This window comes from Stenella coeruleoalba, assembly GCF_951394435.1.
Source record: "Stenella coeruleoalba genome assembly, chromosome: 19".
Lineage (NCBI taxonomy): Eukaryota > Metazoa > Chordata > Mammalia > Artiodactyla > Delphinidae > Stenella > Stenella coeruleoalba.
Window position 1 is genome coordinate 2,016,371 of NC_137165.1, and position 106,245 is coordinate 2,122,615.

The 106,245-nt window shown below is 56.7% G+C and overlaps 2 protein-coding genes, 1 long non-coding RNA gene and 1 pseudogene across 10 annotated transcripts; 2 read left to right on the plus strand and 2 right to left on the minus strand.

Moving 5' to 3' along the window:
- The first annotated feature begins 9,028 nt into the window (after positions 1 to 9,028).
- Positions 9,029 to 18,760, plus strand: LOC307177654. Its single transcript, XR_013825081.1, has 6 exons — positions 9,029 to 9,102; positions 10,827 to 10,925; positions 11,829 to 11,919; positions 12,255 to 12,371; positions 16,401 to 16,700; positions 18,296 to 18,760. It is a non-coding gene; the product is annotated as an uncharacterized lncRNA (long non-coding RNA).
- A 4,627-nt stretch (positions 18,761 to 23,387) lies between these two features.
- Positions 23,388 to 94,014, plus strand: EPN2 (epsin 2). Of its 3 annotated transcripts, none has more exons than XM_079903848.1 (9): positions 23,388 to 23,519; positions 56,168 to 56,931; positions 73,578 to 73,690; positions 75,095 to 75,187; positions 75,964 to 76,138; positions 86,332 to 86,505; positions 86,773 to 86,859; positions 88,845 to 89,057; positions 91,022 to 94,014. In XM_079903848.1, the coding sequence occupies exons 2-9, from the start codon at positions 56,337 to 56,339 to the stop codon at positions 91,318 to 91,320; spliced, it is 1,749 nt and encodes a 582-aa protein (XP_079759974.1). In that variant the 5' UTR covers positions 23,388 to 23,519; positions 56,168 to 56,336; the 3' UTR covers positions 91,321 to 94,014. The 3 variants fall into 3 exon arrangements, with proteins under 3 accessions (XP_079759974.1, XP_079759976.1, XP_079759975.1); XM_079903849.1 differs by lacking the exon at positions 23,388 to 23,519 and adding an exon at positions 43,700 to 43,835; XM_079903850.1 differs by lacking the exon at positions 56,168 to 56,931 and having other exon boundaries at positions 23,466 to 23,519.
- Positions 50,114 to 52,939, minus strand: LOC307177377 (peroxiredoxin-1-like; annotated as a pseudogene). Its single transcript has 2 exons — positions 52,769 to 52,939; positions 50,114 to 51,196 (listed from the first exon to the last, which is right to left on the minus strand). The product of its transcript is annotated as a peroxiredoxin-1-like (transcript).
- Positions 94,015 to 94,646: 632 nt separating the features above from the next.
- On the minus strand, positions 94,647 to 104,693 carry B9D1 (B9 domain containing 1). 5 transcript variants are annotated; one of them, XM_079903851.1, is made up of 7 exons: positions 104,578 to 104,693; positions 103,040 to 103,108; positions 101,556 to 101,667; positions 97,706 to 97,802; positions 96,864 to 96,926; positions 95,107 to 95,174; positions 94,647 to 94,895 (listed from the first exon to the last, which is right to left on the minus strand). In XM_079903851.1, the coding sequence occupies exons 1-7, from the start codon at positions 104,638 to 104,640 to the stop codon at positions 94,753 to 94,755; spliced, it is 615 nt and encodes a 204-aa protein (XP_079759977.1). In that variant the 5' UTR covers positions 104,641 to 104,693; the 3' UTR covers positions 94,647 to 94,752. The 5 variants fall into 5 exon arrangements, with proteins under 5 accessions (XP_079759977.1, XP_079759978.1, XP_079759979.1 ...); XM_079903852.1 differs by having other exon boundaries at positions 97,706 to 97,794; positions 104,578 to 104,687; XM_079903853.1 differs by having other exon boundaries at positions 97,706 to 97,794; positions 103,040 to 103,209; positions 104,578 to 104,642.
- Between the last annotated feature and the right edge of the window lie 1,552 nt (positions 104,694 to 106,245).

Sequence of the window (106,245 nt, forward strand, 5' to 3'; positions counted from 1 at the left end):
CACGCCCTCTCATTTGCCGATGTCCCCTCCACAGTTTCTAAGCTCCGATGCCTCCTGTGACTTCCCACTGCCTGCTGCATCGACCCCACACTCCTTGCCTGACAACCAGGGCCCTTCCAAGCCGCTACCCCCACCCCCTGTTCTCCAGACTCATCCTTTGTTACTCCCCTACTGTCTGAACAAACCCGGGCTCCAGCCACGGCCGAGGGACACCCCACATGTCCATTTCGTCCTCCAGCCTTTCCACATGCGAGGCCCTCTGCCTGGTGCTCTCTTCCCCTTTCACTTCCCAGGAGACTCCTATTCATCCATCAAAGCCCAGTTCAGAAGATGCCTCTTCTGATTTAAACACCGGGCACCTTCAGCGGGATGGCAATCCTAAGGTCAACAAGGACTGAAAATAATCTTGACCTTTGCTAAGGTTTGCTATGGGCAGTGGAATCAGTGTGGCAATTCTGGGACAGGTGTGTGAGTATCGTGGGAAACATCATAAACGACTAAATACAGCAAAGCTGTTTGGAACCAGGGTTCTCTCCAGGGAAGGAGGGAGACCTGTACCTGGAAGAGGAAGGCGAGGAAGAGCCCTGTGTTGTTGAACGGGAATTGGATGAATCAGCGTGAAGTCAGATTGGTTTTTTTCTGTAAAAAAAAAAAGAGTTTTTCTTCTTCATTTATATCAATAGGGTTACATCATGCTTTCAGATTTTAGTCACTGGATTATGCTCTGTTACTATTATTATTTAATCTTGATGCTTACATTGTCCCAGATTTGGCCAGTAGGACCCCCCTTTGAGATGTCCCCTTGTCCTTTTGACACATCCCCACCATTCTCTGAGCTCTTGCCATCTCTCTGACGGTAGGTTCATGCTCTTCCAGGACTTCTGCCCCAGCGCTGGAACCAGGCATCTCTGAGGGGTGGAAGATGGTATTTTTAGTGGAGGACGGTGTTTAGAACCCAGGATTCAGCTGGTGTTGGGTGTGCTCATCAGTACGGAGGTGTCACTGTTTCCAGGCCCTCTCCACAGACAGAGGCAGGAAAAAAATAAATAAAATAAAATTTTATATATATATATATAAGTACATATTCATTATATATATATATACACAAATTCATTTTATATATATATCACAAATTCATTATATATATATATACACCCAAATTTATTATATATATACACACAAGTTCATTATATATGTATAAACTCATTATATATATATGTGTTTGTATTTTTAGAAATATATTTCCTGTATACTCGGCCATAAACAGGAACGAAATTGGGTCATTTGTAGAGACATGGATGGACCTAGAGACTGTCATACAGAGTGAAGTCAGTCAGAAAGAGGAAAACAAATATCATATATTTACGCATATATGTGGAAAAATAGTTGGTACAGATGATCTTATCTACAAAGCAGAAATAGAGACACAGACGTAGAGAACAAACGTATGGATACCAAGGGGCAAAGGGGTGGGTGTGATGAACTGGGAGTTGGGATGGATGTATATATACTATTGATGTTATGTATAAAATAGATAACTAATGAGAACCTACTGTATAGCACAGGAAACACTACTCAATGCTCTAAATGAGAAGGAAATCCAAAAGAGAGGGGCTATATGTATACGTGTAGCTGACTCACTTTGCTGTACAGTAGAAAGTAACACAATATTGTAAAGCAACTATACTCCAATTAAAAAACAATACTAATAAATATATCTCCTATCTCCTAGCGGACAGAGTGAGTCCATATTTCCGTGTCTATCTCTATGTGTATCTATATAGCTATGGATAATAGTAGATTAGATCAGTAGATTAAACACCATGAACTCCAGCAGATATGAATCGGTGAGTGCAGGTGAGGGCTATGTGGATGTCATGCCGTTCTCACAGCTTTTCTTAGGGTTTGAAAGTTTTCCATGTACAAAGTTGGTAAGATAGATGTGACCCTACAGAGATCTCAAAATTAAAGGTTTAGTTAAAACAAACAAAAAGAAAGTTGAGGGAAAATAAGAGGAAGACTGCAGAAGCCGTCACCTTCCTGGAGCCCCCCGAAAGGCCGGGGGCGGGGGCGGTAGCAGCCCAGGCTCAGCCCAGGGCCCGTCCTCGCCTCTCCCCCAGCACCCCCTGCTCCGTCAGCCCAGACCCCAGGATGACAGGATGTTAGCAGGTGCTTCTTTCCGGCTCCGTTTCAGCTGAGGTTTCAAAGCCTCAGAATGGTGCAGTGAGAGTGGGGGGGATCCACCCCGCCCCAAATCTGAGGTGCCTGGAGGCAAGAGCGGGGAGGGCTCCCCTTCTGAAGCTGAGTGTGTGTCCTCTGGGGCCTGAGGGCCTGGGGACTGGCTTATTTTCTGTTTTCCAAAGTACTTATTCTGTGCCGAGTCAGGTACAAGAAGGTGAGTAGGGCTCCCTAGGGGCTCCGGCTAGTAGGTGGCAGCGCCGGAAGCCCTGTGCAACGTGGCCCAGAGCCGCTGCAGGGCGTCAGGAGAGCCGCGGGGCCAGGGTGGGCGGGAAGCAGCACATCTTGCTAGGAGGGCACGTGCGCCCAACCCCCAACACCACCCAGGACCCTGCAAGTGGGGCTTGACTGGGAGGACCCCTGGTGGGACCCGACTGAGGGTGGATGCTGGGGCCTGGAATGAGGGGGCGTGGGCAGAGCTGGCAGGGCATCGAGCCCCATCACGGGCTGCAGCTGGCTCTCCATGGAAGGCCCGTCAAAAGCCGCCCCCAGGAGGAGAAGTCATTGTCAGCCACTGGCCATGCTAGGCCATGGTGGAACCGGCCACATAAGCCTATCTCAGTCCTTAGGCCCAAAGGCCTGCAGGGCCAGCCCCCAGGGCCTGCGAGGTTCCCGCAGATGACAAAGGCGCTTCGCAGACGCGATTACACTGAGGATCTCGAGATGGGGAGGTGGGCCCGGGATACCCAGGTGGGCCCGAAATGGGATCTCCAGTGTCCCGTGAGAGGCAGGCAGAAGCAGCAGGTTCCGTGGCCGAAGCAGGATGCCCGGCTGCTGGCTGGGAGACGCCCGACGGGCCGAGGGCTGCGAGGAGTGCAGCTCAGGAGGCTGAAAAGGCAGGGAAGGGTCTCTGCCCGGGGGGGGGGGGGGGGGGACTCCAGGAGGAGCCAGCCCTGCCCACGCCTTCTCCTGGGCCCAGGGGTGCGGGGCCGGGGCTTCTGGCCTCCAGAAACATAGAGAATGATCTCATGTTGGGACGCCACTGAAGCTCGTGGTGACCCATCCCAGCAGCCGCAGCAAACATTCCCCCCTCCTTCACGCTGGTCCGGGGTGAGTCAGAAATGGAAGCTTGAGACCAGGCCATGAGCACAGAGAGCAGGAATTGACCGCCCCCTCCCATCGCAGGCCCAGAGCTGGGGGGGCGGCTCGGGGGACCGCAGTGCAGTGAAGTTGGGGCTCAGTAGTTATGAGATGGGACCAGACCCTCGGGTGCTCTAGGGAGGCTCGGTGGGAGCTTTTGTTATCAGACACTGACTGAAACACCCGAGGCACCTCCCTGGGCTCCATCCTGTTGGGGGGAGGGGTGGTTACCAGGAGAACGGAGAGAAAACCCGTTCACTGGAGAACTGCTGCTAAGCCTTTTCCCGCACCCAGCTCCAGCTTGGACTTGTGCGCGCACCCGTGCCAGGACCTCTGCTTGCAGAGACCAACGCTGACAGCACAAGCTCCGGAGGTCCACCGACTTGCTCCCCATGAAACTGGTGAAAAGTAGGAAAACAACGAAAAACATATTCAAAGTTTCTGGAAATGGCCCACAGGGTAAACAGAAATGAAGAAACATCTGTTCAAGAACAGGTAACGAAAATTTGATAAGAAAGGTGAGAGTCTGTGATATTTGAACCAAAACCACTGCCTCCCTTCAGTCTCCTCTCAGCTCTGTGAGTTAACTCTCCGCTCCAGACTGTCCTGCCCAGAACTTAGAGCTCTTCGCCCCAGACCCACAACAAAGGGCCCCTCCCCCAGACCCAGAACACAGGGCCCCTCCCCCAGCTCCCTGTAGGCCTTTCTTCCTGGAAGGAGCAGGGTGTCAGCATTTCTCATGCTACTCTTGGCCGAGGCTAAGACTGGGTGGGGGGGCAGGCGCCCCTCTCGTGGAACAGGGCTCCACCCTGAGTGCAGTGCGCTGGGCCTCCTGGCACCCTGACCACCCTGGTGGTCCCTCATGGCTCCTCGGGCTGCTGCCCCCCCCTCCCCTCTGACCTCAGGTCCTGAAGCAGGGGTGTTACTCAGAGAGCAGCCTGCCATTGTGCCCTGGGTTCTGCCTGGGGATAGAAACCGGCCATAAAACGATAGCTCTTACTCTCTTCCTGAAGGGACTGACCTCATTTGCAACAGAGAGCGAAGAAATTCAAGCCTAAAGGTCTCTCAAGGACAGTGTCGGTTCTGCGGGGAGGTAACGCATGGAGGGGAAGAGTCAAGGCACAGGTGAAACTGTAGGCAGGCTAGTTTTCAGGAGGCAATTGGGGAATGATCCCAGTAGCAGGAGCCTGTCTGGAGTTAGAACAAATAATGGATCACCCACTATTCCTTCAAAAAAGCCAGAATTTGACGGGGTTCGTTGGTAGAGCGATTTATGACCCAGGGTGTTTGGAAGTTGCTAAGAGGATAGATCTTAAAAGTCTTCATCACAAGAATAAAAAAAAAAAAGAAGTTTTTTAATTAAAGAGAGAACCCTCTTGTCAGCCCAGCAGCTCAGCCTGGCTAAACCAGAAATTCTCTGTTATCCAGTGGTCAGACCACACTTTCCCCAGGAGGTCTGAACCCCTTCCAAGTCTGTCCTTCCTGGGGTACCCTCCCTCAGCACTAGGGTATCATACGGGCTCCCCTTATGTGACTCTTTGATCATAGTTAATAATTCATTCTCCAGACTTCTGTTTAAACTGTGGTGTCCAGTCTCCTGATTGGACCCTGACTGCTACTCTCAGCAGATCCTGCACCATGTGGACCTTCTTGAAAAAACTACTCAGTAATGAAATCTGACCAACCTATGAGGAATTGAAATAAAGAACTCAGAAACAGAAAAGCCATGAGAAAAGGACTGAAGGTGAGTACTGAATCTCTTGTAACACAGAACGAGAACAAAATGGGGAGATTCAGGGCTGCAGAACAGAACGTGAGTATGTTATAAATGTTAACAGAGTGAAAGCAACAGAAGTTGCCAGGGTTCAGTGTGAAAAAAAAAAATCCAGTCACCTTATCTTTTGTTGCAGAGAGACACTCATATTTAAAATTTAAATATATGGTTAAAAAAAAAGCACTGCAATGCGTTAATGACTTTCATAAACTCTATCTTAACCATACAGGGATTCTTTTAAAGGAACTCACTTTTTTTCTCTTTCCTTTCTCCTCTCCTCCCCTCCCTCCCCCTTCTCATTTTATTTTCATTTTGGAACTCACATTTCTTATGGTTAAAAAAATTGATCGCAAATCCAGAATTTATTCAGTTTCACTGTTCTTCTTCATATTCTAAATTGCAATAAAATTAATTTTAAGGCTTTTATTTTAAGAGCAGCATAGGCTGATATCATAGGAGAAAATATAGATGATTGTATGGTTCCAATTATATGACATTACAGAAAAGGTATCAGAAGAAGGTCAGTTGTTGACAGGGGCTCAAGGAGGGAGGGATGAATATATGTAACACAGGGGTTTTGGGGGCAGTGAAGCTAATCCACATGTTATTATAATGGTGAATACATGTCATTAGACATTTGTCAAAATCCACAGAAAGTACAACACAAAAAGTGAACCCTAATGTAAACTATGAACTTTATTTAATAATTACATATCAATATCGGCTCATCAATTGCAACAGATGCACCACGCTATAATGCAAAATTTTAATAGGAAAATGGGGGAGGGGAGTGTGAGGGGATATATGAGAATTCCTGTATTTTCTGTTAAATTTTTCTATAAACCTAAAACCGCCACCCCCAATCTATCAATTAATTTACAACTACACACACAGGACTTCCCTGGCGGTCCAGTGGTTATGACTGTGCGCTTCCACTGCCTGGGGCACGGGCTGGATCCCTGGTGGGGGAACTTCCACATACGGTGGTGCGCCCCCCCCCAAAAAAAAACCACCATGGATCACGACCACCCCAGTCTTAATAGTCACATCTGTCCATCTATTCATTCATCCTGTAGAAGTGAGTGAAGCTGGGTAGGGAGAGTTCTATAACATACTCATGAAATATACAGTCCCACTTGTGATGATTTTCTACTGCTTATTTTCTTTGTACTTTCTAAATTGCTTGGGTTTCTTTCTGTTGAGTGTGTATTACTTTTATAAAAACAAGTCATTAGTTAAAGTAAAGAAAAAATTTTAATGAACTAATGTGACATTTCTTGCACCCCTGAGTCTGTGGGCAAATATTCATATATTTATATTTGTGTATGTGTGTTTGCAGTTTAAAAAATTTAAAAGACCACAAAGCTTTATACCAATATCCTTATGCTTATTGATGAGAAATAGGATTATAGGTAGCTTTCTTTAAGTGCAGTTTCTTCTTTTTTTCTTTCTTTTCTTTTTTCTGCATTGTTTAATCACGTCGTTTCTCTGCTCCCACGCTCTCCGTAACACACACCAGCTAAATAAAAATTCCTTAAATTATTCTAGCTCATTAAATGGCCTCCCCCAGCTCTTGCGGGAGGTCCGCAGTTCCGATCTGAGATGAAGTTGGGGGGAAAACGGGTTCAGAAACTATATGTTATAGTCACGGTATTTAACCTTTACAGGAACCCGTTTTACAGGGGGAGGGATTAAAGAGCAGCCTGGGTAGCGGAGGATCCGGGGATCGAACCACGGTCTCCGGTCGCCGCAGCTTCTCTGCCCGCATCCCTCGGTCGGCGGCCGCGTCTGCCCTCCCGCGGCGTCTCTCGGAACTGCAGGCCGCCTTCCTGTCTGAGAAGTGAGGCGGCGTCTGGGGTCCCACGGGGGCCGAGCCACCGGGGCGGGGCCAGGCCAGGGCCGGCGGCCTTTCCCTCAAGTCGTTCGCGCAACTCTCGGACTTGCACCCCACCTCCCTGAATTAATACTACTTAATAAAACTGAAAACGGTTCCACGAACAGATGACTTTTTTTTTGAAGACGTCTTTTAAAATGTCAGTAAATGTATTGAAAGGGGGAACTTGCACATCGATACTCTTAAGTGGAAAATTAGTGTTGCTTTACACATAATAACAAGGAAACTACGATAAAACCAAGACAGTTATGAAATACTGCTGGATACTGTTTCTCACAAACAGTATGAGGTGAGGGAGCCACAGGAAGACCTGGGGGAGGAGCATTCCGGGCAAAGGGAAGAGCAGGTGCAAAGGCCCTGCGGTGGGAGTGTGCCGGGGGTTTGAGGAGCAGCGAGGAGGCTGCTGGGTGAGGGGTGGGGGATGAAGCCAGGAGGCGACAGGCAGGGGGATGGGAGCACATTCACCGAGAAGCTGACAAGGCTTAACCTGCAGTCCCTCAGCTGCCCAGGTGTCCAAGGCCCTGGCAGGGACCTTGCAATGAGCTCACGCAGTCACAGCTTTTGTAAAACGTGCAAGTGCCTTTCCAGGAGCTCCATTAAAAAAGGCAATTTAAACATTTTGCAAGAAACCCAGGTTGGAGATGTAATATGTTTCCTTTGATAATATTTCATGAATTTCCTGTATTTAACTCATTTTATCCTCTTAGGAAACGTTTCTACGGAAGTAGCATATGCTTACGGGAAAGGGCCCACGTCAGAAACGAGGGGCTCGAGGAGTGTCCACAGAGGCCCAGCTCCCTGCCCGCCTCCTGCTTCTGCCAGCATGTCCCCGGGGTGACCACCCTCCTCAGTGCTCACAATGCAGATTCTGCTTTCCGAAGAGCCTGTACCAGACAAGCAAGCTATCTTCATCACAACTGGTTAAGACCACTCTCTGCCACTCTGACTCCCCCTTCCTCCCAGGTTCCCTCGTTTTGTATTTGTAAGGTTGTATTATTTTTCATAGAGAAGGCCTCCTATATTACAGGAGTTTCAGGCCCCACAAAACCTGGCCCTGCTCTGAGGGTGGTTCACAGACCACAGTAAGACTCCAAGCGAGCTGGGAGCCCAGACAGGGTCCTGAGAGGCGGAGGGATGAGGTCCGACTTAGGGGTGAGGATCAGACTGGGGACACAGGTGGAGGACAGGAGGCAGGTGAGGAGGGCACTGCATAGTCCAGGTGACCGGCATTGGGGGCGGGGAGGGGGCCAGGGTCAGGTTCCAGGTACCCTCTGCTGGTAGCCAATGGGATTCGCTGGTGGACCCAACGCAGGGAATGAGAGAGAGAGAGTTCTTGCCCTGAGCGATGGGCAGGACAGAGGTCTTAGAGATGGAGCAGCTGGTGGGTGGAAAGACGGGGAGCTTGTTTCCAGATGCGGGGGTGTTGGATGCATGAGCCTGGAGTCCAGGGTAGAGGCCAGGTCCGAGGATGATATTTTAGGAAATGTCAGGGCATAGCTGGTGCTTAGAGACTCTGGACTGAGGTCACCCCGGGGAGTTAGGGTAGACAGAGAAAAGGCCCAGGGTGCGCCAGGGGCGCCCCGACATGAACAGACCAGCAAGGGGAGGAGGAACCAGCCGAGGAGCCCGGAGAACTGCAGGCAGTGAGGGACGCGTGTGCTACACACTGCCGTCCACGACAGCCCGAGGCGGGGACACCACTGTCCTCCCCTCCCTCTGAGGCCGCCCCCGGCATGCCCCACCCGAAGCACCTCCTCGGCCACGCTCTGTCCCCCTCCTTTCTTTATAGCGCACCCTATGCGGCTTGACTGTCGTTAGGCCCTGTCTGCGTCCTGAGGCGGTGACTTTGCGCATCCTCGGATCTGCCGAATCCCAGGGCCCAGCTCAGCACCGGCACCCCGAGGTGCCGAGGCTGCGTCCCCGGCGGGCGGAGGGCACTGCGATCTGAGAGTCGCCGCCAGAGGGCGCCCGGAGCTGGAGGGCTGACCCCGCGGGAGAGGGCCCGAGCGTCCGCACCGGGGGGGGCGGGGAGATCCGGCCGGAGCGGGCTTCCCGGAACAGGAAGACCTTTACCAGCCTGAGGAGGGAAGCAGGATGAGGGCAGGCTTCCCAGGAGGTGACTTTTTAACTGTCCTGCAAAATGAGTGGGTGGCGGGCTGGAGCAGGGCCGGGGGTGCCGGTGGAGCCGGTGGAGGGGCGGGAAGGCCCGGGAGGCCCCCCCAGACTGGGGAAGCGCGCAAATGGCGGAGCGTGGCGATCTGGGCGGACGGCAGGAGTGGCCCCCGGAGCTGATGCGTGCTCAGGCCCCAAGGGGTGGAGGCACGGGGGTAGGCGCAGCGCTTAGCCTTTCCGGTGCTCGTGGACATGGGGACATGGGTGCTCCCACGGGGGCGTCCCCCTGCTGGCACCCCCCAGGCCCCAGCTCCCCCTCCCGGGGAAGGTCTGGACAATGGGGTCCACCTCCTGCCAGGGAGCGTCCCCAGGGCCTACACAGCGCCCTCTCCCCTGCTCCGCATGGAGGGGTGATGAGGGCAGAACCGTTGCTCAGTCACAGCCTGAGGTCAGAGCCTGGAGTCCGTGCAGGTCAGAGGTCAAGGGGCTGCCTGCACGGCTGGAAGGTCTGTGGTCACTGGGGGAGAAGCTGAGGTGACCTCATCCTGAGAGCCTGGAGAGATGGGGGAGGGGTGGCAGGGGGCCCGGCAGGGGGGCGCCTACAGTACCGGTACCGGTACCGGGCCTGCCTCACCGAGGCTGCCTCTCCCCAGGCCTGAGTCTGATCCCCTTAGAACGGGGTGTCGGGGGGTGGCCTGAAGCCCCTTCCAGGTCCTGGGTCCAAGGCCAGCAGGAAGGATTGGCTCCTTGGGTGACCCTCCCACTTTCTGCTGCAAGAGCTTCCAGGGACAGTGTTGTCAATGATAATAATAATAATAAGCTTTCTTTTTGATGTTTCTATATTCCAGGAACTTTCCTAAGTGATGAATATATTTATTAGATAAGTTATCCCCCAACAATGCCATGACTGAAGAGCAATTTTTGGTCCCCTTCTACAGATGAAAAAACTGAGACTCTGAGAGGGAAGTGACTTGTCCAAAGCCACGCAGCTGGGATGGAGCAGTCTGGCTCCAGAGCCTCTGGGTTCCTAAGGTCACTTGAGTGACCCAGCCCCATACCACGGATAAAGAGACCCTGAACCTCGCCTGCTCTGAGCACAGAGACAAATGTGGCCCCAGATGTCTCCCCCCAGGCAGAGTGACCTGGAGGGCCCCCTTCAGCATGGGCACTGCTCATCTGGATGTGGGCGGTCAGCCCTGGGTCAGGGGATGGTGCCCAGCTGCCTGGGTGCTGGCACTGGAAGGGCAGCTGTGGGTTAAAATCCTAACTGTACCACTCTCTGCTGTGTGATTCCAGGCAAGTCACCTAGCTGCTCTGTGCCTCAGTTTCCCCTTCTGTAGAATGGAGATGATCATAGCGCCTCCTTTAGAAGATTGCTGTGAGGATTAGATAAAGCAGTACACATAAAGCACCTGACTGCTGGTTTTCCATGGGCTCCCGTTGGGTGCCCCTGACTCTCCTGGTTCTGGAAACACTCACCTCACATTCAGCAGGGTGTGCAATAAACCTGGTCTCCCAGACGCAGAGACATCATAAACCAATGTTTCTGAATTCTCCCACTGGTCCTCTGGGTTTGGTATTATTTATCAGACCCCCTCTATGAAGGAAGAAACAGAGGCACTTGCTCTGCAGCCAGAAAAAGGAATGAAGAGGGTGGCTGTGTGTAGATAGGAAGTGATCTCTCTCTCTCTTTTTTTTTTTTTTTTGGCCCTGATGCTTGGCATGTAGGATCTTAGTTCCCCGACCAGGGATCAAACCTGTGCCCCCTGCAGTGGAAGCACAGGGTCTTAACCACTGGACCACCAGGGAAGTCCCAGGAAGTGATCTGTAAGTGATATTGTTAGATATTGTAAATTGGGGGGAAACCAAGCACAGAACAATGTGGAGTATATGCTCACATTTGAGTGAAAAAGGGGTTGGGGGATGGGAAATACAGGTAGATTTGCCTGTATGTGTATAAAATAGCTCTAAAGTTTTAAACAAGGTATTGATTATTTATCCCTAAGCAGAGGAACTGGGTGCCTGGGGTCTGTGGTGGAAAGGAAACTTCTTGCTGCACACCTACGAAATACCTAAAAGGATGTTTTTGTGTGTTATTTCCCTGAAATAAGGTCAGGGAGGGGAAAATGAATACATTAATTCAGGGGTGCAAATTCCAACACCAACAAGAGCTAGACAAGAAATATGAATACATGTGAGACATTAGGGAGTGGTGGAGACTGAGGTGAACAGTCGTATCCTACCTAAAGGGGCAGCCCTGCTCAACATCAGCAGATTGCTGCCCTGCAGAAGTGCAGGCAGACCCAGAGTTGTCAGAGCTTCCAATTTCCAAAGAGAAATGGAAATGGGGTGGCCACTGGATGAGGAAGACGGTCAGGGCGACTAGGAGAGCACGGCCTAGGGAGTGGCCGAGCTAGGGGGAGATGGAGGGAAAGTGTGGCAGCCACATCAGCTGACTGACCTATCTGCCATCCCCAACACCCCCTCCCCTGCTGCCTTCCACTTAAGAGACTGGAGAGGAGAAATGACTCACCTTCCCAGTCTCCCTTGCAGTTAGGAGTGGTCATGTGACACAGTTCTGGCTGATTAGATCTAAGGAGTCGGTGGGGTGGGGGGGGGTAGGGGTAGGTTCTGGAAAATTATTTCTCTTCATGATAAAAGGGACAAATGCTTTCAGTTCACCCTAAACTTAACCATTCCTCTTCCTTCCTGTCTTAAATGTGAATGCAGATGCAACACCAGGTGCACTAGCAGCCGTGTTGCAAACAAGAGGGAAAAGCCAAGAAATTGCAGAGTTATGAACCCTGACATCACTGGCCTGGTAAAGCAGTGCCAGCCATAGCTGATCTCCAAGCTCATTGGGATGGGGGAAAATGCACTCCTATTTGTCTGAGCCACTCTGATCTGTTTTCTATTTTTTGTAGTCAAACACATGCTTAACTTTATAGAAGATGTGTATTTGATAGAACTCAGAAGACATGGGAGAAGGAGAGGCTAGGCAGGAGTCTGTGGAGGGTAAAGGTCAAGGGGAGAGGCTTTTTGTTTGGAGGTGGGGGAGGCCTGATCATGTTTCTGTGGTAATAACTGGCATTTACTGAAAACACACTATGTGCCCTGCACAGCGATTTACACAGATCAACTTATTTCTCACTGCAGTCCTCGGAGCCAGGCCCGGCTATATCTCCACCATAGGGGAAGGAACAGCGGCTCAGAGAAGCAAAGCAGCTTGTCCAGCCGTACGGCTACAGAAGATGAAACAGGATTTGAACTCAGGTAGAAGCTGTCCGGCCCAGGATGGACTCTGACTCCTCCACCTGCCCCTCTTGGGGCCTCAGTCTCCGTGTGAAATGGGGCGCGCCGGGAGCCTGCCATTCTGTGGTCCCGGTGGGGGCGGAGATGTACCAGCGCGAGGAGCTGGCCTCTGCTGGCCCAGCAGGCCAGGGCTCAGCCACGCAACCACGAACCCTTCCACCTCCGTGTCTGGTCCCTCCCCGCTGGGGGGATGAAGGGGCTGGGGCTGACGCAGCCCTGACGGGGCGCGGGGCGGGGGGGGGGGCGGTGCCTGGAGGGCGCAGCCTGGGCCTCTGGGCTTCAGTTTCCTCTTGTCTGTGACGGGCACCGAACAACACGCCCGCAACATGCCTGCGGCTGCTTGGAAGGCTCGCAGTGACCTAAGCCTGGCTGGCGTGGAGGAAGGGTGTGGACCTCCCCGGCCACCCCCCTCTTGGGGCCCCAGGTCGGCCCCAGGCATTTCCGGGCAGCCTCAGGAAATACCAGCACACACACACACCCCCCCCCCCCCACGCCCTCCGCGAGGCTGACGCCACCACCGACCTCCCCGCCCCTCCCCCACCTCCTTCCGGCCGCGGGCCTTGCTCACTTCTCCACTCTGGGCAGTGCCTGGTCACCCGCGCCACCTCCTACACAGTCTGCGCCTCCTCCCTCCTCCCCCTCCAGCTCTCTCTTCGTCGCTTGGAGAAGGGGGGATGGGGGGCAGGCTGGGGTCCCGGTAACTGGGTGGCAACGCCTGACAGGCTAGGCAACTGTGATTTGGAAAAAATTTCGGGGGGATTCTGAAAACCTAGAAAAGTAATCACGGAAGCAATCAGGGAAGGCTGCCTGGAGAAGGTGACATTTAAGTCTGGTCCTGGGAGACCAAGCCATTGACCAAGGACAGGTGTTTCAGACAGTAATTCATTTATTTGATGAGCATTTATTGAGCACTTGCTGTATGCCAGTCCCTGTGCTAGGCCCTGAGGTCTGGCAGGAGGCAAGATAAGTTTGTGCTCTCATGGGCTTTGCAGTGGGGGAGTCAGAGGCTGCGAAGGGGTAAGCACTACCTCACAACCTGGGCTCAGAGCTACTGAGGGAGGGTAGGTGAGGGGAGGCGAAAGGCGCCGAGCTAGTCTGAGGAGGGTGGCCAGTGGGGGCTTACCCCCCCGCCCCGCCCCTCAAGGACATTGCATGACTGACGAGGAAACAACAAGTGCAAAGGCTGAAAGTCAAGAGGATGCAGGAGGCTCAGCTGCCGGACAGTGGACTAGGTCAGGAGGCCGCTGAGGATCAGGGCAGGGAATTGACTGGCCCGAGGTCACAAGTGCTGGAACGCAGGGACGTGAGCTCAACCGCAGGAGTGTCCGTAACTTTTTAAAGCGGGCCTGCAGCTGCACAGCCTCCGGAACAGCGGCCAGCCTCCCTTGGTAAGGCTGCCGGGCCACCTGGGGCAGGTGCTGATGGAGGGGACAGCTAACTGCTGGGAGGAGACGCTCCCTGAGAGAGGCAGCAGCGGAAGTCGCTGTGGGATGGTGGAGGCTGTGGTGGCTGTGATGTGGTTTCTCTGCAGCCCCTGTGGTAACAGCCTGGGCGCTGTGCCTGCCCTCCTGTGGTTTCTGCGCCCACACACAGCCCTCGCTGGGGCACCCTCTGTTTCCTGGAGCTCGGACTGGGGCTGGGAGCCGAGCCGGGACCCCTCTCAGTCCCGGGAGACCTCCCACTCTATCTCCTGGGTGGCTACGGCCTCCTTTATAGAAGAGGAAACTTGGGTTCAGAGAGGGATGGTGGCTGGTCCAGGACCACACAGCAAAGGGCTGTGTCAGGCACCCACAGCTGTGGGCTCCTCCCTTTCCCTGTCTCATTTCCCCATGCCCCTGAAGGTGATTCCTGGGGTCACATGCAAACGAACAGCTTCCATTTGAATCCTTGCTCTAGCTGGGCTTCTGGGGCGCCAAATGCAGACGTTTGGTCAGTGAGTCTTCAAACGTGATTGAACGTGAGCACAGTTCCCACGCACACAGGACAGGCTCTAAGTGCTATTTACAGCCCCCATTTGTGGAGGGAGTGGGTAAGGACACAGACTCTGGGTTCCAAGCCCCAGGCTGCCGCCTCTTAGCTGTGTCACTTTGCCTTCCTGTGCCTCAGTTTCCTCATTGGTGAAATGTGATCATGAGGGTGACTTCCAATTGGATCGGTGTGAAGATTAAAGGAGCTACCAGGGAAGTGCTTAGGAGAGGGGCCTGCCGTGGTGGTGTCCATGTGGGTGTCACACCTACTGTGTGCAGTGATTCTGCCCAGAGAAGGTGGCCTCCCAGACCTGCTCCATCCTTGCAGTCGCCCTGCCAGACAGTGCTTCACACCTCACTTCACAGATGGGAGACTCGCAGGGTGGGCTTGGAGGTCGCCCAGAGTCTCCCAGCTGGTGAGCGGTGGTGTCGGGACTGGAACCCAGGCCAGGCTGGCTCAGACAGCCCTGGAGTCCCCCCGTGGACAGGGCAGGCTGTGACTCAAGTCTGCAAGAACGTGGGCAGGCGTGTAGGATAAGCGGGCTTCGGGGTTGGAGGTGAGGAGGGGGCCCCATTTTAGCGGTCGGGGAAGCCCGCTGGGGAGACGGACTGAGGGGATGGAGCGCGGGGCGTCCGGGCGTGTGGGGAAGGGCATTCCTGGCAAAGCGAACAGTGAACAGTGAGGGGAGAGTGGGGCGGGGGCAGGGTGGGCAAGGCCTTCTAGCCGCGGTGGGGCGGGGCTGTGGATTTGATTCTAAGTGTGCTGCCAAGTCCTTGGAGGGCTTGGGAGGGGTGACGCTATTCGGTCTCCCCAGCAGCCCTGCCGGCAAGGCACGGCAGCCCCGCCCCCGAATTGCGCGGAGGAAGCTGAGGCTCTGAGGGTCCCTGCGTGCTGCCGTGGTCTGGGGCACAGAGCGGCGGCTGGACTCTGGCTCCCAAAACTGCTCTTTGTGTGGGGTGCCGGGTGCGGCTACAAGTGCCCCCCACCCCTGACCACAGTCGGATACCCCTGGGCTTGCGGAGTGCCTTCCCCCAGGGACGGCCTGTCTTCCATCGTTTACTCTCAACAAACATACTCGGACATTATGCTCCGTCTGAGCATAATTATGCCAGAACTGTGCAGGGGGAGGAGACACAGGTAAGAAAGGCCAGTCCCAGCTCCCCCTCTCCAAGAAGCTGCTGGAGCACAGGGTGCAGAACCTACACTGTCACCGTCCAGGAGGCAGGTGCCAGGATGCCTGTGGCATCCAGGAAGGCTCCCAGGGCAGGGTGACCACTGGATCCTAAAAGCCTATGGGCACTCAGCCAGGCTGACTTCTAGAAGGATCCCAAAAGGTGGAGAGGGGGCTCCAGGCAGAGGGAACAGCACACACGGATGCTCAGAGGCCAGCAAATGCAGGCCATCTGGGGAACCCCGGGTGATGGGTGGGGCTGCAGTGCAGGATCGGGGGAGCCGTGCCCACCGAGGAGCCTGGAGAGGGCAGCCCCTCCCGTCCCCTGGAGCTCAGTATCCTCGTCCACCCAGTGCAGAGCACAGGGAAGCAGAGAGACCAGCGATGGGGAGAGGCCTGGGAGGGCCCAGGCTGGTTAGCAGGTCCCAGCTGGCCACTTGTCCCTCCCGCCCTTGTCTGGGTGTGTGGGCGGCTCACAACCGGCGCTCAGATGAGGAGAACGAAGATGCAATTTTCTCATCTTTCCGTTCAGTACCTCTTAGGCACATTTGCAAAAATTGATAACAAAGTTGCTTTATGTACCCACCTTTTTTTTTTCTTATAAGAAATTAAAGAAAAAAGTGGAAGGAAGGAAAGAAGGGAGGGAGGGAGGAAAGGAGGGGAGGAAGAAAATAAGGAAGAGAAAGAAGCAGAAGGAAGAAAAGGAGTGGGAGAATTTTTTTTTTTTTGGCCTTTTTCTGGTCCAAGTGGCCCCTATATTTGCATTGTCTCACCCTTTGGAGTCACTGGCCTCCTGCCCTCTTTTTTGGGACCCCTCTGTCCTGGCCTTTTAACTGCTGTGTCTGTGTCAGCCTCTCCACAGCCTGGCAGCCCTGGCACAAGCCTGCTTCAGCCCCAGCCCCAGCTTCACTAGGAGCTCAGAAAAGGACAGTTGCATGAATGAGCAGAGGTGAGCCGTGTTCCCAGGTCTCTGGACAGACTGGTAGATCCGGACATGCCACTCCATCAGCCCTGGCCCAGGGCCCCTTCCTGAGCCAAGGCCAGCCCCTTGGCATTCTTCCAGCAATGCTGAGTCCTGAGCGGATGCGGACCCACTCTGCATGTGGCCCTGGACTGAATGCTTCCTCCATCATCTCAGGGCCGTGAAGCAGGTATGACTGGGCACCACATTGCATTGAGTTGTCCTGTGTTCTTAGTCTCCTCAAGTCTGTCTTCTTAGTCTTTCTTGTGTTTCACACAGTGGCAGTTTTGAAAAGTACTGGCCGGGTATTTGTAGAATGTGTGCATGCATTTTTTTAAGGATTATTTTAAAAGATGTTTATTAAATAAAAAAAATAATAATGAAGAAAGAGAGAGGAACAAAGAGAAAAAGATGTGAAAAGAAAGAGAAAGGAAGGAAGGAAGGAGAGAAGAAAGAGAGGGTGAGAATAGGTGAAAGAAGAAAAAGGAATGAAAGACTTTGAGGTTTCTGTCAAAAGAAAACTTTGTTTGAGGCAACAGTGGAGATGTCCTTTAAGAAAGCTAGGATGACGCCACCCTGACTCAACAGCTCTTTTTTCTGGGCTGGTCCGAACTGGTCTGAACAATTAAGAATTGTGTCTGTGAGGTGACAGAGAGGGCTCCTTGCAGCTCCAGCTTCTATGGTTCCTGGTGCCCACAATCTCAGAAGCAGAGAGGGCCGCTTTTCTGATGGTTTTAGCTAAAATCCTGGGGATGGCTCTTATTGGCTGGGCTTGGGTCACATGCCCAGCCCTGAACCAATGACTATGGCCATGGAGATGCGAATTCTCATTGGCCAGCCAGGGATACGCCTGCCCCTGACTGCTAATGGAGAAGGCTGCTCTCAGCAGCTGCAGAGTTAGCAGAAATACACGAGACCAGGCTCCTTCCAGCCATTCTCTCCTGACTCACTCCCTGCTGCTTTCTTCTGTGCATCCTGCGGTCCAGCTAAATCGCACCACTGGTCCATGATTCCTGCCGCTTGGTCCTTTGCTCAGCCTTGCCCCTCCCAGGGTTGCTCTCCTTGCTCTCCTCATGACCAGTAATTAGCCACCCTTAAAGTCCCAGCTCAAATGCTGCTGGCTGGGCAGATGTCTCTGAGTTATAGCTTTGGGTGATTATGTTTCAACTCTTGATCCAAGTTGAAAGCTTTATGAAGGTGGAGGGCATCCAACTCATCCGGAAATTTTCTGAGGAAGGAAAAACAGCACCTTTCTGAGGCCAGAGAAGAGCTATGGCCTTTTCAGGGCACTCAGCCAGTCTCTAGCAGAAAGATATCAGGCACATTTCCAAGTAAGGGGTGCTTTGTAGGAGATGCCAGTCCTTGACTCCCTTGGACCTGGGTGAAATCTCAGCGCTGCCGCTCCTCAGCTGGGCCAGCAGTTATTATTCCCCTCTCTGTGCCTCACTTTGCTCTTCTGTAAAATGGTGAGAACAAGAGTGCCTACCTATCTCACAGGGCAGTGGTGACTGTTTACTGAAATAATGCATGTAAGATGTTTCAGTCCGTGTAGATTCAAGAAAACAATTTAAAATGGTCTGTTGGGACTTCCCTGGTGGCACAGTGGTTAAGAACCCGCCTGCCGATGCAGGGGACGCGGGTTTGAGCCCCGGTCCGGGAAGATCCCACATGCCGCGGAACAGCTAAGCCTGTGTGCCACAACTACTGAGCCACAACTACTGTGCGCCACAACTACTGAGCCACAACTACTGTGCGCCACAACTACTGAACTACTGTGTTCTCTAGAGCCTGCGTGCCACAACTGCTGAAGCCCGCGCACCTAGACCCCGTGCTCTGCAACAAGAGAAGCCACCGCAATGAGAAGCCTGTGCACCGCAACCAAGAGTAGCCTCTGCTCACCGCAACTAGAGAAAGCCCACGCGCAGCAACTAAGACCCAACGCAGCACGCGCCCCCCCCCCCCAAAAATGGCCTGTCTTGGACTTCCCTGGCCGTCCAGTGGTTAAGACTCTGTGCTTCCAATGCAGGGGGTGCAGTTTTGATCCCTGGTTGGGGAGCTAGGATCCCACATACTGTGGGGCGTGGCAAAAAAAAAAAAAGCCTATCTTGTTTGCAGTGTTCATCACTATAGGGGAAAAAGCCTGAAAAGTAATGGCCAATAAAAACTACAAATGTTGGGTCATAGGTTGAAAACTATATATTAAGCTGTTGCTGTGTTTTATTGTTACACTTCATGCCCTTGGGAGGAAATCTGAGGCAGTTCATAGAAACTTGTTTTTGAGGCATGATGAGAGGTTTGGAAGAAAGGTGTTATGCAAATCTCAACAGAATTATCAGTAAATACTGCAAATATAAAAGCCTGGAGGGACTTCCCTGGTGGTCCAGTGGTTAAAACTCCGCGCTTCCAATGCAGGGGGCGCAGGTTCGATTCCTGGTCGGGGAACTAAGATCCCACATGCCACGTGTGGCATAGCCAAAAAAAAAAAAAAAAAAAACCTGGAGCTGTCAAAAAATTAAATGAAAACTCTTTGGAAATGGGGTTGATGACTGTTATTGTCAGGAATCTGGGTACCAAGTCAACTGGCTGAGGGCGAAAAGAGAATTCAGCTGAGTGGTGGTCGTGCTGTCCACCTCCCCAGTGTGTGTTCCCCTCCCATAACTGTCCCCCCAACTCCAGGGGGGAGCCCTGGTGGGCCTAAGCCAATCACCCTGATTCCTCATCGAACTCCCCACAGTTGGCTCAGGGATGGGCCCGTGATCCAAGTTCTTCCAATCAGAGCAAGGCTCAGGTACTAGTTTCCTGGTTTGGAGAGAGAGACAGTCTTATCCTGGCTACAGGTGTGAGGCATGGGTCTGCTACAGCCAATTTAGAGCCAATCAAGACACCAGCCCAGGAAAATCCTGACATGCTTGGGGGGTATATGTCAAAGAAATGGAGCCAGAACCTTGATCACCTGAAGCTCTAGCTCTGGAGAGTTTAGTTAAATGAGCCAATTAAAACCGATTATCATTTAAGCCAGTTTGAGCTGGGTTTTCTTTTGAAATAGTCGTAACTGATGTATTGGCTTATGTGCTAAAAAGTCCAGGGTTAAAACTTCAGGCATGGCTGGTTCCAGGTGTTCAAACAATGTCAGGAGAAATCTGTCTTTTCTCTCCTCCCTCATCCCTCTGTGTTGGCTTCATTCTCAGCCTGGCTCTCCCAGTGCGAAGCTGCCTGATGGGGATGGGGGCGATGGGGCGGGAGAACAACCTCCTCTTTTTCAATGGTTTCTGTGGAAGTCCAGGGCTTGAGTCTCACTGGCCCATCTTAAGTCATATGCCCATTGCTGAATCAATCACTATGACCAGGAGAGATGCACTGATTGGCTTGGCCTTGATAATGTACCTGGAGCTGGAGGGGAGAGGGGATCTCTTCCTTCAGTCTGCTCAAATTCCTCTCGTTTGGCTTTCGAATCAGGCCTGACGTTTCTAGCATTGCCACTTTTTAGCTGTGTGATTATGGGCAAATCGCTGAGTGTCTCTGAGCCTCAACTGTAAATTAAGGATAACGATGGTCTAAAACTCAGAGTTGTTACGAACAGGAAATGAAATAATCCATGCAGAGCGTTTGCACAGTGCTTGCTGCTTTGGTGTTATTATCATTATTGCTATTTCCTAGCTCCAGTACCTCTACTTCAGGAAGTCGGCCTTGATCGCTCCTTCTCTGCAAGAGAGAAGGAAGTTTCCTTTTCAGCTCTCACAGCCCTTTCTCTTATGATTTCCTATGTGACTTCAGCGTTTTAGTTTCAGTTTGTGTTCATGACTCCTCTGCTCTTTTAGACTTCCAGCGTCTGGAGGGACCAGGATAGCTTTATCTCTGTATCTTAATAAGAACCACTGCTAACACCCATCTACAGCTTCCAAAGCATTTCCTACTCTGCTTTTTCATTATGAACTTTAATGCAATCCCTCAAGGTGGGAGGGATTATTACTCTTCACAGATGGGGAACCTGAGGACTGGGGGGAGTGACAGGCCAAGGTCAGGCAACGAACTGGTGGACAGGAAGTTAGCTGTTGTGGGGCTCCCAGCATAGGCTCTTCCTGCTGGACAAGTGGTTTTGAATCTAGAGTTCAAACCTTGGTGGAAGATCCCTGAGACCCGCTGCATCTTCACTAGGAGAAGGTGCATGCTGTCTTCACAGCATGCCATCTCTCTCTGCCCATAGTGCCTCCCCCTTGAAGCCCTCCTTCCCCAACCCCAGAGACATCCCCGTCTGCACAGCCGTGTCTTTCCGCTTCTGAAACACACCACCCTGACCAGCCCCCATCACCGTGCCTCATCAGGCATCTGAAACCAATCTCCAAACCCTGGGAAGGGCAGATGAACGTGCCTGCTCCAGCCTGTGCCCTGGGACAGCTTTGGCCTTGGACAAAGCATATGGCTTATCCTGCATCCTCCTCTGCAAGACAACTTACATGCTGTGGATTCGGTAGAACCTGGGTTTGAATCCCAGCACTGCTGTGTCCTGCCTCTGTTTCCTCATCTGTAAAATGGGAATAGCGCTGCTGGCCTCAATGGCTCCTCATGGGGGGATGAATCGAGAGAGGGAAGTGCAAGAGGGTGAGGGAAGTGCAAGAGGGCGATAGGCTTCAAAGGGGGTGCAGGAAGGAGAAATGTCTTTGAGGAATGCAGGAATGTCCCCTCTGACCTTGCACGCCTGAGATGGTCTTCCGGCCTCAGGAGGCCCTCCCCTACTCCCCAGCCTGGCTCGATACCCTGAATTGCTCTCCAACTCACTTCCTGGGCTGTGGTTGGCTCATCATCTCTTTATCTGTATCCAGTTCTCTCGTTCCTAAACCCGCATCTTACGCAGACTTGCAAGCTGGGTGGGGAAGGGATTGGGCTCTGCCTGGGTGACCCAGCCCAGCATCTCTCCAAACCTCAGTTTCCTCCTGTAAAATGCGAACAGTAAGAAGACTCATCTTGGGTTGTGGTGAGGTTTGGGGTCAGGGCTGTTCCATGTGGCAGCATGGCTATTCAAATTCATCAATTAAAGTTAAATAAGATCTTAAAAAAGCAGCTCCTCGGGTGCACTGGCCACGTTTCAAGTGCTTACACGTGGATGGCGCAGCTGGACAACACTTCCATCATCCCAGGAAGTTCTAGCGGCAGCGCTGGTTTGCACAGTCTATGGAAAGCACTCAGGCCTGCACCAGGCACCCACTACATGTTGGCATAAGTTCATCTGGAGCTGCAAACTCTTTGAGGGCAGGGGCCGTGATTTCAGGGAAAGTTCTGCTCTCCTGCAGACCCAGGAAGGTCTAGCAGAGAGCTGGGGCTCACAAGGAGGGTTGGACTGGTAGAGGGGCTTCTCCGGGATGGGGGTGGACCAAGTTCAAAATGGGGAGCTCAGGTTCCTGCCTCAAGGCAGGCACGTAGGGCTTAATTCACTGTCCTGGTGGAGAAGGAGCACCGAGCATTGGGATGGGGCAGCAGACTGCAGGAAGGGGATTCTAGCCTTTAGAACTACCAGCGTTGGACTTTTCAAAGGAATAATGGCCATGGGTTTGCACATGTGTTAGTGTCTCTCTCTCGATCTCCCCTCTCCCCTCCCCTTTCCTCTCTCCTTCCCCCCATCTTCTCTCCCTGTTACTTGTTGCCAGAGAAGGGAAGTCTAGATCCCAGCTTGGAGAACAGAGGATGCCTTCCTGCATCTGGCTCCCTCACAGGAAGCAGGAACACGAGGCTTAGAGAAGTGCAGTGACTTGCCTTAGGTGTCTTTGTAAGTGAGGGCAGAGCGGGACTTCTGGAAACAGCCTCCCTGAAACAGGCCCTCCTTGGAACACAGGCCACAGGGATGGTGCTGTCTACCAACCTAGCAAGCCCTGATCTGTCCCCAGACCCTGCTGTGAGGGGGTCTCTGCTGACCCCACCCTGACTGGAGCAGGTTGGGCAGCTGTGAGGTCCTGGGCACCTCTCCAGCGTCTGCCCCTCCTCCAGCATGGTGCTCGGGACACAGGAGGTGTCTCGTGGGCACTGGTTGAACCAAAGGGAACAGGTGGATCCTGTGTGAGAGCCCAAGGCCCTGTGAAGGGGTGAGCCTGAATCAGGGGGTCTATAAGCCCCTCACGGGAGGATGGTGACCCTAGAGCCCCACCTTTTTAGTGCCACAACCCCTTTAGCAGTCTAGCAAAGCCTGTGCACCATCCTCAGAATAATTTTTGAGTGTGTTTTATTGAAGTAGAACACGTACGTTAAAGTGACACATTTAAAGTGTACATCAGTGAATTTTCACAAAGGGAACACACTTATCCCAGCACCCAGCGCCCCGGCAGCCCCCGCTCGTCCAGCTCCACCTCCTGGACCTGGTGATGTTTACAAGTGCACACTGCAAGGGGAAGCGTGTTTTAGCTCAGGCTGGGGGCTCTGTGCGTGTGTGGGGGGTGGAGAGGGTGTGTGGAGCTGTGAGATGTGCCTGAGGCATGGGGAGATTTGTGGGGTCTGAGTGAAGTTTGCCGTGTGCGAGGGTTCAGGTATGAATTTGCCAGGGTTTGTGTGGTGGTTTGGGGTCGTTGGGCCGCGTGTGTGGGGTTTCGGGGTTATTTGTAGAGTATTGGGGCGTAGGCTGTGGGGCGCGGTGGGAGGGCTGGGTAGTCTGCGTGGGGTCGTGGGTATCCGGGTGGAGGCCCTGGGGTCGGGGAACGAGGGGTCTGGGCTGGCTGGGCCGGGGTGGGATGCCAGCAGGCGCGGGGCGGGGCCAGAGGGCACCTGGCGGGGCCTTAAGTGGCCTGGGCTGGACGGAGGGGCGGGGCCTCGGGGACACGGGGCGGGGCCTGGACTGGCGGAGGGGCGGGGCCGGCGGGCGCGCGCACGCAGTCGGCGCGCCCCCTCCCGGCCGCCATGTTGGCTGGTGTGTGGGTGTCAAACGGAGCTGGAAGCGCCGGCGTCTCCGGTGGCTCCCCTCGCTCCCGCCTCCCCAACGCTACTGGCGGCCGCAGCCGCGCATCCGGGTCGGCCCGGAGGAGCGCAGGTGAGCTGGGGCCACGGGGCTCGGGGGCCGGAGCGGGCCCAGGTCGCGGACCCTGCCCCTTCACGGGCGGACGCCCCCAGAGCGCTGCCCCCCCAGCCGTCCGCCAGAGCATGCACCCCCGCAGTCCCAGCCGGGTCTCCACCTCAGGCGGGACCCCTTCTTACCCGCCCCACGAGGTGGAGAACGGCCCCCTCCCCATCTGGGTCCCTCGTTCCGCTGCAGAGACCCCCCCATTTCCCCTCGGGGAGCTTTTCCTTTCGTATCCTCGGAGCCTGGGGCTCCCCCTCCTCCCACCCGAGATCTGGGAGCCCCTCCAGGCCTCACCGTTTACCTTTAAGCCTAGAACAACCCCGCGCCTCCTCCCCGGGGCACTTTGCTCCCCTCCCCGGGCCAGGCGGCCCTTCCCTCCGGGAGTCGGGGGAGGGATCCCCCGTCCAGGATGCCGGCCGTCCCTCTCTGGGCTGCCGCGGGTCCCCTCCCTTCCCCAGGGACCTGGTTCTCCCTCCCCGCCCCCGCCCCACAGCCCAGCGGGATCGGGGGCGGCAGAGCCAGGCTCCAGCTGCCTTTTGTTCCGCGTGGGATGGCAGAGACCCCGCCCGGCGATTCTGCCGGCCTGGTCGGGTGGGTGACTGGGTACGCGGGGCCGCGTCTTCCAGGAGACCCTTCCTCTCTCTCCCCGTGGGGCGGCTCCCCAGCAGCCCAGCGCCTTGGGAGAGGCCGGCCCTTCCTAGAGGAGTCCGTGCCAACAGGTTTTTGTTTGCGATCGGAGTTGGTCCGGTGGCTTGGCGGGGGTGGGTGCAACTTGCTCCCCCAGAAACCCCGGTAGGGGCCTGTGGAAACCCATTCCTCCGCCCAGGGGCTCCGTCTGGGGCCCTTCACTGTTTTGCTGCCCTGCGGGCGCATCTGAGTCTGTGCTGCAAGGAGGATGGGGCTTAACCATCGTGAGGGTTCAGATGGGGGAAACTGAGGCCCAGAGAGATTGGCCCAAGGTCATGCAGCAATACAGTGTCAGTGCCAGAACTCGATGCTTGGGTTCCAGGGCACTCTCCAGGATGTTTCAGAATTTTTTTTAGAGAGATGTTGAGGGTTATCCCCTTCCACTTTTCAACGTTCACGTAAGAAAATGGACAGGAAAAGATGAGAAGTGTGAGTTCTTCCTTTCCACCTCAGGAAATGCCCTGTGAAAGAAGGGATTGGAACAGGAGGTTAAAATGATTGAAAAGGTGAATTTTAGTTTTTAACTGTCCATGCGCTCCCCCAGTTATGTAGGATAATGAAGATTTGGCAGAAAACTTGTGTCTCTTGTAGCTCTAGATATGGATGGTAGGTGCTGACCAATCATATACCCAGTCCCTCACAGCAGTGATTGAATTTGCACTGATAATTAAGTTTTCATCTGTATTTAAATGAACATCCAAAGGGCCTGCAGGTTTCTGAATGGCACTTGTTCCAGCAGTTATCTTTGGGACAGGTGATTGTGTCAGAGAAGTTGCCAAGATCTTCTCATATTTATCTGTATATATTTTTTAATATCTGTATTTTTATTTATTTATTTATTTATTTATTTTGTGGTACGCGGGCCTCTCACTGTTGTGGCCTCTCCCGCTGCAGAGCACAGGCTCCGGACGGATGCGCAGGCTCAGCGGCCATGGCTCACAGGCCTAGCCACTCCGCTGGCTGTGGGATCTTCCCGGACCGGGGCACGAACCCGTGTCCCCTGCATCGGCAGGTGGACTCTCAACCACTGCGCCACCAGGGAAGCCCAATATCTGTATTTTTATTTTATATTTTTAAAGCTTATTTGCTTCTTGAGGTTTTTTTTAAAAATTAATTAATTTATTTTTGGCTGCATTGGGTGTTCGTTGCTGCGCACGGGCTTTCTGTAGTTGCGGCGAGCGGGGGCTACTCTTCGTTGTGGCGCGCGGGCTTCTCATGGCGGTGGCTTCTCTTGTTGCAGAGCACGGGCTCTAGGTGCACGGGCTTCGGTAGTTGTGGCTCGTGAGCCCTAGAGCGCAGGCTCAGTAGTTGTGGCGCACGGGCTTAGCCGCTCCGTGGCATGTGGGATCTTCCCGGACCAGGGCTCAAACCCGTGTCCCCAGCATTGGCAGGCGGATTCTTAACCACTGCGCCACCAGGGAAGCCCCCATTGTCATACTCTTGTGGAGCGTGTTAAAGTTTTCAAAGCTTTCTGAGAGCTGTTCTCACTGTTCCCCAGAATCTTCCTGTTGGATTGGTGGGGTGTGGATGAATGTGGTTGTTGGCATTTTATGGCATGAGGACCTGTTGACCCTGAGCCTTGGAGAAATCAAAGGACTTGGATTTGGGGGAGTAAAGTCTGGGAGGATATGAGGAATTATCTAGTCCTACTCCCCCATTTGTCTGCTGGGCTTTCCACTCAAGCATTCTGTTTAAACAGATCTTCTGTCCAGCCTTCGCCAGCCAGCTACCCCAGCGTCTGGGCCCCTGCAGCTCTGCTCCCTGAGCCTCACCACCCCAGGCATTCTTTTGGAGCACTTAGCACGCTGTCTGTGTATCTGGGGCTCTTGTGACACTGTGACGTCTTTGAGGCCGGTGATCACCCTGCCTTTGCTTCCCCAGCACCAGCTCAGTCTCTGGTGTGTGGCAGGTACTTGCTGAAGATGTGAGGTGTGCAAGGAGTCCTGGGGACGGGCAGGGAACACACTTACCCATCCCTGCTGTAGGCTCCATTGTTCTGTCTTGCTCTTGCAAAAACTGCTGCTGGTGGCCCAGCAGTCCTATGTCAGTCACGTGGGTATTATCTCCTTTCTACAGGTGAGGAAACTGAGGCCCAGGAGCATCAGTCCTGTGCTCAAGGTCACACAGCCAGTAGGTGATGGGGCTGGGATTCACCTATTGGCTGTTGGATCCCCAAATATTATGATACCTGTTACCTCATCTGAGAAACTGAGTACTGGGGTGAAGAGACGCACTCTAAGCCCAGCTGTGAGTTGGAGGAGGACGGAGTACTGTGGGGTGACCTGATTAAGATTGCTGAGGTGGGAGAGAGCAGGTTTTGCTTTTGTCAGATGCATTGTGAAATGACCATTTATCCCCATCTGTTGAGTTTTTGAAAATTGACAAGCTTTCTGATAAGTTTGTCAACGGAATTTTCTTTGGTCTTAGTTAGCTGGTTCAAGGTGTCTAAAAATAGAAACTTAGAAAAACAAACACAGTGAAGTAAGTGTCTGTGAAGCGGAGAGGGTGTGTTGAGTAGCATCTGTCCACGGGCTGTTTGGCCACACCTATCTTCCAGGTTTTTGATGTCTTAAAATACAAGGCTGTTTGAGCAGACTTTGTTGCTGCTGTTGAACATAATTTCATTTTGTCTTTACATCCATGTGTAACACAGGGATTGTCACCCATCCATGAATGGAAAAACTGAGGCCCAGAGAGGTTCGGTAACCTTTGAGGAACTGACCCAGCCAGGAGTCAAACTCAGGCCTGTGTGATTACCAAACCTGGGTCCCTGCTACTCCACCAGCCACTGCAGAAAGCAGTGATGATGAGTACTCACTTAAGCTGAAGGATAAGCTTGTGATCTGAAAGTCATCAAGTTTATTTAGAAGGTTGGGAGTTGTGAACGAGGAGATGTCTGTCTTTTTCCTAACTTTAGGATCTGTGAAGGTGCTGAGGTTCGAATATCAAGAGTTTCGTGGACCGCTTGATCGAGGCGAAATTTAGGGTTTGGTTTTAAAAATTGGCCTGGCGCCTTTGAAGCAGATCTGTGGCACTGTTATAATACCCCCTGCATGCGCCGGATTCCTTCTGGTGACTCAGCCCCGGCCCACCCAGGTGCTGGGGCCGCTTTGTGCCTTCCTGTTAGTCCTGGTCTGGGCCGAATGCGCCAGCCCTCTAGAGACAGGGAGGGTAGCTTCTTACTCTTTTTGGTCAAAGCAGTGGTAGAAATTGGGGCACAGAGGTCAGTGGAGGGACCCCTGTGTCCTCTTCATGGCACCCAGCTAACAAGCGGAGCAGGGAGAAGCGGGCTCGCCCTGCGGGGCGGCTGACCATCCAGGGCTGATGCATGATGTGGGTTTAAAAGCATCTATAATTCATCACTTCTGAGCGCAGGCTTCGTCCCGCCTCTCACTCCCACCCTCCCTCTTAAGGAAGTGTCATCATCACATCTCGGTGGCTCTGTAGCTGAGGACACCAAATGGTACAGATAGTTTGGCTACTAAGGCCGTGTGACAAGTAGCTTTGGAATCAGATGGGGGCACAAATTGGCCTCCTGGCTGGATGGCTTCGGGCACTTTAGTCACTGAGCTTTGGTTTCCTTGCTTCTAAAGAGGGCCAATAATAACCACTTTGCAGATAGACTAGTGGTCTTTGTCAGACGCTGGTGCACATCGGCATTGCTCAGAGCGCTGGCCCCTCCCCCAGAGTTTCTGATTCAGTGGGTCTGGAGTGAGGCCTGAAAATGGGCATCTTCAGCCAGTTACTGGGTGTTACTGATGCTGCTGGTTCTGGGGCCAGATTTGGGAACCGTGGCCCAGAGGACAGAGTGAAAAGGCGTGTGGGGAGCCTGTGAGGGCCAGCTGTGCCGGAGGCTCACCAACAGCGGCTCCCTTCTGCCCCCCAGGTGCTTCTGTATGTCGCTCAGCTGACGGCATGACCCTTGCGAAGGGAATTTGGTTTCTCAAAGCGATGTTTTCACTTGTTCCGCCCCCCAGGTGCTACTGTATATCGCTCAGATGATGGCATGACCCTTGCGAAGGGAATTTGGTTTCTCAAAACGATGTTTTCACTTGTTCCGCCCCTCAGGTGCTACTGTATATCGCTCAGATGATGGCATGACCCTTGCGAAGGGAATTTGGTTTTCTCAAAACGATGTTTTCACTTGTTCTTACGTGATTGTAATTGGGCTGTGGTCACAGGCGTCGTGACCCTGTGGGTTAGTTGGGATGTTTTCCTTCATGAAGGGAACGTAAGATGTCAGTGCCCTTCAAAGAGGCAGTAAATCCAGGATCCTATTTGAGAAGCTGGTTCTTCATTCCCACACATCAAGCGAGATGTTCACTGTCAAGGCCCTTTAGAAATGCAGCTGGGAAAGGGCAGGGGGTGTGGCATTGGTCACGGAGCAGACTCCCACGGGGCCACTGGGGCGGCCACTGGTGTTAATGGAAGTCACTCCTCCCTCCAACAATTCCGAGTGATTTCATATTCTTTGGTGTTTAGAGTTTGAAAAAAAAATTATTTTCCTCCAGTAGGTAATTATCAGCTTGTCCATCAAAACCAAACACGTGGGTGTGTGTGAGCCCTGATGGTCTTTGAGTGTCTCCTTTGTGCCAGGCCCTGTGTGACTCCTTTTATGCCCAGTAGTTAATTTTCATTGTGATCCTCCAAGACCTGTCACCACTGCTCTTTTTGCCTGTGCAAAAACTAAGTCTCAGAGAGGTTCAGCAGCCTGCCTCAGGCCACACAGCCAGTCAGCGCCCCAGCTGGTATTTGCTGCCGCCAGCGTCAGATTGAAAACCACACTATTTCCATGGCCTCGGCCCGCAGCCGTGTTAGGTGCTCCCACTACCTCACTGTACGATCATGGCAAACCCGCAGGCATTTCGCAGGAGAGCAGAGCTGGGGCTCGGAGGGGTCGGACTTGTTCACATGCACCCACCCAGTGCCCGGCAGGACCTGAATTCAGTCCCATGCGTGCCTGAGTTTGGAGCGCAGGAAGCTGTTTCTATGGCAACACCTCCCCTCCCTGCCCAGGGCCGCAGAAGTCAGTTCTAAGACCCGAAGCTGCCTGGGTGTGTAGCGCACGGCCCTGGGGGAGCCCCAGCTGGGCTTGCGGGAGGAAGTCTTTGTGGCTGGTAAGGGTTTCTGTGTTTGCAAAGCTGTGTTAAAATCATTGCCCAAATTGCTCTTTGAGAGAAGGGGCTCTTCCTTTTTGCTCTGTAATCGTGAAGCTCTGCTCATTTGTTCTGTAAACATGACACGTGGGAATTTAGGACTAAAGAATGGTCTGGTAATATGTGATCAGATTCATGCTGAAGAACTCGGTAGTTTTAAAACGTCACGTGTAAGTAAAAACGTGGAGCATCTCCTTCCTCACAGGCAGTTCATGCGTGACTTCTAGCAAATGGGTCATTTTTCTGGTCGTACCAAGGGTGAGGAGGCTGGGCTGCGCTCACTTTCCCAAGGTTTGAAGATTGCCTGCAGCTCCCAAGCAAGGGGTGATAGACAGCTATGTGTCAGTACGTGCCCTGCCCTCTTGGGAGGCCCGGGAGGTTTGGACTCGAATTTGTTGTTCTGTAACCTCTTTAAGACTCTGAGGTGACTAAATCATGAGACTGAAAAGTTGCTATCCAGAGTCTGTCCGCTTCTCTGTGTCCCCCTCCCCCAAAGTCATGGCAATAAAGGAATACTGACGGGCTGAGAAGTCACATTTTTATTTGAAAGTACGTCCTCCCTGAGTACCCGTTTTTTTTTTTTTTTTTTTTTTTTGCGGTACGCGGGCCTCTCACTATTGTGGCCTCTCCCGTTGCGGAGCGCAGGCTCAGAGGCCATGGCTCATGGGCCCAGCCGCTCCGCGGCACGCGGGATCCTCCCGAACAAGGGCACGGACCCGTGTCCCCTGCATTGGCAGGCAGACTCTCAACCACTGCACCACCTGGGAAGCCCTGAGTGCCCGTTTGATACCCAGAGCTGTCATGGGGTATAACGAGTGTACTTTGGATCCAAAAATTTGGGAAATGGATGGTCAGAGAAATAATTTTTGGGCCACTTTATGAGAGGCAGTTGGTTGATGTAGAAGTATGAGCATCAAATCAAGGGCAGTTCCTTGACAGTAGGGCTGACATTTGAGGTCAGCGTCAGCCTTGGGGTTATGCGGCACGTAGTCTCTAGGGTCAGAGTGCTGGGTGTCCGAGAGGCGCCATGGCTCTCGCCAGCAGGAGCTCGGTCTAACTGAGAAGACAGTTAACGTCAGTGACACAGAAACTGGTGGTTTGTTGAGTTGTGATTTTGATTCTTGGTCAGGAAGTCAGGAATGGAGAAAAGTCTGGAAGAGTCAGGGAGAAGGTAGGATTGAAGCTGGACCTGGCAGGACAGGGAGCTGCGTCCGGGAGAAGGCGGCAGAGGACGCGGGCGTGGGTGGGTGCCTCGGGGGGGCGGGGGGGGGCGGCGCAGGCTCCGGAAGCAGCTCTGCTGGGCCGATGCCTGCTGAGAGCAGCGAGCACCGAGGTGGCCAGGCGGCCACTGGCTGTGATGAGGCCACGGCCTTGGGACTGGGGGGTGCGGCAGTAGGGACCCGAGCGAGGGGGCCTCTGGCGGGGCCTGCCGCGTGGCATAGCTCCCGTGGGTGAGGGCCTGGCCAGGCTGGCTTCCTGGGGCTGCATGGGCCCCAGCCCCGGAGCCAGCCCCAGGGTGTGTGTCACAGCGAGTGGGGGAGGCAAGGACCTCGGGGCCTTCCTGCCGGCCGGGAAGGTGGCTGCGACGCCTCGGAAGCCTGCGGTTCGTATCCTTGGCCGCACCTGCAGGTTGCATGGCCTGGAAAGCTTTTTCAGAATGCCTGTGTTGCGGCCCCACCCCAGACCGCGGAGTGGGAGCCAGTGGTTTGTTAGAAGTGCTTCGGCTGATTCAGATGCTTTGTGTGGGCTGAGAGGCTGAACTGTGTGCTCAGGGAGCTTCTGGGAGTGTCAGGGATTAGGAGGTGGGAGGAGGCTGGAGCCAGAGAGAGCAGGAGGCCTTTGTAGTCGTGAGGTGTGTGTGGGGCGCTGGGGCCCTGAGCTACTGTTGCGCTGTCGAGGAGGGCAGGGGAGGGCAGGGGGCAGGTTAGGTGGAATGTGCCAGAGGAGGAGGGGCAGGATGACCAGGTTTGCCTTTGAGCCACCTTGGGAAGGCGGGGCTGGGTTAGCAGAGTGCCAGCAAGGTGAGGGCAGAAGAGACGGTGGCCCACCAGTCTGGTGGCCTCCTTGAGCCTGGCTCTGAGCCACGTCTGTGGAGCAGGCGCCACCGGTCCTTAGCTGCCCGTCCAGCCTGGGGGCCAGGTTCCTTCCTGCACCCCTGATTGTAATGACTGCAACAGACACTACTTGTAAAATGTAAGACTACATTTCTTTAAAGTAACTACAGTAAAGATAGTTGTAATTTAAGGCTCCTAATTCAGGTAGATTCACTTTATTGATTAAAGATCAGAAGTGAGGTTTTACCTGGTGTATTTAACACATACCACAATATCATCATTTATGGTATTTCCAGAAAAGATTAGTTTACAGTCCAGTTCATTCAGTCGTTATTCAATGTTTATTGAACACATGTATGTTATGCACTATACGTTGGGGATACATACAAGATGTAAGTACCTGGGAGGGATAAATTAGGAGTTTGGGATTAACATATACACACGACTATATATAAAATAAATAACCAACAAGGACCTACTCTGTAGCACAGGGAACTATACTCAATATATTGTAATAACCTATAAGGGAAAATAATCTGAAAAAGTACACACACACACACACACACACACACACACAACTGAATCACTGTGCTGTCCACCTGAAACTAACATGATATTGTAAATCAACTATACTTCAATTAAAAACAAAGTAAGTTCCTGCCTTCACGTAGCTGATGGTCCGCAGAGAGTGGCTCCTGACATGGGACAAGTAGTGTCAGCCCCGAGAGAGACACTTAGAAAGTGGTGCAGACACTGAGAATGCACCTGGGTGTCAGAGAGGAAATGGTACATAAGTAGAGTCCTGAAAGAAGAGCGGGCGTTCTGGGGGACAGGGGGCCCCCGGCAGCGGGAGTGGGCTGGGAGCCCGCCGTCCTTCTCACACAGTCTTGGCAGTGAGCGGCCGGGCCGTGGGTGCTCAGAGCAGCCCTGCTCTGTCCGCGCCTGGGGAGCTGAAAAGGCTCCTATGAGAGGAGGTCCTCTGTGGTTTGAGACAAGCGAAGGTGATGTCATTGCTGTGGTGCCGGCGCTGGCCGGGTACCCGAAACGTCCACACTCCTTTCTTTTGCCGCAGCAGGTGGGGTTGGAGAGGGTTCTCAGCCACCCCACCTGTACTGGAGGCTGGTTCCTCAGGTCCCAGGGCGGGGGGCGGGGGGACGGCCGAGGCAGCGCCCTCACGCGTGGTGAGCAGGTCCCCTGGGCAAAGGCCTCCTGACAGCCAAGCAGCTCTGTTTTCCAGAAACCCCTGGACACCTTTGTGACCAGATTGTCAAGGTGAGGGACCCCGGCCGTACCTTGGGGTGCACGTGAGAGGCTGCTGTGTGTCAGGCTTGGTGCTGGGTTCCCAGGGACGGCCCGGCCCTCAGCCCTCCCCGTGTGCCCTGGGCTCCATGCAGCCCACCGATGCTTTCCGTCTGGGTCGTACTGTGCCTCTTGCTAAAAATTAACGTGGTTGCTGTATTGGTTTCCTATGGCTGCTGTAACAAACTACCACACACGCAGTGGCTTAAGCCAACACGGTTGTATGCGTCAGAAGTCCACACGGCTCTTAGGGAGCTAAAGTCACGGTGTAGGCAGGGCTAGCTGCTTCTGGAGGCTCTAGGGGAGCCCTGTTCCCCCGCCTTTTCCAGCTCCCGAGGCCGTCTGTGCCTCGTGGTCCCTTCTCTCTGCAAAGCCAGCGGCAGCCAGTCCTGTCCCTCTCGCACCACGTCCCTCTGACACGGGCTCTTCTGCCTCCCACTTGTACTTTAAGGTCCCTTGTGGTTACACTGTGCCCCCGAATCATCCAGGATCCTTCCCCTGTTTTAAGGTCAGCTGATTAGAAACCTTAATCGCATCTGCTCCTGTAACTCCCGTTTGCCATGTAACTGGGATCAAGATTGGGCATCTTGGGAGGCCATTATTCTGTCTACCCCGATGCTAACGTGAAAATCAGGAGATCTTACATAGCAGTCCAGACTTGCGGCTTCACTGACAAATCAGAACACTTGGCAGCCGAGGGCCTGCACTGTTGCCTGGCAACACTGGGTCAGTGCCAGGGTCGGCGCCATCTCTGGATGGGGTTGCGAGCGCCAGCTCTTTGCAGCCCCCACCCCTCCCGTCGTGCCCACTCGTCTCCCTTCGTTGCCTGGGCCCTGCTCTGGGGACCCAAGGCCTCACACACAGTCCCGTCATGGCAGGCCCGTGCTCAGGGTGGTGGAGCTTCCTACCTCCCTCTGCCATGTCCTCTTCCTTGTCCCTGCGAGACTCCCCTCCCCCACCTCCATACCCTGTCCCGCACCCTCCTCTGCCCGGCACACCCCCCTCCGTCCTCTCCACCCCCCCCCCCACCCCCAGGCTCTACATTCCAGAGCATCTCTGGTGCTATTTTAGGTGGTATTGTTTGTACCATAACTCCTCGTCTCCTGTCCCCTGCTTTTCTGGCGCCCAACGCTGGTACATCCTGGTGCTTTCCATCCTATCTCTTGCATCGGCATTTGTGAAAAGCAGGTCTTTCCAGTGCACCTTCAGAGCCGTATCCATCGAGTCAGGACGACACAGCAGCATTTAGTTGAACATCTGCCATGTGCCACGTGCTTTCCTAGACACTGGGAATATGATGCGGGATGAGGTGGAGGGAGATACCTGCCTTGCCTCCCTGCAGACCTAGTTCTAGAAGAGGGAGAAAGAGAGACAAGTATCGGCCTCCTCCTGCGTCTCGGGAGGGAGGTCTGGCAGCATCCTGCTACTCGGGCCCTGGCCTGGAGGCGAGCTCCGTCCGCAGTGCTGCGAGGTGCTGGGGCTCTGGCAAAGGCATTTCAGTGGAAGCTCCCCGTGTTTGCAGGCGTCGCCTGGACCCCAGCTGACAGCTGAATTGGGGCAGGCATTTCGGGGCCCAGATGGCATGTTGGGTGGCAGTGTGAAGGACCAGAACGGACGCCTCTGTGTGCTGCTGCCCGGTGGTCTGACCTGGGGCTCTGGTTGTTTTCGGGGAGCCCTTTGTGTGGCCTCTTGTGGCCAGGGCTGCCCCCAGGTGACCCCGTGCTGTGGGGCCCAGGTGGAGGGTGCCGGGTTGAGCCTCTGGGGTTTGACAGCTTAGGGGCATCTAGTTCTTTTGTCTACACAGAAAATGATCCAGCAGGTCAGAGATCTTTGGAAATTTGCTTGAAAACAAAGCAAGACTTACTGTTATGGAGGATTTCCAACTTACAAAAATAGAATAGTTCAGTGAACCCCCATCACTCAGCTTTGACGGTTGTAAGTAGGCTCTTGCCCCTCTCCGCCGCCCCCAGATTATTTCAAAGCAAATCCCAGACTTGACTTCATTGATAAGTGCCTCAATGTGTATTGCTCACAGATGTGGACTCTTTGGAAACTTGTTTTTATGTGAGGACTGACCACCAGCAGTCCTAATTCTGATGTTCATACCCTGTGAGTTTGAAGCTGTTTCTTTCGGTTGTAGAGTAACGATCATATTTATACAAAATCTGGATGTGGGTTGAATTTTTTTTTTTTTTTGAGGTTTCCCTTTTCCTTTTGTTTAGATGTTGGGGGTAGGAGTTTATTAATTAATTAATTTATTTTTGCTGTGTTGGGTCTTGGTTTCTGTGCGAGGGCTTTCTCTAGTTGTGTCGAGCGGGGGCCACTCTTCATCGCTGTGCGCGGGCCTCTCACTATCGCGGCCTCCCTTGTTGCGGAGCACAGGCTTCAGACGCGCAGGCTCAGTAGTTGTGGCTTACGGGCCCAGTTGCTCCGCGGCATGTGGGATCCTCCCAGACCAGGGCTCAAACCCGTGTCTTCTGCATTAGCAGGCAGATTCTCAACCACTGCGCCACCAGGGAAGCCCGATGTGGGTTGAATTTTATTAGCACTTCTATTAAGGCAAAACAATGAGAATTTTGCTATTTTAGTTTTTTTTTATAAAATACATATAACATAAAATTTACTATGGTAACCACTTTAAAGTGTAAAAACTCAGTGGCATTAAGCACATTCCCCGTGTTGTGCAGTCATCACCACCATCTAGTTCCTGAGTTTTCCGTCACCCCAAGGAAACCTGTGCCCATCAGCAGTCATTCCCTCTCCCTCCCCTCCCCGACCCGGCACCCGTGGACTTGCCTGTGCTGGACAGTTCACATATTTGGAACCACGCAGCATGTGGCCCTCTGCGTCTGGCTTCTTTTCACTCAGCATCGTGTCTTCCAGGGTCACCCCTGTGGTCAAGTGTCAGTGGCTTCATGCCTTTTTTTTTTTTTTTTTTGCGGTACGCGGGCCTCTCACTGTTGTGGCCTCTCCTGTTGTGGAGCACAGGCTCCGGACGCGCAGGCTCAGCGCCCATGGCTCACGGGCCCAGTCGCTCCGCGGCATGTGGGATCTTCCCGGACCAGGGCATGAACCCACGTCCCCTGCATTGGCAGGCGGACTCTCAACCACTGCGCCACCAGGGAAGCCCGCTTCCTGCCTTTTTATGGCTGGATGATATTCCATCGTGTGGATAGACCACGATTTGTTTATCTGTTCATCTGTCGATGGACACTTGGTTTGTTTCCACCTTTGGCAGTTGTGAATAGTTAGCTTGTCAGTACTTAATTTGAAATGTGGTGATGTGGTGTGTGGATCAAAAAGAAAATGGCATCTATGAGTGGGCAGGAGGGTGACTTACTCTTGACTCCATTGATTTTAACACACACGTTTAAAGGAGCTCACTGCTGAGCGTGACACACGGATCGGGGAAGCGCACCGCACACAGCGTCGTGCTCGGGGCGCCCAGGCCCACGTGGCCGTCTTCTGCTTCCGGTGGCCTCGAGGCCCGCTCAGAAGGCTGCCGTCCGAGGACAGGCCCTGCCCCTCTCGACCTGAGTGGCCACAGCCGCGGGTCTGGGGGTGGATGGTGGCCTCTCTGAGCACGGCGGTGAGGGGAGTGCTGGGCAGGCGTGGGACTTGCCCCCCGAGTGACGGGGACAGACTGGGTGTTCTCACGAGAGCCACTGGCACGGGGGTCGGCGCCTTTCCTCATGTTCCTCAGTGAGATGGTCAGAGTCGGTGCCCTTGCGTCTTCGTGACCACGTGCTGAGCTCAGGATGGCTGGTTACGTACCTGGCGGTCGGCTGCACAATGCAGTGATTCGGTAGCATGGTGTATATGTGGGCGCTGATTCCTGGTAGGAGGTTATTTCCGGCGAGCAGTCAGTGGGCAGCCCAGCTGCTGAGTGTGGGTCAAGGACTGCTGTGTTGGGGGCATAGGGACCCTTGGCCGCTTCATAGGTGGTTCCAGTCCTGGTGTTGGGAGCACGCCTTCATCTCCTTCATGCTGTGTGTCTGCTTTTGGAGGACGTGAGGGAGGTGTTCATCTCAGGTCCCAGGACAAGGAGAAGCTTCTCCTGTGAATCTGGTTTCTTTCTGTCTTGTGGGCAGTGTGAATCACTTTTGCTCTGTCCACCAGGAAACTCAGTGCAGAGCCAGTCATCTGTCCCAGCTCTGGTGTGGTCTCTGCACTTTGGGTTCTGACCTTGCCTTCCGGCCCAGCTTTCTTTTCCTCCCTTTCTATTTCCCTATTGCCTGGGTTCCTTCATTTACTCACTTTCACTATGTTCCCTGGCTTTCTCTCAGCCAGTAATTCTCAAATGCTGGATCCGCACCGCCTTCTGTTTTAACTGTGCTGGATGGGGCCTGAGCATAAGTGTGTTTCCAAAGCTCCCCAGAGATTCAAGCATGTGGCTGGGCTTGGGGGCCACCGCTGTTGTCCGTTTCACATCTTTTTAGCAACAAGGCAGGATAAATAGACAAAAAGGATGGAGTCGGGGAGGAGAGCCGACCCGGAGGTGGTGGTCTGAGCTCAGAGAAGCCGAGTCAAGTGGATTATGTCGTTCTCTTGCCCGTGGAACCAGGGGGAAGCTCTCCTTGGCCAGCGCTGCAGAAGCCTCAACTCCTGGACAGGCTGGGGATGAGCGACTGGAGATCTTGCTTTGAGGGCCTTGGGCCTGCCTGGTGGGAGCACGGCTTTGTGACAACGTCTACAGGCCATTCAGGACACAAGCCCGTGCATGGGACCCAGTCATGCTTAATACCATTTGCTATAGAATGTAGTTCTAGAAAAGACCCGGTGTATAAGGAGAGCATTTAGAACATGGTCTTCGCAACTAATCTGATCCCATCTGTGCGTTAGAGGGGCACTGTTCCTGCTTTAAAGAGAAACAAGAAATTATGAAAGAAAATACATTCGTTCTTGATTTAAAAAATATACTTTATTGGCAGAAGAAAAGAATAAAGTAAGTAGTACAAGAAATCACTATCTAACCTAACTGCAAGATGTTAGTAGGTTTTAACATTTGAAGGAAGAGAAACAAATGTTTCTTTAAACAAACCAAACCAAACCTTTTATTATTTCTTCCCCCCCTCCAAAAAATCCCAGGTTTTTTTCATTTAGTTCTTTTAACTTTGAACAAAAATCTTGGTAACTTTTTTTCCTCTTTACCATCTGATTATCAGTAGTTTCCAAAGACTAAAGTGAGCTCTACCGAAATAGATGATACAATATAGGATTTCCAATATAGGATTTCCAAGTGGGGTGTCTCTTCTGTACCAAGTCTCAGGGGGAATGTTTAGGACGCCTGTTTTAATGGTCATGGAAGAAAATTTGGAAAGTTCGTATGAGTAGGAAGGACCAAACTAGAACTAGCCTTGTCACTGTGATCGCTATTAATATTTTGGTTTATTTTCTCTGAGTCGCTGTTTGTTTAGTGCCCAGGGGTCTCTGTGGCCTGTGTGACCGTCACGGGGTGGCACAGAGCTTACCCTCGAATGGCCATGCTGGGAAGAGGCCAGCTGCCCCCTGTGGTTTGTCCCCTCCTCCCTTGCTGTGGGTGGTGGGGTCTGGAGGGCGGGAGGAGAGGCTGTGGGGAACGAGGGGCTTATTCAGCAGTCGGACGTTGGGGGGAAGAGGGCACCCTGATGGGGGGGGAGGGAGGGAGGGATGGGGTGTGTAGGCCGGTGGCCCCCTGGGCAGTCACCTGCTGCTCTCTGGGCCCAGGTTCCCCTTTATGATGTAGACCAGGGAGTGGGACTGTGTGACCTCCAGGGCCTCCCAGGCCCGGAGTGCCAGGGTGCTGTGTCTTTGAGAGCAACTTCCGGGCCGCCGTGGTTCTGGTGTTTCTGAATGAACCTGCTCATGCATCTCCTCTGGGGAGTCTCCAGGGGAGAAAACAGGCCAGTTCCTCAGGAATGTGTTTGCCCGAGGCTCATGGGCTCCCCCTGCTCCAGCCCAGGCTGTGTGTCCACGGGTCACTTCAGGGTGACCCAGGACAAGTCAGTGCTGAGTGAGCTCCCTCTGGGGCCCTTGGCATGGACGCAGCTGGTGCCCAGCCAGAGGCCCTGTGAGCAGCTCTGCCGCGCTGGGGAGAGGTCCCCGCTTCCCTGCCCGCCTGGCTGGTCACAGAGTCACCACAGGAAGGAGATGTCAGCCTGCCCCCGAGGCCGCCCGTCCCGGGAGGGCGGCGGGCCTGCCGCGTGAGGGCCAGCGCAGCGCCGGGCAGGGGGAGGCCTGGTGCGCTTGTCACAGGGAGGTGTGCGTCGATTTGAGTGCTGCGTTGCTCTGCCAGCCGGTGGATGGTGAAGAAATCCTTGCAGTAGAAATTTAAAGGCCTCTGCAAGGGAAGAAAAAGAAAATTGGTTTCAAACTAGGAAGAGGGAAGCAAATACTGTCTTCTTTTAAAAAAACCCCACTTCTTTAGCACACTGCTTCTGAATCAAGCTCTCAGAAATGAGATTTAAAAGAAGAAACTGCCCCGCGAGGCTCATAGAATGTAATCTGGCGTTGGGCACCCTGAGGTGTCTCTCCTCGCCGGAGGTGATGTGGAAGGAGCACGGCACCCCTTGATCTGGCGTCTTCTGAGCATCAGGTCGCTTCAGAGGGAAGTTCCCAGACCAGTGCTGTCATCCTCTGAGGGCCCTCCTTCTCCCCGCAGCTCTGTCTCTCTCAGTTTCACCGAGGCCGAGGGAGGGCCCCATGGGAGGGTGCAGTTCTGTCGCTGGCCTCCAGGGCCGACCCTGAGTGCCCTCTCTGTGCTTGCGGGCTGTGGTCACAGCTGTCCTGCTGGGAGCGGGCTCCGCCCGCACGCCGCCCCTGCCTGGCCCGGCGGCTCCTGCCCGGGGCGCCATCCACCTGTGTCCACGCGGGCACTCTGCAGCCAGGGGCTGCATCTGGCGGCGCGGAGGACGCAGGTGCCGCACCTGGTGGTGGGTGAGGCCAGACTGGGCCACGCTGGGGAGGGTGGGGAGAAGGGCCACTCCAACCAGCCAGACGGGGCGGGGGGAGCGGGTCAGGTGGGCTTGTGGATGCTGAGGGTGCGAAGGGGGAGACGCGAGCCCGTGCGGCCTCCAGCTGCCCCGGCCGGCGGTGGAGCGCTGACAGCTCACGGGGGAGGATGCAGCCCTGGCGGATGCCTGCGCTGGTGCTGTCCCAGCACTGGCCAAGGGACCTGTTGGCCAAATGAGGATGGGGCTTATTTTTCTTAAATATATGAGCTTTTGAATAGGCGATACATCCACATGGTTCTGAACTGAGAAGGTGTTAAAGTACATTCTGAGCAATCCTACCCTTTACCTCTGACCTCCCCCGCCCCACCCCGTTCTCCCTAATAGCAACCCCTTTTAGTATCTGAATAGCCTTCCAGTGTTCTTTATGCAAATAAAGCAAAAGCAAATTTATATTCTTATTTCTCCCTTTGTGTTAAATCAAAGATAGCACCCTGTACACATTCTACCCCTTGCTTTTTTGCTTGCAGCGTAGCCTAGAGACTTTCCGTATCGCTTCTTGGAGAGCCACGTCCTCTCTGTGAGCGTAGTGCTGTGATGCTCTCCTCCTGTACTGTTTTTTGGGTTTTTTTTTGCGTTACGTGGGCCTCTCACTGCTGTGGCCTCTCCCGTTGCGGAGCACAGGCTCCGGACGCGCAGGCTCAGCGGCCATGGCTCACGGGCCCAGCCGCTCCGCGGCATGTGGGATCTTCCCGGACCGGGGCACAAACCCGTGTCCCCTGCATTGGCAGGTGGACTCTCAACCACTGCGCCACCAGGGAAGCCCTCCTGTACTGTTTTAAATCCCATCCCCTGTACGGCAGCTTCCAGCTGTTCCTCACGTGCTGTTACATAACATTCCTGAGAGGATCGATCTTACCTACGTGTCCTTCCCCACGTAAGCAGGTGGATCTGCAGGTAGCATTCCCCAGGGACAGTGCTGGGTCCAAGGGTAATACACAGTTGTCATTTTGATAGATTTTGCCAAAGCCGTCCACAGGGGTTATCACACCCTGCCCTCCCACCGGCCCGTTTCCCCCTCGGCCTCACCAGCAGAAGGTAGAGTCAAACATTTGGATTTTTGCCAACCTGACGGATGTAAAGAGTATCTCAATGTACTTTTCTTTTTTTTTTCTTTGATTTATTTATTTTGATGTATTTATTTTTGGCTGCATTGGGTCTTTGTTGCTGTGCGCAGGCTTTCTCTAGTTGCAGCGAGCGGGGGCTACTCTTCATTGTGGTGCGTGGGCTTCTCATTGCGGTGGTTTCTCTTGTTGCAGAGCACAGGCTCTAGGCACTCCGGTTTCAGTAGTTGTGGCCCGTGGACTCAGTAGTCGTGGCTTGCGGGCTCTAGAGCACAGGCTTAATAGTTGTGGGACATGAGCTTAGTTGCTCTGCAGCATGTGGGATCTTCCCGGACAGGGCTCGAACCTGTGTCCCCTGCATTGGCAGGTGGATTCTTAACCACTGCGCCGCCAGGGAAACCCTCGAGGTAGCTTTAATTTGCATTTTTCTGAAACGTGAGCTGATCATTTCATATGCTTAGGGACCACTTACATTTTTTTGTGGACAGTTCTTGTCCCATTTTTCTCTTGAGTTATTGGTTGCTTACTTCTCAATTTCTGTGAGTTCTTTATATTTTTGGAAGGTTGGTTCGTTGTGTAATGAGCTGTAAATATTTTTTTTAATTTTATTATTTATTTTTGGCTGCGTTGGGTCTTAGTTGCGGCATGCAGGGTCTTTCATTGCGGCGCGCAGCCTCTTTGTTGGGGCACTTGGGCGTCTCTCTAGCTGTGGCGTGCAGGTTTTTCTCTTCTCTGGTTGTGGCACACAGGCTCCAGGGCACGTGGGCTCTGTAGTTGTGGCGCGCGGGTTCTTTACCACTGGACCACCAGGGAAGTCCATGTAAATATTTTTTCAGGCTAGGAATTATTCTAATCTAGCCAGATTCTTTTAAGTACCCCTCCCCCCCATCTCCTCTTAAAGATTCAGACTGTGGCTTTGGGATGGAGTCTGGTCCTATGGGGACAGAACCGTGACCTTGGCTTCCTTCCAGGACTTTAAGTTAATTGGCCACAGACAGGTTTTCAGCATGAGCATACAGTGGTGTGGATGTGTTTGCATCTGTGCAGAGGCTGCGTGTCCAGGGTGTGTGGTCACTGTCATCATTCGTGGAGCAGGCTGATGGAAGGCCATTGTTTTTTTTTTTGGTTGTCATTCACAGCCTTATGGATAGGTGATTTAGTACCACACAATAAGGTTCACTCATTTGAAATATATAGTGCAAAAGCTTTTAGTGTATTTAGCGTTGTGCAGCCATCCGTGTAATCTTACTTTAGAATATTTCATCACCCCCAAAAGAAACCCCGTACCCGTTAAGCAGTCACCCCCTTCCCCCTCGTCCCCCAGCCTCTGGCCGCTGTCGGTCTGCTTTCTGTCTCTGGACTTGCCTGTTCTGGACGACTCGTAGAAATGGAGCAGTGTGTGGCCTTGTGTGTGTGCTTCCCTCGGCGTGTTTTCACAGTTCACTGTGTGGAAGCAGGGGCCTGCACCTCCTTACGTGTTCAGCCTGAATGCTGTTCTGCTGTGTGGATACACCACGTTTTATTATTCTAGTTACCCATTCAGCTGTTGAAGGGAAGCTTTTTCCACTTTCTGGCTGTTACGAGCGATGCTGCTGTGAGCTCCGTGGGCACCGTGTCCTTTCTCTTGGGTAGAGACACAGGCCTGCACCACCCCCACGCTGGGGAAGGAACGTGGAGAACTGCACACTGGCCTCTAAAGTGCTGGACACAAAGCGACACACGTCACTTCTGCCACATTTTACTGGCCAGGGCCGTGGCTGACCCAGAAGGGGGGTGGGGAATGCAGTTCTGTCCCAGGCCCTGGAAGCCGTGGACTAGAAATGTTTGGTGCACAGAACTAATGACTGCAGAGAGGCGGAGCGGGCATCCGGGGGCCCAGGGGAAGGATCCTGTCTGGAGGGGTCACTAGCAAGGTGGAGCTCCAGGGTGAAAGTTACCTGCCACTGATGGGTCCTCCTTGAAAGCTGGTTGGTGGAGAGACCTTGAGTCTTGCAAGGAGCAGCTTAGAAGTGTGTGGTGGTCTTGGAGAGGACAAGGGCAGCCTCATGGAAGGAACGTTAGGCTCCCGGGCTGAGGACCGGGCTCCCTGAGCTCTCCCGACAGGCGCTGGGGCTCAGCAGGGGCAGCGCAGAGCTCACCCACCCTCTCTTCTCGCCTGTAAAATGCCTCCTTTGCGGGATGTGTCACACAGTGGGCTGTTATGAAAGGCAGCTGTCACCTTGGTGAGTTTGGCCAGCAGCAGTGGAGCCTGTGGTCACTGAGTGCATGGGCCCGGCCTCCCCGGGTCTTGGTCCATCCTCGCTGGGAAGCACGGATGTGCCGAAGGACCGCCCTGTCCTCCCCCTAGTGACCCCAGGCTGACTGAGGGAGGAGGAGGCTGGTGGCCAGTGAGTATTCTGGGGCAAGTAGACAGCTCTCCCCTAAAATGCAGTGTTTTCTGGACAGACCTGCGTATGCGCCGTCGTCAGTGCTGGAAGCGCACTCCTTTATTATTATTTTTCTAAACAAAGTAGCACAAAGGCAATGTAAACATTGTTTGAACCAAAAGCATTTGGCTAATGGAGATAAAACCGAAAGGAAAATAACAACTTTAGTTTCTTTTTGGCTTTTGTGTTTTGACATTTAGCAGTGTACTTCTCATCTTTTAAGAATTTGAAAAAATCATACGGTATGGAAACCGCGGTTTGTTTCTGCTTGTTCACTTAGTGTGAAACGGACTCGGTGCCGCCTTGCCTGACCTTGGCCTCTCCTGGAGGGTGTGACGGGGGACCGTGGGGCCAAGGAGGGTCCGGCAGGGGCGCACTGCAGACCCGTAGGAGGGGCGGAGGGTTCCACCTCTGTCCACGCAGCTTTTTCAGGTCGTCATCTGTGGGGCCTCGAAGGCCTCCACTGCGCTTCCCGGAGGAGGTGACCACCCGTGACGCTGGGGCCACCCATCTTTCCGCTCCGACCAGCTGTTGTTTTTAAACCGCAGCAGTATCGTAGGACGTGTGTCCTGCTCCGCAAGACGTCTGTGGGTCCTGGACTTGGGCATCAGGTGAGGGTGGGGAGAGCTGCCGAGATCGGGGGCGGCGTGTGAGCAGGTGGGGTCGAGTCGTTCCTTCCCGCAGCAGATGTGTGCCCGGCTCCGCGCCAGGCCCTGTGAGGCAGCCAAGTGTGCAGACAGTCGGGGCCTCTGTCCCCCGAGAGCCCGCAGTCCAGAGGTCTGGGGGAGGAAGGAGGGAGAGGCGGGGGAGGGCCGGAAGCCGGCCGCACGCGGGCGGGGGGCGCTCAGGGAAGGGGAGGTGGTGGTGCCGGGCTCAGTGTCCTGCCACGGGGGCCTGGGCCTCCACGCAGCAGGCCTGGGCGGGCCGTGCGCTCCCACACAAGGGTGTCTGAGCTGTTGGTCGGCGTAACTGGGACGCGTGCAGCTCTCCCAGCCTGAGGCTGGCTTCTTGCCACATCCTCTGGACTCCCTGCGTCCCTGTCAGTTAGCACCGCTCCCTGAGACCCTCAGCTCTCGCCTCCCCTGCACTGGATGGTTCTCCTGTGTCTCTGCCCCGCTCCTGGCCCTTCTTGGACTTCACTGATGGCCACTCACCTCCTCTGACTTGCGCCCTCATCCCTGCTCTCCTGGGCTCCTCCAGCGCCCCGCCCAGCCCTCAGCACTAGCTGCTCCTTGGCCGTCTCCATCCTCCGTGCCTGTCCTGCCAGCACCTCCAGCTACGTTCCTCTGAAATGAAACTGCTTGCTCTGCCTCTTACCTTCTCCTGAAACCGGCTCACCCTCTGCACCTTGACATCCTGTTAAAGGTGCCTCTGTGTCCCTGCCATTCCCGCCGGCCTCTGCTGTGGGCGTCCTGTGCTGCTGCCCCCGCCCCGCCGACGGCCTGCTGCGGCTCCATCAGTACTGCAGAAGCCCCGCCTCCGCGGCGCCACCTCTCTGCCCCGGACACGCAAACCCACTCCAGTAGCTTTGACTGCAGCAGTGTATCTTAAAATAATTTTAAGTGGTAGCAGTTGAACATTACTCATCTTAATAGTTTCTTAATCTATAAAATGCCGTGGTGCCTTTGGCGGTTCCTCAGAAAGTTAAACAGAGAGCTACCACGTGACCCAGCAGCCCTGCTCCTTGGTATCTGCCCGGGAGAACTGAACACACGCGTCCACACAAAAACTTGTACGCAAAGTTCACAGCAGCGTTATGCATAACGGCCAAGAAATGGAAACAACCCAGGTGTCCTCCAGCTGACAAGTGGGTAAATAAAATGTGGTCTATCCATACGATGGAAAATTACTCCTCCATAAAAAAGGATGAAGTACTGATGGATAGTGCAGTGTAAATGAACCTTGAAAATATGCGAAGTGACGGGGCTTCCCTGGTGGCGCAGTGGTTGGGAGTCCGCCTGCCGATGCAGGGCACACGGGCTCATGCCCCGGTCCGGGAAGATCCCACATGCTGCGGAGCGGCTGGGCCCGTGAGCCATGGCCGCTGAGCCTGCGCGTCCGGAGCCTGTGCTCCGCAACGGGAGAGGCCACAATAGTGAGAGGCCCGCATATCGGGGAAAAAAAAAAAACCATATATATATATATATACACTAAGTGAAAGGGCCACATACTGTGTGATTTCATGTATGTGAAGTGTCCAGAATAGGTGAGTCCACAGAGACAGAAAGCAGGCTGCTGGTCGCCTGCCGGGGGCCGGGTGGAAGGAGGAGTGGGTGGTGACTGCCGACATGCAGGGTCTCCTTGGAGGGATGAGAACGCCCACCACGGCCGCGGTTATCCAACACTGTGAGGGTGCTAAATTGAGTGTGAATTGTACACTTTAAAATGGTGAATTTTATATCTATAAAAACAAATAGAAATATAAAAACTAAACAGTAGAAAAACAACCCCTCCCCCAAATGCCGTAACAGTGATACCTGATTTCATGTACGTTATTACTTAATGCAGGTATTTGAGTTTAAAAGTAAATTGATTTAGGGACTTCCCTGGCAGTCCAGTGGTTAGGACCCAGCACTTTCACTGCCGAGGGCCTGGGTTCGATCCCTGGTCCGGGAGCTAAGATCCCACAAGCTGTAAGGCATGACCAAAAAAAAGGAAATTGATTTGAAGAAAACTATTAAGCAAACAATGGTGCAGCTTGGAGAGAATTCCTAAGCAAGCACCTGGCACACTGGAGATGCCCTGTGAGCGTTAACCATTATTACTGTTACTTGGAGGGTTTGGCAGAAATCTGGAAGGTGAGTGACCGAGGTCGGCAGGTCCGGATCCCTTAGCGCGCCGAGCGAGGCCCGCAGACGTCCCCACGCCTCATCACCGCCTCCCTCGTGCCCTGCGGTCCCCCCATCCTCCCGCGCCTCTGCCTTGGTTGCGTGGGTGTCCCAACCCAGACGAGGAGCCGCGTCGTGTGCGTGTTTCCCTGTGAGCACCATTCTTTAAGCACCGAGTGTGTGAAAAGTGCTTGTTGAATCTAGTATCAGCTAAACTGTTCATCTCTCTTTGTGCTGTGATGATGAAATGATGTTACAAGAGCAAAAGCATTTTCAAAACACAGTTCAGAGGACACTCGTACACCCTGTGGAGTAGTTCTGATCCCAGGAACGTGGTCTAGAACACTGGGTGCACGAGTCCCAGGGGACACATGCGCACACCAGCACTGTTCACGATGGCGAAAAGGTGAGCTCGGTCTAGGTGTCCACGGACAGGAGCGTGAGTGGGGAGACTGTTACACGTGAGCACAGGCAGCTACCATACAGCAGGGACGCGGATGAGGCGCCCCAGACCCGCAGCCACACGTGTGGACGAGTCTCAGACACGTAGTGTCGACGCCGGAGCAGGTTGTGGCAGTGGTACATGTGTGGTAAGATCATTTTCTTTTTTAAAAGCAAGGGACGGAGGAACTCAGAACCCGAGCTGTTTGCTGGGGTGGGGGAGCGGGAAGGGGCCTGGGTGACAGGAGTGCCTCGTCTGGGCCCCACATGTGGTTGGTGCTTCTGCTTTTGTATATGCCCAACAGCATGTCACAAACACTTAAGAGGACAGAGGAGCGGCAGGAAGAGCTTCGGGCGGGTGCGCCTTTTCTGGGCCGACCGTGACATTTGAGAGCCCGGTGAGTGTTGCAGAGTAACACCCTGGGCAGGTCTCCAGCAGAGGGGAAGGAGGGAAGTTGCACTTTTATTCTGAACCAAAAGAGGAAGCTTACCTTTCATCACCGAGACCCGGTTTTTCCTGGTGGTGTTTCAAATGGCGGCTGTTTTAAAGGAATAATCCGCGTTCTCGGGTTGTTACTGCCCGTGTGGCTGATTTAGCAGAAGACACGGTTGTAGCCAAAGAGGTACCATTTCTTAAGGGTGTGAGTTCTGAAGGGCTAATTTTTTTTTAATAAATTTATTTATTTTTGGCTGTGTTGGGTCTTCGTTGCTGCGCGTGGGGTTTCTCTAGTTGCATTGAGCGGGGGCTACTCTTTGTTGAGGTGTGCAGGCTTCTCATTGCAGAGCACAGGCTCTAGGCGTGCGGGCTTCAGTAGTTGTGGCACACGGGCTTCAGTAGTTGTGGCACGCAGGCTCAGTAGTTGTGGCGCATGGGCTTAGCTGCTCCGCGGCATGTGGGATCTTCCCACACTAGGACTCGAACCCATGACTCCTGCATTGGCAGGTGGATTCCTAACCACTGTGCCACCAGGGAAGTCCTCCAGAAGGGCTAATTTTTAAATCGTTTTGGAGTCTCTGGTACCTGAGGCTCCTACCCTGCCGGATTTTGTCGTGTTGCCGTCTGTGGGACCTGACATGTCCCAGGGTGAAGCTTTCTTGGAGAGCGTTAAAGGCCCCCTTCTTTGTAGGCTGCACTGGAAGGAGCTGGGAACACCAGGGTCCGATCCCAGGACAGCACCACACCGCTCAGAACTAGCGTCCGCACGCAGGCGGGGGCTGGGCCCCTTCCAGTTCCAGCATCTTTGCTCCTGCCCTCTTCGTTTGGTGAGCTGGACAGGATGTCCTGTGGCCAGCTGAACAGGGGGTAGGAAAACAGTTGCTTCTCTGCCATCTTTTGGCCTTTTCAGCACCTAGACAGGAGGGGCCCTTCTAGACCTCCGGATTCAGTGAGTAAAAATTCATTGTTCTCATGACTTTGAGCATTGGATTTGTCTGAAGCTAAACAGAATAAGAATAGAGATTAAGAGGGTGGGACCAGAAGCCAGAGGTCTGGGATCAGATCCTGGTCCTACCAGTTGCTGGCCTGTAGCTTAGGCCAGTTACTTAACCTCTCTGTGCCTCCACTTCCTCGCCCATGAAATGAGGGTAAGAAGAAGAATTACTCCCTGTAGAATTCTTACAAGGTTCAGGGAGTAGGTACGCCTGGCATACAGCCAGGGCTCAGTCAGGATTCTCCAGTTTCTGTTTAGAGAGCCTCTTCTATTTTCGGTTTCTATTCTAAGCCTGTTCTCTTACGATGACTGCTAGTATCAGAGAGTTAGCACATCTGAGACCTTGCTTGGAAATGCCAGCCACACAGGAGAGGAGCTGGAGCCGGTGCCCGTGTTTAAAGGTTGTGCGTGTGGTCAGGCACCTCCTGCCCAGCGCGTTCTCCCTGGGCCCTTGTTGCTTCTGTAGGCTTGTTCCCCCGCCGTGGACGCTGTCTCCTGGCTGTCCTCGGGGGGCTGCTGAGAAGCACCCTCAGAGACACACTCAGCTTGGCACAGCCGGGAGCAAGCAGGTGTCTGGACCCCTGTCACGCAGCGCTGAGTAGCGGCCGTCCTCACTGCGTCCCCTGGCCTCCGGTCACCGCTGAAAAGGCAGGCTGTAGGTCCCTGTGGCCAGACAGGAGACGTCCGTCCTCGCCTCGCACGCTGCCCAGGCTGCTGCTCCTGAGCCCAGGCTGGCGGGGCTTCGGGGCCTCCATCCGCGCGGGGTGTGCTCGCTGCACACTTGTCTGTCCCTGTCCTCGGGTCCGGCATCGTGAACTTTTAACCACGTAGTTTGGTTTTGCGTGTTTGGTGAGCAGAGCAGCTGTTCTGCCCCAAGTGACAGAGATCCCGAGGGAGACTGAGTGGGAGACTGAACCCCGGTGTCTGCGTAGGGGGGGCGGGGGTGCTGTTTTCCTTTCTTTCCCTCTGTGTTCATTCACTCAGCGCACGTCAGAGCGCTCCCGGGGTCGGGCTCCGTCCTCGGCGCCAAGGACACAGCGGTGAAGAGGGGCAGGGCCCGGCGCTTGCGGGGGGAGCAGATAAACGGGGCATAAGCAGGAAGCTGTCCAACAGAGAGGGGGGCTCCGCCACACGTGGAAGGTGGTGACTTGAGAGAGTGACGCGTGGTCCCGAGGAGGCGAGGTCTAAGCTGACAAGAAAGAGCCGGTGTAGCGGCAGTGCCGGGAGGCGGCAGGTGGAGGCAGGTCGTTCCAGCGACCAGCGACATGACGGGGGAGAGGGCACAGCACGTGGGTGGCACGTGAAGAGCTCACCTTCCCAGTGCGCCCGTCTTCTGGTCTCTGGGGCTCTGGTTCACCCCCCGCACGGCCTGGGCTGGGCCTGTGAGGACCCGTGGACATCAGCCGTCACTCCCCGAAGCCGTGGGAGCCCCGTTCCTGCACGGCCACGTGGGGAGAGTCGGACGTGACCTCCCGGCCCTGCTGGTCTAAGGGCCGAGGTGAGCAACTGCCCCTTCTTCTCACGGCCTTGGTTTGCACTTACACAGCGTGCAGGCACCTGTTCCTTACCCGCGCGGGCTTCCTCTGGGCGAGCATCTTGAGCTCCTTTTGAGAACACTGTCAGGTCGCTGCTGAGCCTGAAACCAGGATTCTGGCTGCGGGGTCCACAGCCCCCCTTTTGGCTTCCGCTCTCCCGCGGGCTCCTCAGGACATGGCGACAGCCCAGCACTTAGCGCCACCACAGAGACCGGCCAGGTCTAAATTAAGCATGAAATCATGGGAATTCTAAAATTTCCCATGTAGCTCTTCTTTTTTCCCAAATGGCTCAAGCTGGAAGATTCTACTGATCGGACTGTAATCCATCGCTGGGCCTGCCCCGTGGGGTGGGTCTGAAGCCGTCGGTTGCCCCCCCCCAGTCTCTGGGTGGCATTGCCACCTACCATTAGTGGGTATTCCTGGTAGCAGAGTCACAGCATGTTAGAATGGAGACTCTGGCCCGGGAGTCACACGTGTGCAAGCTGCCTTCCTTGGAGGGGGGCTGTGTTGTGAGGGCTGCCCTTCATACTCCACGGTCCGCAGGAAGCCGCACAGGCCAAAGAAACATGCACCGCGAGGCTTCTTGCCGGAACTCTAGCCTCTCTGTGGCTGACCTGGGGCAGGGGCCGCCCGTGACACCACGGAGATGGCAGGGAATTGAGCCACTTGTCAGAAAGAGGGCCTGGGGACGGGAGGGTTGGGCAGCTCGGCTGGTCTGGTCTGCCCCGTCACTTTAGGGGCGGGAGGCTGGGCCTGGCCTGATCCCCGCTTTCCCGGCTCCTGGTTCTGTGTGCTCTACCGCTCCACGCTGTTCGCTTTCTGGCTGGATTTTTTTTTTTTTTCCTCCTCAGCTCAAGTTTAATAAAACTACAAAAGACCAAAAGTGATACCCTACTACTATACACATCAGTTTGCCTGCCCCATAATACTGCTCGGGCCATTCCCTCCAGAGGAAGAAAGGCTGGCCTCCCCAACCCCTGCCGGAAAGGCCTGTCCTGTCCCACACCACATCAGGGCTGAGTGGAAGGTCTTGTGTTTTAAGCATGACAGTAGTACAAAAGAGGTTTTGTTCTCATGGCCACCTACTGCAGCCTGGCCCTAAAATGGCCCAGCGCTCACTTCTGCTTAGAGAAATATTCTTTGCTCTTCGGGACATCAGGCTCGATGGTATCGCTGCCAGGCTTCCAGCCAGCTGGGCACACTTCCCCATGTTTGTCAGTAAACTGGAAGGCCTGAACTAGTCTCAGTGTCTCCTCCACAGAACGGCCAACAGGAAGGTCATTTATGGTGATCTGCCGAAGGATACCTTTATCATCAATAATAAAAAGGCCCCTGAATGAGATGCCTCCATCGGCCTTTAAGACCCCATGGTCCTGAGCAGTGGTGCGCTTGGGGTCTGACACCAAGGGAATGTTCATGGGTCCCAGTCCTCCTTGTTTCTTGGGTGTGATGATCCATGCCAGGTGACAGAAGTGAGAATCCACAGAAGCACCAATCACTTGGCAGTTGAGTTTCTCAAGTTCCTCTGGCCGTCACTGAAAGCAGTGATCTCCGTGGGGCACACACAGGTGAGGTCAAGAGGGCAAAAGCAGAACACAACATATTTTCCTTTGTAGTCAGATGGGCTGAGATCTTCGAACTGGGGGGCACGGTGCCCGATTTTGGCATTTCCTGAAGACTTACTGCTATCAGCAGGTCTCACGGACAAGCCACAGAGGACAGTCAGGAAGGAGACACGCTGGCCGGAGTTTTTAAGAATGTTGTCTGTGGTTGGTCATTTGCAAAGCTACTCTGAGGAGTGGCAGAGGTGGGACTCTGTCCTCTGTGGCACGTTTGTGCATCCACGTGGTCCAGCCGTCAGGGTGTTTGATCCTCGACCCTGTGAGGGCGGTGCAGCTTGTCACATCCCCATTTCTAAGTGACTGCGTTGTCGGACGGCCAGAACCATGTCTCCCAGCCCCGGTCCTTGCTTCACATCATCCTTTAAAATGACCACGTTTCAACACCTGTGTAATCTGCGCCCAGGGCTGCTCTTCCCAGAGACTGAATGATTGGCCACGTTGATAAAGAAAAACGAAATTCCTCATGTGTGTTTTCAGTACTGATTTCTACTTTTAGAAAAATCGAGAACAGGTGAAGTCCACAGGAGGATGTCTGACATTGAATTTTCCTCTGCTTGTTCCGCGACTGTCGTGTCTTGGGAGAAGCCCCAGGGGCTCTTTAGGGGGGTAGTTAGAGGGGGCAGGGGTCATCCAGCATGGGGGCAGGGCCATCAGGCCCCACTACAGCCAGTTCACTGGCACCCCGGGGCTCTTCCTGTGTGGGCGGTTTCACTACCTGCTTTATCATCTGGAAGTTAAGTGTCATGTTCATTTTTGCAATTCTTTCAGTACATGAATGCAAAGTTTTCTTTAAGCCCGCTTTTGGGATAGAGATATAAAATTTGATTTCTCTACCCAGCGACGTTTCCTTTTCTGGCTGGCCCTCTGCTCCCCCCACCCCAGCCCCGTGGGTGTGAAGGCTGTCACCTGCCTTGAGGAAGTCGCAGGAGGCTGCCAGATGCAGATGGTGCGAGCTGCCGTCTGGGGTACATTCATTCAGCGGGATCTACTGCTCGTGACTGGCCTGGCCTGTGACTGTTAGGTTTGGGGAGGCGAGAGGCGTTTGCTGCCTTTCCCTCATAGCTGGTCCTGGTCCCTGATAATGATCCCTGATCCCTGAAAAGCCCCCGAAGTCTCCGTGGGGGTTGGTGGAAACCCCGACCAACTGCATCTTCTCCGCGCCTGGCCAGCCACGCCCCATCACAGAAGCACGATAGCCGAGGCACACGTGGGCTTTGAGCAGGGACCCACCTGGGCTGCGGGACCACGGAGAGCTTCTCCCTCCCACGGTTGGTCCGGGACTCCAGATTTGGAAGGAATTTCCCCACCCAGCTCTGCAGGCCCTCGGAGCATGTTTTTGTGGAATTCTTCCTGCCTCCAGGGGCATCACTCTAGCCTCGGAATTTTTTGTTTGTTTTTTTTAGTTTTGTTCTATTTGCTGTTTTATTCAGTCTATTTCTAGTCTCCACTGTCAGTCGAATTCTGGTCGTGTTTTCAGATATGCCAGAATTTTTCTGCCCTAGCCTGTCCTCGGCAAATGTGATCCAGTGGTTACTTTACGGTCACCATTATAAGCTGCTTTCGGAAAAGAGTGATGATCCCAGAGTTTGGCTGGGGTGTCTGCGTGTCGAGGACTAAGGGATGCAGCTCCTCGGTCGGCCTGGGCTGTGGGTCAGCCGTGCCTGGGGGCCTGGTTGGAGTCCCCGCACCTGTCCTGGAGGCTCCGAGTGTGCTCTTTGGCTGTTGCCCAGGACGGAGCGCACAGGCTGCCGGTTACACGTGGCCGCGAGGACTCCTGCAGCTGTGAAGTGCAGGGTACGGGGCTTCGGGCCCAGGTGGGCCCGCAGGTTCAGGCAGTGTCCTGTCCTGTCCGGCTCCATCCTTGGCTCCTGCCTGCTGCTCTGCAGGCTCAGTAAGCTGGGAGCGGAAGGCAAATCGAGGAGGAAGGTTTGGAGAGTGGGGCCTGCAAGCTGTTCAGAAAAGAGCGAGAAGAGAACAGAGCTCAGGGCTGGGTGTGCACTTGGGGAGTGTCGGGGCTTTAAGGGCAGCCCCGGCGGGTGTCTGCTGGCAGGAAGATGTCTGGGCGTTTACAGGCAATCCTGGGGTGGAGGGGGGAGGTTTCAAAATGGGAAAACGAGGTCTGAGGTCTGCGGGGCGAGTGGGATGGACCCACAGTGCCCGCATCCTCCGTTGAGGGCCCAGGAGGCCCCTCACAGCGTCAGAGACTCACCTGCAGTCTCAGGTGAGGCAGGCGCGGAGCAGGTGGGCCCTGAGGATGGTTCCTCGGAGGCGCCTTTGGGGCCCCTTCCCCTTCAGGAATTGCTTACCCCCATCTCGCCCTTTCTGTAGCTTTAGGAAAACAGCACGCAGCTGTTCACAGTACATTCCTCTGCTTTCTCTGACTGTAACAAGTATTTCATTAGCTCTTCCCCTCTCAAAGCCGAAGTATTTCAGAGAGACTGCTAACAGGTGTCCTTGCAAGCTGGGCCGTAGCCCCTCTTTCTCAGCTGTCCGGGTTCCTTTCCCAGCCTGGGTCCGGGAGGGCAGAGGCACCCAGCCCTCGCTCGCGGGAACGGCTGCCTTTTCTCTGCCACCAAGGGCCTGGGAGGCTCAGGGGGTGCCCTGGCTGGGCCTCGCAGCCTACCCTGGGAGGGCACCAGACTAGAGGATGGGCAGCAGAGCCTGACACAGTATCTCTCCCCCAGGACGTGGTTTCTTTTCATTACATCTTTAACCATTTGAGGCCTGTTTACCAGGACCATTGCTCTCGTGCCTCCTCGGAGTGCCTCCTGACCTGGAGGAAGGTGGCCGGGGTCTCTCCAGCCCACCTGCTTCTCCGAGGAGCAGGGCGCTCGTGCCTGCCGAGCCCCCCGTGGGTGATAGATAAAGTGCCAGGTGGGCCCGGGCCCTGGGGACTTCGGGTGACTGGTGTGACGTTGGCAAGCGTTTGCTCTGGGACGTCAGAGCCCTTCCCCTTGGAGGCCCGTCTTCTCGCCGGCGTGGACGGCCAGCCTGGTCACATCACGCACGCAGGTCCCCATCAGAGCGCCTGGCCCTGGTCCTGGGACACACGGTAGAGGGCTTGTGAGAGCCGGTTGGTCAGTGAGGGGGCAGGCTGTGCCCACCCACGCGGAAGCCCGTACGCTCTGTGGCTTCAGAAGGAAGCAGGCTTCCTGGCCTGCTGAGGGACACATGTGCGACTGTCACTAGGGTGGGCTTCTGTGCTCCCCCTGTCGGCTGGCTCCCTGTGCGGACTGGGCATTTCCCGCAGCTTCCCCTCCCGACACTTCTGTTCCCTCACTTCTGAGGCTGTGGATGGGGCCGGTGGGGGCCGTCCGTCATCCCTCTGGCAGGAGCAGCCCAGCATAGGGGTCGCGGCGAAGCAGCGGATCCTCCCTGGGGGCCCAGGCTCCCCGTCTGCACCAGGGCTGGAACGATCCTTACCTGGAAGGCTTTTTGTGGATAGCCGGGCCCGAGGCCACCCGCCTCCTTCCCAGGCCAGAGGCCCAGAGGCGGCTGGGGTGGGGTGGAGTGTGGGGCAGCTGCTGGCTTTGTCCCCGCCCGGCTGCACTGCTCTGTCCTTGGCGGCCCCTGTGGGCTCTGGGCCTGGCTCCTCCTTCTGGAGGAGAGGAATCACCCAGCAGTCACTCCCCTGCTGCCTCCCGGAAGTCTCCCCCTTTGAAGACCTCCCTGCAGGTCACTTGTGCAGAAAGTGCTCTCCGTGCCCGCCTTTGCGGCCCCCAGCAGCCGGCTGAGCTGTTCTGGATTTGCGTCCTCAGATGCCTTGTGCTCACCTCTGTCCCCTGCCAGACTGTGCCTTCCTGAGGGAAGGGACGCTGTTTCTAATCTGTTTCACAAATCTATCAGCAGTGTTTATTACCCACGTCAGGCACAGTGCTGGGCGCTCACTGGCAACCAAGCCAGCTGGGATCCCCACACTCTGGACCAGAGCCCGTGGCCAGAGGTGTGGCCCTCACTCCAGCTCCGCAGATGTTTCTTCCCTGGAGAGGTGTGTTTGTGGCAAAGGGCTGGGTGTCCTGTGAATGTGTAGCCGTCAGTTTTCTCCTCTGTGAAGTGAGGAAATTGGGGTAGAACCAGATTATTTGTAAGGTTGTACTGCACAGCTCGGGCCAGATGCCCGAGGCTTTTGAAAGCCTGGTGGAGGGCCCGAGCCCTGCCCTAGAAGGGGAGTTGGGAGCCTTTATAAGAAGTCAGAAGAGGTGGTCACGGAGAATCCCCCGCAGTTAGAAGCGTGGTGCCCAAGCCAGTGTAGACAGGCATTAGATTGTTCTAGCTGGCTTTTGCCTGGCGGTGGAAGAAAAATACAATCAAAATACAATCGGGGACTTTCCTGAGAAGCCACCGCAATGAGAAGCCCACGCACTGCAACGAAGAGTAGCCCACCCTCTCCACAACTAGAGAAAGCCCGCACGCGGCAACGAAGACCCAACACAGCCAAAAATAAATCAAATCAATAAATAAATTTATAAGAAAAACACAATCGCAGCAGAGCCGATCCAGTGGAAGTGTTTTGAAAATAGAACAGTAGTTACGGTGTTACTGCTTTCCTTCCAGAGGCTTAAACTTGAGTTTAAACTTTATTCCTTTTTTTTTTTTTTAAAGTTAACCATTTTTTAAATTTATTTATTTTTGCTGTGTTGGGTCTTCGTTGCATGTGGGCTTTCTCTAGTTGCGGCGAGCAGGGGCTACTCTTCATTGAGCCGCGCGGGCTTCAGTAGTTGTGGCACAAAGGCTCAGTAGTTGTGGCTCGCGGGCTCTAGAGCGCAGGCTCAGTGGTTGTGGTGCACGGGCTCAGTTGCTGCACAGCATGTGGATCTTCCCGGACCATGGCTCGAACCCATGTCCCCTGCATTGGCAGGCGGGTTCTTAACCACCGTGCCACCAGGGAGGTCCCAAACTTTATTCATTTTTAACTTGTAATATCGATCTCATCTTAGTTTTGAAGGGAAGATGGCATCTCTTTTGTCCTTGGGGGCTGGAGGACGTCCACTCACCGCCCTGGCTGACCAGTGCCTGCTGTTTGCAAAATGCTTGCCGTCCCGGGGGTGGGGGGCTCGTGCACAGTAACGTTTGTCTTCTTTCTCTAGGTCATGGCTTCCAGCTTCTCGGACCTGAGGCTCCAACAGAGGAAATGACCATCAGGGACCCTGCTCCAGACCCATTACGGAGACTGAACCTTCACGGGGTGCGAACCTGCCTGGGACAGGGAAGCTTCTCTCTTTGAAGGGCTTTACATTTGTCACAGAGAAAGTAAAGATGACGACTTCGTCTATCAGACGGCAGATGAAAAACATCGTGAACAATTACTCGGAAGCCGAAATAAAAGTCCGGGAAGCCACCTCCAACGACCCGTGGGGCCCGTCCAGCTCCCTGATGACGGAGATCGCGGACCTGACCTACAACGTGGTGGCCTTCTCGGAGATCATGAGCATGGTGTGGAAGCGGCTCAACGACCACGGCAAGAACTGGCGGCACGTGTACAAGGCGCTGACGCTGCTCGACTACCTCATCAAGACGGGCTCGGAGCGCGTGGCCCAGCAGTGCCGTGAGAACATCTTCGCCATCCAGACCCTGAAGGACTTCCAGTACGTCGACCGCGACGGCAAGGACCAGGGCGTCAACGTGCGCGAGAAGGCCAAGCAGCTGGTGGCCCTGCTGAAGGACGAGGAGCGGCTGAAGGCCGAGCGGGCCCAGGCGCTCAAGACCAAGGAACGCATGGCCCAGGTGGCCACCGGCATGGGCAGCAGCCAGCTCACCTTCGGCCGGGGCTCCAGCCAGCCCAACCTGTCCACCAGCTACTCGGAGCAGGAGTACGGCAAGGCCGGGGGGTCGCCGGCCTCCTACCACGGCTGTGAGTAGTGGCCGAGAGCTGGGCACCGGGGCTGAGCCAGAGCTCGCGGCCCCTCCGTTCTCACTGCTGGCAGCCGACGGCGGTGCCCTCAGTCCGCCTGGAGTTGCAGTCCCAGAGGCACTTTGGGGGTCCTGAGAGCCTCTGCTGCTCTGAGCTCTGACTCTGTTTGCGTGGGCAGGGCTGGCCCGGGGGTGGTGGGCGGGAGGCGGGCGTGGAGGCCGAGTCGCCTGCTTCCTCCTGGGGCAGGTCTGCAGCGAAGGGCCCGGCCTGCTCCTGCTGCCTAGCAACGGGGGTTGGCTGTCCTGGATCACCTGCTTGCTTTAACCTCATGTTCAGTGTCTTCCTATTGACTGGGCTGTGGGGCTCCCGACTGGCTCGGTGTCTGTTCTGCTTGAGCATCTTGGGGTGAGGTGGCGTGTGTCTGCCTCACTTGTAGAGGGAGAGGGCAGAAGCCTGTGCAGTAGCCGGCGTGGGCGAGGCCTTCCCTGCCTGTGATCGAGAGTCGTTCGGTCGCACGGTTGGGTCCGTGCTGGCAGGGGCTACTCTGTTTTCTCGCTTTGCACGTCGATGACTCTGGGTCTTTGCCCGGCGTTTGGAGGAGACCTCAAAAAATAGAAGTGGGGTTCAGGGCCTGACAGAAGCTGGTCCGGGAGCCACGTTGGCATCCTTGTCATTCGCCGACGTGGTCCCTGGAATGGCGCCTCTCTGCTTTCGCAGTGTGGTGGCGAGGCGGGGGTCCGGGCGGCCTGCGGGCTGGAGGATGCAGAAACTGTCTCTTCCTGCTGTGAAAACAAAAGTGCAGGTCACCACACCCTTTGTTTTTGGAATAAGTAACACTGTCAGCGTAAAACTTTTTTTTTAAGGCAGTTGTTTGCAGTTTGACAAACCGCTGTGGACCTTGCTTAGTTCAGCAGGTTTCAGTAGCGTCTTGAGAAGTGTCAAATAGGAGATTTGCATAGTAAGGTCAGACTCCCTGCCTCTAAGAATTCTCAGTGATTGTCAAGCTCAGAGAGGTCAGCGTTTCTTGTCCCACTTCTGGTTCCTGTCGTTTTCCCACTTAGTTTGAACGGCTCTGCTTAGGCAAAGTCTGTGACCTTCGTGAAACCCCTTGAAAGAAATGGAACCTGCACCCCAGGGGCTCTAGGGGCTGCCCTTGCGCTAGGTTGCACCATAAAAGGAAGATTGCCCTTAAGAAGCGAAGTTGTGTGTTACCCTCAGGGAGCCCCTCTCCACCCGAGAAAGGCCCCTGCAGGTGGGCTGAGTCCTGGGCCCCAGGCCTCCTCTTGGGGAAGTGGCCGCGTTTGGGCTGTATGGGCGCTGGGGGCTGCTCCTCTGGCCTGCCTTTTGCGGTCATTGTCGTCTAGGTGAGGCGGCGGCCCGTCCATCGGTCCGAGGGTGTTCCGGGGCAGGGAGGAGTGGGTGGGGCCTCGGGTCCGGTCCTACCGGCCTTGGCCTCCCCGGCCCATCCCGGCGCTGCTGTGGTCCTGGCTCATCCCCTGAGACCCTGAGCTCGAGCTGCATGTTCAGGGTCCATTCGCTGGGCCCGGCCTCTGCCGCTGCCTGTCCCTCTAATGGCCTGTCACTGTGTGTGTGTGTGTCTGTGACCCACAGCACTGGAGGCCTTGCTGTGTCCCCAGCACCGCACAGAGGCCCCGCAGGGTCAGAGCAAGGAGCCGCTGCTACTGAGCCAGCGCCCGCCCTTCCTGCCCTGCCCGCCGTCCCGGGGCTGCCCTCCTGCTGCGCTGGAGTCCTGGCCCAGCCCTGCCTCACTTGGGCCTGTGGCCTGGCTTGCGGCTGTGTGCGCTCAGGGCCTTGGGGTGGGGGGTGCTGTTCACCTAAGGCCTGGGGACAGCTGGGCTCTCCCTGCGTCCCGCTCCCTGAGGAATTGGAGGGGGTCATGCTGGCCGCAGACCCGGGCGTGGGAAAGACCGGGCCGCCTGGCCGCAGTGCGTGGTTCCAGCCTCGCCCCGCCAGGCACTCCCGGGCCTCGGCGCCGGTGGCCGGGAGCCATCTCTGCAGTGCAGGGACGCGTGCCGGGTGGAGGACAAAATGGGATGGTTTTTGCTTCTCGGCGAACTGCCGTCCTTCCTGAGATCCCCGTGACCGTGGGGAACAGAGTTCGCTCTGTTGCGATTCTAGGTCATGGTGTTTGAAGGTCCCTAACTCAGTGGGTAACGAAAATGAGGCTTCTCTTTGGATTGATTAATGGTGTATCCCGGACAGTCTACAGCTGGTGCAGGTTAAACTGAAAACAGTTCTCAGCGTTGCCCACAAGGAAATGCTCTCGGTCTGATCTGCCTTCAGTCCCCAGGGGCCCCGCCTCAGAGAAGAAAGTCTTCCCTTCTCTTCTGCTCTTACCGGAAGGGGCGCCAGCGAGGCGCCTCTGTGCCGCTTCCCGACGACCTGGAAACGGTTTCCGCTCATCGTGCCTCACACACATCGCCCCCCACCCCTGCCCCCAGGTGCCCGTGTGATCGCCTTGTTGAGCTCTGGGATGTTTCCTTCGCGCCTCTGCTCCCCTCACGGCCTGGACTGGACTCCGCAGGGAGAACCGGCTTTGCACTGTTGGGAGACGGGCAGGCGTGTTTCAAAGGCTCCCCAGAAGGCTCGCTGATGCGCCTGCAGGTTCCCAGTGCCCCCGGGGCCTACCCGTTGAGTAACTGGGGGGGGTCTGTTTGTGTCCCCCTGGCCCCCAGCTCTCCTGGGACGCTTGCACGTGAAGCCCAGGCCCGGGCCGCCCCGCGCCTGGGCCCGTGGGTCCCCCCACTCGGCACCCGCACATACGCACATCGGCAAGTTGCTCGGCCCGCAGCCCACACGGAGTTCTCTTTTCCTTCAGCTCTTGAGAAATTAAGGGTAAAATGGGTGAGCGACTTTGTTTTTAGGCAGTTTCTCAAACCCTGAATGAGTTTTAGGCAAACGCGTGCTACGTGGTGTCACCCTTTTGAGTGCTTTCCTCTCCGTATCTCACACCCTCCCCGTTGCGGGGCTGCCGGGGGCTGTCCCGTGACTCCTTGCTGAGCCCTCACCTGAGTGCCACGCATAAGGTGGGGGCTTGACGTGGGCACACGGAGGCTCTGCTTTGAACACACTGGCTTGGAATCCAGCACGGAGAGTCCCACTGACCTGGCTGTCGGAAACTGGTCTCGTGAAATGCGGGCTGTGATTCAGGGCAGACTTTCGTGAGGGGCCCAGGTCGGACCCCAGGCCCCACAGGGGAGGCCTGCTGGGCGTGGTGCCGACTCCTGGCCTCAGCTGCTGCTCTGCCCACCGTGATCGTGTTTGAGGAGGGCTTCCTGTCCTGAGCTGTGCCCGTCGGATCCTCTCCGGGTCTCCCGCACACAGCTGTAGAGTTCTTTCCTTCCCCTGCAGCGCATGGCTGCAGTTCAGTGCCCGCTTTCAGATTGCTTTCCTTGCTCTTAGCCTCCCCCTGCTTACCCACCCCCCTCTTAGAAACGATGCCCTGATCCCGGCTCGCGGAGAGCGCCCTTCCATCCCAGGGGTCCCTGTAGGGTCCAGCCCAGAGCCCTGGACGCACAGACAGCTCCCCCTGCCGGCTTAACCATGCTGCTGCCGGCCTTGGGGCACCCACAGTCCCTCATTCCCTCAGCAAAGGGCGTTTTGAGCTCCCACCGTGTGCCTCTGTCGTGTGCCCCCATCCCACTAACGGGGAGAGAGACGGTGAATGGTCAGCGCTATACTGCACGCTGCACATGAATGCTCTGGAAACCCAAAACCCAGCACAGCCCAGCGTGTGAGGAGTGGGGAGGGTGGTCCGAGTGCTGGGAAGGCCCAGAACAAGCCTGGACTGGAGGAGGGCTGGGCTGTGCAAGGTCTGGAAGGGCATCCTAGGCAGGTGGAGGCGGAGGGCTGGAGCAGTGGCAAGGCTGGGCCTGAGGGATGGGGAGCGGCCACACGTTGGTAGATGGGTGGAGGGCCTCCGGGTCATCGAAAGCCCTTTGCCTTTTACTCAGTTAGCTGGGAGCAGGGGAGGGTTTGGAACCGAGGAGGGATTGGACCCTGCTGAAGGGTGAGAAGGTTCACGAGGACCCTCTGGCTGTGTGGGGGGCCAGGCGGGCCCAGGGAGGCTGGTGGGAGACCCCTGCCTTTCTCCAGGTGGGAGAGGACGGGGCTGGACCTGATGGGGCTGAGAATGCCCGGGCACACTTTAAAGGAACGGGGTGGGTGCGCCCAGGGCTGAGAGGTGGTGGCTGCCAGCCAGGGGTCCCCGGTATCGGGAAGGCAGGGCCAGCCAGCTGGCGGGGAGCGTGCCCAGACCTCCGGGGCCTTCCACCCGGCTTTGGGCCCCATGTCGGCTGATTGCTCCCAAAGGGGTTGGGCGAGGAATTTGGCGGGAGATGGGACTCACTCGGGAGGCTGTCTCGCCGGAGCCGGTGTGTTCTGCACGTCGCGGGAGCCCGGATCTTCGGTGGCAGCTTGTGTCCGGCAGAGGCCGGCGCTGGCTGTCACGTCTTCAGGTAGGAAATCGAATCAAGAGGGGGCTGCTTGGTAGCGCCAGCAGGCCCTCGGAGGTGGCAGTTGTAGTGACACGTCTGTCCAGGCGGCACATGTCAAAGGTGTTCGTTCTTGCTTCTTGGGCTTGGGCCCCCAGCAGGGTCTGAATGTGCCGTGGAGAGGCCTCCGCATGTCTGGGCTGCTCGGGGCTGCAGTGCCTGCAGCAGCCGGAGGCTGACGGTCCCCGTTCACTTCCTGTAGGAGGCAGCGGGGCGGGGGTCATTGGCAAGGACACTGAGATGGACTCGCCCCCCCAGATCCACTCAGTCGTAGCAGCGAGGCCAGGATCTGAACCCAGAGCCCTGGCAATTTTACGGTTGTGTGGTCCACCTCGTGTAATGCTGGTTACCCCACGGGGCCCTGTGATTGTCAGAGGGTGAGGTTGAAACAGCTGTCAGAGCTGCTGATGGGGGTCGGTTGTCAGTTAGGCTGTTGATGTTGCCGTGTGCCAGGGAAGATGGAAGGTGTGGCTGCAATAGCTACACCTGTCCCTTTGTCTTTCAAGCATCCTTCGTAAAAGTGTAGGTACACAAAGTGTCGTTTCATAGACTGTCAGTAGTGGATGTGAAAAAAGCAAAGCGGGGGTTGAGTCAGGATCAGTAAGAGTTACACAGCAGGGCCATGTCTGATTCATGGCTGCGTGGTGGCCAGATTGCAATGGCCAGCTTGAAGGAAGGGGGCATTTAAAATTATAGTATAAATAAAAATAAGAGGGAAGGTCTAAGGTTAATTTTTCTTTGTGTTGGAAAGTAGATCCCATAATTTATGGGTAATCTCTGTCTATCGCGTATTCTGTGTTTGTCTTCAGAGTATGTTTCTCTTTTATCTTTGTCTCCTCGCACTGACAGAGCAGGAGCCTGTGCTCAGGGCTGAGTGCCTGACCCACGAGGTGCTCAGTAAGCAGTGAACGAACGAATGCTAAATCGACCTGAATTCTCTTTTTCTTGGTGGTGTTTTGATGTGACGTGCTCATCTCCATTGGTGTCTGCCTCTGTTAGCCTTTTGCAAATACACTTTGTGGGCTTTTCCAGAAATGTGGAAATGTTGTACCGTATCTTGAGACTTTGAGTTTAGAACAGTGTGATTCCTAGCTGTTAGATTTTGTTTGGTGATAAAATGCGGTTCCCGATTTTGCCAACTGCCCTTTCTCTGTTCCCTAAGCCACTGGCTCCAGCTGACTGCCCGGGAGCTTTTAAATCTCCCGAGGTGTCCCAGCGCCCCGGCACACATCTGACAGGTCGGAGCCTCGGGCGGGCGCGGGCAGCATGGCGCTGAAGCTCCCAGGAGGCTCCGGGCCTGGTCAGTGCGGGCCCTTCCTCCCGTCGCTTCCGCTGACCACCGGCGGCCACGCTGTTTCAGAGAGTCACGGTCAGCAGGCGACTCACCGACTTTCAGCAGCTCAAAATGGGTGTTGCAGCGGGATGAGCCTCCTCCCGCGGCCTGCTGGTGGGGAGCATGGTGCAGCTGGCGGTGTGGTGACCAGCCCATCGGGCCAGTGCCCCCGTGGCCCGCCTCTCCAGGTCTAACTGGTAAGCGCGGCTTGGGCGGCAACTAAGAACTCTGCTAGATCTTTCATGATAAAGATAATGCCTGTCCATTCCCGATGGTGTAGAAAATGCAAAAAGAAGACGGACACACTCCGTAATCTTGTCACACAGGCAGCTGTTGTTCCCATGTGGGTGTATGTCCTTCTGGACATTTTTTCTAAGCGTTTTCTTTTCTAGGGTTGCAGATGTGTTGTAGACGCAGCTCTGCGTCCCTGCTTTCTGTATCATGCTGTCGTCACCCCCCAGCTGCCTGGCCTGTGGGAATGGGTGGTGGTTCGGCTTTGTCACGGCCATCTGTCTGTGAGCAAAGCCAGTGGGTTCTTACTCTGAAGAGGAAGCGAAGGCCAGATCAGACCCGCATCCCCGGAAGCGGCTGTATGGACAGATCCGGATCACAGGTGTGAAGTGTGTTCCACGAGAGCAGAAGGAGTCTCATGTTTCATGCCGTGCAGACAGTAAAAAAGTATTACACCTGTGTTGTTCATGACCACGTGACCTTTTCAAAGCACATTTCTCAGAAGGTGAGTGCATTCGTTCACTCACTTCATAAGCCCAAGGGTGCCGGGGCCGGCGCTGGGCAGTGAGGGCTCACGGTCGGCAGCTGAGGCCTCGCGCTCCGTGGGCTTCCAGTTCGGGAGAGGCGGACACCTTCGTGGTGCGACACGTGTAGTGCTCCGAGGGGGCCGGGCAGGCAGGTCCGAGGCTGTTCTAACCCTGCGTGCAGTGGGACGGGGTGCAGTGACCCAGAGGTCACCCCTTAGCTGACTCCTTACCACCAGATTCCCAGGACAAATACTATAGTCACTGATTTTTTTCACCTCACTTCCTGCGTGCATTTTCCGTGTTGCTACACAGCTACACTTGGCTTCATAGGTTAAAGTTTGGATAGGTTAGACGTCCATACGGTGGGGACGGGGCAGTGCTGTCTGGGTTCCTGGGTGTCCCCTGTGCTAATGTGGGCGCTGCACACACTGCCGTGCCTGAGGGAGCCGCCCCTCACAGGGGTCGCTCACCATTCCCACCCCAGTCACAGCTGTTTCCAGGTTCTCACAGTGTAAATAGCCACGTGGTCAGCGTCTTTGGGCAGAAAGCCTGCTTTTCTGAGATTCTTCATTGTCTTCAATGTAGAATTCCCAGAAGTGAAAGTAGTGGGGGAAATGTATGAACATCATTCTGTCTCTTGAAATTGGCAAATGTTTCCCCAACGGACCAGGCCCAGGTGCAGTGCTGCCAGCCGGGGGGCCGACTGTGCTCAGTTGATAGCCCCTGAGCCCAAAATGGGTACTGAAATTTTTTGAAAGATCATTTCTAGTTTAATAGATGGAAATTTCCATCAAAACACTCATTTTATCTTATTTTTATTTTACATCTTTATTGGAGTATAATTGCTTTACAGTGGTGTGTTAGTTTCTGCTTTATAACAAAGTGAATCAGTTATACATATACACATGTTCCCGTATCTCTTGCATCTCCCTCCCTCCCACCCTCCCTATCCCACCCCTCTAGGTGGTCACAAAACCCCCCTAGGTGGTCACAAAGCACCGAGCTGATCTCCCTGTGCTATGCGGCTGCTTCCCACTAGCTATCTATTTTACGTTTGGTAGTGTATATATGTCCATGCCACTCTCTCACTTTGTCACAGCTTACCCTTCCCCCTCCCCATATCCTCAAGTCCATTCTCTAGTAGGTCTGTGTCTTTATTCCCATCTTGCCCCTAGGTTCTTCATGACATTTTTTTTTTCTTAAATTCCATATAAATGTGTTAGCGTACGGTATTTGTCTTTCTCTTTCTGACTTACTTCACTCTGTATGACAGACTCTAGGTCTATCCACCTCATTACAAATAGCCCAATTTCGTTTCTTTTTATGGCTGAATAATATTCCATTGTATATGTGTGCCACATCTTCTTTATCCATTCATCCAATGATGGACACTTAGGTTGTTTCCATCTCCGGGCTGTTGTAAATAGAGCTGCAATGAACGTTTTGGTACATGACTATTTTTGAATTATGGTTTTCTCAGGGTATATGCCCAGTAGTGGGATTGCTGGGTCGTATGGTAGTTCTATTTGTAGTTTTTTAAGGAACCTCCATACTGTTCTCCATAGTGGCTGTATCAATTTACATTCCCACCAGCAGTGCAAGAGTAAAACACTCATTTTATTTATTTATTTATTTTTTTTTTTTACATCTTTATTGGAGCATAATTGCCTCACAATGGTATGCCAGCCCCAGCCCCACAACAAAATGAGTCAGTCACACATACACATACGTTCCCATATCTCTTCCCGCCCGCGCCCCCCTCCCTCCCACCCTCCCCACCCCACCCCTCCAGGCGGTCACAAAGCACCGAGCTGATCTCCCTGTGCTATGCGGCTGCTTCCCACTAGCTATCTACCTTATGTTTAGTAGTGTATATATGTCCATGCCTCTTTATCGCTTTGTCACCGTTTACTCTTCCCCCTCCCCATAGCCTCAAGTCCATTCTCTAGTAAGTCTGTGTCTTTATTCCTGTTTCACCCCTAGGTTTTTCATGACATTTTTTTTTTTTCTTAAATTCCATATATATGTGTTAGCATACGGTATTTGTCTCTCTCTTTCTGACTTACTTCACTCTGTATGACAGACTCTAGGTCTATCCACCTCATTACAAATAGCTCAATTTCATCTCTTTTTATGGCTGAGTAATATTCCATTGTATATATGTGCCACATCTTCTTTATCCATTCATCCGATGATGGACACTTAGGTTGTTTCCATCTCTGGGCTATTGTAAATAGAGCTGCAATGAACATTTTGGTACATGACTATTTTTGAATTATGGTTTTCTCAGGGTATATGCCCAGTAGTGGGATTGCTGGGTCGTATGGTAGTTCTATTTATAGTTTTTTAAGGAACCTCCATACTGTTCTCCATAGTGGCTGTATCAATTTACATTCCCACCAGCAGTGCAAGAGTAAAACACTCATTTTAAAAGTGAGTTTCCGGGCTTCCCTGGTGGCACAGTGGTTAAGAGTCCGCCTACCGATGCAGGGGACACGGGTTCGTGCCCCGGTCTGGGAAGATCCCACATGCTGTGGAGCGGCTGGGCCCGTGAGCCATGGCCACTGAGCCTGCGCGTCCGGAGCCTGTGCTCCGCAACGGGAGAGGCCACAGCAGTGAGAGGCCTGCGTACCGCAAAAAAAAAAAAAAAAAAAGTGAGTTTCCTGTCTGTAAGTATTACCCTAAGAAACTGATGTAGGCATTTAACCTAAGTTTATGATTGAATTAAGAAGGAGAGAAATTACGTCTTTGTTGAAGTTGCGGTGTTCCAAGCCCTCTCCTCCCTCCCGAGCTCCTGCCTGGGGAGTTGTGGGTGCGACCCTCGCCCCAATGCTCCCCGTGAAGGTCGACTTTCCCATGGGTGTAGACAGAGCACCAGGAACCATGGGGACCCCCGGGAAACGAGTGAGGAGAAACAACCCCTTCCTGTCTTGGACAAGCCCTCCCTTCCCCACCTCGCCAGCTGGTGATCTCGTAATGGGGAGGGTCTCACCACAGCCCAGAGAGAGCAGCACAGACTCCCTCTTTTCTCTCAGGCAGAGGATGGGCCTTAAGTCCTGCCAGCAGATGACAGGGCAGCCTTTTGTCTCTGCTGCGCCCGCCCCATCCGTCCCCACTGTCTGTCTCCCGCGCTGGCTCCTTCCTCCCTGGGCTTTGGCTTCCGCGTCCGTGGGCTGCGGTGGCAGCACCCGTGTCTCAGGGTGGTGGTGACGCGTGTGTGAGCTGTGCCCTGGGGAGTCACAGTTTTGTGCTCGCTGGAAACTAAACTAGAAAATGAACACACAGGGGCCTGAGCTCCTGCTCTGTGCCTGGAACAAGCCAGGGTGGGGAGGTTCCTGGCCACAGGCGGGTCTGGGGTGTAGAAGGCCTAGGTCCCCATTCTGCGGGCCGCAGAGCACCTGCCCTGCTCTAGGTGTCCAAGAGGAACCCCTGCCCACAGAGCGTCCTGCTGGGGAGAGCGAGCGGGGAGACCCAGGCTCTCTTTCCTCCCTGAGGGAGGGGCGGGGGGGGGCGGGAGTGGGAGTGTGGTCTGAAAGCAGGAAGGAACTGGAGGACTCTAGGGCCCTCTGTGGCTGGCGGAGCAGGTGCCAGGTGCGGGGGAGGGGCTGGTGAGCTGCCCTGGGGAGTGGAGGCCTGTGTGCGGGGAGGCGGGGCCTGAGACGACGCTGGGAGAGGAGCCGCCCACCGGGGCTTCAGCGCCAGAGGTGGGTCGGAAACCCCAAATCAGGGTGTCCGCAGGGCTGTATCCTCTGAAACCCGCAGGGGAGCGTCCTGCCTGCGGCTTCCCTGCTTCTGCTGGTGGTGGCCGTCCTTGGTGTCCCGTGGCCTACGCTGCTGCCCTCCCCTTGTGTCCACCCCTGCGTCTCTTCTCTGCTTGTAAGGACACGTGTCATGTTGGATGTCGGGGCCCACCGGCTCCAGTGTGACCTCAGCTTAACCGTTAACAAATGAATCTGCAGCAGCTCTGTTTCCAAATAAGCTCTCATTCCGAGCCCAGGGGTCAGGACTTCACAGCCTTGGGGCTCAGCTGTGCCCCAGCCCCCGGTCAGGGGGAGGCTCTCTGTGGGCCGAGTCTCCGCTTGGGCGGCAGCACAGGCCACTTGCGGTGGGAGGGTGAGTTTGGGCTGCCGGGGGTCGGCACCATCCGGGCCAGGCCGGGCCCCAGATGTTCTCCCGTGACCTCGGGCCGGATGGTCCAGGAACGTTGCCAGGTGTAACAGAATCTCAGTGAAAGCCACCCAGAAACCAGCGCGTCTCACCTCCTTCACGGCCGCCACCCTGGCCCAAGCTCCCACCATCCTCCCTGGACCGGCCAGGTGGCGTCGCTGCTCGGCTTGCACCCTCCTGAAGGCCCTCCGACTCCGAGAGCCCCCGGCGCCACCAGGGCCCTTCCGTCATGGCCCTCTGGGAGCTCTGCCCATGCCAGCCCCTCCCCCTGCACCCAGGCGAAGCCCCCACCCGCTCTCTGCTTGGTGTCCTTGCTGCCGCCCAGGCCCCTCTGCAGTGTCTCTGTCAGACCTGAGCACAGGACAGGCTCTCCTCACCCTGACCCACCTCCCCTCTGTGTGTGTGTGTCTTGTCCCCCCTCACTGGGACACAAGCTCCAGGAGAGCAGGGACTGGCCTCAGGCCTGGAGACGCGCCAGGCGTGGCGTGTGCGAGTGTCAAGGACTGAGCGCACAGAGCACCTCAGGGCTCTGAGGCTGGCTCTGAGTTCCCCTCCTGCTGTGAGTGGCGCTGTGACGTCTCTGGGCCCCGGTTCCCTCCTCTGTGGGAGCGAGCGATGATGCAGAGCAAGGCCTCAGATCAGCCTCGACCCTCGTGGCTGGGGCGCCTTGGCGAGCCACCTCACTTACGGGCCTCAGCCCTGGCCTTCGGGGTTGGGGGCAGGACCCCGCCCGGACTGAGGGTCCAGCGAGGCGCCAGGTGTGGTACACCTGTCACGTGCCAGGCACTCCCACAGGAGCTGGTCTGATCCTCAGGACAGCCCGAGGCGGTGGGGACTCTGTTTCCGTCCTGCGGGTGAGGAAGCCGCGGTGTGGAGGATTGAGCAGCTGCAGGGCCTGGATCTGGGCCCATGCTCGCAGACGCCCCCTCTCCCGGGGCCGAAACAGCACCCTGGGTGGGGCCCATGCACGGCAGTGAGTAGACGCCCGTGGGTGAGTGCCAGGGAAGAGCACGTGTTTGTGTTTTCTGGGTGGAATCGCAAGAAAATGTCAACAGCTGTTTCCTCTGGGGAGAGGAGTGGGGGCAGGAAAAGAGAGGTGGCCCTCGCTTCCTTTTATGCTGAAGTCTTTAAAACAGGCTCTGGCATCTCCCCTCCCCCATCAACGTGGCGGTGAGGACAGGCTGCCTGTCATCCTACCTGGCAGAGTACACAGCAGCCGTCAGGACCGTCTCACCCCCGCCCGCGTGCCTGTCTGCCCACTGTCGACACCGAGACCACCAGCAGCACGGTCGCTCGGAGGTCCTGTCCCTGCAGTCGTACTGTGCTCACGACGCTGATGTGCTGAGACGCAGGGCCGGCCATCTTGCAGAGTGGCCCGAGGTCTGGATTTGTCCACCTGCTGCCTCAGTCCTCGCCCTGTTCTTCTGTGAACTGGAATCAGATGTGGAGTCTGCATTGAAATCCAGTTGGGGGGGGGTTGCCACGGCCGTCAGGTGGTGGGCGACGGGCAGGGCTTGGCCACGTCCCCCCTCCGCTATGAAGTCTCACGTCCCCCCCTCGTCCTGAAGGTCACCCGGCTGTGGTGGTCCTTCAGGCGCTTCACGTCTTGCAGCTCTTTGGCTTTTCCACAATGTATTTATGGTTTTTTTCTTTTTCAATGTTAACCTGGGGTGATTTGAGCTTATTTTCTCCTAATTTGCCTCGCTTGACTAAAAGCAGTCTTTCCTCTTCTGCCTGTGAGCTGGGAGAGGGAGGGCCCTGGAGCGTCTCCCTGGGGAACGGGCTCAAAAGCCTCCACTCTGTGTGGGAGTGTCCTTGGTGGCCGAGGGTCATCGGTGACTCGGGAAACGGCTGGTGGAACACAGGAGGTTGTCGCCACATTGAGGAAGACCCAGTAAGCACTTCGCTGCAGTTCAGTAACAAGGAAGGAACCTAGCTGGACCGGGGAGCTAGTCACTGGGGGGGCAGAAGCTGCCCCTGGGCTCAGTGCCGGCTCCCCAGCCCCTCCTTCAGAGACCGGCAGAAAGAGGAGGGTGGAGGCCCCGGCCGCCAGAGCCACGGTCCTCTGCCCATGGAGGTCCGGGGCCAGAGCGCGTACCAGTCCCTGGTTTCTGCCGTGCAAGATGGAGGGCGCCGTCTGGTGGCTGTGGACAGAGTGGAGAGCAGTGACCTGGGCAAGGCCTGGCTCCCAGGTTGGGGGGCTGCTGTGTCTTGGGTCCTCCTGACCCTCCCTCCCTCCCCCACACTTCATAGACGTGGAAGCAGAAGCCCAGAGAGGTGGCCATTCGTGTGCAGTCCCCCTGCTGCTATAGGGTGGGGACGGGACGGGAGCCCCAGCATCCCCGTCAGCTGTCGGGCACGGGGTTGTTAGGGTGGTGGCAGTGCTTGGATCCAGATGGGGTCTTCTTGGAGCCCCGCTGCCTGGCGACCTTGCGTTCTTGCTAGGTTGTCAGACGTGCCTCGTGTACCCCGGCGACAGCCTGCGTGCTAGGGCTTTACGAGAAGTCCCCGTGCAGAGCCGCCTCTGGGCCAGCTGGGTCTGCAGAGTCTGTGCCCTGCACTCGGCGTCCGTGACTGCAGACACCGCTTACGTGCTTTCTAGGAACACTGCAAAACGTAGCCAGCGAGAAGCAGCAATTTCCTGTTTTTCTATTACCTTGTCTGCTTTGCTTTCTTCTTTTGAAATTCCCCGACCTTGCCCATCTGAAGTGCCTTTGTTTTAGGGGCGCGTTTGGGGACCCGTGTGGGTCGGCCGGTCCCTGGAGCAGGCGAGCAAGGTGAGGTCGGGAGGCCCTGCAGGAGACGCCAGCGGTGTTTCTGGTTCTCGTCTTAGCCTGTATTTTGCGGGAGCTGTTGGGCTTGTGTAGGCTCCCTGTTCAACCTCCCCTGCCGAGCTTTCTCAGCCAGGGTAGCAGACTGGACAGGGTGAACAGGGGGCCCACTGAGCAGGTGAAGGCTTCGTGCTTCTCCCCACGGGCCCATCTCAGCTGCAGGAGAAGGGTGGTGACACGCTTGCTCGTGGAGTGATTTGCTTGTGCGCATGGTGCCGGTCTTCCCTCGAGAGGGTGCTGGGTCAGAAAGCAGCCTGAGACCCGAGAGCGGCCAGCCCCTTGAACCCCTGCTTCTTCCACTGTCCCCATGAGTTGTGGACCCTCAGACCCTCAGATTGTCAGAGTGGGGCGAGGGCCAGGTTCCGGGGGTCAGAAGGGCCCATTCAGGCCCCTCTCACCACCACCTCTGTGTCCACTGTCCTGTCCTCGGGCACAAGAGGCCCTTTGTGGAGACGAGATGCTGTCACTAAGGCAGGAACGTCTCCGCCGGATGCCTCCCTCGCAGCTGAGACCGCCGTGTGCAGCTCAGCTGACGCTGTGGGCTGGTGGCTGTGAATTCTTCCAACTGCGTGACTGAGAGCCGTGCCTCCTCTTATGAAAACCACAGCGTTTAGGGGAATACCCTTTGTCTAATTTCCATACTGATGTGGTGAGCTATTTCCGAGTGTGCCGGCCACACGTTATTCCAGCAGCGTCAGCTGTGTGGGGTGCAGACGTGCACGTTTGCATTTGAAGCTGGGCTGGCCTCGCAGCTGTGCTGAGAGGCTCGGGGGACAGGGGGGCCTCACGTCTCTGGCAGGCCCTGCGCAGAGCCCGGCCCATTCATCCGGGTCCCACCGTTAGGCCAGTTTCGGCTTTCCCCGCCAAGACGGGGCTCTCTGTTCAGGGGGCTTTTCGGGGTGTGGAATGGGGTCTGAGGTCTTCTCCTGTCTTCACTCCTGGTTTCCATCTGGGAGTAAATGAAGGGCGTCGGATGCGCCATGCTTGCTGTAAGCTGAGGCTTTTGGGAAGCAGCCTCAGAGACTCTTACCAGGAAGGAGGCTGGGAACGGGCGGCCGAGTGGCTGTGACCTGGACGGGAGAGCCACGTGCGCCACAGGAGTCCCCCCACACTGTCCCCCACGACTGGCCAGCTTCCTTTGTTCCCACCAGTCTGGGTGGTGATGTTGCTTCTAGAGCACGAGGAAGCCAGAGCTGCCGCCTGTGACGGGCAGAGGTGAAGTTTGGAAACAAACCAACCAAAAATGTGCTTTTGTTTTGGTATATTGTTAAGAAATAAAATTATTAAGGTAGATTTGAGGACATTCTGTTACCATCTAGCTTTATTTCTTAAGAAATGCTTTGGAAAATCTAATTGGGGCGATGCACTAGGCTGGGATTTGACTTGATTTTATTTAGAAAAATATGTTGGTGTTTTTTGGATAACTGCAGCATTTTGCTGTTTGACCTGCTCACTAGCTTAGAGTAGACATGAGGCAATTGGTTGCTGGCTTTTTTTTTAATGTTTCTCTTGGTTGACAGTAAATCACAGTGGACACACTGTGCTTCAGGCCATGTGATTGTCCCAGATGAAATCTCGCTGCCGTGTGTTGTACGTGTCTTTCCTAAATTGTAGGACAGAGTGGTGCCGATTACAGCCCCCGCCCTGCACTGCCCCTGCAGCCTCGCCTGTTCTCCTGTGGGTTTTTCCAGGACCCTAACTGCATCTCGCCTCTTCTCCCGTTTTGCTCACTGTAGCCAGAGCCCAGCCGTCTAGAAACCTCAGTCTCAGGCATCATTCCCCACCGTTTACTCTCTCCCAAAGAGGCAGATCCTAAGGGGCAAGCGTAGGTTGGAGATTTGGGCAGAGGTAGCATTTGCGTGAGTGCTGGGGGCTGGGTCTGCTGGAAGGGATGTAATGGAAGAGGGCGGCAGACGAATATACAGCCAGAGCGTCTTTAACAACTGCCCCTCGGCCATGCAGTGGGATCCTCCATCTGCCTGTCCCTCCATCTGCCCATTTATCCACGCAGTGGGCGTTTGCCAGCTGCTTTGTCAGACTTTGCGGATGGACGTGATGGTGGGAAGACGAGCCTGGGCCCTTCCCTAGGAGCACCTTCTGACATGACCCACCAAACTGCAGAATAGGGGTGCTGGGAGAGAGGGAGTGCTGACCCAGCCCTGGCGGGAGGCCGGCCCCAGAGGACCAGAGGGAGGACAGGGCAGGGGCACCCGAGGCGGTGGCTCCACAGCTCTCCGGGTGGCAGGGCTCGCGCTGAGATTTCCTGTCCTGGGGGGCGGCGGGCAGGGGTGGCGCACTCTTGGGCTGCTGCTCCCGAAGCTTCATGTCTGGTTTCTGCGGGCGCCCAGGCTCCCTGGCGCAGGAAGCGTGATGGTGCGTAAGCCCAGCGTTCTCCACATGTGGGGCCCAGCGTGGCCACAGTGGGGTTGTGCGAAGACCCCTTTCTTTGGGAACCAGCTGGGAATTCACATCTCATCCCTTCATCAGAACTGCTTCATCAAGGCGGGTGCTGCTTCAGATGTTTAAGCTAGATAAGTACTTAAGCAAACAATGGCTGCGTAGGTTTTTTTTTTTCAAGTCAACATGCAGTTTTACTTAAAAAACAAAAATTTTCAGGGTTACTGCAGAAATGTTTGGTCTTCATTTTCCATGTCCTTAGGACCGGGAGATACGGTGACATTCTTACACATGCGAGGGGGGTTCTTGAGAGGAGCGAGTCCACAGAGGCCATGTCCTTCTTTGAATGATCTTTGACCCAGCTTTTCAAGAACTGTGCTCTCGACGTTGTAAAAACTCAGCCCCTCTCCTTGAAGCCGTGCAGTGGAGATAGGCTCTGACCCCTGAGAGGCCTGAACTGGCCGCCCAGGGCGTTTGTCCTGGCGAGCACTGCGTGGCTGGCGTAGTTGTGACGTTCCTTGGCTGTGCGCGCAGCGTATTCGCAGAGCCCCGTCTCCCAGCCAGGGTGGCCCTGTGGGTGTGAGATGGGAGCGGGCGGCAGGCCAGGGAGCGCTGGTCCTTCACGCTGACTTTGCCTCCCCCGCAGCCACCTCCCCACGGGTGTCCTCAGAGCTGGAGCAGGCGCGGCCGCAAACGAGCGGGGAAGAGGAGCTGCAGCTGCAGCTGGCGCTGGCCATGAGCAGAGAGGTGGCCGAGCAGGTGGGTGCCAGCAGGGATGCGCGCCCCCGTGGGGCGGGGCCCGGGCGCACTCACACGGACGAGGGGCTCTCGCTAGTTGGTCCTGGGGACGCATCGGTCAGAGGTGCTTCCTGGAAGCGCTCCCGCGCGCTTGGCTGGGCCCCAAGCCAAGTGTCCACAGCCCTCATCGCCGAGTGCGGACCACAATCTGCAAGGTGGGTCGAGAGCATCTGGACCCAGAAAAGGATGAGACAGAGGCTGGGAGGAAATGCCCAGGAGATGAGAGTCTGACATTCAGACGTGGGCATGTGTGCAGTTTTTCTTTTATAAGCACACGTTACATTAAGATGGAGAAGGAGAGGGTCTTCCCTGATGGTCCAGTGGTTAGGACTCCGTGCTCCCAGTGCAGGGGGCCCGGGTTTGATCCCTGGTCAGGGAAGTAGATCCCACATGCATGCTGCACGGAGCAGCCAAATAAATGAATGAATGAATAAATAAATAATAAATTTTAAAAAAATACAGGTTTTTACAAAAAAGATGGAGAATAAGGGAAAGGAGCAGCCTTCAAAGGGGTCGGCCCTTGGCTGCCGCTTTCAGGCCGGACTTGCTGCCCTTTGGTTAAAAAAGGCGAAGGAGTGCAGCGAGGCCTGCGGCCCCTCTCGCCTGGCAGTGCTGTTGAGAGACAGCGGGGGGTCGGATGGAAGAGGCAGGTGTGGGTCCCGCGGTGACTGGAATATCCCAGAGGTCCATGTAGCGACCAGCTCCCGGCAGGGCCCCTCTGTCCACTCAGGACGTGCGGCCTGCCATCGACGGGAGGTGCAGAACTCTCATGGGGAAAATGGGGCAGACGGACGGGCCAGCCCGTTGTAGTTCCTTGCTCCTGTCTTATGGTGAAGACGCAGTGAGTGTGTTTACTTATATTTAATCATTGTATTGTATAAAAAAGCTAGGTCGGCCCAGTCTTTTTATATATGCTGACTGTGCCTTGAATAAATATAAATTAAATATAACGAATCATTTCTGTTAGAAATCATAAAATATAAACACACACATTTTCTGGAAGCACACACAGTGGGGGCAGGGTGGAATGACGTGTGATTTCTGTCTTCTTTCTAATTCCTTTCTGGGTTGTTTGTGTTTTATAAGGAGATATATTGCTTCTACAATTAGAAAGAATTTTGAAGTCATTTTCATTTTGAGAAAAAGTATTTTCCAAGTATTTCCCTTCCCCCATCTGAGTGGGCACCCCCCCCCCCCCACCGGGCACACCTTGGGGTGGGAGAGGCTCATGTCCACGTCGTTCCCAGACCCTCCTTTGAAGTGACGTGCGATACGGCTTTGGTTTCCGGCTCTGGCCAGGAGGGCCTGGCTCCTGGGGATGTTGTTGCCGGGAGCACCAGCTTCAGTGTCCATTGTCCTCTACAGGAAGAGCGCCTCAGGCGGGGAGATGACCTCAGGTTGCAGATGGCCTTGGAAGAAAGCCGCAGAGACACAGTTAAATTTCCAAAAAAGAAAGAGGTGAGTGCTTCACGGGCTGGGCGTGGGGGGCAGGTCAGTGTGTGAGACCCTCCTGAGCCCGACCCCCAGCGGCCGTCACAGCCAGCGGCAGTGAGGAGAGGGCGGGTGACACACACATCCGCCCGAGGGGCTGGGCCCTCCCCTGACCCCACCTCAGTTCCGTCCCCTCGACCCCCACCCCGCGCAGCGCCAGCCGCTGCTCCACAAGCCGCTAAGCGGCAAGTGCTTTGGGACAGTTTCCTGGCCCAGGGTAAGCCGGCGTCCTCCTTACTCTATGCCGGGCTTCCTACCTGGGACCTAAAGGTGAATTGGACGTGGCTCTGCCCCTGACAACCTCGTCATCCTGTCGGGAGACAGACCCTCCCGCAGGGCCAGGGCTCCAGTGGCCTCCCTGTTCCAGTGCTGCGGGGTCCCTGAGGGCAGCCAGGCTGGCTGTGGGAGCAGGAGGGTGTGGCGGCCCCCGGGAGAGAGCCCTGGATGACGCTGGCAGCTGGGGGGCCGGGCGGGTCAGGGGGCCGTGTCTCGGAGGGAGGCAAAACCCCTGTTCTCCTGGGAAGCCCCAAGGACCTGTCGACAGACGGCGGGCGCTTGGCACACAGCAAATAGCCGGTGTGGGTGGAGCCTGGTTCTTACTGAGAAGCGGTGATGTGGGGCGGCGCAGTCCCGGGTCCTCTGGGCCCTCCAGAAGGCCTCTGCACTGGGAGGGGCACAGGCGGACATTGGCCGCAAGGGCAGCAGGGTAAACTGTCCTCTTTCTTCGGTCCTCGTCTCAACAGCATGGCTCCCACCCGCAGCAGACCACGCTGTTGGACCTGCTGGACGCTCTGCCCGGCGCGGGCCCTGCTGCCCCGAAGGCGGAGCCCTGGGGCCCTTCCGCTTCAGCCAGCCACACCAACCCCTGGGGTGCTCCGGCAGCCCCCGGCAGCACTTCGGACCCCTGGCCGTCATTCGGTAAAGACCTCCCTCATACGTCTCCCCTGCCCGCCTGCTGGACGGGGGAGTGGCCGCAGGGCGCGCAGCTCCCTCTCACCTGGCAGCGGTCTGAGTGGGTCTGGGTGGTGGGGGTGGGTGTCCAGACCTCCGCAGGACCCGGAGCGCCCCCCTGAGGACTGCGGTTCAGGGCTCTGCTTCGTCCTGTTGTGAGTGGTTTTCTGCTTTGGGAGATTCCTTCTCCGCTGCCCTCACGCCTCGGAGAGGGCTTGTCCCTCCTCCGGGACATGCGTCAACTCTCTCAGCCTCAGAATTGCACCCCAGGTTAAGAAACCGTAATACACAGCGTGCAATGTCTATATCATCGTGCTGTAATTAGCCAGAAATTCCGGCGTGCTTAAGCGATCGCTAATGAAAAGGGGACACGTTGACTGTAATTCTTCTTACCTGTCATTTAAGCAACAGCAAATCAGTTTACGAGGCTAAATGGATACTTTAAAGTTCTGCTTAATGCCAAACGTAAGGTGAACTTGTGATAGGAGGTTCAGACAGGAGTGTGGCGCCCTCTGTTTAATTGGGGCCGAGATCTTGGGCACGTGGGCTTCCGGATCGCTGGGCACGGGGCTTGGCCTCCAGGCTTTGGGCTGGTTTCCCACCCAGCCTGCTGCTCTGGGAGGCCCCCCGGGTGCTCCATCAACCCTGCTGCCCATGGCTGATCCGTGGGCTTCCTGTCTTGCAACCTCGAATGTATATTTTGCGCCAGTTTGCTCGTGTCTCTTGGGGCCTCTGTTTCCCCAAACCAGAACCATCTTTTGTATCCGGCTCGGTTCCCTGGAAGTTTGCCAAAGTGCACCGAATACCAGGCTCTGTCCTGCCGTGCGGGGACCCAGACAGGAGCAGGTAATGGCCCTGCCCTCCAGGCCCTGGCAGGTGTGGGTGAGTCAGGCCGCCAGCCTAGTAGCAGTGCTATGTGGGCAGGGCACCGGGGGCCGTCTTTGCGTCCATCCTGGGGCAGCAGTCCGGCAGGCGTGAGGCGTGCGTCTTGGAGGAGTCTTCAGGGAGGAGCAGGCGTGGCCGGGCCCCGAGGAGGCGTGGGTGTTCCCACAGAAGGCTCGGCTTATGACAGGTGTGAGGCCGTGCGGTGCTGTAGAGGGCCCAGGGCTCGGGCCCTGCTGGTGTGAAATGGGCGGCAGGGGTAGGGGTGGGGGTGGGGAAGGGGAGGGCCAGGCGGGCGTCCCTGCACTTGTCCTTGGGGGATGCTGTTGGCCTCAGGGCTGGGCAGAGCCCCACACCCGCTTTGGTGGGAGCCCTCTGTGCCTTGGGGCAGACCCAGGCCAGTGCCCTAGAACTGTCGCTCACCGGAGGCCACAGCAGCCCCGCTTGTGTGCTGTGCCCCCCGCACCCCTCTGGGAGCACGCGTGGCCACACGAGGCAGGTCTGCTGAAAACGCCCCTCGGCTCTGCCTATGGGGACACGGGCCCTTCCAGGCAGCGGCTCGGACTTTTCTTTAAATCTGCAAACAGTTCTTGTGACAAGTTACGGGTGGGGAGTTCTTCAGGAGAGACTCTCAATCCCTTTCAAAGTCGTATGGGGTCAGTAAGCAGACAGGGGGTCTCCTCAGTGCCGGGGAGAGAGCGTGGTCCCTCCAGGAGCTGGTGAAGCCAGCGGGCTTGAGGAGCGCTGAGTCCAGTCAGTGGCTGCTTTTGGGAGGGGTTTGGGGGTCGCAGTGGTGGGAGAGAGACAGACTTTTCCCTCTCTACCTTTTTTTTGTTTAACTGTTTGACTTATTTACCAGGGGTAAGTATCACCTGGTCAGGAGAGAGGGAATACATATTTTTTCAACCAGCTAGTTTGCCCAGCCCTCCCATTGGCTGGTGGACAGGGCTGGGCTCTGGAGCTGGGTGTCCTGACTGACCAGGCACCTGACCCTCGTGGGGAGCTGGGGGGGTCTCCTGCGGGTGGGGCAGGACCACCTCCAGTGGTTGGGGTTCTCACACCTGCAGGCAGCGGAAGCCAGCAGCCGGGGAGAGGCAGCTGGTGCCCAGAGGCAGCTGAACATCACATGGGAATCCTGCCCACGTGGTTCTGCTCTTCTAAATTTTTTTTAATCAAGATAAAACTTACACGACATAAAATTCACCATCTTATCCATTTTCAAGTAGACAGTTCAGTGGTTCCTAGCCCTTCATGATAGCGTGCGGTTATCAGTACTGATCCCAGGATTTTCCATTGCCCCAGAAGGAAACCCCTTCCCATTAGGCAGTCACTCCCTGTTGCCCCTCCCGCACCACCAGTCTGCTTCCTGTCTCTGGAGTTGCCTGTCCAGGTGTTTCGTCTGTCATGGGATCACACAACACATGGCCCTTGTGACTCCCAATTAGCATGTTTTCAGAGTTCGCCCACATGATAGCACACATCCCTCCTTCATTCCTTTTTAATGGCCGAATAATATTCCATTTTATAGACATACCACATTTTGTATAACCATTGAGCAGTAAGAGAAGGTTGAAACCCGAGATTGTGAAATCAAATTTTTAAATATTGACAGTGAATTTTAAAAATTAAGAACATGGTTGGAGCTAATCAAAATGCACCTGCAGTGGCCATGTGTGGTTGGTTCATGGACTGCCACTTTGCCGTCTTTTGCTACTTGCCCAACCCAGGGCCGTCTCCTCGGTTCTGATGCACTTGGCATTTTTACCAGTGACTTGGGGAAAACAGAGCATCAAAGCCCAGAGAGGCTGTTCATTCCTCTGAGGTCACACAGCAAGCGAGGGGCAGGCTCAGTGCTCATGGCCCCCAGTCCTGGAGTCATCACACCATCCTGGACTGCCGCTAAGGGCTTCTGTGGTTGCTCATGTCCAGGAAAGGTCCCCTCAGACTGCAACAGGGAGCGAGAACCGGTGTTAAAATGTTAGCTTGCCTGCTTCCTGCGTCCCCTGGGCCTGTGTGTTTTCACGTGGTTGGGGTCACATCGTGGGTACGTGTAGACATTTTCTTCCGTACACAGGGAGCCTTTCCAGGCATCAGTCGAAGCTCTAGACGTCGGCTCCCGTGGGCAGTGCTAGCGCTCTGCCCTCAGCAGCGCTGCAGGACGCGGCCTCAGCCCCGCTCCCAAGCTCACTGGACCGTGGTGACCGTGAACTCGCTTCCTTCTTCTGAGACGCCGCTCTGGAGCGAGACACAGTGTCGGGCTTACTGCTTAGTCTGTGGTAGAATCTGCCAGTGTGTGTTTGGGGAACACCCCACCACCCCGAAACAGCTAGAAAGATCAGAGTCTCTTCCCCAGCACTGTGGGATGCGCCCTCTGGATGAAAGAAGCGCTGTTGTGAAAGCCGCCCTCGGTAGCGAGCCCTGACTTTACCAGCTTGTGCCAAGGGGCCCCGGGAGGAAATGCTGGGGGCCGGGAGGAGGGAGAGCGGCGCCTGCCAGGTCAGCAGGGCACTTCCTGCACCTGGCAGACACAAAGCAGCCGCCTGGGACAGCAGGGCTCAGGCCTGTGATTCCGACAGCCTTGGCCGGCTCAGCCCCCGCCCCTGCTCACTCCATGACCCGCCATGTGACTGCTTCCCTGTCCCATTAGGCTCGTCGTGGGGCTCAGGGGGAGCCGGGCACGCTCCCTGTGAATGGGCCCTCGGTCCTAGCCTCCCCTCCTCTCAGTCACTCAACAAGCGCCCATTTGTCGGGTGTGTGGCCCTGCCGGGGCTGTGGTGGGCGGAGCACAGCGGGGTCCATCGTGTCCCACGTGCGGTCAAGAGGGCAGTGCCCGAGGCCCGGGGCGGTGGGAGGCCAAGGAGTTCCAAGACGGCCTCTGCCTGGCAGGGCAGCCTGGCCCCCCTTACATGCCGGCTCCTCACGTGATGCTGTGCCCTGCTGTTTGGCTAGTGGGCGCCTGGCTGTGCTTGAAAACATGGCTTGGGTGTCCTGCTCGGGGAGACAGGGTCACCCTGTCCTCAGGACCCCTCCTTCCCCGTGGTCGCCAGCTGCCCGTGACCCGCATGCTAGGTACAGTCGCCGGGGCCGTGTTCCTCTTGCAGGGCAGGGCCTGGGCCTGGGCCGTGAGGGCCAAACGATGCTCAGAGGAGCGAGGTGGTGCTGAGGGCCGCCTGTCTATGGCAGGGTCCGGCCCCACCAGACGTCCGTCTGTCCATCCAGCCTGCGATCCGAGCGGCCCAGGAGCTGGGTGGTTCTCCCGCACCAGCTGCCCATCCTAGCTGCTCGGGGAGCCTCTAAAAATGCACATGCCCAGGCCCTCCTTGGCATCTGTGTGTGTGGGGGTCAGTATTCTACTCACACCCCCAGGGGATTCCCAAGGGCCACAGCTGAGAACCGCTGGCCTGGTGCCCCCTGAGCTGCGTGGTGAGTGAATCCCTCTGAATCAGAGGCGTTTGCGGACTCTCTGCGTGGGCTGTGCAGAGTCGGGGCAGCTCTAGCTGTGTGTCTACACCCGAGTCAGACATTTACCCGGAACCTTCCAGAAGTGCTCTCCAGCGTCGACGGTGCCCATGGTGGAGCCCTGAGACTCTGTGGGTCCCTCAGGCCCCACCGGTTGCCAGCACCTTGGTGTGTCAGGTCCTCTCTGAGGCCCAGGAGAGCGGCGTGAGCTCGGCCCCCGTGAGCAGGTGCCCGTGAGGGGGCTGCAGGGTGGGGACCGTGCCCCCAAGCGGGCTGGGGAGGCCGTCTGATGGGCAGGACGCCATGTTGTACCCAGTGGGGATGGGTAGCTCTGCCCTCAGGCCAGCTCGACCCAGTGGCTGAGCCGGTGTCACCAAGACCCAGGCCCCCTGCTCTGCCCCCACCCCCTGGGCCCCTCCCCTCTCCCTTTGGCCTCAGAAGCTCAAGGCCTGGGTGACGGCTCTGGGTGCTCACAGCCCGGGGATGGAGAGGATCTCCCTGGACCTCATGGACCTCTCTGGGGTGCAGGAGTGGGGAGCTGGGACTGGGGGTGGGCTGGTGAAGACCCTCCCCTGTTGCAGCGCAGGGTCCGCCCGCTCAGACCGGGACTAGGGAGTGGTGAGGGGACAGTTCTCCCGAGGAAAATCAGGGGATCCCTCCAGAAAAGAGGAGGTGGGTGCTGGAAGGTGACCAGGGGTCGTTTCCCGATGAGGGCGCGTTTGCCCAGCGGTCAGGCTCAGGGGAGGAGTGCAGGGCTCCCAGTCCGGGTCCTTGGACACAGACGCGCTGGGACGTGAACTGTGAGCCCGCGGTTCTTGCGGGTGCTGCTGAGCGGGGGAGGTCGAGGCCCCACGGGAGCCAGAAGCAGCCTGGCACCAGGTCCGGGTCCTCTGCGACCTCCCCGTCCTGCGTCCTCTCCGTTGCATCTCGGCAGCTCTGAAGACACGTCCCAGCTCTTCTAACCTGCAGTCCAGCTCCCTCCCTGACGCAGTTTCCACCCTGGCAGCTTCCTCCAGTTGAGACAGGAAACCAAGGCCCCCGAGGTGCTGTGTTGGGGGCAGAGCGAGGGCGCACCCCGGCTGTGTGACTCCAGGGCCCGGGAGAGTGGGGTCCATCCCAGGGGAGGTTGTTCTGCGTGAGACACTGGGCGGACGGGAGTGAAAGGTCGGAGGAGCTTCTGGAAGCCTCAGGAGGGTTGTGGGCTTGGGGGCAGCGGCTGGAGAAGCCCCAAGTCCACACCAGAGCTGGCCGGCCGCCAGTGGGTGACAGGCGTGAGGCTGCCCTGGCTCGTCCGTCCTGGTCGCCGTGGCAAGCCTGGGGGAGGCCGGCCGGCGGCGGTGCGTCTTCTTCAAAGCCAAGGAGCCCCTTTCACGGCCGGGCCCCGTGCAATGCCCTGCCTGGGGACGGGCCCCGGGCGCTGAGTCCACGGGCGTCAGGGAGCAGTGCCCGGTCTTTTCACCCCGCCTGGTGCCCCCAGGAGCTCACTGTCCAGGGAGACTCCTGGTAAACGAGTAGCCACGGAGCTTTCTGGAGAGTGCTCCGGAGGAGTTGGGGGCGCGTGCAGGCAGAATGGGGACGTGGCTTTTTGGAGCTCCAGGAAAGTAATGTTTGAAAAGATAGCGACGGAGGGCTTTCAAGAATTGTGGCGAGGGGCTTCCTCTCAGAGCTGGGGAGCCTAGTGAGCCCTACACAGGGTAGTCAGAGAAACCCACACCCAGACGTGCAGTCAGGAGACTGGAGGACAGCAAAGGGAGAGGACATCAGAGATGACCCCCCGGGAGCAGAGAAGAACGGCAGTCAGGCCGGCGGCCGAGTCCCAGCAGTGACGAGAACGTCCTCAGGGCCCACCGGGAGAACATCCTTCTCCTGAGAGCAACGGTGACATAGAGAAACCACCGAAAACCTCACCCACCAGAATCCTGCGTCCGGTAAAGGTATCCTTCAGGAATGAGGGTGGAAGGGTACCATTTCCAGCCCCACAAAAACTGCCAAGGGGAGTTGTTCCAGCTGACATGGAAGACAGCCAGACGGAAGCTCAGATCTCGGGAAGGAATGGAGACTATCAGGAATACAGAACTAAGCAGGAGAAGATGTTTAAATAAGAATATGAGGAAGTCGGAGCAGCATGATTCATAAGCCTGTGACGGTGTCGTCTCAGAACTGGAGAGCACGCGTTCTTTCCAGTCACACGCGAGATGCAAAGCATCAGCTGCGTGCTAGGCAAAAAGCCTCTGCCACGTCAGAAAAGTGGATCACATAGAACGCACCTGCTGGCCACAGCGCACTCCAGTGTAAAGTCGGCAGCAAAAAGTGGATCCCATAGAACGCACCTGCTGGCCACAGCGCACTCCAGTGTAAAGTCGGTAGCAAAAAGTGGATCCCATAGAACGCACCTGCTGGCCACAGCGCACTCCAGTGTAAAGTCGGTAGCAAAAAGTGGATCCCATAGAACGCACCTGCTGGCCACAGCGCACTCCAGTGTAAAGTCGGCAGCAAAAAGTGGATCCCATAGAACGCACCTGCTGGCCACAGCGCACTCCAGTGTAAAGTCGGTAGCAAAAAGTGGATCCCATAGAACGCACCTGCTGGCCACAGCGCACTCCAGTGTAAAGTCGGCAGCAAAAAGTGGATCCCATAGAACGCACCTGCTGGCCACAGCGCACTCCAGTGTAAAGTCGGTAGCAAAAAGTGGATCCCATAGAACGCACCTGCTGGCCACAGCGCACTCCAGTGTAAAGTCGGCAGCAAAAAGTGGATCCCATAGAACGCACCTGCTGGCCACAGCGCACTCCAGTGTAAAGTCGGTAGCAAAAAGTGGATCCCATAGAACGCACCTGCTGGCCACAGCGCACTCCAGTGTAAAGTCGGTAGCAAAAAGTGGATCCCATAGAACGCGCCTGCTGGCCACAGCGCACTCCAGTGTAAAGTCGGTAGCAAAAAGTGGATCACATAGAACGCGCCTGCTGACCACAGCGCACTCCAGTGTAAAGTCGGTAGCAAAAAGACAAGTAGAAGACTCCATACGCCTGACATTTTAAAAGCACTTCTACATTCTCGAGTCAAATGAGAAATTATAGTGGCAGAAATATTTAGAACCAAATAATAACGTAAATATTTTCATATCAGAATACATAGGACAATGGAAGTGATAGTAAGAGGAAAATTTAGAGCTTTTAGTGTTTGCATTAGTCCAGAAGAAAGGCACAAGATTGATGAGGTGTTGAGGCTTGGATGGTGTCACGCCCAAGTCAAGTGGAAGGAACGAAACAGTGAGGAGAACAGAAGCTAACAAGTTAGAACACAGACAGAATAATATCCAGAAACCCAGAAGTTGGTCATTGGAAAGAGTAATAAACTAGAGAAATCTCTGGCAAGAGTAGTTCTGAAAAGTAAAGAGGAAAGGCCAAACAGTGTAGGTGCAGGTCCTGCCGAGATTCCACACAGAGTAAGAGGTGTTTGATCAACTCTGTGCTGACAGACCTGAGGACTTAGATAAAATGGGTAAATTAAAAAAGAAGACTTGGCAAAGCTGGCGGAAGAACAGTAGGACACCTGTAAATAGGGAAAGTCCTATAATCGTTAAGGGAACCGAGTAAGTCACTCACCTCCCTCTCGTTCCCTAAATCACCCAGAGGGCTTTGCTGGAAGTTCTCAAGCCATTCAAGAAACAACTCCAGGGACTTCCCAGGTGGTCCAAGCGGTTAAGACTCCAATGCAGGGGGCCCGGCTTTGATCCCTGGTCAGGGAACTAGATCCCTCGTGCCGCAACTAAAAGATCCGGCGTGCCGCAACGAAGATCCCACGTGCCGTAACTAAGACCCGGCGCAGCCAAAATAAATAAATAAATATTAAAAACAAGAAAGAAACAACTCCACTTGATACCAACTCCTTCAGGGGCTGGGAAAACCGAGTATTCCTACTCATTTTATGGGCTAGCATAACCTTAACACCAAAACCAGACAGAAGATGCACAGTGTGAGAGCAAACAGGTCAGGCCAGGCCCACTTAGGAATACAGGTGCAAAAACCCTAAGCAAAGAAGCAACTGTAAAACCGGAACGAGAAAAATATACAAATGATACAGTACGTCGTGAAGAACATTGTTTGCAAGGAGCAAATCACTAGGAAATGTATTAATGTACCATATGAACAGGCCCAAAGAGAAAAATCACGTGATCATCCTACTAGAGGCAGAAACAGGCTGACAAAATTCACCAGCTCTTTATCGCAGAAGTCTTAGCAAACTTGGAATAAGGGGGAACTTCCGTAACCTGATAAAGAGCTTCTGAAAGGAAAAACGCCTATTATGGTGAATGGTGCCGTTTAACGGTATACGTTTAAGAGCAAAACGTGGACACAGTCCGTTCCCCTGCTCTGCGTTGGGGCGGGTGGTCCTGGCCAACAAAGCGAGGCGGGAAAATGAGGGACTTGGAAGAACTAAGCTATCATCGCTTTCAAGGGATGTGACCGTGTACATAGACTCCCAAAGAGTTTCTGCAAACGAGGTGATTGGAATTAAGAGTTATTAGAATTACTGAAAGAATAAATAGGATGCAACTAACACAACAACGTAAAGCAATTATGCATTGCTGCTTTAACATCCAATAAAGATTTAAAGAAGAAAAAAAGAATAGGATGTATTTCAATGATTAGAATTAAGAGTTTAGCAAAATTGCTGAATACAAAAATTAGTATACGAATTAAATTGTTTCTCTGCATAGTAATAAGTAACTAGAAAATGAAGTTTTAAAAATATGCCAGTCTCTAAAGTTGTATAAATCCCTCATGGAAATAAAGGATAAAGTAAAAAGTATGATCCAGTCCATGTGCGAGGGCGTGTGGAGGTGGAGTTCCTGCGTGTCCCGAAAAGCACAAATTAGAGGAAAATCCTGCTGCGTTCTACTCCATCCAAGTGAGAACTTCTCTGTTCATCAAAAGATTCCATGAGGAGAGTGAAGGGAAAGGCCACAAGTTAGGAGAAGGTGTTTGGAACTCAAGGAAGAGAATCAGCACCCAGACGTGGAAGGAACCCGTCAAATCAATGAAAACAAAAAACCCAAGGGAGGCGGGTAGAGACGGGACCAGGCCCCTGGTGGGAGAGGAGGCGTGAGGGGCCTGGGAAGGAGCGAGCTGATGCCCGTGTCTGTGGTGAAGGGCCGCGTGTGCAGCACAGCGACAGCTACACCAGCCATGCCTTCTGTCACAGGATGAAGTATTAGACAGCAGTAAACAACACGTCTCAGCTGCACACCAACGCAGCTCAGTCTCCCGGATAAACCTCTGCGTGAACACAGCCGCCCCCGAGAGCACCCCGACGGTGTGTCTGGTAGCACACGGCTCAGGGGCCCGGCACCGCTCGCCCCCTCGGTCCCCTCCGTGGCGAAACCGGAGCTCGTGGAGGGAGGTGTGGACGACTGGGGCGGGGCGCGGGGGCCACGCAGTGGTCGTCTGAGATGCTCCGCGGGGAGAGCAGGTGCGTGGGTGCTCTGTGCGGGTGGACGGATGCACGCGTGCATGCGCGACCCACTCCCCACCCTGCACAGGCCCGGGCGTTGGAGTCTGTCCCATCCTTCAGGGAGTGGATGTTAGCGCACAGCTGTTTGTTTGATGCCTCTCCGTGCCGCACCGTGTGTCTGCTGCGTGCAGGCAGGGAGGATGCTGCCGGGCAAGCTCTGCTGTGGCGGAGGCCGCGGGGGCTCCGTGCTCCCTTCCCCGGGCGCTCCCCCCAGGGTGCTCCTGTGGCCCCAGGTCCTCTCCCTCTCACCCCGGCTGCCCAGCCCTTTCTGGGAGCATCTCTGAACCAACCCCGCCTTCCCACAGGTGCCAAGCCAGCCACCTCCGTCGACCCATGGGGGGTGCCCACCGGAGCCGGCGCACGCTCCGTCCCCAAGGGCTCCGACCCCTGGGCCGCCCCGCAGCAGCCAGCCCCCAGTGCCGGGAAAGCCGCTGACCCCTGGGCTGCAGCGTCAGCCGCCAAGCCCGCGTCCCCCTCTGGTGAGCCCCCTGCCCCCTGGCCCCTCGGCTTCAGTTTGGGGAGGGGGAGGTGGGGCGGGGGCAGCCAAGAGCCCTGCTCTGCATGGGGAGGCCCCTCCCGGTGCCCACCTTGCCCACCCAGGGACCCCACACCCCCGCTGGCCCCCGACTCTCCGGGTTCTCCCCCGTGAGGGCTACAGACGCCGGCCTACCTCTGGTCCCCCACGATGGGGAAGCACATGGCAGAGAAGCGGAGACACCGCACAGCCACTGCCGCTCTCTCCCCAGGGGCTTTTGATCTCTTCAGTAATTTGAATGGTACAATTAAAGATGACTTTTCTGAATTTGACAACCTCCGAGCTTCAAAAAAAGCAGGTACGTAACGGCGGTGGTGGTGGTGGTTTCTGTGCCGTCCTGTGCCCCTGACCAGCCCCGTTGCTGCAGGCATCACAGTCAGGAACCTGGCGACTCCACGCGTGTGCACGTGTCTGACCTGGGAGCCGGGGGTCTGACTCAGGGATTCACATTCACGGGACAGCGGCGGCAGGAACGCCCTTGAGCTTTCTGTCACCCTCTCCTCTCCTCCAGCCACCTCTGTTCCTCGGCCTCGCGCCCTGGGCCCTGTGGCCGCTGGTGGAAGCCCACTGCCCTGGCTCCCCGGCTGGCCCAGCGCAGTCCTGCCGTCTCCACCAGCCTTCCTCTTCCCAGCTCCCCAAAGGCGCCCCCTTTTCCAGACCACCCGGCTCTCTGTGTGGGCAGGCATCTGTGACGCACACACGTGCACGCACGCATGCATGCACATGCACGCTCTGCAGAAGACCCTGCTCCTCCCCGAGCGCCCCTGGGCTGGGAGGGGTCAGGGTCGGAGCGGGGAGAGAGACTGGGCCCCGAGGGGCAGAGGGAGGGGGCTGGATGCCCTCTTCACACAGCCCTGTGGGGCTGGGGACAGAGCCAGGTGGCGCCTGCCTTCCTCAGGGCCACCCCTCCCAGCTGCACCGAGCAACTTTTCCTTTCTCTTTCCTCTCCTGGCTTCCCCGCTTCCCGTTTCCCACTGCCCCTCCCCTGCCTCCCCCAGCAGGCAGGGCTGGGCTGGCCTAAGGTAGGAGCAGCCTGGCACCCCTCACCGCACCGCCCCCCCCCCCCCCCCCGCCCCCGGGCCCTCTCAGCTCCAGGGGCCCAGAAGCAACTTAGAGCTGCTGCTTCCCCGGGTTTCTTTTGCCGCATTAAAAAAGCAACAAGATTCCGTGTGTCTCTTACACAGGCCAAAGTACAACCTAACTGTCCTTGCTCGCTCCCCACCCCTCAGGGAGAAGCCTAAGCACCCTTCCCTGGGCCTGTGAAGTATTTACCCCAATTCTGGAGGTGTTCCCATTGTAGAAAGTGTGGGAAAGTTTATGGAAGACAATGAAAATCATGTGTAATTCTTCCATCTACACGTGGCCACTGTGCTCCCTCCCAGCACTTTTTCTGAGCTCTTACGGATGGAGGGAGTCGAATCCTGCCCCCACCACTTTTTTTTTTTCCCCACCACTTTTATGGAAAAGCGGATTGAGAACGTTTTCTTTCAACATTACGAATTCTCTAGAAAGAGCTTTGTAGTATCTCTTCGTAGGGCTCAGCGACAAGTTACTGGGTTCCGTAAGATACTACGGAAAAACCCGAACTTTTTGGCCAACCCAATATTTAATCGTTAATTTTGGGGAGGGCATTTTAAGTTGATTTCAAGTTGTGCTAAAGTAAATAATGCTGTAGTGAACATCTCTGTGCTTAACCTCCTGCTCACACTTTGCATTATCTCCTGAGTCTGGGTTCCCGGACGTGGGGCTGCTGAGTGCAGAATCGATGGTTCTTCGGGACCCGTGTCCCCATCACCATCTCACAGAGCAGAGCAGCCGAGCAGAGCAGCCACGTTCCTGCCGGCCTGCCTCAGCACACCCTCTGTTGGCTGAATTTTTAAAAGTCATTTGCTTTCTTCTTACTGTCAAGCAATTCATGTTCACTGTAGAAAATTTAGAAAATGAAAACATTTAAAAAAATGTGAACTACTCATGTGTGGCCACCAACCCAAAACGCCATCTTAATATTTGTGGAGATGGTGCTGCACTGTTCTGTCCCTGCTCCTTCCTCATCGCGCCTTCCGTCCCTGGACTCAGGTCTGGTTGTACTTGCCCTGCCCTGTGGCTGACCGTGGCTCCAGGTTGGGGCTGTTGGAAATAGCACTGCAGCGAACGCCCATTCCTTAGGCAGCCGCACGCATCCCCAGCGAGTCGGCGTCCGGGGACATCGGGGTTTGCTGTGGACGCTTCGGGGTTGGATGAGCCCTCCAGGCTCACCAGCCCGTGTGTGTCCTTGTCTTGCAGCCAAGGCGGCGTCTCCGCCGGCCCAGAACAGTGGAACTACCAGCCCCGACCCCTTTGAGTCCCAGCCCGCGACCGTGGCCTCAAGCAAGCCCAGCGGCACCCGGAAAACCCCCGAGTCCTTCCTGGGCCCCAACGCAGCCTTGGTGAACCTGGACTCGCTGGTGGCCAGGCCAGCCCCGCCGGCGCAGTCCCTCAACCCCTTCCTGGCCCCAGGTATGCTTGCTTCCCGGCCTTCCTCTGGCCGTCTGCCCTTCCTGGGAGCGGCTCTGGGGCAGGCCTGTGGGCGCTGACCTCCCCTCCACCTCTGCGGGGGACTCTTCCCTCGGGGACCACAGGCGGGGACCAGGCTCAGGGGCGTGCTGGCCCCGGCTGAGCAGTAGCGTAGCGCCGGGCGTCCTGGACCAGCCCTCGCGCCTCTCTGTCCTCAGTTGAGACGGCTGAGCAGAAGCTGCCCCTGACTTGGTGCCCCAGCCAGGGAAACCCTTTAGCGAGCGCCAGTTTTAGGTCAGCTGGGGGCGCATAGTGCTGGGGCTGAGGGGAGGAGCCTGGGTTTGCTGCCCAGCAGCCCCGTTTTCGGGTTGAGGGTAATTGGGCTCTCTGCTGGGCCATGCTCCAGGGACCCCAAGAGCCCTCACTTCGCCCCTGCTGCTGGATTCTGCCTTATCTGGGGCTGGAACTCACCCTTGCCCCCAAGCCCGTCCTCCCTGCCGGTGGGCTCTCCACCCTCAGGAGCTCCACGTGGGCTGCAGGACAAGCCCCAGCCCTCGAGTGAGTGGCCAGGGCCTCCGTGTCCCGTGCCCCCGCCCACGCCAGGCCCCTGTCTGCTCAGCCCCTCAGCTGCATGGGCCGCTCTCTGCCCCCCGCCCACGCCAGGCCCCTGTCTGCTTAGCCCCTCAGCTGCGTGGGCTGCTCTCTGCCTCCCGCCCACGCCAGCCCCTTGTGCGCTCAGCCCCTCAGCTGCGTGGGCTGCTCTCTGCCCCCTGCTACACGTCCTGTTCCCTCTGCCGGGACATCTCCCTTCTCTTCTCCGGGGCTGGGGATTCGGATCCCCCCTTCGCTTCTCAGTCCGGGCAACCCTCTTCCTTGAGGAAGCTCCCGCCCTTCCCCAGAGTTTTCCCAGAAAGGCCTTGGGCTCCCCAAGGGCAGGAACAGGTCACCTTCAAGGTGTTTGTCCTCAGACCTGAGGACTTGGCAGGCTGAGGTCGGAGACCCTCTGGCAGAAGCGGTGTGTGTGTGATGCCTGGGTCCTGCCCGGCCGTGCGCTCCTGAGGTGGGTAGGGAACGTGGTTGCCACCAGCGGGGGTGGCTCCAGGGCAGAGCTGGCCGACAGCCAGGGGTCTGCCCCGAGGGCCCCTGCAGGAGCTCCACTGCCAGGCTGTGGGGGGCTGGTCACGGCCTGGAGCTACAGCGAAGATGCAGGAGGCTCTGGCAGCCCCCTGGCCCTCCAGGGCCATCCTCCTGGCTCTGCCCCTTTCTGGTCCTACTCTGTAGTCTAGTCTGCTCATCTCTAGCCCGGGTGATCTGATCTGCACAGCCCTCTTCCCAGGGCTCCGAGGAGCGACTGATGCAAGAGCGTTGGGGTGCCCTCGTGAAGAGCAGGCGGCATCTCCTCTGGTGACCTGGGGTTGCCTTCCTGGCAGCCTTTGTGAGCAGGGGCTGGGCCGAGTTGGAGACTCAGTGCCAGCAGCGCCCGTGGTTTTTGGCCAGGGTATCAGTAGATGTTTCTGCTGAATGCGGGGAAGGGTTTCTGGTATGAGAGGAATTCGGGAAACACTGGGCAGGACGGAGCTGCATCTGCTTCTAGACTGCAGGACTTCTCAGAGCCTTTATTATGCCAGGGTCCCCAGGTGCAGGCCGCCCTGCGCTTCCCGCCTCCCCCGTGGCTCCCCTCTCTCCCCGCACCTCTCTCCTCTCCCCTCTCCCTCTGGTCGCAGAGCTAGGCTGGCTGGCTGGCTGGCTGAGAGAACGAGGGAGGGCGCCCGGGGTGCCAGCCCGGAGGAGGAGCTGGGCCCCGCGAGCCTGACCCCTCGCTGGGCTCCTCACGGCCTGAGTCTCCCAGTCCCAACACCAGGCCCAGAGGGGCGGGCGGGCTGCCCCGGTGGCCGCTGTGCCGGGGTCGTCCAGGCCCGGGCACGCTGCAGCTCTGACCGTGGCCGCCCTGCCCGCTCTCTCTCCAGGTGCCGCCGCGGCCTCAGCCCCGGTCAACCCCTTCCAGGTGAACCAGCCGCAGCCGCTGACGCTGAACCAGCTGCGGGGGAGCCCGGTGCTGGGGAGCAGCACGTCCTTCGGGCCCGGCCCGGCTGTGGAGCCCGTGGCTGTGGCCTCCGTGACGTCCGCAGCCTCCCACCCAGCCCTGGGGGCTGGCGGCTCCTCCCTGCCACCGCTGGGCCCCGCTGCGGTGAACATGGTGGGCAGCCTGGGCGTCCCCCCGTCAGCAGCTCAGGCCACCGGCACAACCAACCCGTTCCTCCTCTAGTGTCCCCCCCCGGGACCCGCCGCAGAGCATCCGTGCCGAGGACGCCAGGCAGGGGCGCTCGCCTGTGGACTGGGGTCTGAGAGTGGGGTGGGTGTGCAGAGGGTGTCTTTGCGGCCCTGGCCCTCAGCCTGAGGGTCGAGAGGTGGCGGGCTTACTGAGGCGCCATCACGCGGCACGTGGGTCCCCGAGCCTGTGTCGGGCGGGAGGACCCCGACCCAGCCTGGCCGCAGGCCCGGCCCCCGTGGAGATCCGCCAGCCCTCGGGGGCCTTGGGTGAGGAGGCGGCAGTGCTCGGTGCTGGCCCAGCCTCAGCCCCGGGCTTCTGGGAGCCCCCCTGCCCAGGACCCGGCCCCCACCCTCAGCCCTGGCGCCCCCCCGGCGTGGACGGGGTGGAGTGCGGGCTCCCTCAGACACTGACCTTTGGGGGACGCGGTTGTGCGTATTTTACTTTTCTTTGACTCGTGTGTGAGTTCAAAGTAAATGGCGCCACCGTGGAACAACTCTTGACTTAAACCCACTAGAGCAAGCTTTAAACTAACCTGAGCGTAACCCTGCCACGTGCTCCATGCTTGTACACGTTTGCACAGATTTTGTTTAGTACAGTTTCATATTTGTTTGCAGAATTATCGAATAGTCTTTTTTGGCTAATATTTTTATAACGTCGTTCTTATTTAACTGTCTAGTTTTGATAGAATTTGCCAGGTCTGGCTGGATTAAGATGTTGGCCGCGTCACGTTAGTGGTGTAAATCCTCTTATTTATGGTTTTAACTCTGTAAGAAAGTTTAAATAGGAAGAGACAAAAAATGCCTTATGGAAAAACTAAAGCAAATTCTTTATAGGAAAACATATGGGAATTTGATTATGCATAAAAGATGTTTATTTAAAAGGAAAAGAAAACTACAACAGTAACAAAATCGTAGCCTCCAGTTGCCTTTCCCTTTAACTCCTTTTCCTGGTGGATTACCAAACCGTTGACTTTCAGCCTTTTTGGCTAGATCCTAAGAGAGAGGCTATTTTTCTTACTGATGAAGCAACGTGAAGAAAGTTAAAGACAAAAAAAAATCTAACATATGAATGTGACTCACCAGGTTTTATCAGCTAACTCCTTTCTGTGACTGAAGGCATGCAGTTAACAAGACTTCGTTTACAGTGGGAACGTGGGAAGGAGAGGCTTCTGGAACCCTGTGTCTGTGACCCCCTCTATCTTACTCCACACTCAGGGTAGAGGTGGGGACAGCGGCGGGGGCGGCATGTCGGGGGCAGCCCAGGCTGACAGGGGGAGGGCCCAGGGCTGGCCCCGACCTACGCACCCGCCCTCCAGACACCCGTTGCAACGTAGAAGTAATCATCTCTTACTTGGCAGAGGAAAAAAAATCGTTCTCACCCAGAAGAGATTTTTAGCGAACGTGCACTAATCTTACCTCCCTCTCCCCTGCTTTCCTCACCCCGCCCACCACTATAAAAAAGTATTGGGTAAGTCACAAATGAAAGACCAGAAGAGACTTGCTTCTCCCCAGAGCAGGGCCATTTCCCCCCCGAGTCCTGTCTGTTTGGTCAGCCGGCCTGGCGGGCACCTCAGTCTCACTCTACGCGGCGGACGTCTCACCTCTAGCACCAAGGGCAGCTGACAGCTGAGGGTCTCTCCTGGGGGGATGGGGCCCCTCCCCCCTCTCTGGTTCCAGGAGCTCTGACCCTTGGCGCTGGGCACGGGAGGCTGACTCAGAACTGCCTGCTCAGGCCACTCCTGTTGCCATGTAGAAGAGCTCACCTGTGCTCCTCCCTGGGGCTACCCCCGGCCCAGAGCTCCTGCCCAGCCCGAGACCTGGGGCTGGACCATGGGCTCCAGAGTCATCCACGAAGGCCCTTCCGGCCTCTCCCAGCAGCCTGGGGGAGGGTGGGGCAGGGCGGGGCTCGGGGCAAGGTGCTCCCCCGGGAGGTAGGGGCCGACCCCCTCACGGGGCACAGGACCACGCTACTGGGGTCATGATTCCTCGTGAGAGTGAGGGGCCCTTCCCGATGGGACTTTAAGGCCCCGATGTCACAGCCAGTGGCCCACCCAGGCCCAGGCAGACTCCCGCCCAGCTCCCGGCTCAGGCCCACCCCCAGGCGCCTCGTCCGTGTTGCCTGTTGCACTGATCATGAAGCCACTGGTGCTGCCACGCGTGTGGGACACATGCCATCAAGCTCCCTCCTGCCGGGCACCGTGGTAGGGGTGTTGCCCAGCCGTTTTCTCAGTCCCAGGGGCGGGTGGCCGGTTTGGAACTTGTGTTGACTGTTGATACTTATTTACTGTATAAATATAATTTATCATTTGTATCACGACGCGGTTTCTGGCTGTGTCCTTCCCCCGCCCCCACCCTTATCAATCTGGAGGCATCGGGAGAGGCGCGCTTGGGAGCTGGTTCCTGCCTGGAGTCCAGCTTGGCCTGCGGTTCACAAGGCCACCGACCCGGTCTCGGTGCCTGTGTGAGCCTGAGCGTAGGGGAAGGAGGGGGCTGGGGGCTGCCGGGGGCACAGGCCAAGATCACTACAAGGGAGAGGGAGGGGGCTGAGGAAGAGGCCACGTCTCGGGAAGGGCTGTCCGTGTGGTTGGTGACGTGCCGGGGCCACTGGACAAGCAGACAGGTGGTGGAGTCTGTGGTGGACGCGGTGTGGTCTGACGGCTGGGGCGTCGAGGGAGCTGGGACGGGGACGCAGGAGATGCTTCTGCGGAGCAGCGGGGCCAGAGCGGGGAGGGAAGGTTCCACGTAAAGAGGGTCAGGATGCTGGGGATTGGCGGACGGTTCCAGAGCGCGCAGTGAGCTGGGGGCCCTGAGTTTATGGGGGAACTGGGACAAAGGCAGGTCCCCGTGACAGCCGGGCAGTGGGTGGTGGCTAAGGTGGGCTCTTCAGACTGCGGGGCTCCCCTCAAATCCTGCTGAGGGGAGAACCCTGAGCAAGCCCGGTGTTCTGGCCAGAGGGCTCCCCGGAAGCGGCCCGTGGGGGGTCAGGTGGCCCTGGGGGGCCGAGGGCAGGCGGGGCTCCCCCGCCGTGGCGCTGCCCACCTTGGGGAAGCTTGCAGCCCATCCTCTGGGCTGCCACGGGCCTCTCCATCCAAGGGAGGTGCTGCCCGGCTCGCCTGTCTGGTGGACAACACGCTGGTTTTAGGGACGAGCGTGTCGAAGTGTGGGGGCCGCCCAGCCGTGGGCCCGGGATCAGGCTGAGCCCAGGCTCGGCTGCTGGCTTCCGTCCTGGTGCAGCTTCCACCCCGGGCTGTGCCCCCCAAGGCCCGCGCCAGCCCCGGGGCCCTGCTCCCAGGGCAGTTGCTGCGGGGAGAGGAGCTGCCCCAGCCTGGGCTCTGTGAAAAGGTAACACTTTATTACACAAACACCGGCCACCCCCGACGCACGTCAGGCAGGTGGGTCGCTGGGCCGTCCCAGGGGGCCGATGCCTTCACCGGGAGAGGCCCTGGGGTGTGCTGGGCCCTGAGACCCCCTGTGTGTCCGGAGGCCCGGTGTCATAGCCCAGCTTCCTCATGTCCTTGGTCACCACGTTGAAGAGGAGAGTGACGAAGCCCTGGGAGCGGACGCGGGTCACTGAGGACAGAAGGGCAGCGTTAGCTGGGCCCACGCCCCTCACCGGGAGAAGGGGCTGCGGTGGAGACGGGGGATGGACGGACGTGGCAACCCCTCCGGGCTGGGCTCTGCCCCCGCATCTGTGTGCTGGCGGGTCCCTGGCATCCAGCCATCTGACTGCGGGGGGCCCACCTGGTCCCACCTGCCCGGGGGATGGGGGGTCAAGTTTTACCTTCCCGGCCTTCCCCTTGAGCCACCACCTTGGGGTCTGTGTACTCGGGCCGCCGTCCCATGAACCAGCTGGGAAGATAGGAGACAGCCTGAACCCAGACAGAAATCCCAGAAAGGTGACAGCAGCCGAGGTGGGGAAGGCGGGGACCTGGGACAGTGTGATTCCCCATCCTCCTGGGGAAGGAGGGCCCCAACCCAGAGCCCAACAACCAGCCCTGGGGTGGGCAGAGGAGCCAGATCTGGGCTCTCCACTGTCCTCTGAACAGAGCAGGACCCAGGATGTCACTTCCATTTCTGAGCACCGGTCTTCTCACCTTAATGGGGACGTGATAATGGTCCCCTACCCCATGGGGCTCCAGCTGTAACGCATTAGCCTCTTGACATCTGAGCCTCCCACCCAGGCAGAAGGTTCTCCGCACCTCAGAGCAGGCCGCGGACATGCAGTGAGCCAGCAAGGGGCTGGGGGGGGGCAGGGAGGGGGGCGGGAGGGGGCACGGGGGTGGGGAGGGCAGGGGGCGGGAGGGGAGCAGGGAGGGGGCAGGGGGGGCACAGGGGGTCATGGAGGGGAGCCTCGCCCCCTCCCTGCACCTCGGTTTCCCCATCGGAGGAGCAGGGCTACGCGGCACCTGCCCCCAGGCTGCGCTGAGGACCAGCCCGGGGAAGCAGCCCCCAAGGGCCCCGCCAGCCTGGACGCTGCTGCAGGGGCCCTGCGGGCGCCTTGAGGCGGAGATGTGCCCGAGTAGCTCGTGCAGCGGTGTCTCAGGGAACCCCTTCTGCCGTGTGAAGAGCAGATTGGAGGATCTGCGTGATGGCCCCAGAGACTAGGTCCCACTGTGAGAAAGTTAATTTCTGTGGTTTTAAGCCACCAAGCCCGTGGTAACTGGCTGCGGCGGCCACAGGAAGTGGCCGCAGGGAAGCAGGCAGCCAGCAGGCCGAGGAAGGACGCCGGAGGCGGAGGCCCAGCAGAGGGGACGAGAGAAGGGGCTGCTGGAACACGGACCCCTCATCTGGGACGACTGTCCATCCAGCTGCCTTCCCCCATTTCCGTAACCCAAGCACACACGGCCCAGCCCAGGCAAGAGCCCCTCCGAAGGGCGGGAGACGACCCCCTGCTGCCGCCCGGCCGGCAGTGAGGGCTTTCCCAGCGAGGACCCCCCCTCCCCAGGGAGACCCCACACGGGGGCCCGCAGCCCTCCCTCGGAGCTGCGGGGCGTGGAGCAGTGTGGACACCGGGGTGGTGCTGTCACCCCCAGCCGACGCTGGCCCTTCCCATCACGGGGGCTTCTGGAGGGCTCCCAAGGGCAGCAGGCGCCTCAGAGCCCAGGAAGCGTCCTCCCCCGAGCAGGGTGCCGGCCGGGGGGCCCAGGCGGTGCTACACGTTCCCCTGGGCCTGGCCCACCACCGCGGAGCTGAGCTGACCCAACCCGAGTCGGCCAGCCAGGCCCAGCCAGCCGTCCAGCTCCTACTCGGATGAGGGAAGGGGCCAGACGCCTCGGGCTTGGTCTCCCTGCAGGCCCGTGTGCGGGCCCCACCGGCTGCCCCACCAAGGTCACTACCTCCTCGAGCCCGAGCTGCTCCCTGCGCCCCGAGCCCTGCCGGCCCCGCCCTCTGCTCTAGTCCCTGCTCAGCTGTCACCTCCTGGCAGAGGGCCCTTGTGTGAAGCCGTCCAGCACGACATGGCAGCGGGGGACGTGACAGCCCTCCACCCGACCGCTGAGGCCAGGAGTGGCTGGGGGGATGGGTGTGCAGGAGACTCACCTGGTAAACTTCTGCAGTTTAGACACAGATTCTGGGACAAACATGGGGATGGTCTTTTTGTGCCTGAAACAAACGTTTTCACAGACAGCTGTGCTGAGCCACGGAAAAGTGGCGGAGCCTTCTGAGCCTCCAGCGAGGGGTGGCCAAGTCGGAGCCGGAGCCCCGCCCCAGGGCGGCGTCCTCTGAGAGCCTTGTTTCTTTTGAAGGGTCGGGAGGATGCTGAGGGCTACAAACCAACCCTGGCTCAACTGTGCCCCTCACAGGGCCCTTGTCCTTCTCCAAATATCCCAGCGCGCTGCCATCCTCCAGGAACCCCGACAGTCCCCTGGACCGCACCCGGCTGTGGTCCCCCGTCCCCCGTCCCCCTTCCCCTCGCACCCTGCACTTCCCATCTCAACACCCCTCAGGTTCGCCTGCTGGGCCTCCTCCCTCCACCTGCTCTGATGGCGTCCTCACCCCTTAGGGTCGGCTGACCCTGGCCACCCACCCCGCGCCTGGAACACGGTGCCTGTACCCTGTCACCATGCTTGACAAGAGAGAGCTGCGTCTCTCCATCTGTGCCCACTACTCGGGGGGGCCTGCCGAGGGCAGGTCCCGTGGTCACACGTGTCTGACACGTGTGTCCTCAGGCCAGCAGCGAGGGAATGAGTGTCTGAACTCCGACCGCAGCTGCCCCGGAACTCTGGCTGGACCCGCCCCTCTCGATGCCCCAGGACACCCCCTCCCAGGTGTGGGCCACGCCCCCACGCCAGGGACCCTCGCACTCCCCGCCTCAAGGTGAAGCATGCCCCGGGTGAGCCTCGCGTGGCCCGGCGAGGGACCAGGTCGGAAGGAGGACCTACCGTCCGGGTGAGAAGGGCACGTGCACCGCCCCGTAGCCTCGGACCACGTCGTTCCCGAACATGTCCGGCCCATACACGCTAAGCACGATCTGCGGCCCTTGCGAACGACAAGGCAGGGGTCAGCCTGCGGGCAAGCCCAGGGGAGGTGCAGGGTGGAGAGCAGGGTGGCGGGCCCGGGAGCCCCCAGGTGTGGGCCTGCAGGGAGGTGGGAGAGCAGAGCCTGCTGGCTGGGCCCCATGCTGCCCCGGTCCTGCCACTGGACAGGCCCAGGGAGTGCACAGGGACCCGGGGGTGTCTGCGTGTGGCTCAGGGAGGCCCCGCACCCCCTTCCTCTCGAGCACTGCCAGTTCCCACTGCTCCCTGTTGGCAGCTCCATTGGGGTACATCCTTGGGAGGCGGGGAGGCCCAGAGCCAGCCGGCCTGCCCAGCTTGGACCCGTGGCCACCGGACAGCCTGTTTCCTCGTCCTCCAGACGCCCGGGCTCGGGCCTGATGCAGAGGAAGTGCTCCCCGGTGCTGGGGGACGTCTGTTCCCTCCCCGTCACCGCCTCAAAGGTCATCACTCCTTTTCCGTAAGGTTTCACCACCAAAGAATGCATCCCACACGTGGTCCTTTGGTTCTGCCCAGGTTGTGAACTTTGTATGAGTGGAATCGTATGGTCCGTAGATTCCTGCATCCAGCTTCTTGGATTCGGTGTTTATGAGACGCATGCAAACCGAGTCACGTCTCCAGGGCAGGAGAACTCGGTCCTGTCTGGCGGCCATGGACGCCCGGGCTGTGTCTCCTTCTTGGGACAGCGTGACCTCTCGTCACACGCGCACCCGTGTCTGCCCAGGCCGCGCATTCACTCGAGCTGCTTCCCTGGGGGCACCGCACCAGAGCTTGGCGTCCTCAAGCTTCCTAACTGGGCTGTTCTGGTCCTGAATCATGGCTGCTCACTTTGGCTTTAATTTGCATTTTCCTAATTGTAACTGTTCTTCCTAAAATGAAGTTGAGACCTCGTCCTGTTTCTTGGTCACTCGGACATCCTCTTTTGGGCGGTGCCTTGCTCGAGCCTCTTGCCCAGTTTACAACCGGATGGTCTCTTTTCACCCGTACTGATGTCTTTGGGTCACTAGAAGCCCTAAGTTTAACAGTGGAACCCGCAGATCTGCTCCTGTGAGGAGTCCTCATTCTGGTGCCACGGTTCCCGCCTGCGTGGAATCCTCCTTAAGCCGTATCATCGTGCTCTTCACGTTTCCGTGCGTGTATCCATCTGGGATGGACTTTGTGTGCCTGATACAAAGCAGGGATCAGGCTGCACTTTTCTTCCTGCTTGTATCCAGCTGCCCCAGGACCACTTCTCAAGACCCCCTTCCCCTCCTGCTCTGCCCCTTTGTCGTGAATCAGCTGCACATGTTCAGTTCTGCCCTGGGCTCCCTACAGATCTGTCTGTCCTGGTGCCAAACTGCTCTCGTGACTGTGCTTTAGAATCACAGCTTGATAGCTGGTAGAACAGGTTATGTTTGATATTACTGGAAAGAATTTATTTTTAAAATATCAATTTCTACTTTTTATACAGAATAGAAAACACATTCTATTTTTATACAGAAAGCAACTGATTTTTTTTTTTTTTTAATGGCTGTGTTGGGTCTTCGTTTCTGTGCGAGGGCTTTCTCTAGTTGTGGCAAGCGGGGGCCACTCTTCATCACATGCGCGGGCCTCTCACTATCGCTGCCTCTCTTGTTCTCTGTGGAGCACAGGCTCCAGACGCACAGGCTCAGTAATTGTGGCTCACGGGCCCAGTTGCTCCGCGGCATGTGGGATCTTCCCAGACCAGGGCTCAAACCCATGTCCCCTGCATTGGCAGGCAGATTCTCAACCACTGCGCCACCAGGGGAGCCCAGCAACTGATTTTTTAAATAAATTTATTTACTTATTTATTTTTGGCTGCGTTGGGTCTTCGTTGTTGCATGCGGGCTTCTCTTGCTGCGGAGCATGGGCTCTAGGCGTGCAGGCTTCAGTAGTTGCAGCACGTGGGCTCAGTCGTTGTGGCTCGCTGGCTCTAGAGCGCACGCTCAGTAGTAGTGGCTTAGCTGCTTCGCGGCATGTGGGATCTTCTCAGACCGGGGATTGAACCTGTGTCCCCCGCGTTGGCAGGCGGATTCTTAACCACTGCGCCACCAGGGAAGCCTGCAACTGATTTTTGTATACTGATCTTATATTTGGCAGTCATGCCCCCTTATTAATAATTTACTGTAGGTTATTTTGGAAATGCTACATAATCACGTCACCTGTGAATAATGACAGGTGACATGATTCTAATTCTTATACCTTTGAATTGTACAACGTTGGTGGTCATGACAAGCATCCTGATCTGACAGAGAGATCTTTCAACATCTCACTAAGATAAGTGACGTCTGCTCTGAGTTTTGTGGATAGCCTTTATCAGATTAAGGAAGCTTCCCTCTACTCCTGGCTGGCTACAGGTCTGTCATGGATGCGTTGAATTTTATCACGTCTTCTCCATCGCTGGGGGTGATGGCGACTTTCTTTTTAACGTAGTGAGTCTCACTGGTTGACTTTAGATGTTGCACGAACTTATTTCTGGATTAAGCCCTCCTTGCTCACGACAGATCACCCTCTGGGGTCCTGTGAGGCGCAGTCTGGATGTTTGGCACCATGTCCAGGGCGGGGATGAGGGCAGCCGGGCTGCAGGCCAGGGCGGGCTGTTCTCTCAGAGCTCTGAGGTGGCAGGATCTTCCTGGCTCCTGGGTCCCCAGCCCAGAGCGGCCGACAAAAGTCTCGGTCAGCATCTCGATCACCTCTGCTGGAATCAGCAAATACTCCCAGGGGAGCTGTGGCTGGGGGTGTCTCTGGAGCTCTGCTTTTTTCCTGGGTCTTGGCCTCCTCAAGCGCCACGACTTTGCTACCTGTCTGATGCCTTCAAGTAGTCTGTTTTCTGGTTTTGCTTTTTAATATTTTATTCACCTTTCCTAGCCGTCGTCAGCAGGAGGAGATTGGTCCTTTATCTAGTGCCCTGTTCCAGGAAGCCTGTGGAAGTTTCTCATGGATGATGACAACAGGATGGCAGTCCCCACCCAAGAGGACAGCCAGGCAGTCTCTGCTCCAGACCCTCTGTGCCCGGTAAGCCTGAGCCCCCGCCACACGCAGCATAAGGCCTGGACCGTGAAATCAGATGGACCTGAAATCAAATCCATGCTCAGCTACTCAAGGTAAAGCTGAAGGCAAATGATGTCACTTTTTGAGTCTCAGTTTCCTAGACGTGGAGAAGAATCTACCTACCAGATAGGGTTACAAAGCCTGGCCAAGCCCACATAGGGAGGGTATTCACAGCCCCTGTGGAGCGAACACCAGGCTTTGCACACAGTTGGCGCTTATTAAGGGAGAGTGACTGGTAACTGCCAGGTAAGGTAGAAAGCAAACACTGCAAACACTGCAAACACTGCAGGTGAGGAGGGCTTTGGGAAGGTCAGAGGTAGGATGAGGGCCAGGGCCCCCGGGCAGAGAGAAGGGCAGGGACTTGCAGGAGGAGCAGGGCGCTCGGGTCTGCAGAAGCACAGCTGTGACGGACAGGGGAGAGCTGTCAGGGCAGGCCTCCTGGCCAGACTGCTGAGCCAGGCTCTGCCCTTTGCAGGCAGGCGCCACCCAAGGCTTCAGGCCGGGCCTCACCGGCTCTGTCAGAACCTCAGGAAGGTCAAGTGCACACAGATGAGCAGGAAGGGGGCGGGGAGGAGGGGGAAACTGCCAGGTGGCTGAGAGCACGTGACAAGGCTGGTCGAGGGCCCAGGGGATGGGCAGGGAAGGTCCATGTGTGGACACGGGGGCAGGACGAGGCCCGTGGACTCACAGCCGTAGGGGTTGGTGCTCTTAAAGGTGACGTCGATGGGGAAGTTCCACACCAGCGCGCGCCGCGCATCCTGGCTCTTGGATGTGATCTGTGAGATGCCCTCCTCCAGCCCCTGTGAGGACGACAGTGACGGCCAATGTCCCAGTTCCACGCCCCTCCCCTCCCTGGGCAGCAGCTGGGAGAGCTGTTTCCTTCACCACCTTCTGCCAAACGAAGGGACCTGAGACGTAATGGAGGGGCTCCCGGGTCTTTGAGGGTTTTCATCCATGAGGGCCTGGAACCTCGAGGCCCCAGCCCTCCCCCGGTGCCCGAGCTCCACCTGCACCTCAGCCTCACTGAGGGGACAGCGTTGCCCTCTCCCGTCACCATCGGCACGTGTGTGCGTGTCACTTTCTTGGTTACAAAGCAACGTCCCTTGGCCCTATGCCCCCCCACCCCTTTGTTCCCAGCCAAGCTTCTTAAAAGACATGTCGACACTCACCAGCTCCAATTCCTTCTCACTTTGCATCCCTGAACCCACCCCAATCTGACCTCTGGCCCCCACTCTACCAAAGTGTTTCTGTCAAGTCACCAGTGGCTTGGCTGGCTGTGATGTGGTCCCTTCTCTGTCCCCATTTCACTGGCCCCCCACCTCCCGGGTCAAACATGCCAGGCACACCCCCACCTCAGGGCCTTTGCACACTCCGCACCTTCTGCCTGCCTAGTTCTTTCCACAGCCTTCCACGCGGCTTGTCCCCTCGCCTCCTTCAGCTCTGAGCTCGGCTACCGTCTCCATGAGGCCTTTCTGGCCTCTCATCCCTCCCTTTCTTGCCTCTGCTTTCCCCCAGCGTGTCACCAGCCAACAGCCTGGAGTGTTTACTGTCCCGTGTCTGTCTCCCCCTCAAGATGTGCACCCAGCAAGACCGGGGCTTCCCTGGCTCTGTTCACCACTGCGTCCCCATCACCAAGAGACTCGGCACCTGTCGCCTAGCGGGCACCTGGAGGACAAGCGCTATGGTCTCAGCTGCACAGGGGAGGGACCGGGCTCCGAGCGGCTGTGAGGGTCGCCCCAGTGCCGCGCAGGCAGTAACGTGGTGCGGGCTGAAGAGGCACCATCGTCCCCCTCCTGGTGGAGACAGACCATTCCTCGGGGACTCTTGGAAGGAGGGTTCCAGAGTCTCCCCACAGGCTGAGGAGACCGGCAGTGCAGTGAAAGGACCTGCCCACCCGCGCCGCCCAAACATCCCTACTCGCTGCCACGCGCCAGCTCCCAGGACAGGGCGCGCGAGCGAGCACGGCCTCGGGGGTGGGTCAGGGAGCACCGCGGCGCTGCGTTCTCTGCCCCGGCTTCACCAGGAGCAGACTCGCATGCGGGTCCCCCCTGAACTCAGCGTCCACCTCTCAACTGGTTCTGAACTGGGAGGGTAACGGGTATGATGGAGCCTTCAGAGACCCCCCCCAGTCACGAAGGCCGTGAGTCTGGGAGGCCAAAGGGCCCAGCTTACCGCCGTGGGGGCCCAGTCCTGGCCATACACGAAACAGTACTTGCAGTAGAGATCGTCATACTCAGGAAACTGTGGAGATAAGCATACACGGCTTCTGCTCACAGGGACTCACGCTGAGACCGACTGCTGGCCAGGCAGGTGCGCCACCAGTAACTCCGAACGTGAGGCACCTGGTGAGGGGGGGGCGGGGGCCAAGAGACAGCAGGGGGTGTGGACCTGGCATTCAGCGGAGGGTCTGGGGCCCAAGATGTGGGCGAGTCCAGGGCCGCTACTGCCCCTGGGCCTTTGCTCAGGCTCTGCCTTCTGTATGACATACCCTTCCCATTCCTTCACCTGGAGTTTTCCTGCTCACCCTTCAAAACTGATCCTTCAGGGAGCCTGCCCTAACTTCCGGGCCGTCCTGGGGGGCCACTTCCTAGCTCCCGCAGCCCCTGGTGCTTCCCTCCATCACAGCACTGACTGTTTATTTCTCTCAACCCCATTAGACTGTGAACAAGGGACAGGTCTGCGAGCTTTCTGTGTCCCCAGCACCTGGCACAGGGGCAGGCACAGGAGCAGCTCTAAGGAAATGGTGCTGAAGTGAAAGGTCTGAGAAGGCAGGGTGCTGTTAGGACACACAGAGCAACATGTGCTTGGCCTGCTAGAGGAGGGGCCCCGAGCAGAGGGGGAGGAAAAGTGGGGCTGAGGGGGCTGCTGAGAGCACAGACACATGTGACCCAGCCCAGCTGAGGCCCCTGATGGGACAGAGCAGAAGAGGGGAAGCGGGTCTTGGGCACTGGGTCAAGGGGGAGGTGGACAGAGTGGGAGACTGGGGCAGCGTCCCTGATGAAACAGGAAGGCGGGAGATGCCCACTAAGAGGCCCCAGCAGAGATTAACCTAAACCATCTCAGTTAGTCCTCACAATATACTCATAATATTTTAAAAACAGCCTGGAAGGGCAAGTCCAGCAAAGCTCTGACATCAGACCAGGTTTCGAATTCCAGTTCCGCCACTGCTTTTGGGCAAGTTTTCCCATCTGTAAAATGAGGGTGCCAGTCATACCTACTTCACAGGTGGTTGTGAGGATTGACTGAGCGGGGCTGGGCATGGAGGCTGGCATACACTATGTCTTATACACAGAAATAACAAACGGTTCGTAGGACGTGCTGGGGACTGGAGGGTAGCGTCCCCTTCCGTCCAACAGACACCGCCCCGCCCCCCACCCCCACCCGGGGCAGCCGCCACCATCGCTGCATCAGATCAAGCAGATCACCTCCCTTCCAACCCGCGCCTGAGGGCCTGAGAGTCGAGGGCGCGGGGCCTCGCTGCGCACGGACCCGCGCGGGTCGCGTGGGGTGGAGGCCCCTGCCCGTGACTCCACGCGGGCTCGGCCGACTGTGGCCTCTGCCTCGCTCAACCCCCCAGGCCTGTTTCCATACCGCACATGGGGCGGAGGGTTCGCGCGACCTCGCACCAAGCCTCTCACAAGCTGGCTCCCTCCGGCGAGGCTCGGCCCTGGGGGGACGGGTGCGGCCCCGCGGGGTCCACGGCCGCTCACCTGGGCGCTCTCCACCTGCCCGTTGACCATGAGTAGGAAGACGCTGGGACCCGCGGCCGCCATAGCAGGGCTGCGCGGTTGCTAGGAGGAGCCGGGTTGCCCTGGAGACGGACGGCGTGGCGCGCGGGACAAGTTTCTGGGAAGCGGGATCTTCGGAAAAGCGAGCGCAGGCGTGCGGCGGCGCGGCGGGAGGCGGGGCTTCGCGGGGACCGGCGGCGCGAAATCCGCGGCTATATCGTGTCTGTTGGTGCGGGACCCAGCACATCCCTGGTTCAGGTTACCCCACGGGAAGTGTGTGTCCACTCAGACCCGGCCCCACCAGGCCCGTGGGAGGTCTTGAGCCGGAGGCGACGACCACCGCGCGTGGGGCTCAAGAGCGAGGCCCCCGACAGTCGGGGTCCGGCCCCGGTTCCTAGAGTCCGCGTGGGACCAGCAGCTGCCTGCGTGGGGTCAACGGATGCTCCCTCGGGCCTTCTGAGACCCTCGCCTCCCAAAAGTTTATTAGACAAACCTGGGAGGGACCTGGAGAATCCTTAAACCCGCGCCGGCGCTCCTCCGCGTGGGGCGGGAAACAGGCTGCGGCGGGGCCGCCCCCGGCCGCCCGAGCACCCCCAGTCGCTGAGGGGCGAGCCCGAGCGCGGCCCCGCCAGGACACTGGCCTCAGGACGTCACTGCCTGGCCGCCGGAGCGGGTCGTCCGCCTGCTCTTAGCTCTGAGCACGGTTCGCATTTGCACATTTATTACTGTCACAGCTCCGGCCAATGCTCGTCTCTCCCGACCCACAGACGCCGTGAGGACAGGGGCCGCGCCCACCCCGTGTCCCGGTTGCCTGGCACAAGTGAGCACTGGTGGCAGCCTGTGGAGTGGATGAATAATTGAGTAAGTCTCTGTTGCACAAAAGAGGAAGCAGATTCAGAGGCGAGGTGACTGGGACACAGTCACAGCAGCTGGTAAGGAGCTGAGCCGGGATTCAAACCCAGGACTCCGCGGGCTCGCGACCCTCACTGCTTCATTGCCTGGTCCTGGCCCAGCGCCAAGGGTGCCTCTTGGCTGGGGTGTCAAAGGTGGCGTTGGAGACCTTACCCCGGATCCAGAAAATGAAGGGGTGGACAGGTGTGAAGACTTCAAGGAGGCTGCGCACCCAGCAGGGCCCCCGGGTCATCACACCCTGCAGCAGCCAGCTGCCAGCTTGGGAGCAGACCAGGGGGGTCGCACGAGACACCTGTGCGGGAGAGGGAAGGAGGCGTCACAGCCAGCCCGGGCCCACCGACCGTCCCCCCACCCGCCTCAGGTGAGCAAAGATACTTGACAGGGGAGGGGGCTTGGGCAGCCAGTGTTCACACCTCTGACAAGAGAAGCTGAGGCCGGGTGGGTGGGCCGGGGGCTCAGGTGGGAGTTGGCCTCCCCCAGGCCTTGGCCGTATCCCGTCCCCCACCCCTCACACTCTCCCAGATACAATGCGTCTTCACAGATGCTACCACTCTCGCCCAGCTCTTTCCTCCTTGTGGCACAGTATTACACAAAGGACAGTTTTCAACAAAACGCTTGCTATTATCAAATAACCAGGGGCTCCCCATAACCGCAGACCTGGCCATGTCCAAGGCTGCCCCACGTCCGCACAGAACCTAAATCTCCCCAGGGGGCGGGGTCTCTGGGATGGCCATCAGG

Bases quoted from the DNA above. Each gene is read 5' to 3' on its own strand.
- EPN2 (XM_079903848.1), top strand. From the start codon at position 56,337: ATGACGACTTCGTCTATCAGACGGCAGATGAAAAACATCGTGAACAAT. The intron at 56,932-73,577 runs GTGAGTAGTGGC...CCTCCCCCGCAG, and splicing joins GCCGGCCTCCTACCACGGCT to CCACCTCCCCACGGGTGTCC. The intron at 89,058-91,021 runs GTATGCTTGCTT...CTCTCTCTCCAG, and splicing joins CAACCCCTTCCTGGCCCCAG to GTGCCGCCGCGGCCTCAGCC.
- B9D1 (XM_079903851.1), bottom strand. From the start codon at position 104,640: ATGGCGGCCGCGGGTCCCAGCGTCTTCCTACTCATGGTCAACGGGCAG. The intron at 96,927-97,705 runs GTAGGTCCTCCT...CGTTTGTTTCAG, and splicing joins GTGCCCTTCTCACCCGGACG to GCACAAAAAGACCATCCCCA. The intron at 94,896-95,106 runs GTAAAACTTGAC...TTCTGTCCTCAG, and splicing joins TCAAGGGGAAGGCCGGGAAG to TGACCCGCGTCCGCTCCCAG.